This window comes from Engraulis encrasicolus, chromosome 9, assembly GCF_034702125.1.
Source record: "Engraulis encrasicolus isolate BLACKSEA-1 chromosome 9, IST_EnEncr_1.0, whole genome shotgun sequence".
In the NCBI taxonomy this organism is placed as follows: Eukaryota; Metazoa; Chordata; class Actinopteri; order Clupeiformes; family Engraulidae; genus Engraulis; species Engraulis encrasicolus.
The window spans coordinates 8,189,024-8,293,685 of NC_085865.1; the positions used below are offsets into that span (position 1 = coordinate 8,189,024).

The 104,662-nt window shown below is 44.4% G+C and overlaps 4 protein-coding genes across 11 annotated transcripts; 1 reads left to right on the forward strand and 3 right to left on the reverse strand.

Moving 5' to 3' along the window:
* Positions 1 to 13,337: 13,337 nt before the first annotated feature.
* On the forward strand, positions 13,338 to 17,948 carry ly86 (lymphocyte antigen 86). The gene is made up of 5 exons (XM_063207526.1): positions 13,338 to 13,485; positions 15,264 to 15,356; positions 16,099 to 16,239; positions 16,593 to 16,639; positions 17,865 to 17,948. The coding sequence occupies exons 1-5, from the start codon at positions 13,368 to 13,370 to the stop codon at positions 17,946 to 17,948; spliced, it is 483 nt and encodes a 160-aa protein (XP_063063596.1). The 5' UTR covers positions 13,338 to 13,367.
* Positions 17,949 to 26,205: 8,257 nt separating this feature from the next.
* Positions 26,206 to 36,411, reverse strand: gjd4 (gap junction protein delta 4). Of its 4 annotated transcripts, none has more exons than XM_063206041.1 (4): positions 35,944 to 36,411; positions 33,406 to 33,927; positions 30,567 to 30,736; positions 26,206 to 26,886 (listed from the first exon to the last, which is right to left on the reverse strand). In XM_063206041.1, the coding sequence occupies exons 1-4, from the start codon at positions 36,005 to 36,007 to the stop codon at positions 26,245 to 26,247; spliced, it is 1,398 nt and encodes a 465-aa protein (XP_063062111.1). In that variant the 5' UTR covers positions 36,008 to 36,411; the 3' UTR covers positions 26,206 to 26,244. The 4 variants fall into 4 exon arrangements, with proteins under 4 accessions (XP_063062111.1, XP_063062108.1, XP_063062110.1 ...); XM_063206038.1 differs by having other exon boundaries at positions 26,206 to 26,889; XM_063206040.1 differs by having other exon boundaries at positions 33,403 to 33,927.
* Positions 36,412 to 41,646: 5,235 nt separating this feature from the next.
* ccny (cyclin Y) lies at positions 41,647 to 87,750 on the reverse strand. 4 transcript variants are annotated; one of them, XM_063206439.1, is made up of 11 exons: positions 87,148 to 87,750; positions 65,892 to 65,966; positions 61,771 to 61,805; positions 60,182 to 60,205; positions 59,312 to 59,412; positions 58,274 to 58,309; positions 57,700 to 57,757; positions 57,183 to 57,302; positions 52,054 to 52,220; positions 48,689 to 48,851; positions 41,647 to 47,395 (listed from the first exon to the last, which is right to left on the reverse strand). In XM_063206439.1, the coding sequence occupies exons 1-11, from the start codon at positions 87,302 to 87,304 to the stop codon at positions 47,279 to 47,281; spliced, it is 1,053 nt and encodes a 350-aa protein (XP_063062509.1). In that variant the 5' UTR covers positions 87,305 to 87,750; the 3' UTR covers positions 41,647 to 47,278. The 4 variants fall into 4 exon arrangements, with proteins under 4 accessions (XP_063062509.1, XP_063062506.1, XP_063062510.1 ...); XM_063206436.1 differs by having other exon boundaries at positions 57,700 to 57,850; XM_063206440.1 differs by lacking the exon at positions 60,182 to 60,205.
* A 2,784-nt stretch (positions 87,751 to 90,534) lies between these two features.
* On the reverse strand, positions 90,535 to 100,520 carry LOC134454962 (cAMP-responsive element modulator-like). 2 transcript variants are annotated; one of them, XM_063206042.1, is made up of 7 exons: positions 100,352 to 100,520; positions 99,243 to 99,318; positions 96,732 to 96,805; positions 96,103 to 96,236; positions 95,705 to 95,887; positions 92,519 to 92,693; positions 90,535 to 90,725 (listed from the first exon to the last, which is right to left on the reverse strand). In XM_063206042.1, exons 2-7 carry the CDS (start codon positions 99,300 to 99,302, stop codon positions 90,560 to 90,562), a joined length of 792 nt encoding a protein of 263 aa, XP_063062112.1. In that variant the 5' UTR covers positions 99,303 to 99,318; positions 100,352 to 100,520; the 3' UTR covers positions 90,535 to 90,559. The 2 variants fall into 2 exon arrangements, with proteins under 2 accessions (XP_063062112.1, XP_063062113.1); XM_063206043.1 differs by lacking the exon at positions 100,352 to 100,520 and adding an exon at positions 100,086 to 100,208.
* Between the last annotated feature and the right edge of the window lie 4,142 nt (positions 100,521 to 104,662).

The following is a 104,662-nucleotide window of genomic DNA, read 5'->3' on the forward strand; positions in this document are numbered from 1 at the left end:
TTAGAAAAAAGTGCTTGCAAAATAAACCAATAATCAAAAACATTCAAAACAAAATGTGTAATACATCTACAATACATCGAACACCTGGGCTTATACTCGATCTAGCAGACAAGGATTAAAAGTAAGCTACAAAAACATCTCTGAAAACTTGAATCCTTCGATCCCTCCACCTTTTAATGATACCCTTAAAGCATTTAGGTAGGCCCTATTTGAAATCCAAAAGGAAATGTGGGCATATTGTTTCAGAGATGAACAGATTATGGTCTATCTATGACTTCCATCAACACTTATCATTGCCATTACACAGTTCCCTGTACAACTAAACAAAAAAGCTAGAAGTGCAAAAAAAAGTGCCAAGGTGTTCAAGTGCAGGCGATTCTAGGATCACCAAGGATCACACAAAAACTAAAACAACTAGAAATGTACCCAGAGTGTACAGACCTCCGCCAAGGAAGTTAAGTTTGTTTTTAGACACATACAGTGGGATATTTGTGTCATTTATGCAGGTTTATACACACCATTAGTGTGTTCAGAGAATTAAACAGTCAAGTTGTAACTAGATTATATCTGTATTTTTTATAATTACCATGTCCTTGATTAACTGTGGTCTGTTTTGTTCACCTGTGTGATTGTGGTATTGGCAAAGTGCTACATTATATTGTGAACTTTCTATGCACTGTCCTATAAATGCACTTATTGAAGGTCAGAAGTTGCTGATCACATTGTTATAAACAGTTTTGATGATTGGCAGCATGCCCTTATTACCATTTAAAATTTCACAGCTATTTCATATCACACTTTAAAGACTAAGTGGAATTATACCAATTGTATCAGCCTAATCCAGCCTTGTGCTTACTACAAGATAAAAATCAACCTACTTTGAAAACTTGTGACCACACGCTAGAACTAGGCCTATGATTAGTGAAGGGAATGTAATGATTTTGACCAACAAAACTGAAACAACCACAGACAACCGTATGGTTAGGCCTGTTTTTTGCCTACGATGGTATGCATTATTCTCATGGGCCACTGGTTGGCCTTAGCGCTGTCGGCTGAAGCGTGAAGCGGCATTTCCTTCTAGGAAAATCACTATCACCATTGTTACAGTTTTTCTTGATCGCTTTAACACGATTTAACACGATTAGCCTATTTAAACTGACTCACACAAAGTCGTCATGATCACGATTTCAGCAAAGCAAAGGACACGTTGTGCATATGTGTTAACACATTCTTGTTGACTTGACATATTTCCCATTCATATAACACAGTTTTTGCATTTCATTGTTTAAGCTCTGATAACCATACAGAAAAATCTACTCCTGACTTTTAGAAACTACCGTCAGTTGTGTGAACACACCAGAGCACCTATTTGACACTCCTTCTCAAAAATCAGTCTTCATACACAGTGTCTTCTTGTTTGTTCTTGGCATGGAGTTCTTTTGCAAATTTACTGTAAGTGCATTCTCGTACTGCAACATCATGTTTTACTTTACACATATTTTCTGTAATACCATTATCAGCCATTAGTACATTTTTGATTACAGTAAAAAAAAAAAAAATCAAAACCAACAAACAAACAAAAACAAAACAAAAACTACATCAAAGCATTCTGATTCTCAATCCAATTCTTTGCAATAAGACATTATTGTTACACGGACCCACTACCTAGCCTACTGACAATTTTAGACACACAACTCAAATCTCAAACACAACTCAAAGCATTTACCTGGCCAGCTATCTCTCAGTCACTAGATCCTGATCAAGTGGAGTCACTGGCTAAGTAAAAGAAACAACAATTAAATTGGCAGGAAAGTTATGTAATTGACAAGAGTGTTAGGCAATGGTAAATTGTGTCAACATGATAGCCGTGTTTTGGATTATTACGACCAATTTGTAATGACTGACTGGGAGTGTTCATACACTGCAGTGTGTTGGACTGGAGACAGAGTTTGCTTTTATTGCGATTGTAATGGAGCGCTGCTCCTTTAAGGGAAGTCTGACGCTGCGGCACACGTCACCACGCCGCTCGTAGAGGCTTATGGGAAGTCTCTTCATAAACACTGCCAGTGGCTAGTATTCGGTAAGCCTGCAAAGTTCCCCTTTGCGCGTTTCATCGCCACCGGCGTATGCTGTGGTTGCTTCTCCCCTCGCCGTCGAGAGGAGTGCGGTGTCCAGTTCAGATCTAGGAGATGTGGACCATTTCTTGTCCTCGTGAGTATGTGGACCATTTCTTGTCGCTGTTTATGTGCTAGCCAGCAGCTAGTGGCTAACTTCGCGTCTGCTGTTCTATAGGTTGTGATTCCAACTTGGCGTCTCTTACTTGGCTAGAGTGATCTCTTGCTTCTCCACTGGCAAGGACTTCGGTGGACAATACCAACGGTTACCTTGCGCCTTTCCCGTCTCCTGCACGCCGGTATGTATTATAGTGGGTTAGCTTGTGCCTTTACCCAGCCCTGACTGTTTGTTTTCGTACCATGGTTGCTAACGACGGCCATTATTATGGTTTCAGCGTGTGGTCGCTACCGGCGCCTCGGCCGTGTACCTCTGTATTGGCACTCCGACTGTGAGAATCGCGCATCGGTGCACCCTCATCTCCGGGTAAGGTAACCTCTCGGCAGCAGAATCGTGTGATAGTGGGTGTCCTGCTAGCTTGGCTAACGCTCTCCTCCTCCCTCGCAGGTTGTATCCGTGTGGCCGTGGTCAGACACACCACGCGTTTAGGTGCACGAGCGGCGACCTTTAGCCCCGGCTGTGTGGTGCCTCTGGAAGCCGGGAACCCGTACTTCGGCTGCTGCTCCGGCCTCGGAAATTGGACATTCGTGTGTGTGTGTGCGTGGGCGCGCTTTGGTTCAGTGTGTGTGTAGGTAGTGTGGGGATACCTAGGGGACTGCACTGAGCTGAGCCTCTGGCATTGGTTTACCTCATGTTTTGATTTCGTTTTCTTTCGTTTGCTGTGCCTAATTTCCCTTTTTTTATTATTTCATTCAATTATCTAATTTCTAATTTAACTGCATGTGCTTATTGGATTTTGATTTATTTTGCATGGTTTGCTGTGATTTCTTCTTGTTTCTGTTTGCCGTGAATTATTTCTGTTTGTTGTGAACTATTTCTTTACTTTTCTTTTGTTAATTCTGAGGTGTGCCATTGGCCCTAATGTGTTAGCCGTGCCAGCCCCTAGTGGCACAGTCTGACAACCTGAGTGTGGGTTCTAAGGCCTTAGGCCTACCAGGTGTGTTGTTTAGTGTGAATTAGCGAACATACTTTGGGGCAGGTGTTTACAGATCCGCGGGTGTGGTGGCAGCACGCCCACCCCTGCACTTTACGAATTGTGAGTAACTTTTTATATTTATTACAGAGAGTGACCAACATATTTTTATACTGAAAATAATAATAAAGATTTGAATTATAAATTGTCACCACTGTCTCTGCCTCCATTGTGCACGAACCTGTGTTTGCCTGGTAATCTATTGTGCGGGTACATTGTGTGTTGGTCCGGGGTATCTGTAACTACCCCTAATTCATTTCCTCCGGGGGCTCCACCCCCGGGGGTGGCGTAGTCGAACTACTTCCTGTAACGGTCTCGCCCACTACATTTTGGCTTATAGTCGGGCAGGATTGGCATAGGAGCAGAGACACTGGTTTCATTTTTTTAGGTTTTTGTTTTGTCACTCTTTGTAATAGAAATTTGTCATATGGTCAATGGTTGAATGAGTGTATGTATGTGGTTGGTTGAAAGTGAGAGCACCACTGAATAAGCGCTGTGAGTTTGTGTTTTTCCTGTAGAAGCGGAGCAGCAGCCGAGGTTGGGAGACCGCCCCTCTCTCGGGATTTGGACCAGCCATCCCTGTGAGTTTTTGCATTTTCCAAATTTGTCTTGATCGGTTTCCGCAGCATGTCGCGGGACGCACAAGAGGTTAGGGATGAGTTGGCTGAGGTAAGAGCCGAGAATGAGCGCTTAAAGGCCTCCCTCGCCCAGCGGGCCACAAGTACGAGCACAGTAAATGGTAGCGCCCCGGCAGGGCCCGCTACAGAACGTTTGGTCTTTGTCCCAAGGGAAAAGAAGTGCCCATTGTTTAGGGGAAATGGGGGCATAAGTATCGAGGCGTGGAAGGAGGAGGCGGAGGCATGTATGCGGGCGCGCCATTTTTCTGCTGCCGAGAGAGCCTATTTTCTTTACGATCACTTGGATGGCGAGGCACGGGATGAGATCCGCTATAGGCCGAGAGAAGAAAAAGAAAACCCAGAGAAAATCTTAGAAATTTTACAGGAGCTTTACGGTTGCCCACAGTCATACGTGGCCTTGCAGGAGGCGTTCTTTTCGAGAAAACAGCAAGAGGGAGAGACACTGCTAGAGTTTTCAATCGCATTAATGACCCTTATTGATAAGGTTAGACGAAATGCGCCTGAGGGAATTCTTAACGCTGACGTTCTTCTGCGTGATCAGTTTGTGGAGCATGTTAACGAGGGCGCCTTGCGTCGTCACTTGAAGAGTTTCATTCGGACCACGCCGTTAGCCACTTTGATCGCGGTGCGTAAGGAAGCCATGCGTTGGGAACGGGAGGGCGCCGCCGAACCGCAGCGGCCGCGTAGCTTTTCCTTGTCTTCACTCGATCGCTCCCTTGGGGTCCCTGGTACCTCTTGCGCCGTAAGCATGGATCCCCGTGGTGGGGCGCCGACCAGATCTGATATGGAGAAGTTGCAGGCCGACATGGCGAAGCTCATGGAAATGGTGCAAAATCAACAGGCTCAGTTGCAGCATTTTTCTCGGGGTGCGGCCACACAGGGGGAGCCACGGAGGCGAGGTCGGTCTCCTCGGGAGGGACCCCTTGTCTGCTGGCGCTGTCGTGCGACAGGCCATATTGCTGCGGATTGTGACGGAGAACGAGTGGTGGGGCCCCCACAAGCACCCTCCCGTAGAGGCTCCGGGTTTTCGGAGAATGGGCCCCTCCAACCGAACCAGCCCTCGGGAAACTGACGCCCACCGGACTGAGGAGTCACAGTCCGGGGGGGGCCTCTCTTGGCTCACGTAATGCCCTTCACCCTCCCAATGCCGCCGAGGCGTTACTTTCTAACTGTCCACATCTGCTCGTCCGGATAGGTGGGGTTCAGGTCCCCTGTCTCATTGACACTGGGTCTATGGTGTCCACCGTCACTGAAAGTTTCTTCGCTGCCAACTTCGAATCTTTGGGGCAGGAGCGTTTACGCTCATGTCACTGGCTGCAGCTCCGAGCGGCCAACGGCCTAGAGATTCCTTACTTGGGCTACTTGGAGCTGAATATTGAGCTTTGCGGGAAGAGTATGCCTGATTGCGGTGTTCTGGTCGTTCGCGACCCCCCAGGGGGCACGGCTTCCGTGGTCCCTGGGGTTCTTGGTATGAATGTTATCGGCAAGTGTTATAAGGAACTTTTTGGGCGGCACGGTCCCACGCTTTTCGATCTCCCATCAGTGTCAACTGCCCCTCGACCGGTGCTGAAAGCGCTGCAACACTGTCATCAGGCTGAAATCCGGCCCACCCCCGAGACCAGCGGCGTGGTGAATGTCCGGGGCCGTGCGCCATGGCGGGTTCCGGGGGGACCATGAAGTTGATTCCTGCCACCTGCCCTGAGCAACATTCAGGGCTTGGAACCCTCTTTGAGCCGACGGACCGGGGGTTGCCCGGGGGTTGCTGGTGTCCCCTGCCTTGGTGCAGGTGACCCGTGGCTTGGTGCAGATCCCTGTAGTTAACGTCGGTTGTACGGACGTCCTGCTGTACCCTCGTACTAGACTCGGACAGGTGAATGCTGTGTCGATCATCAGCTTGCCACGGGACGTGGTGGAGGTCCGTTCCGTGGCCGCCATTACTGACCCTCAGGCGCCTGCCCCGTCGCCTTTGGAGACACAAATCCGCGCAGTGGACTTGTTACCCCTGCCTGCCGAGGAACAGGCTGAGGTCCGGGCCCTGCTTCTGAGGTACTCTTCGGTCTTCTCCGCCCATGAGGGCGACTTGGGTTGCACCTCCCTAATCTCGCACGACATCCCGCTGTTGGATCCGACACCGGTCCGGCAGCGTTACAGGCGCATTGCCCCCTCCGACTACGAGGCCGTAAAAACCCATATCAACCAGCTCCTCCAGGCGAAGGTCATCAGAGAAAGCAGTAGTCCATTCGCTTCTCCCATTGTTCTAGTCCGGAAGAAGGATGGGAGCTTGCGACTCTGTGTCGACTATCGCCTGTTAAATGCCCGAACTCGGAAAGACGCCTTTCCGCTTCCTCGGATCGAGGAGACATTGGACATGTTGGCAGGTGCCCGCTGGTTTTCTACGATGGACTTAGCCAGTGGGTACAACCAAGTCCCCGTGACAGAAGGTGATCGGGCCAAAACGGCATTCTGTACCCCCTTCGGGTTGTTCGAATGGAACAGAATGCCTTTTGGCCTGTGCAATGCACCAGGTACATTTCAACGATTAATGCAACGTATGTTCGGCGACCAACAGTGTCATTCCGTTCTACTGTATCTTGACGACATCGTGATCTTCTCGTCCACCGTGGCGCAACATCTACAGCGCCTGGAGATGGTCTTGACCCGGTTGCAGTCGGAGGGGCTGAAGGCTAAATTAGGGAAGTGCGCGTTCTTTAAGCCGGAGGTTCAGTACTTGGGACATGTGATCTCTCAGCACGGTGTCTCTACCGACCCTGGCAAGGTGGAGGCAGTGGCCACATGGCGGCGACCTGCCAATGTGTCGGAGCTCCGATCATTCCTAGGCTTCGCCAGCTATTATCGACGATTCGTCGAAGGATTCGCAAAGCTGGCCGCGCCGTTGCATCGATTGGTGGCCACCTTGAACGGGGGCCGTTCCCGTCAGCCCTCGGGGCAGCAGTTTCTTGATGCATGGTCAGAGGATTGCGAAAGAAGTTTTGAGGAACTCAAGGGGAGGCTCGTGTCGGCGCCGGTACTGGCGTACGCGGACTTTAGCCGCCCATTTATTCTTGAGGTCGACGCCAGCCATTGCGGACTGGGCGCGGTCCTCTCGCAGGAGGTGGACGGCAAAGTCCGACCGGTGGCATACGCCAGTAGAACGTTAAGACCTACAGAGAGGAATATGAACAATTACAGTTCTATGAAGCTCGAGTTCCTCGCCCTAAAATGGGCCGTCACCGAGAAGTTTCGCGAATATCTCTTGGGCCAGAAGTGTGTCGTGTACACTGATAATAACCCCCTGAGTCACCTCACTACTTCCAAACTCGGGGCGGTCGAACACCGGTGGGCCGCACAGCTTGCATCATTTGATTTTGAATTAAAGTACCGCTCGGGTAAATCTAACGGTAATGCGGACGGCCTGTCGCGGCAGAATCAGCCAGACCAAGAAGACGTGAGTGACCTGGTTCCGGGTACAGCGGTCCCTAGATTGCTGCAACAGGTAGCGGCTCAGGGAGATGGCGGCACCGCCTCTCAGTCCAGTGTCTCGGGGTTGTTCCCCCACGCTTTGCCGGTTCTGCGCACTCTGCAAGCAAGCGACCCCGGTGGTCAGCTGCAACCGGCCGCTGTCCCGGGGGGTAGCATCACCGCCTCTCAGTTGGTTGTTTCGGTGCTGCCCTCCTACCCTTTGCCGGACCTGTGCGCTCTGCAAGAAGGAGACCCTGTTATCCAGCCGATTCTGGCCTTCTGGAAGGCGCGTCGGCGGCCTACTCGTGAGGAACGGGAAGCTCTGTCACCCTTGGCCTTGATCCTGTTGCGGCAGTGGAAACGGTTTGTGGAGAACGATGGAGTCCTTTACCGGAGAGTGCTACACCCCAGTGGCCGTGATGAGTGCCTCCAGCTGGTTTTGCCGGCTGCCCTGCAATCAGAGGTCCTACACCAGCTCCACGAGCACCATGGCCACCAGGGGATTAATCGAACACTGGAGTTGGTTGGGCAACGGTGTTACTGGCCCCGCATGTTTGCGGAGGTGCGCCGATGGTGTGAAAAGTGCCTTAGGTGCCAAGAGTCCAAAGGGGAGCCTCCTCTAGCCGCCGCGCATATGGGCCACCTACTGGCATCTCGGCCCAACGAAGTGGTAGCTGTGGATTTCACGCTTTTGGAGCCCACGTCGGGGGGGGTGGAGAACGTTTTAGTCATCACGGACGTCTTCAGTAAGTATTCCATCGCCGTCCCCACCCGGGATCAGCGGGCCTCGACGGTCGCCCAGGTCTTGCTTGTGGAATGGTTCTACCGGTTCGGAATTCCTGGTCGGCTCCACTCCGACCAGGGGCGCTGTTTCGAGGGCACCCTGATTCAGCAGCTTTGCGGGCTGTACGGGGTCCAGAAGTCCCGAACCACCCCGTACCACCCGGCCGGGAACGGCCAATGTGAGCGATTTAACCGCACTCTACACAACCTCCTGCGTACCCTACCGGCCTCTCGGAAGCGCGACTGGGCAACTTGCCTGCCGCACGTAACCTTCTGTTATAATACCACCCCGCATCAAGCGACAGGAGAATCGCCACACTTCCTTATGTTCGGCCAAGAGCCACAGCTACCCGTAGACTTCCTCCTGGGCCGAGTTCGGCCACCGGTCCATGGTCGAGTGTGCGACTGGATACAGGAGCATCAGGCCCGGCTTCAAGTGGCATTTGATGGGGCTCGGGAGCGTTTGGCCGCAGCGGCGGAATATCGCAAGGACAGACACGATGCACGGGTGAAGACTGCTGTTTTAGAAGTAGGGCAACGGGTATATGTACGCAACCTCGGCGTGCGAGGTCGAAATAAAATCCAAGATGTGTGGAACTCCCAGGTACACATGGTGGTGCGTACCCCTTCGGAGACCGGAGCCGTGTACACGATCGCCCCCGTCAACGATCCAACGAAGCTGAAGCACGTTCACCGCAGCATGCTGAAAGGAGTGGTGGGCCCCCTGGCCCCCGACACCCCCCCGGGGTCGGGCCGACCAAGCGAACCTACCCCTGTCGACTCAGGGGAGCTATCGAGCGAAGAAGATATCCTTCTTGGGGAGCAGGTGGGCGATGCTGACTTGGGTGTCCCAGCAGAGCCCCATGCACCCCAGGGTGGCACCTCAGGAGGAAACGAAGGGCAGCGTCGGACTTCGCAGGCTTCCCCCAGCAGTTCGGCCGCTCAGCTACCCGGTCGTGGCACTAGCAGCAGCGAGGTGCCCCCACGCCGGACTTTCCGGTCTAACGCGGGACAACACTCTAATCCCCATCGGCTGCCTGGTGGGGCGACTTCAAACTCTTGATGGAATTTTGGATCTGGGAGTGGGGGGGAAAGCGTACCTGCATCGTCGGGCCGACGATTCAACATGTGGGGGGTAGATTGTAATGGAGCGCTGCTCCTTTAAGGGAAGTCTGACGCTGCGGCACACGTCACCACGCCGCTCGTAGAGGCTTATGGGAAGTCTCTTCATAAACACTGCCAGTGGCTAGTATTCGGTAAGCCTGCAAAGTTCCCCTTTGCGCGTTTCATCGCCACCGGCGTATGCTGTGGTTGCTTCTCCCCTCGCCGTCGAGAGGAGTGCGGTGTCCAGTTCAGATCTAGGAGATGTGGACCATTTCTTGTCCTCGTGAGTATGTGGACCATTTCTTGTCGCTGTTTATGTGCTAGCCAGCAGCTAGTGGCTAACTTCGCGTCTGCTGTTCTATAGGTTGTGATTCCAACTTGGCGTCTCTTACTTGGCTAGAGTGATCTCTTGCTTCTCCACTGGCAAGGACTTCGGTGGACAATACCAACGGTTACCTTGCGCCTTTCCCGTCTCCTGCACGCCGGTATGTATTATAGTGGGTTAGCTTGTGCCTTTACCCAGCCCTGACTGTTTGTTTTCGTACCATGGTTGCTAACGACGGCCATTATTATGGTTTCAGCGTGTGGTCGCTACCGGCGCCTCGGCCGTGTACCTCTGTATTGGCACTCCGACTGTGAGAATCGCGCATCGGTGCACCCTCATCTCCGGGTAAGGTAACCTCTCGGCAGCAGAATCGTGTGATAGTGGGTGTCCTGCTAGCTTGGCTAACGCTCTCCTCCTCCCTCGCAGGTTGTATCCGTGTGGCCGTGGTCAGACACACCACGCGTTTAGGTGCACGAGCGGCGACCTTTAGCCCCAGTTGTGTGGTGCCTCTGGAAGCCGGGAACCCGTATCTCGGCTGCTGCTCCGGCCTCGGAAATTGGACATTCGTGTGTGTGTGTGCGTGGGCGCGCTTTGGTTCAGTGTGTGTGCGTGTGAGTGTGTGTGTGTAGGTAGTGTGGGGATACCTAGGGGACTGCACTGAGCTGAGCCTCTGGCATTGGTTTACCTCATGTTTTGATTTCGTTTTCTTTCGTTTGCTGTGCCTAATTTCCCTTTTTTTATTATTTCATTCAATTATCTAATTTCTAATTTAACTGCATGTGCTTATTGGATTTTGATTTATTTTGCATGGTTTGCTGTGATTTCTTCTTGTTTCTGTTTGCCGTGAATTATTTCTGTTTGTTGTGAACTATTTCTTTACTTTTCTTTTGTTAATTCTGAGGTGTGCCATTGGCCCTAATGTGTTAGCCGTGCCAGCCCCTAGTGGCACAGTCTGACAACCTGAGTGTGGGTTCTAAGGCCTTAGGCCTACCAGGTGTGTTGTTTAGTGTGAATTAGCGAACATACTTTGGGGCAGGTGTTTACAGATCCGCGGGTGTGGTGGCAGCACGCCCACCCCTGCACTTTACGAATTGTGAGTAACTTTTTTATATTTATTACAGAGAGTGACCAACATATTTTTATACTGAAAATAATAATAAAGATTTGAATTATAAATTGTCACCACTGTCTCTGCCTCCATTGTGCACGAACCTGTGTTTGCCTGGTAATCTATTGTGCGGGTACATTGTGTGTTGGTCCGGGGTATCTGTAACTACCCCTAATTCATTTCCTCCGGGGGCTCCACCCCCGGGGGTGGCGTAGTCGAACTACTTCCTGTAACGGTCTCGCCCACTACACATATGTTAAATATTTTGGAAACGTAGTAGCCTTTTGCAAACAAAGATGTTGTGTTTGGAGAATTGGTTTAACTGGTTAGCCCGTTGCGTGCACTGGTATGAAAATGTGCTTTTTGGAGTGACAACTGTGTCAAAGCAATCAAGAAAAACGTTAATCAGTCTAGGCATTGCTGTCGGGCTTTGCGGTCCATCTCGCAACTGGGGATAAATTGAGTGAAGTGTAATGCATTTGACCAGCATTGTGAACTTGCACAGCCACAAATTCCATATTGTTTTGGCGATGGTAGCCTACCTAATTAATTCGACATTATTGTCAACCGAAATTAGGCTATCTGCGGTGGTCACTGTCTCACAGCAGTGCCCTTCCACTTCACACATATTTTAGGCAGGCAGCGGTAATTCATTTCACAGGACTGTTTGTTAACTTCAACGAGGGTGTAGCCAAAAGGGTGCCTGCTGATGAGCAAATTTTTAGGTTGATAGCAATGGTTTCGGAGCTGGCGTCAAAGGAGACAGTCCTTTTCCTTATTGCTTTGGCGGCACACCCGATTGGAATATTCGCCGGTGCTCGGCCATTATGCAGACTGTCGGGCTTTCTGATCCTGGTCCATCTCGCAAACAACTTGGGGTTAACTTTAAATGTAGCGAAGGGGATGTAATGAATTTTACCAGCATTGTGAACGTAGGCCTACAGTCATAAATTATTTTGCCAATGGTAACCTAATTAAATGTGAACCTCAGTCACAGTCCACAACAGCATTGTGAACTTAGGCTACACAATCACATTCCATATTTTTGACAACTTACTTAATTCGACAGCATTGTGAACCTAAACGATCTGCGGGGGTGGTCACTGTCCATCTCGCAACAGCAATGATAACATATGGGCCAACACAATTACAAATTATATTTTTGGCAGCGGTGGTAATTAATTTGACAGGATTGTTTCCTGCATGCGGATGAACAACTTTTTAGGTGAAATCAAATGCACTTTGTGTTGGAGCTGGCGCGGCAAAGGACTCTCCCTGTTCCTTATTGTTGCTCAGAAAGGCGCAGGCACGCTGGTGCTCAGTAGCTAGGCTGCGCCCTCCTAGTGACGCAACACCTTCGGCGGCAAGTCTATGATAATCAGGCAAGGTGCTCAGTGCTCACCGTGCGCACCTTGTGGCAGGCAGTGAAATAGCAGCGCACGAACGAACGAACAAACACAGAAAACACACAAACCCAGGCCAGGGCTTTTTCTGAACGGGGAAATAGGGGCGCTCCACCCTCATACCTCCGTGGGTGCACCCTCATACTTTTATTTTTATATATATATATTTGAGCGCCCCTAATAAATTTCTCATTCATGGGGGGGAACACCCCCCTTCACCCCCTGTAACCTGCCATGATGCTCCCTCATGCCAAAAAATCCTAGAAAAAGTCCTGCAGGCGATCACATAACCTCCTTGACGGAGGTAATGAACATTTGAACCAAATGATGCTGTCCAGTCACCTATAACAATCTCTTTCAGTGTGTTCTTCTGAGTTGTTGAGTTCAATAGCTGGATGGCCCTGAGGACAAACTGGGGACTTACACAGCCTGTCAGTCTTGCAGAGAATGGCGAGGAATCTGTGACTGAACAGACTTTGCTGGTTTGCAAAGACTGAGTGCAAGGAATGATGGTCATTGTCCATTATAGAGTCCAATCTGCCCAATGTCCTCTTTTCAGCTATTCAATATAATATAGTACAAGGGACACAATACTGTAGCAGTAGCATTCAAGCTGTAGGGGGTGTCTATCCTAGTTGGTATGGCCGTAACTACCATTGAGGACACAGAGGTCATGTCCTCTGTAACTTTTTCATAAATGTAAAATATATCTATTGATGAAAATCAATATATGATCAACAATGATGAATTCAGTCTGAATACGTCACCCCTATTTATCCTCAAGGCAGTGATTAATGAAAACAAACTAAATGTACAGCACGCAGTATTTGCCATCACCATTTGAAAATGTCTCGTTACGGCCCTGGTTGTAGGCCTACAGTAGTGGCAGGCGGTGGCTTGGATAATGAGTGAAACTGAATGTTGCTGCTGCAGTACTGTAGTGTATATCACATGGTGTCCTGTTGCCACTTCTGTCTGGTCGTCTTTTTAGGAAGTTGGCCATTGCATTTTCAGGAAGGGCCATCCTCTAACGCCAGTGCAGAGTTAGGGGTGGATTACATTAGTTAGTTTTAAAATAGCTCTTACCGAACACACACACACACACACACACACACACACACACACACACACACACACACACACACACACACACACACACACACACACACACACAGATACACACAGGGAGATAGGCCTACTGTTATCACACACACATACATGCACACACATACACACAGGGTAATCTATGGCATTTCCCCCACACATATCCACAAGGGAGAGCATGGTTCTCTGCCTGCTAGTTCTGCTGTGTGTGTTTACGGATGGGGCTGGGACTCTACAGTGGCCGGAACACGTCCTCTGCGATACCTCACAGACACAACTCACTTATACCAGCTGTGGTGAGAAAAAAACATCTACCGTGTTTTAATTTGGTTGTTCAGTATTTTCCGTTTGATCGATGTGTATGTTTTGGTATGACTACAGCCAACACCAGCAGCTGTGCCAAGTCAACAGCTCCTGTAGATTTCCATTTTGTTGGCTTTTTTTAATGTAGCGTATAGTTTGGTATGACTAGCGAACACTAGCTGAGGTCAGAAAACAGCTACAATGTTTACACTTTCTGTTCCATATTTTCAGCATTTCCAGTTGGTTGTCCATCCTCATCTGAAACACTTTCCACATCATCTCTTTAGACTGAGGGACTCTTCAGGAATAGGCTGCTGTATAAACTGGCAGTGACATATTTAGGGACAGTTATCTGCTACTGAAATATGAATCCAGGTTCGGTTCTACTGTAGTCAATTTGCAAGCATCTCCTTTCCCTTCGGTGTTAGAAATTGCCATCTGTAAACATAACGTTGTACATCTGATCGAGCACAGCTGATCTATTAAATACATACATGTACATGACTGACCGGAAGTAATCTTTCTCAAATGTCTTTAATGTTTTACTTCATTCTAATTCTGTGCCACTTGTGGGTGTTACTGGTAGCCTGATTATCATTGACGTTCAAATCTCTTCGAAACTTGGTCTGACCAAGAGCATAACCATTAACGTTTCCCAAACGGCATGGTTGACCCGCCTCCCTTGGTTTGCTTATGGTTGTTTGCTTATCAACAAAGTGGGAGGAGTTCTCGCATTTGCGGGAACTCAGAAAGTACTTGCATTGTTCTTGACCTGACTAGTTGCAATGCTGAAAGTGTTGCGTCACTAGGAGGGCACAGCCTGGCTGTGTTACTGGTGCCTCCCAGACATTTGGCCCCCTAGGCAACTGCCTTGTCTGCCGCCTATGCCTACTGTATCGCCGGCCCTGTATTCATCTGAACAACAAAGGCAGTCTACCAGCTGTCTCTCAGTAGACTTGAGCAAAATGGAAATGGTGTCACAATAGAATTGACATTATTCATTTTCACTACAAAAATGAACGACGTCACCTATGGCACTGCTATAATGAACATGACCCATAATGAGCTACTGGTCATGTGTAAGCGGTTAGGGCGTCAGACTTGTAGCCCAAAGGTTGCCGGTTCGACTCCCGATCCGGGTGCTTGCACGGATGAGGCATAAATGCAATTTCGTTGTGTGCAGTGTGCAGTGTTCATTTGTGTGCTGTGGAGTGCAATTGGAGTTGGAGTTTCCCAAGGGATTTTCACTTTCACTTAACTTGTCTTGTGGGCAGTAAAAAAAAAGCAATGTACAATGCTGGGGGGCGGTGTGGTGCATCGTGCTAATGCGCTCTATTTCCCCATCACTTATTGTTACAGGTTATCACCGGTCCATTACTGTCACTCACCAATCTTAAATGCTCAGTATTATTCAGTACTTCATCACTTTATGGGTATTGGACCATCACTGTTACTTGTCCTTTCCTACACTTTGATGTCTGTAAATGACAGTCTCATAGGCTATGTCTATGTCCTTTCATGGTATAAGAGAGAAAACGTAATTTCAATTTCCTTGTATGACCTGCGCATATGAAGAAGCTGACAATAAAAGCTGACTTGACTTGTGCCCCCAGATTGCATGGCGATATTCGAATCTGGCCTCAGTTTGTCAACCCAACTCTCTCCCTCCCCACTCACTTTCTTGTCAATAGTATACTTCACTTCCTTGTCAAACAAACAAATACACAACTAAAGAACTTATTAAAATTAAAATGCAATTGTGTGTTTTCAGATCCGTTTCAGGATGTTGGTTTCACCATTAATAACTGCCCTGTTCGCCAGTCGGGGAAAACCAACATCAAACTCAAAGTCTCACTTCTGCTAAGTAAGTCTCAAAGCTGCCATGGGATTTCTGGGTCTGGGCACTATCATGACTCTTGCTGAAATCTATGTTTAAAATGCAAAACTTCTATGCTGTTGACAGTGACCATAGTTCAAATGTATATTTTTAAAGTACAGTATTCTGTCTTTCTGTTTAATGAATGGTCGTTTATTTGAATTTATATTAACCTGGTTCTGTGTATGTGTGCATAACAACACAACCTTTTCGATGATTAGGCTCACTAAACCATTCCACTGGCACATATATAATGCTGCACATTATGACAAAATTAAAATGAGATTTTGTTGTAAATCTGTGACTGTGCTGGTAGCCCCTTAATGCACGCCGTACTTCCAGTGGCACTCTGTAATAGTCATCGAAAGTTAACTACCATAGCACTACAATACTATGACATGACACAGGGCCTTTAGTAATGCACTGCGACTTGGTCATTGCCATTCTGGTAACAGCAAATGTATAACGCCAGAGAGAGTAGAGAGAGAGAGAGTCCGTTGGCCCATTGTTTCCGGGTTCTATTATTGCAAGGGGGAGGGGGGGGGAATCCCCCTTTAGGCAGACCTAGGCAGACCTAAGGACTGTTCTATTCAATGCTAGGAGTATTATGACACGCCCCTTTAGGCAGACCGGAACCTGGTCATGTCAGGTGCCCATAGCAACCTATTACATTGGCATATCTCTATATACTTAAAGAATCTCTGATAACGCCGTGTCTTACTGGGTTAAGGGCACTCTATTGAGGAGCTGTTCCTGTCTGTGGATGTGTCAGCTGTGGACCATGGAGTGGAGCATCACCTCTTCATGTATCCTGAAACCTTGTGCCTACGCAGCTTGCAACGCTTCACTTTCTGTGGTCGACGGAGAGGAGGTAAGCATTCACACTCGCAAAAAAATATGAAAAAAATATAATAATAATCAGTCAGTGTGTGTGTGTGCGTGCGTGCGCGCGTGTGTGTGTGTGTGGGTGTGTGTGTGCGTGCGTGCGTTTGTGTGTATGCGTGCGTGCGTGTGTGCGTGTAGACGCACGCGCACATGCACACGCACACACACAAACAACACGTGCGCTCGCACACGCACGCACGCACATTCATACACATTCACATACACACAAACGCACGCACGCACACACACACCCACACACACACACACACACACGCACGCACGCACGCACGCACGCACACAAACACACTGACTGATTATTATTATATTTTTTTGTACCAGAGCTGATGAATCAAGACTGGCCTGTGGATCTGAAGGTTGAGTTGAAGGTGGGTATGCGCAAGCCTGAGGCCTTCTATCAATTCAATATTGTGTACCCATTAGTGGTGTGGATCGGCACTGCCCTCACGATCCGATTCGATCACGATTCGGGAGGTAGCGATTCGATTCGATACGATTCTATGCCATCCGATCCGATCCGATCTGATTCAATTCTACAATGCATTGCAATGCATTACATTTCTACTGAAAGCAAAGCAAATGTTTAATCAGTCATGATGAGGCAATACAAGTAGTCAGATACTGTACAGATACAATTCAGATACAGATACAATTTATTGGCTGTTTTCTGTATCAGGCTGCATCTGTCTTACAATGTTTTGAAGTGCTTTTATTTTATTTAACATTCATTTGCTCCCGAAATATCCATGGAAGTAATTGAAACTTAAAAAAATTGCCGGATCGATTCTGGATCATCCATGCCCCGCATCGATTCGGATCACCGAATCGATCATTGTTGACACCACTAGTACCCATATGGAATGGACATTGTAAAATCAATCATACACAAGTTTTACTAATTCTAAATTATTTTTATATGACAGTGAGAACAGTTAGCCTACATATTTTTGGGGGCAAATTTACTCCTGAAAATTGACCCTTTTTGTGTTTTCTCCTACAGAATCAGGCCCCTATTTGGGGAAACTAGTATGAATAAAGTACTGGTACAAATTGTTATTGCTGCTATTGTATGGTTTTAAAAGCCCTTCTAGGGACGGGCATTGGAAATTAGCTTTTGGCTATAAATGCTATGATGCTTGCTGTTTGGTTGTTATGCAACCTACATGTTATGTATCTGTCCCTATCAAATAAACTAGACTAAATTGGCATTTACAGATAATATGTATGGTACAGTTACTTTCTTTGTATGCTTCATATAATGTTTTGTTCATATAATTATTCTGTATGAGAAAACATCAAAAGGGACCACTTTCAGGATTAAATCATGGCTTGATATACATTTTATATAGGCCTGAATGATTCTTATAAGTTCTTACCTATTTTTTTTCCGTATGTGTAGCAGCAAATAAATGTTGAACAATTTCAGCACTTTCAACAGTTCTCTCCATGTGATTTAGCCTATTTAGTCAAGTCACACAATGTTTCTAGCAAACAAAAGTCGTTGTCAGGAGCATGCTTTTCAATGTGCATTTTTTCCAAATATATTTACATTCCGATTGTAATAACACCATTTTCCAATGTTTTTTTTCCCAGGGGCATTATAAGGCACAGCTTCGCCTTGTGAACCAAGATGCAGACCTAATCGCATGCGCAAACATAACCCTCAATTTGAAGTGACACCATACTGGACCACAAACCTAAAATGTGAAATATGTGGGATGTATCTTTTTGTTGTTATGTTCATCGTTTCTTTAATCCTTTATGTACTGTAGGCCTGTACGTGATAATGTTAAAGCCCATTGGGAAACTCCAACTCCCATTGTTATTGTGACAAAGCACTCCACAGCACACAAGCGAACACTGCACACAACGAAATTGCATTCATGCCTCACCCATGCAAGGGGCGGACGGGCAGCCCTCTTAGCTCGTTACTCTGCTATATGGCATATTGACACTCTGAAGTTGAGGTGAAAGCTCGCACATCCAGGTAGTGGTGTAGTCTATGTAGAACGTAGGTATACGGAGTATACCCACTTCAAAATTTCAGCGATTACAGTATATCCACTTAAAATTGATTGATCCATTATTTAGAATGGCACAAATACATACAGTATACCCACTTGCAAAAATGCTCAGATGTACAGTATACCCACCATAAAAAAGTAGACTACACCACTGCATCCAGGTGTCTGACCTGGGAGCATGACCAATAAATAGTCCGATAAAAAAGGAGAGAAAAGTCTGCTGCAACCTGGATTTAATGCTCCCAGGGGCTGGGCAGTGAGAGACCAGTGCACTCTGCTCTCCCATCCGGGCAGTCATGGGTAAGCGGTTAGAGCGTCAGACTCGCAGCCCAAAGGTTGCCGGTTCAACTCCCGACCCGCCAGATTGGTGGGGGGAGTAGTCAACCAGTGCTCTCCCCCCCTGAGCCCTTGTATCGGTGAAGCATAAATACAATTTTGTTGTGTGCAGTGTACACGTGTGTGCTGTGGAGTGCTGTGTCACAATGACAATGGGAGTTGGAGTTTCCCAATGGGCTTTCACTTCACTTTCACTTACCCATGAGAGACCAGTGCGCTCTCCCATTCTTCCCCATGTCTCAGGCGCTCCGAACAAGTCATCGCCATAGACATAGAATCCCCTTTTCAAATATACAGTATATGATTCAGTTCACTTTATCTTTTTTTTTTAAATAAAAATGAGTTGTGTTTTAATTATTTTGTTTTATATTAAGCACATTACGCTGTCTTGTTGTATGGGATGTCTATCTAAAAAATAAAACTGGCCTTGTGTCCACTTTGCTGTGATGTATAGTGTGTGTGCAGTCACAATGACTGTGGGATAATGGGACTGCCTTGTCTTTCACTACTCAGGGAGGTAGTACCTTTATTCTGCCACCAGAGGGCATCGTGCCACATGTGGATGCATACCTACTCTTCTCAGGCATTTGATGTATTTTGACATTGCTGACGTAGTGAACCAGCGAGCCCTTTATCATTTATGCCACTGTCCCTCTTGCCTGGTTATTACCAGACTTAATCACAAGTGAGAGAAGGTCTGGGAGACCTGCCTACTGTGCACATCCGTACAGCCGAGCTGTAGAGCCACAACATCCAGTTCAAAATGCTTCTATAGTTTGGCAGGAACACATTATGATGGCATTTGTGCTGTGCAACACTTAGCTGCCACTTTATTTTAATATATATAGGTTACTTTAGTGGCTTTTATGTCTTTATTTGATAGGACAGTGTGAGGTGGTGACAGGAAACGAGTGGGTGAGAGAGGTGTAGTCTACTTTTTTAAGGTGGGTATACTGTATATTTGAGCATTTTTTGAAGTGGGTATACTGTATATATTTGTGCTATTCAAAACAATGGATCAATCAATTTTAAGTGGGTATACTGAAATCCCTGAAATTTAGAAGTGGGTATACTCCGTATACCAGCGTTCTACGTAGACTACACCACTGGGGTGAGATAAATGGGAGGTTTGGGATTCAGGCTGGAATCGAACCCGGGTCCGCGGTGTAAGAGTCAATGCCCCAACAGTTTGATCAACGGCTGGGGCAACCTGGTGCATTTATCCAAAAAGTCTTTGAAATGATTTAGGGACAGGATACCGTCCGGTTACGGTGTTTGGTGCGTTGCTCAAGGCCACCTCAGCCATGACTTAAGGTTTAAGGAGATCACCAGAGGTGGAAAACATAGTATAGACACATTTCCTAAATCTTACTCAAGTAAAAGTATCTACCTAAAATCGACTGAAGTAAAAGTAAAACGTTTTTCACCTATTATTCCGGCTGGTGACTGAGGGATGCGAACAGGCAACAGGCAAGTTGAGAAAGATACAGCTGACAGGGGAGGTGCTTATTTGCCATTGGGCTGCATTAGTAGCCTATACTTTAGTTTTTAATACTAAGGTGGGAGTTGGCAGACTTATGATGGGGTCAAGGCCGGGGGCGTTGGAATGCTTATGATGAGGTCAAGGGGGCGTTGGAATGCTTAGGATGAGGTCAAGGGGGCGTTGGAATGCTTATGATGAGGTCAAGGGGGCGTTGGAATGCTTATGATGAGGTCAAGGGGGAGTTTAGTCAAAAAAAGGTTGAGAACCACAGCTTTACAAGTTAGCTCTCGGCCCTGGCTGTGACTCTAATGGTTGGGGCACTGACTATTAGGTAACACTTTACTTTACGGATCGCTAATAAGGTGGTAATTTCATGTTAATTTCATAGTTATTTCATAGTTATTTCAGGGTAATAACTGTTTGTTTTTAATAACAACAGCAAAATAACCATACAGTTTCCAGTGCATTGTGGTGACACCCTGATGACTCGCAGCACGGTGACAATTTAATGACACACACACACACACACACACACACACACACACACACACACACACACACACACACACACACACACACACACACACACACACACACACACACACACACACACACACACAAAACACAGACACACACACACACACACACACAACACAGACACACACACACACACACACACACACACACACACACACACACACGCACGCACGCAAGCACACACACACACACAATGCACTGGAAACGGTATGGTTATTTTGCTGTTGTTACTAAAAACAAACAGTTATTACCCTGAAATAACTATGAAATAACTATGAAATTAACATGGAATTACAACCTTATTAGCGATCCGTAAAGTAAAGTGTTACCGACTATTACGCCGGAGACCCTGTTCAATTTCAGACCATTTCCCCAATCCTCCCCCATCTCTCTCTCTTCCACTCACTTGCTGTCACCATCTCTTTCTCCTATCAAATAAAGTCATAAAAGCTCTTAAAATATATATACAGTAGCCTACATATGAAAAAGAAGTCCTATCTCTCTTTCAACCCGTTAAGACACGTTGTTTGCTGTTACCAGAATGGCAGTGACCAAGTCGTAGTGCATTACTAAATGCCCTGAGCTATGCCATAGCATTGTAATCCTATGTATAGGTAGTTAACTTTCCTATGACTAGTACAGCGTGCCACTGGAGGTACAGTGTGAATTATCAGGCTACAAGGCAACTCAGCATGTGCCACATGACAACAGTGGGAGATTGTTTACTTCACCAACGGCCCCCTAGCAACCCTGATGGGCACCCTTGGTCCTGAGGCGGTCTGCTCTGCTCTGCTCTTCCTGAATCTCCAGTTGGGTACTGCTGGACAAATGACATTGCACATTTTTATTACACTGGATACAAAAATAACAGGCGCTGGCTGGCCCATAGATTTCATGAAAAAAAAAAAATACATGTTCCAATCTCCCACACCAGGGGTGAATTTCTCAAAACCAAAATTGCTTACTACATTAGCTACTTTGTTGCTTTCAATGCATTTTCGCAATTGGCAACTACCGAAGTTGCTAACATGCTAACAACTTCTCTTTTGAGAAACTCACACCAGACACAATAAATTGGTGCTCTAAACTGTTGCTGTTGCTGTTGTCCAGTGCAAACTTAATGTCAACATGACATGTATAGATTGTTGTTGTTTTTTGAAAGTTTAGTTTTACATGTACTGTACAGTAGTTAAGGACATCAAGGCTAAACAACTCAAACTAAATGTTGCCTGTATGCACAGTGAGGCCGCTCTCCCCCTTTTCTTCTCTTGTCTTCTTTGTTTATATACATTCTATCTGACATCCGCAATATTGACTCTCTGCCCCTGTTCAAATCCAGACTAAAAACCCATCTGTTTCAAATAGCCTATTCTTTATGATTCTTTAACTCTGTTTTGTTTTATTTTATTTCAGATTTAATATTTTATCTATTTATTTATTTTATTTTTGTTTAAAATTTCTGTTAATGTGTCTTGTTTTATTTTTGTTTCTCTCTGTACAGTGTCCTTGAGTGTTTTGAAAGGCGCTTTTAAATAAAATGCATTATTATTATTATTATTATTATTATTATCTGTACAACAAATTAATGTCATTGTCATCCACCACCACAACATGTTATGCTAGTAAGCAGCTTTCCCCTACACACAGAAAAGTGCACTTTTATTGCTTTCACATTGCTTGGAAGAGGTATATACACATACTGTATCAAACATCATAAGCATAACAAATAAACAGTCAGAATAAAGTCTTGTGTATTGCGTATGTTTGTATTGTTTAGTGTCTTCTGTCCCATGTCCTGTGTCCTGTATTATCATTGGGCTGCCAATGTCAACAGTGACAGATGGGGAGATTGGCATGTGATCGCTTGGCACAGGACGAGGAGAGCAGGGCCGAATTAATGCACAGGCTAGATATGGCTGCAGCCTAGGGGCCCCCACCTGCCAGGGGGGCCCTGATGTCCACAAATGAAAAAAATGTGACAGGATGAATAATATTGAAGAAGAATATTGAAAAATTCGTCTGTCTTGTTGAGTACAGTTAGTAGACACATTATCACTTAATTCCTAACTTGTACTTATGCCCCTGTCTATGTAAATGTGTCGCGAATGTTTGCCTGCCGGGGGAGCCCACAGAGACCTTTAGCCTAGGGGCCCCAGGCCATTTGAATCGGGCCCTGGAGGAGAGGGGAGCGGGGTCTTCAGCAGAAGGTTAGGCCTACACTACACTACACTACACTACACTACACATCACACAAGAGGTGTTGTGTTGCAGTTACTGGCCGCCCGCTATTTTAAGGGTTTATGTAGAACTCCAAAGCTCTTGCTCTAAAGAAACACCCCACCCCACCCCACCCCACCCTCCGCCCCACAGGACCTTGGAATAGTGCGGCAAGTCATTTCCATAAATACCGCGCATAGGTCTGCCTTGTAATTGTTTTGCTAATCCCCAGCATCAAGGTCTGGCTGGCTGTGTGTCTGTCCGTCTGTCTGTCCGTTGCACTGTGCGGTGCGGTGCGGGACGGTCACGGGGACCTTGCGAGGGCATGAAAGGGTGTCTGAAAGGGTGTTTGAAGTGTTTAAAGGCTCTCATGACGCCCAGGGCCCGGATGAATGCACAGGCTACATATGGCTGCAGCCTAGGGCCCCCCTCACCTGCCTGGGGGTCAGGCGAGATATGGCTGCAGCCTAGGGCCCCCCACCTGCCAGGGGGACCCCACAGGCGAGATATGGCTGCAGCCTAGGGCCCCCCACCTGCCAGGGGGACCACACAGGCTAGATATGGCTGCAGCCTAGGGCCCCCCACCTGCCAGGGGGACCCCACAGGCGAGATATGGCTGCAGCCTAGGGCCCCCCACCTGCCAGGGGGACCACACAGGCTAGATATGGCTGCAGCCTAGGGCCCCCCACCTGCCAGGGGGACCACACAGGCTAGATATGGCTGCAGCCTAGGGCCCCCCACCTGCCAGGGGGACCACACAGGCTAGATATGGCTGCAGCCTAGGGCCCCCCACCTGCCAGGGGGACCACACAGGCAAGATATGGCTGCAGCCTAGGCTCCCTCACCTACCGGGGGGGCCCACAGGCGAAATATGTCAATAATATATCTGACAATAATGGCATCGTGGGCCATGGCCATGGTTTTCTACTAGGGGGAAAAACGTTGTTCTATGTTTTATTGTATTAAAACCAACCATTATTTAAAATAAATGCATTCAATTTATATATAATTTATAAATATATATTAATAAATGTCAATATAATTGTCGTGGGCCGGATATAATTGATGGACCAGATTTGGCCCCCGGGCAGCTAATTGCCTACCCCTTGGTTAGAAGCTATCAGGAGAGCCACACAAGCTACCAGTCAGTCAGCAGGTTTGCAGCAAAGAAAGAAAAACATAAAGAAAAAGCGCTATAAGCGTCAGCATTAAACATTTCTAAATATAAGACATGAAAACAAATGAAGAGCTCATTTCCAAAATGTGTAAATGCCATTCAAATATAATATATATATGAATTAGATTTTTAAGGTAAGATGGGGACATTGGCATGAACAATATCAGAGTGCTTATTCAGGGTTCTAAATTAACACCTGCCAACCAGCCAAATGCTGGTGACGAAAACAAGTTAATTTAGAGTCCTTCTGTCATTAGCTGAGAGGCACAATAAAAACTTTGAATTCATTATTTTTCAAATATATTTCATAGTGTTTTTATATATTACATACTGTAGTGTTTTTGGAAAAGAGTTCTTCAAACACAGTAGTGTGGCAGCACTGTAGTGTGGCTGGAGGACCAACGCCCCTAGCAACCATAACGGGCACCCCTTGATCCTGAGGAGTGTGTGTGTGTGCATGCGTGCATGTGTGTGTGTGTGTGTGTTGTAAGTGTATGTTGTGTGTGTGTGTGTCTGCGTATATAGGTGTGTGTACATGCGTTTGAGACAGTGTGTGGAGTGCATCTTTCAACCCCTCGACGGAGTGTCTCTGGCACAGTTTTAGGAGTGTCTCTCGCACAATTTTAGCCCCTGTGTGTGTGCTGAGTGGTGGTGTCAGTGCAGGTCAAGGCATGCCTTTTGTTTGCTAAGACAAAGGGGGTCGAGATGCAGACGAGGCAAACAGCTGAGACCTTCAGCGGGAAACACAACACAAACAGTCATGGAGGAGACATGCCAAGAATGTTTTTGGCATACGAGCACTTGGTGGTGATGCTGGTGACTTTTGACCTTTCGATATAAACCAGCAATTACAGCGGTTGACATGTTAAACAAGGACAGTGGTAAATAATCCTTAATGCAGACTACACATTTCAATAGAGGTCACTAGTTTTGGTTTGCCATACACTGGTTTGCTTTTTTAAGTTCTCAGTGTTCAGTCAGACTAACTCCAACCTCTTCTCCTGGTTGGCAATTCCAACCAAGAAATCCCGGGCTATGTCTCAAATGACGCACTTTTGTCAGTGCACTGACAGTCAGTGCACAGTGCACACAGTGCACTGAGGTCTTTAGTGCATAGTGTCGTGGAAAAATTTGAGCACTATGCACTGTGCCCTCACTGGAAGTGACGGCTGAGCATGGCATTAGCTCGCCAAAATATGAGTTGGCTACCGTTTACAATGCACAGCGTCTGGTGCTTCTATTTCCATGCCCTTCACCCCAAAGGACAACAATCACACATACAATACTTTGGTTGGCATGAAAAGGTTGGTGTCCCATCAACATTACTTACAGAATTAGGAGACTGTTGACCAAACTCTTCTACTGAACTGACTGCCACATTTCCTTCGTGTCATAGTCAACATGGCCGCCGTTTAGAGCGTGCAGTGTCCATCATTCAAGCACTGCATTTTTCCGCCATTGTTAGGGGATCATCCTGGCACTTTCAGTGCACTGGCTCAACTGAAATTTTCAGCGGGAGCGCCCTAGGCACTGAAAAACAGTGCACGAAGTGCACAAGTGTGGCATTTGAGACACGGCCCGTTCTTCTGTTGTAAAATCAGCAACTGAGAATGCTTCAAATAGTAAATTGTATTCCTGTATTCTCTCTGGTCTAAATGAAGAAAATAGAACGTAACCAAAGCATTCTAGAATCTTTCAACGGAACCTTGGTGTGCGGTCTAATGTGAAGTCATTGGCTGACCTGGCGAACACACCGGCGGCGAGCGGGCAAGCAACACAGAGTCGCTCGAGTGTGCAGCAAGACCGATAAGAGTGATAGAAGCGACAGAGTACAGTATGTCCGTTAAAAGCAGAATGCAAGCATTCCGACATTCCCATTGGCTGTGGCAGCAGTCGCCGAACCGCATCATAGCTCATTTGCATAATATTCGCTCAAGTCCAACTACAAACTGTCGCTCAAGTCGCTCAAATCGCCTCTAGTTGCCCGAATCGCTTTTGTCTCTTCTCTCGCCAGCGACTCCATACGAGGTCAATCACTTCCATTGCTGGAATCGCTCAAGTCACGCTTGGTGTATTTGTGCCTCGAGTCAGATCCTCTCTGGTCCAACTGAAGAAAATAGAATGCACACAAAGCATTCTAGAATCTTTCAATGGAACCTTGGTGTGTGTGTTCTCATGTGCAGTCATTGACTGATTCAGTCAGACCCACTCGGATCTCTTCTCCTGGTTGTCGTTGCTGTCGGAGGGCAGGTCTCCGCCACTCATCTCCACCAGTGTGTAGTGTCCCACCCGCCTAGTGCACACAGCCGCGCCCACCCCCACGCTCGGCGCCCCTACGTCCCCGGGGAGGTTCGCCCCGGGCGCTTTGTTGTCCCTCCTGGGCGGGGGCGGTGGCTTGAGTCGGCTGCGTTTGTTGACGCGTATGGGCCTGGGCGTCCCTCCTCCCCCCGGCTCCGTGGGGCACAGCGCCACCTCACTGCCTTCTCTCTCGTGGCACTCGTCCATGATGGTGTCACCACCACCCACTGGGTACCCGCTATTGTCACCGGTGGTGGTGGCTCCTCCTCCCAGTCCTAGTCCCAGCATGCCCGGCGTTTCCCGGCCGAATGTGGCGAGGAGGGCATCCTCAAGGTGGGGTGCCGACGCGCTGGTCTCCCGGGTGACGCCCTGGGACTTCCCGCCCAGCCTCACGCTCCCGCCGCCGCTGCCACCGGCACCGGCACCGCCACCGCCCATTCTCTTGCGGAAGCTTCCGGTGGCCAGCATGTCGTCGTGGGCGGAGGGCAGGTTGGCGTCGATGTCGGCCTGGCTGCCGCTGGGCGGGAGGTAGAACTGCTCCTCCTCCTCAAGGACACATGGACACAAAGACACAAGGAGTCTATTTGGCACAACTTAGCATAGGCAAACATAGAAAAAATGAGTTATCACACACCAATAAAGTCTTTCTTGAGGTGCTGGCTTCCTGAGCATATAAATGTTAAAGAAAATGAAAAGAATGCCGCAAACTCTGCTCCATGTTTTAATGGTGAAGTGACGTTTCGGCCGTCTGGCCTTCTTCAAACTTGAAGAAGGTCAGACGGCCGAAACGTCACTTCACCATTAAAACATGGAGCAGAGTGTGCTGCATTCTTTTCATTTTCTACAACAAACAAACATAGAAAAACGATGAAAAGCTGTGTGCAACATGCAGTGAAATTAATAATTATATACAGTATATGTTGTCTTATATGTTGATTTCTTGTTTGTTTTAATGTTCTGTGTGGACCCCAGGAAGAGTAGCTGATATGTCTTATCAGCTAATGGGGATCCTAATAAAATATAAAAATATCAAATATCAAATTAGCGTTGTACCAGCACCTGTTCCGTGCATAGGTGAATAACAGTCCTGTGCTTTAGAATAACAGTCACTAGAAAGCTTAATAATAATAATTCATTTTTATTGGGGTGCTTCTGCCTCTCCAACTTCTTCTTTAGGGGGTCAAAAAGGTCCATTCCCCCCTAATCCGGCACGTATGCACACACATACAGTTAGGGCCATAAATATTTGGACATCTGCACAATTTTCATCTTTTTGGCGTTGTACACCATCTCAATGGATTTGAGATGAAACAAATGAGATGTACATTAGCAGCAGACTTTCAGCTTTAATATGAGGGTGTTTGCGTCCAAATCGGGTGAACTGTGAGGGAATTATGACATTTTCTATCAGTGCCACCCAATTTTTAAGGGACCAAAAGTAATTGGACAGTCTAGTATTTATACATCAAACGTTCAATTTTTAATTATTTGGTTGCAAAAACTTTCCAGTCAGTTACAGCCTGTAATTTGCAATCCATAGACATCAATAGACACTGGGTTTTATCCCTGGTGATGCTATAGTGAGCTCTCTATTACAACAGTCTTCAGTTCCTGCTTATTCTTAGGGTATTTTCCCTTCAGTTTTGCCTCCAACAAGTGAAATGCTTGCTAAATGGTACTCAGGTGAGGTGATTGACTGGGCCATTGCATAATATTCCACTTTTTGGGGGTAGAAATGGCTTAGTGGCTTTCCCATGAAGCTTTGGGTCATTCTCTGCGTTTACATGAGACACTTAAATCTGATTTAACTCACTTTAAATCTTAATTCCACTCTAAAAATATCATGTAAACACTTACCGAACAGGATTTAAGTTTATTCCGATTTAAACTTAAGTCCGATTAAAGTGGGTGGTTTATTCCTCTTTTAAATCAGATTAAACACGTTCCTCTGTCATGTAACCTTTTATTCGGAATTACAATAAATCCAGTCGTTCCACGCATGCTCGTTGACCACATGATGGCGCCAAGAGACCGCATACTCTTTGCCAGTGAGAACAACATGGCGGCACTTCCTGTTGATTTTCACATGAAAGTTTTGCTTAATTTAAAGTTCCTAAGCGTCTATAAATGTTATGGCTTCCATATATTGGTGTAAAAGTGCCCCACGAAGTAATGAAGCACAACAAAGTTACTCCACATTACCATTTGACCACTCGTTTTTCTATGCTAACAGGGTAGCTACTGTAGCATTGTAAATGATCCAGGGAGAAAGGGGGAAATGTTGTGATTTCAGTCCGCCTGAGGCAACGATTTTCGTGGGGAAGATGACCTGCATCTCGGTGGCATTGGACCACGCCCCCGTGCCTTATTTGGCTCGCTCAGCACGTGCGTCCTCAGTCCAATCGCAATGCTTTATTTTCCCCAGACGTTTAATCGCATTTAAGTGAAAGTGCCATGTATACACATCGCAAAATAACTCTTAATCCGATCTATTTAAATCGCATTTATTAAATCGGACTTAAAAGCATCATGTAACCGTAGCCATTGTCCATCCGCAATGTGAAGCATTGTCCAATGAGGTCAGAACCATTAGGTTTAATATGACATGATAACATAGCCTGAAAATCTTCAGAATTCATCCTGTGGCTTTTGTCGGTAGTCATCATCATCAATAAATACAAGGGGAAAATCGTATTGACAGATATGCATGCCCATACCATGACACTGCCACCACCATGATTCACTGATTGGGTGGTATGCTTTGAATCATGAGCAGTTCCTTTCCTTCTCTATACTCTTTTCTTCCCATTACTCTTGTACACGATTATTTTTGTCTCCTCTGTCCAAAGGATGTAGCTCAAGATCTATAAAGTCTTTTTTAGATGTTGTTTAGCAAAGTCGAATCTGGTATTGCTATTTCTGATGCAATCAATTATTTACATCTTTTAGTGAACCCTCTGTATTTCCTATGGTGAAGTGTTCCTGAATGTTCTTGATCTTTGTCTTGATTGTTGCCTTGGACATGTATCCACCGTCCTTTTGGACACTGTTCTACATCTGGCCAACTGCTGGGAGATGGGTTTTTGTTCACCACATACAGAATAATGTCTGTCATTCACAGCATTTGCTTTCCATGTCTACCAGGTAATTTGGTGTTGCTCTGAAATTTCTTTTTTCCAATATTCTGAACTCTTGAATTGATCACATTCAATGTTTCCCCATCTCTCAAATGGGTTTCTTTTGATTTTTTTCAACCTTATGATGGCTTGTATCACTGATAGTGACAGGTGGACTTAGGATCTCATGGAGATTCTGTAAAAATATATGGAAATGCAATTGAAACACTCTAAATTAACTCTAGGACCTTTTGTTGACATCTTGGTGATGGTGTAGTATGGGAATAACACACATCTGACTGGAGAATAGCTGAGCAGCCTACTGTCCAATTACTTTTGATCCCTTGAAAAATGGGCACACACACAAAAAATGTTGCCATTTCTTTCCTGTTAATGCGATTTGGATTTTAACACCCTCACATTAACGCTAAGAGTCTACAGTTAATGCACATCTTGTTTGTTTTATTTCAAATTCATTGTGGTGGGGTATAGGGTGGAAAAGGATGAGAATTGTGTTGCTGTCCAAATATTTCTGGCCCTAACTGTATATACGAATACGTACGCAGGGGTGTCAAACTCAAATTGACTGAGGGCCAAAATCAAAATCTGGAATGAAGTCGCGGGCCGAACTCCACAATTATTTTAAAAAATGGACTAAAATTGTGCATGCATACATTTCATACACATAGTGAAATTTCAAATACACTCTTTCCCATCATATTTGTTAGTTCAAATGTTTCTCCTGTGACACAGCAAATTTCATGTTCAAGTCCTATTATTCTATACATTGATGGTGTTTGTGGGCCAACTATAATAGACATTTGAAATGATCTCGCGGGCCGAATAAAATGACTCGGCGGGCCAAATTTATAGTATTGGCCCCCGGGCCTGAGTTTGACATCCCTGACGTACAGTATAAGGACAATAAATACTTGGCAATTCTAAATATCTTATAATGTTCAATCAAAAGATCGTGATGGTAAAAGTTGTGTATATTTCTATTTATTTCTGGATATATTGCACAGTTTGTAAATAAAATTAAGGGGTGCCAATACTAACTGGCGGTGCTGTATATATATGTATACGTACACAGTATAAGGACAATACCTGGTACATATTCCTGACCAGCATCTTCTTGGTCTTGGTCTTGTGGTGCACGGTCATCTTGATGGCACACAGCATGTCCAGGAAGCTGAGGAGGAGGGAGAAGGCGGAGCCTCCCAGCATCAAGTTCAGCATCACCGTCTTCTCCGTCGGCCTGGAGACGTAGCAATCCACTGGAGCCAGCAGGGGAAGACACAGACATTACATTACATTGCATTACATTTAGCAGGCACTTTGGACCAAAGTGACTTACAAGTAGGACTGGGCGGTATACCGTTAAAAAAACGTGATACCAGTTTCACCTACACAAGGTTCACTTTTTGATGAGAGAAGGTTTTTTTCTTTAGTTTTTATTCCAAAAAAGTGATTAAAATTGAAATGGAGATTAATTTAAATTCAGGATGTTATCTATTTTTTTTTTAAATTAAATTTCAGTTTTTTCTTCAGAAACATTGAGATGTGGGGGAAAATCGCCGCTTGTAAAAAAAAAACTGTGCAGAGAACCGTGATATCAATTTTCATCAAGAAAACCGTAATACAGAACCGCCCAGCCCTACTTACAAGGAAGATATTCCAGCAAGTACCTAGCAACGGGCCAGTAGGCTACAGAGTAGGGCCTGCGCTATACAAGTAATATAGAGAACAGATAGAGAGCAGGAGAGAAGTGGAGGACCTATGAAATGTAGTGCAGGTTAGGATCCATGATTAGAGGTGAGTAGAGTAAGTTATGTTAGGCTGGGAAACTCTCTCGGAAGAGAAGAGTCTTCACTAGCTTCTTGAAGGTCGAGAGGGATGACTCTGCTCTTGTAGCAACTGGTAGCGTATTCCACCGTTGAGGGACAATGACAGAACACCATTTATTCATTTACATCAGGGAAGGGGAACCTGTTTTCATTCGAGGAGGACCACTTCAAATTGTATTACCGTAAGTCCTCCAAGGGCTGTAGTATGAACACAAACCAGGGGTGAATTTCTCAAAACCAAAGTTGCTTACTACATTAGCTATTTGTTGTTTTCAATGCATTTTCCCATTGGCAACTGCCAAAGTTGCTAACAGGCTAACAACTTCTCTTTTGAGAAACTCACCCCAGGATTTCCCCTGCACTTTAGGCCTATGTTGAAGTTGGCCACCTTTACAACAGACCTCACCGTTACTATGTCCCCTGAAAATATAACTTATTGATATTGCAAATGTAACTTCTTCTAAAGATTCCTTTACAAAATATGTCATATTTCATGTGAAACACACACACACACACACACACACACACACACACACACAGTTCCATGTCATTAGTCCGACAGCCCATTAGTCTTACAGGAACAGACCACCCTTTTTGATTTTCACATATTTGCAGTATTTCCCAGCATTATTCATCAATGTGCATATAGTTTTCTTCACAGTGTTTTCAGTACTTAGATTTATTGAATTATCAGAATTATTAGCATAGCTTAGCATAATCACTGGAAGTAACTTGTATCTTTAGCATCAAGCCACAAGTGATCACTGGACAGAATTACATTGCTGTTTTACACTCTGGTGAATTGTACATTCATTTTAAAGTGGTTTATAAGTACATTTGATGATGTTTTATTTTGTACCATAGACTTGCATTACTATGCCTAATTTGGCTATACTGTTAAACTAGACAATGGAAACACATATATGAAAATGATATGCACATTCATGAATAATGCCTGGGAAACACTGCAAATATGTGAAAATCAAAAAAGGGTGGACTGTTCCTTTAACACGCTACAGAGAAGAGACACCAGTAAGTGGCTGAGAATAACACTCGTAAATTCGGAGCGTGTGTGGCATTCTCGCTCGTTGCATTTTAACTGCACCTGACATAAATCCAACTGAAAGCAGGGTTTTTTTGGAAATAGACAAGACTTTGAATTAAGAAATTTAAGCACATAATTGGTAACTAATTGAAATCCATCAGCGAAACGGATGCCAACTAGCAGAGTTGGGCGTAGTAGAACATTAGTAAACCTCCCTCCCAAAGCCTCATACAGTAGCCTATCTGTAGCGCTGAGCTATTGGTCTGGACCTTAAGCACAGCATTATCGTGCTGTGCCTCCCATGTCCGAATTGGAATATTGACTGGTAGGTCGCGGGTTCGAGTCCCGAGTAGCAAACTAGCAAAGTTTAACCAGAGTATTTCCTTTGGTAGGCTGTGTAATTGACGGATCTACACCCGATGAAATCCAGACCCCGGACTTCAGACCAAAAGGCCAATAGCTCACCCCCCTCCCAAACCCCCCCAACCCACAGTATTTATACATGTAGGCCTATATAGCACAATGTTCATAAAACATAAAAACGGAAACATAAAAACATGAAGAATTAAGATTTTTTGAAAAGAGAAAATGAGGGGACATGTGGACAGTAGGCCTTACTTATATGGCAAAGAGCAAGGAAAAGGCAGAGCCAGACTTTCCATTAGGCAAACCTAGGAAATTGCCTAGGACCCCGACCAAATATCTGTCCTCCATAAGGGGCCCCAACTGTCAAACCAGTCACAGTAAACACAAAAAGTAGGCCACATAGGCCTATGTAAAGTAATCAGATATATTTGAGATAACATACGAAAATAGCACCATAACACACAATTGTTTATGTCTATATAATGTTTATGTCTATAGGCTATATAACTTTTGAGGGACCCATGTTTATATTTCGCCCGCGAGAAGGAACATAAAAAGACGGCTAAATAAACATTAAAATGGATTAAAATATGAACTAATAGACTAAACAGACTTATCTTTAAGTTAGATTTAAATTTGTTGTTAGATTTATTAATATATTTAGTAGTAAATAAACAGAACTTACAACCTGTGGTGGTGCATGGGGAGTGCAGGCACATGAAGCGCTTGGGGACGTGGAATCCAAACAGGTAGTAGTGCGCGGCCCCGAAGCCCGCCTCCAGGAGCACGCGCAGCAGCAGCTGGACCATGTAGGCGCCGCTAAACAAGTTCCGTCGCAGCATCCCGAACTCCGTTTGCACGCGACTTGACTTACTCAAGTTGGTGCTCTGCATAGAAGAATCCTGCTGGATCTCGATCAGTGAGCGAGCTTTCATCTTCAGAGAGGCGTCGGGGAGGACGGCGACGTCCGACAGCACTCTGTGGACGACGTAGGACACGAACGCCGCGAAGGGGAGGCAGAGGACGAGCAGCTGGATCAACCAGAAGCGCAGGAGGGAGAAGGGCGCGAAGAGGTCGTAGCACACGTTTGCACAGCCCGGTTGCATGGTGTTGCAGATAAAGCGCTCCTGCTCGTCTTGGTAGAGTGGGTATCCAGCAAACAGGAGAACGAGGATTCGTAAGAAGACCATACTGATGAGCCAAAACTTTCCTGGAAAAAAACAAACAAACAAACAAAAACAAAAAAACATCACACACACACACACACACACACACACACACACACACACACACACACACACACACACACACACACACACACACACACACACACACACACACACACACGTGTATAGTTTTATTTGAAAATGTAATAAGTGCATAGCCTGTGTGTTTTTTTTATCATGTTTATGCTCAGAGTGTAGGCACTGGTCCGACATGTCATTTTTAAGCCATTTAAGTCTGGATGACATTGGGGGTAGCCTATCTGTTCCATCATCAAACTCTAGTTTGATAGTTTGTAGGGCTGTAACACTATTTGACCGAACAGAGAAATCGTGATACTCAGAGTCATGATACTGTATTGTGATGTAAGGAGGAGGCAGTATCGTGATATGCCCTTTCAAAGTTTTGTTATCCTTCAGTCCAGAAAACAACCATTTGATTGGATGTGATAATGCTTTCAAGCTTCAAAATGAGATACATTTCAGAAATCGTGGGTATCGAACCGTAGGTCCAAAATTGTGATACGAATCGAATCGTGTGTTGAGTGTATCGTTAGGCCTACAGCCCTACAGCCCCAGTCGAAACGTCATCATGCTTGCCAATGAATGAATAAAAAGGAAAAAAAAAACTTTTAAAAGAAAAAAATCCAAGGAGTATGCAAACCTTCCACAAGTAGGTGAGTGGAATAAGCCATTAAATTGTGCTGCTGACATTCTGGACAAAGTAAGGTTTGCCTGACTGTTTCGCTTGCTTGTTTTTGTTTGCTTAAAGCCAACAATTTTGACCAGATGTTAATTAGCCATTGTGCTATAATCTGGCACATTTACGTGTATACAGTATGTTCACTAATGTGAAATGTCCTGAAAAAGGCCTACAGCCTACAGCCCTACAGCCCTAAAGTTTGTCATTGTCACTGTGAGTAGGAATCACCTTGCTTGTCTCTTTAAATGTAACCCACAGGCCAACTGACATTCCAAACATTTAATAGGTCTGTGTTTTTTATGACCGACTGACCTTAAAGGGACACTGTGCAAGGAATGGTCAAAAAAAGGTACTGCAACTGTGCTGCTCATTGAAACATGTTCATGAAAGTTTTCTAAGTAATAAACTAATATATTTCTAGTATGGCCCAAGTACAGTCATTTTTGCAGATAAAAAATGGCTATTTCTGGAAATTCAAAATGGCAGACCATGGAGAAGATCCCCCTTTTCATGTATGAAAAGTGCAATTTTGCCAGTCATAATGAATACTTAGAATTTGATGATGGTGGTAAGCATTCATGAAAAAGGTAACATTAGTGAATGGGCAGCATGAATTCTGGAAATAAACAACTAAAAATCTCACACAGTGTCCCTTTAACAAACAAAATAAAACAATGAGGCTTACATTTGAGAAGACACTCACAGCAGCAGCAATCAACTCAACTTTAGTTCAAATTGTGTCACTAAAGGTTAGTAATGTAGCCATTAGGGCCAATAAAAAGTGACTAAATTACTAAATAAAGGTCCCTGGTTTAGGTTCATTGTCCACAAAAATACGGTATATTCTGAGCAGTATACTACTTTTTTTTTAACATGTATTTTTCAGGACATTTCACATTAGTGAACATACTGTATACACGTAAATGTGCCCAATTATAGCACAATGGCTAATTAACATCTGGTTAAAATTGTTGGCATTAAGCAAACAAAAACAAGCGAAACAGTCAGGCAAACCTTACTTTGTCCAGAATGTCAGCAGCACAATGGTATGGCTTATTCCACTCACCTACTTGTGGAAGGTTCGCACACTCCTTGGATTTTTTTCTTTTTAAAGTTTTGTTTTTCTTTTTATTCATTCATTGGCAAGCATGATTTGATGATGTTTCGACCTCTCGGTCTTCCTCAGATTCAAAGGAGTGTGTGAACCTTTTTTCCCACAAATTCGTAGGCCTATTTTTTTGTTTTAGCACCAGGGATTGTGCACTGCACAAGTAACTCTCTACAAGTTTTTTCCACTCACCTGCCACAGTGATGTTGTGGTTGAGCGTGATGAAGATGATCTCGGATGCGGAGTGGATCCCCATGTTGCCTACGGCAGGCCGCCTCTCCAAAACTCACAGGCCCCCCGGCCACCTGCCCTGCCCTGCCGGGGCTCAAGCGGTAAGGGCACTGCACTGCTACACCAGCGAATCGATCCGGGTTCGATTCCGGCCCGGGTCCTTTGCCGTCCCACTCCCCCTACTCACTTCCTGTCTCTCAACTGTCCTGTCAATAAAGGAAAAGAGCCCAAAACATATCTTAAAAAAACACACAAAACAAAGTTCACAGGCCCTCTGGCCCTCGTTTAGTTCTGCTGCACCTCAGCTCGACAACGTACCACTGCTGTCCTCCTAGTGTATGAATTCTAAATCATTACATTACACTACATTAGCATTTAGCAGACGCCTTTGGCCAAAGCGACTTACAAGCAACTCTGTCCAACTGTAGCCCAACAGGCTGCTGCTGCTGCACCACTGCTGTCCACTACACTACACTGCAGCACAAGCACAGTGTAGCCTACTAATAGGCCACTTCACCTCTGCAGCCCAAGCAAAGCACAACACCGGCCACTTCTACTGTCCAGAATACACAGCTCAACACAATACAGTAGGCCACTTCTACTGTCAAATGACACAGCTCAACACAATACAGTAGGTCACTTCTACTGTCAAATGACACAGCTCAACACAATACAGTAGGTCACTTCTACTGTCAAATGACACAGCTCAACACAATACAGGTCACTTCTACTGTCAAATTACAGAGCTCAACACCGGCCACTTCTACTGTCCAGAATAGACAGCTCCACACAGTACAGTCATCAGGCTTCCTCTGCTTTCCAACTCCCTCTGCTCAGCAAAGTACAGCAATAGGCTACTGTTTCGCTACTGTCCAACTACTGTAGCCTACAGCTCATCAAAGCAACAGTTAGGCTGGCCAACTAAACTCCAACTCGGTCCGCACTGAAGCCCCCTTAATCGGACTGGATAAAACTTCTGAGCTGGCATGTAAGTCCCGGGCTGGCAGTGTGGTAAGCTTCAGTACAGCACAGCACAGCACAGCACAGGGCCTACTGTACTGTAGTACTATTGCAGGACTCTTGTTGCAGTACTCATCTGTAGTAGTCAGTAGTGCAGTTCAGTTCCACCAGGTTTCATCTCCCCTATTGAGCTCTCTGCTTGCTGCTGGTGAGTCCAGCCTCGTCTCGCCTCGCGCCCGCCGCCTTACCGTACCACCTCTCTTCCTGTCTGTCTGCCTTGCCGCCCCAGATGACAACTGTTTGTGGACAACAGAAGAAGGGGCCGCTCTCTCTCTCTCTCTCTCTCTCCCTCCCTCTCTCTCCCTCTCTCTCTCTCTCTCTCTCCCTCCCTGAGCCATTGTGGGGCTATTCTTACCCCACCATAGGCCTGCGCGCGTGGCGTCCTGACATTGCTGAGATGTTTGGGAGCTGTTTGTCCTTAGAGAAGAATAATAGTGGCAGGGGATTAAAGGCTAAATAACTAGAGCAGTATTAAGTTCTCTTGGCCCGTGTGGAGGAGACGAGCACGTCATGTGTGGATAGGGGTCTTCAAGGTGCCAGAGTCGGAGTCGAAGGTTAAAGAGTTGCTTACATGTTGAGGTTTCATCGTATAAATATCTCAAACGACACGTTTGTTTCTTGTTAAGATCTTGTGGAGATACTTTCCTTGGTGAGCCACTTCATGAATCAAGTCACTTCATGAATGAAACATTACTTATAATTATTACATTTGTTATTATTATAATACAACTAGATTGCAAAAAGTGTGATTGCATGGGCCAAGTTTTTTTTTTAATGATGATTGAAGCAAGTAGGTGGCAAGAGAGGAGAGTGGTGAATGGGGGCACATGGCACCAGTTATGTTTACTTGGGGTTTAGTCAGAAGGCAATGCATCATGATGAGAGATCGGCCGTCATAGCTGGCCATGCCACTGAGTAGGCCTAGCCAAGGCCCGGCCCAAGCCTTTATGGGGCCCTAAGCAGAATTTCTTCCCCCCATACCACCACCTACTCAGCATCAGATGCTTCATAAGCTTCATTTACTTGCACAAGTGAGGGGGGTAGGAGCTAAGAATATACCTGTAGATAGGCTGACTGTAGATCGTGTAGCCATCATGCACTGCACTCCTTGGAGCAAAATTTCTCATATAGAAAGCCATTTATCACGAAAGATTATCTTACTTTTGCTTAAAAATATTACTATTTGCTATATACTGCGTTTAGTGCTACATTAAAAATTACGTTGTACCCACCGTCATTGAGGCGTCCCCGATATGTAATGGTTCCTGTTTCCATTGTGGCAGTGAGTGGTACATGAGAAAGGAAAACACTGTATATGACTGTGGAAAATGGTGGAGAGTTCATTTCTTACTGAAACTTTGTTATTCATGGGGGGCCCCTGGTGCCATGGGGGCCCTAAGCCTTCGTATAGTTCGTATATGCCTCAGGCCGGCCCTGGGCCTAGCTATTGTCTCTGGCACAACCTGAAGATCAGGTACTTATGAAACCATGAGATGAGATCCATGACCAGAGATTAGTAGAGTACTTTTATAAATCCCGAAGGAAATTAATTATTTATTATAGATTATAGATATATAGATTATTTAATTTCCAGACGATGGTCATGCCACACTGAGTAGCTATGGTCTCTGGCATAACCTGAGGATCATGTGTAAAGATATCAAATGAATGATGATTTTGTTCATTTTGGACGTTTCCTTTGCTTTTCTTCTCCAACATTAATATTTTCTGGTTAGTCCCCCAGTTCTAAGACAGCAGTTCTCGCAGGGGACAAAAACCTTCCAATGTACAGTACAGTGGGTCAAGAAAGACAGCTGGTTGTTAGCCTGATTATCATTGACTTTCAAATCTCTTTGAGACTTGGTCTGAACAAGAGAATAACAATTTACATTTCCCAAATGACATGGTTGACCCGCCTCCCGAGGTTTGCTACTGGTTGTTTGCTTCCTGACAAAGTGGGAGGAGTTCCCGTTTTTTCGGGAGATCAGAAACATTTTTTTACATTGCTCCTGACCTGACTAGAAGCAGCACATAAGGTGTGTTGTGTCACTAGGAGAGCATGGACTGGCTAGCTGGTTGTACACGTAGGCCTAACTTGTAAATGAGAAGAAGAGGCGTCATATTGCTCTGTGCGGGTTACCGATCACGGTGCTGATGTGAACACTAGCAACACACTGACAGAAAAGAGTCGAGTTAAAAGTAGACAAGAGATGAGCTGAACTACAGTTTGACTTCCTGTTTGAAGGTCCTCCTAAGCCACCGCGTCTGTAACTTGATTACAGAGACAGCTGTTCCATGTTTAAACTGTTAATCCGGAGGTCTTGGGAAGGCACGCCGTGGGAAGCAGGAATTTTAAATCAGCACTAAGTAGTTTTGCCCCCACCCCACCGTCGCCCTAGTGGTTGGAAGTGGAAGTGCCGATGATTCGAACTACAAATGGTTTGCCTGATCCTCCATGCCTTTCCCCCCAAGTATACTGTGTGCATGTGTGTACTGTGTGTATACAGTATATAGTATATTAGCTATTTAGGCCTTAATTGTGACACGAGAGTTGGAGATAGTCTGACTAGATGTGGAGGAGAGAGAAAGATGAGGTAGGGTTTGGAAATGACCAGTGTGTGCAAGTTCCTCAAAAACTGTAATGCATTACTGATTACATGTTACTGTCTGACACTACAATATTACTTTATTTAAAATGTAAGGCTTTACACTACTTTTACATTACTTTCAGTTACTTTCGCCAAAAGAACTGTAGGCCCAATGTGGATCTGGTAATTTATTAGTGTAAATCAAGCTCATGAGTCATGACTTTTTCACCTCCCACCCAGGAGTTGTTTTTGGCAGCATGCAGACTAAAAACTACCAGGTTCAGGAATAGCTTCTGTCTGACCCACCACACTGAATACCACTAAAATCAAGGTCATTGTAATGCATTGTAACTAAAGTTATTTAGCATTGTAACTAAGTAAATATTACAGATTTTTGCCCTGCAATGCCTTTCGTTACTGCATTAGAGCAAAAAGTAATGCACTGCACCAATTAATTACTTTTGTAATGCATTACTGCCCAACACTGGAAATGACCCCAGGTCGGACTCGAACTCGGGTCCCCATGGATATGCAAAACACTAATGTGGACGCCTTCACATGGTCAACCACAGCACACCCTCCTTGCTCCAACTTTATTAGTGGGAATATTAGCAGTGCATTTAAAAGGTGCACTGTGTAGGATGGTGGCCAGAGTAGGTACTGCAACTATGCTGCTCATTGAAACTGTGCAATCTACTGCCAAATTTATTTAACCTTTTGATGAATATTTATCAAATAATGAAGTATTATTTACTAGTATGACCAAAGTATAGTACGTTTTGCCGCTACAAATGCCTATTTTTTGAAATTCAAAAAGGCAAACAATGGAGATGACCACCTTTCTCATCTATGAAAAGTGCAATTTTCCCCAGACATAATGAATGCTTAGAATTTGATGGTGGTGGTAAGTATCCATGAAAAAGGTAACATTTGTGAATGGGCAGCATGAACTCTGGAAATAAACTAATTATTGAAAATATTACACAGTGCACCTTAAATGTCATCTTCATTGTCAGCACCACAAGAGAGATGGCTCATGTCTCGACACCCGCTTAGAGTGGTCAGTAGGGATGCACCGATACCACTTTTTTGAAAACCGATACAAGTACGAGTACATTAATGTGTGTACTTGCTGATACCGAGTACCGATACCGATACCTTTTACCACAAAAATACAATGAAAATAAATGCATGGCCTTGTTTTTTTTTCCACCTGTGATATTTTTATTGTCCATTTCCATGTACATTTAAATGTTAGGAAATGTATGAGGTGGCACTTTTTCCCCATGCTGCTTTCAAGTCCACAGAACGTGACAAGATTTTGCATTGTTTTGTGTAATACCAGTATTGTTCCTGGTATCGGCAAGTGTTTGACATGTACGAGTACGAGTACGAGTATAATGAGCAGTATCGGGTGCCCCTACCGATACCAGTATCGGCGCATCCCTAGTGGTCAGCAGGGCCGGATTAAGAAGGCCCGGGGCCCTAGGCTACTACAGGCTGCTGCAGGCCCCTCCTGAAGGCAGATTTCGTAAAACAAAAATTACATACACACCATCATAATTCCAACCCCAGCGTAGTATTAATACAATTCTAAACTCTACCTGACACAGCAGACTCAATTATCAATACCGCATCTTGTTACATTTCTGCAATTATATTGATTTTTTCCCCCCTTTTGGCCTACTTGGGGGGGCCTCCTGGCAGGTGGGGGCTCCTAGGCTGCAGCCACATCTAGCCTGTGGGGGCCCCTGGCAGGTGGGGGCTCCCAGGCTGCAGCCATATCTAGCCTGTGTGGGCCCCCCTGGCAGGTGGGGGCTCCTAGGCTGCAGCCACATCTAGCCTGTGGGCTCCCAGGCTGCAGCCATATCTAGCCTGTGGGGGCCCCTGGCAGGTGGGGGGGGCTCCCAGGCTGCAGCCATATCTAGCCTGTGCATTAATCTGGCCCTGGTGGTCAGAACATACGGAGGGCCTCAAAGCCAATCACAGAATGCAGATCATGCCCGTCCGTACATCATCTTGACAATAAATACAACAGAGGCAAAGAGGATTTTATTGCAAGTTTTAAAAGTTTATTTTTTCTTGTGCAGGTTCTTAAACATTGCTTCTGAACTGGGGGGTTTGGGGGGCATCAGTTAAAAATCATGGTTTTGACGAGTCGGCATGCAGCGTTGTTTTTCACCCAATAGCCACAGTGGAGGCAGATGGGGGAGGGGGAGGGGGGGGGGGGAGTGGAGAGACCAGAGGGGTACACTAAGAAGCCGATTCAGGAGCACACCTGGGGTGAATTTCTCGAAACCAAAGTTGCTTACTACATTAGCTACTTTGTTGTTTTCAATGCATTTTCCCATTGGCAACTACCGAAGTTGCTAACAGGCTAACAACTTCTCTTTTGAGAAATGCACCCCAGGTCAAGTTAAGAAGTAAATTAACTAACAGAAGAGCCCAGAGTGCTCATTTTCTTAACTCCAGGCTCTTCTATTAGATGATTTACCTCTTAACTTGAGCTGGTTTACTCCTGAACCAGCTTTGTAGTATAGGCCCCAGAATAAAAATGATAAAAGACTTGACAATGATCAAAAACTAATAAGAGAAAATATCCAGACAGACAGCGCTCAAGCTTTTGGCAAACTGCGCACAGGAAATGGGTTGACCTACAGTAACATAAAAAAACGACAACAACAACAACAATAATAATAATAACAATAATAATAATAATAATAATTCATTAATTGTAACCATTCTTATGAGCGGTAATCAAAAAGGTGGGGGAAGGAAGGGCAAAAGGAGAATTCACATAGTTTTACAGCAGTTCTCTTTATGCAACACAGGACACCACCAAGAGTTCAAAGACACATTGGAAAGATTAATTTGTAAATCCTAAAAATCAAAAAAAAAATTAAAAGGAGAAGAAAAATCGAAAGAGAGAAACCACAAAAATGTATTATATTATATAATATATATACATATGAATTATATGTATATATTTTGTTGTATATAAAGATTAACAGACCTGATAGATCATGAGAGAAAAGGGGGAGGGGGGGAGAACAAGAGGTGTCCAAACGGAGGTAGAGTTGAGTGCACAAGGCCATCAGAGGTGCATTTATCGAAACCATAGTTGCTAACTACGTTAGCTACTTTGCTGTTTGCAATGCAATTTCCCATTGGCAATGACCCAAGTTGCTAACTGGCTAGCAACTACGCTTTCGAGAAACACACCCCAGACCATTCAGACAGCCGTCCTGCTCCCCCCCGGAGAGACAGACGGACAGACTGCGATCACAGCAGACCGAATGAACGCACACTCCAACACGCATACAAAATAAATAGGGTAATACAATCTTTGAATACTTTATCTGATAAACTTCTTCCTCCTCCTCCTCCCACAGTCAATCACCACCAACCCATCTCCCACTCAACTCTCACGCCCGTTTTTCAGTTGAATTCTCTCCCTGACTACTTGAGTCCTTCTTATCGTTCACGCTCTTCCTTTCATTCTCTTTCTCTCCCTCTATCCATTTTCCTTTCTTCCACTTGTTCCTGTAGCTCCTGCCAGTCAAAGTCAATGTGCAAAGGGCCAGTAAAGCACTATATAGTCATCCTCCTCAGGGGAAGAGTCTCCTTCATCAGCTTTTTTTTTCTTCTTTTTTTAATGTTTGTGTTGTTTTTAAGTGTTTTTTTTTTACTTTGGTAAAGATCCATCCCTTTTTTTTTAAAACTCACTTCACGGCTTCCTACTAGATTTGACTAATAAGTGAATAATGCAACTGATACGACAACTGTCCGAGTACAGAACAGTTATGCAACTTAAAAAAAAAAAAAAAAAAAAAAAACCTTTCGCAATGTAAACAACAAAATTAAGAGTGAGTGATATACAGCTTGACATAATCTGGGGGTTGGGGATCTACTGTGTATCTTTTATACGTGATTATTAGACAGTCTGAGAACACACCAACTGAAAGAAACATTAACCCATATTGACAGGTTTTATCCAAAAGGAAAGCAGAAAAAAAATGAACAGGACTTTCACCAATTTCACATATATATTTTTTTTCCCCGATTGCAAATATGTTGCACTGTGTCAGTCTTGAGTAATGATTCTTTGTGCTCTGCAGAATTGCAATTTTACTATGTCTGATGTCGAATAAGTGGTTCCCTGTGCCATAGCCGTTGTTTTCAAACTGAAAACATATTTCTCCTGTACTTACTTAACATGTCAACACTGATTTGTTTAATTTACATCATTTCATTTCATTTCTTTTCTTTCCCCTGGCCGCACACACAGCGAGTCCTGTAATATATACATTGTACAACCTAAACCGCAATGTAACATAATTAAACCGTAATGCTCCTGTGATTTGTTATTAAACGTTAAGAAACTGAATCAATTCAAGGGCTACATGAATCTTGACAAAAAAAACAAAAATAAAATAAAAAATGATGAAACCTCCATGTTTCGAAAATGAAATCATAATTTCAGTCCACACACACACATTAGTCTCATATGGCCCGTCTCTAGATTCAATGAACATTGCACTACACTGCACTGAACTGAACTGAACTGCTCAATTGGAAAGGAAGAAGAAGAAACAACGGTGACATAAAATCTTAAGACCTGCTGTGCCAACTTATCAAACTTGCATTATAAAATGGTTTCTTTTTCAAAGTTTTCAAAAAGAAATATTTAGAGTTTCTGGAAATTGGCTGCATAAATCGATAATAGAAATACACAGTCAATGGTTTTTGGGAGGGGCAATGACACGTGACTGAACAAACAAAGCTACACAAGTTGCCCGTCAACAAGTCAGGCTCTCCAATTGGCCTCTCGCCAGTTGCTCTTGGCCAGTTAACCCTTTCAACCACTGGCCCTCACCTTCAGGCTTATGACCTCCACGATCTCTCATGCTGTTTTCAGGCCGACCAGGGGTGCATTTCTGGAAAGCGAAGTTGCTAACTATGTTAGCTAGTTTGTTGGTTGCAATGCAATTTCCCATTGGCAACTACCAAAGTTGCTAACTGCTAACAACTACGCTTTCAAGAAATTCACCCCAGAACAGTGCCGTTACGTTACGTTCGGCACTAAAGTGCTTACCTGCGAACCAAACGCGTTCATAAGGGGCTCTAAACTTTTCCGCACGTGTTGACTGCGTGTCGCCCGGATAAACCTGCTGACGTCCACGTTGTCGTCACGGTTCGCGGAGAAAAACCAAGTATTTTTCGGATCGTACTGTGAACTAACTTTCTGGTTCGCGAGCTCTAATGTGCCAGCCGGTTCGCGATTAGGTGCGGGAACGGGCACCGGCACGGTTCTCAGTCGGCCCGAACGCGCCATCAGTGACCTTCAATGACCCTCATAAGAGTCATTATTCAAGTACGTTCCCTCATGGCCATGGTAGAAGTCACTGCTTGTTAATTACATCTGAAAATGTCTGTCAGTCAAAAAAAACAAAAACACTACAATGCATTTTTAAGATGTCAATAGCCATGTGTTTGCCAATGGTATTATGCTTTTTTTCAGTTTGCCCCATTTGCCATGGTTGATTTCTATCATTTCTGTCCTCCTGCCCCCTTCCTTTTCCTTCAAAATAGATCCTTTACTGTAGATGGTTCATTATAGTAAGATGGTGGTCCCACAGACCCCTGACAACCAGTAGTGACTTAGTAGACCCCAAACAGTCCATGTAATGCTAGTTGTCCGCAACACACCCCTGGTAGCCTGTGCAAGCCTAGCTCCTGTAGATCTGAGAGAAACCGCTTCCCCAGCACATAGCATCTTTAAGTCTGAGATAAATGTGGGTGCTGACAGGGTGAAAGTAACCCATGTAGCCTGTGCTAGCCTAGCGCCTAGGGATCTGAGACGTAGGCCCAGCCAGGCAAAGTTAGCCCAACAAAACCCAGGTAGCCTGTACTTAGTTAAGCGCCTGAAGATCTAAGCCCTAGCCAGGCAGTGTTATGTTAGCCCAAATATATCCAGGCAGCTAGAGCCAAAAGCCAGTGCTAGCTCAGCTAGGCAACATGTAGCCAGTGCTAGCCTAAAGCTAAATAGAAGTTGGGGCTGGGGGAGAGATGCACCTCAGTACACCCCCCATGAGGAAACAAGCCCAGCACCGAAAGAGCACCCCACCTCAAAGCTGACAGCTGAAGAAAAACACACCCCAAAACCTACCTCACTGAAGAGGTAGATCTAGTGATGCTGGTTGTCTGCCTGCCTGCCTGCCTGCGTGTGTGTGTGTCTGTGTGTGTGCTTCATATGGTGTCGTGACAATCAAAAGACCAGAGAGAGGTCCCCCACTATTTCAGAAGATGGAGGTCTAGGCTTTGGTGGAGGGTGTAGATGCGTGACGACAAAACCCCAATCCTCCTGCACTGTACAGCTGAACACGGTTGGGGTTCCTGTAGCATAACCTCGAAGCTTCAACTACACAACATCAGACCAGCTATCAGGACTATCAGTTCATTTTAAGAACCAAAACAAAAAGCAGAGATGATCTTCTAACTGATTAGGGATCGGGAGAAGTTAAGGATCGTTACTGTCCATAAGGTCCATGAAGTTCCGACACGAGGGTTATCCGTAGTAGACACACTGTCGTCCCATGCTTGGGCCAACAACGATGATGCCACTCCCAACGCCTAGAAGCCTCTTGAAAACAAAGGAATGTACTAATTAATAGGTAACTATTCAATACCAATCATTAGCAATAGCAGAAACACAGCCATGGTGAATGCAAGAGTGAATGAGTGGCCGCATTGTTGGAATGAAGCCATGTTAGCCGGAGGCTCTGTCCACTCTGGTCACTTGCTGGGCTACGATAGGGCCATTGGCAAACAAGTTGGTCTCCGTGGAGACAATGCCTTAGAAGCTGGTCTTCATGTTGCCGTGGCGGCCAAGAAGAGTTGGTCTTCTCACAGGTTTTTTGTTCGACAGTCCTGTGCGCGTGTCGTCTTTTCTTGCCCCCCCTCCCCCACCCCACCCCACTTTTGTCCTTTTCGTTGTGGCAATCGACTTAGTGGTTGCTGTCCTTTGAAATTTCATTCTGCTTGCCGTAATTCCACCTTGGGATGCAATAATTTTTCAAACTCAAACTTTTTTGTACAAGTCCTGGTGGAGAAAGAGAGGGAAGGGAGGGGGTTAAAAAAGGAGTGAAGAAAACAAGGCCCGGTGGGATCTGGGAGGAGAAAGAAGAGGAGGAGGAGGAGGAGGAGGAGGAGGAGGAGGAGGAGGAGGAGGGGGAAAGGGGAAGTGACAGATAGAGCATCTCTTATGTACAATGAGCCACGAACCGTAATACTTATGGTTGGGGGTTTAAAACCTTGAAGGAGGAGGAGTTGAATGATGAGGATGAGGAGAACGAGGAAGAGAGGGGTCAGTTCCCATTGGTTCCAGAGCCTACTGCACAATGGGCTCTGGACTGGAGTGGTTGAGCTGGTCTGGGAAGGGGGGAAACGTTCCTTCAGGGGAAAAAAAAAGGACTGACCTAGCCCAGCCCAGCCCAACCCAACCCAACTTACTCCCCTGTGAGGTGTTGGATGCCTTGAGTAAGCCCCTAGTCCTCTCTCTCTCTCTCTCTCTCTCTCTCTCTCTCTCTCCCTCTCTTTCTCTCTCTCTCACGCCCTCACCCTCTCTCTCTCTCTCTCTCTTTCTCTGGCGTGCTCTGGCTTTTAGTCCGTCTCGAGTTCTCGGGGCTCTAGGAGATGATGGCGGGTGACCACCTGACCACTGTCAGGTTGTCGGCACTCACTGACCGCTTCTTGGCGGCTTTTGTCAAGTCCTTGTACTTGTCGTCACATAATCTCGAGATGGCCTGGAAAACAAACAAAAACAAAAATCAGGAGAAGGTGGATGGACAGAGTCATTAAATTATTAAATGTCAATTTCAAAATAAAACAATAGGTCGTAGATCAAAGGATGCTGTCAGCATTTATTCAATTACATTTCTCGGTGGTGATAAACCTGGAAGTTCATAACGCATTCGATTTGCTTTGACAGAACTAAGCTGGCAAAACTGAACACAACCTATAGCAATTGTGCATGGAGTGAGTGATTTGTTTTGATAAAGAATGTACACTTTATTTGCTTTGGCTGTACAATGGAGTTTGGATGTACAATTGGACTTAGCAATGGAAAAGCTAGACAGGTGTAGTGAAAAACGAGGGTCTGGAACTGGTGCTTGTATGTGATGTTGGTGGTCTTGAAGTGGGTGTTGTCTAGATTAAGGGTGGCTGGAGGGAATGGGCTAGAGATGCAATGACCCATGTACTTGGGCTGCACGTTATCAGAAAAAAAAATGGATAATCGATAATAGCATGCAATACCTCGATAATGATATTTAAACGATATTTAGAAATATAGCCGATTGTTTTTTCTTGTCACTAGTTTGTTGGCCTGTGTGGGGGGCGTGGCTTTGGTCATGGTGGGCTTCTTGCGCATTTGTTGATATTCTGCTAATTATTGGACTGCACAAAAATGTTTTACTTGTTAGCGACAACTAATTATTTTTCGCGATACACATATCGCCACTCTTGATACCGCGATGTCGGTACATTTTCGATATATTGCGCAGCCCTAGTATGTATTCATGTTTTGAGGAATGGGAGGAATGTCCATTTACGTCCGTTTTCATACAGTGAGACCAAAGACAAATTTCATGCTGGTATGCAAAGATGTAGGTTTGGCTTTGAAAGTGGTGGCAAATAGTCCGGGTAAGCTATTTTTGCATCATATTTGTCAAAAAAGTGGTGGGGATAAGCTAGGTTTATCTCAAAAGTATGCAGGTAGGGATGCAAACGATTAATCGACAAATTCAACCTACAAGAGACCCAGGTGAAATGGGCATGTGAAGAGGGGTGTGAATAGTGGGAATATTTAAAACACCTTTGGATTAAATAATTGAAATAGAACTAATTTAAATGTGCTATTTTATCTAATTTTTTAATTAAGATTTTTAGATTTAGTAGTTTTTTTTCGAGAAACATTGAGATTTCGATCGATAAGGCTATCAACTAATGATTAATGAATTAATCGATAATTTGCATCCCTATATGCAGGCATGACAAAGTCTTTTCTATTCTATTCTATTCTATTCTCTTCTCCTCACCTCTAGTTTCGTGGCCTTTTCCCTGCTGAGAGGCTCGAGGGGGAAGCTGAGGTTGTTGGCCTCCGAGAGCGAGCGCAGGTCGAAGTAGTACTTGGCGTAGACGCTCGACGGCACGTTGATGTTGAACTGCAGCAGCTCCAGGAACTGCCTCTCCAGCTCGTTCCTGCGCCACAAGGACACAACACACAAAGAATGATTACGTTATTTACATTACATTACACTTAAGAGGAGACAAGCGCAAGTGGAGGAGGCAAGGACACATATTGGGATGCACCCCTTATGCTACATTACATTACACTTAGCGGACGCTTTTGTCCAAAGTGACATACAGTTATCATGTTAGGGTGCCTTGCTCAAGGGGACTTCAGCCATGGATGGAGGTGCAGGGAGAGGTGATGGTGGGATATTAACTTTCAACACTCTGATCTTAAGACCACTAGGGCCATGGCTGCCCAGAATAAAAATAAGAGTAAAAATATATTACAAGGAAATCCTTAAAACACATGAATAAAGACAGTCTAACAACACACAGGCAAACAACAATGACAAACAGGGGCCATGACCCCTCCATTCCAAGTTATAGACAGAAGCTCGTTCTTGGCGAAGAAGTACAACACTGTAGCGAAGGGGAGAAGAGAGTTGTCCAGTCAGGACTCGAACCCTGACCCTCTGAGGTAGCAAACTGGGGCTCTGATCGCTACACCAAAGAGCCAGGCTCGTCAGTGTGACAGTCAGAACACACCCACAACACACACAAATTAGAGGAGTGGGCTAAAAAAATACCTCAGGGGTGCCGTGGAAACGTGGCAGATAAATAAATTATGTAATATAATACATATTTGTCTAAATTGATAAGTCAATGCTAGTCTCGCTAGTCGTTACGGCTTGTTGGTTTGGGGTGCCTTGAAATTTTTCATGAATTGAAAGGGTGTCTCGCCTATAAAAAGGTTGAGAAACACTGCTTTAAATGACTCAAAAATGGTCCCCACACCCAATTAAAAATCTCCTCCTCCCCCCCCCACATAAAAGTAACCCGCTCATACAGGGCACGCCCTTCTAATGATGCAACACCTTCGGCATTGCTAAATTAGTCGTAAAAGAGCTCGTTCAAGTACTTTCTGAGCTCAGTCGCGCTGGGGAACTCCACCCACTTGGTCGGGAAGCAATCAACTTTGAGCAGCTCCAATGGCCCTGGGTAGAGGCATGTTCAAGGGAGTTGGGACTAAGACAATGTTTGGTTTAAACTTCGGCACAGCCCTTTCTGGCATCGACCAGTTGCAGACCGAGGGAGGTGGGTTAAACATGCCGTTTGGAAACGTTATTTGTTATCTTCTTAGTCAGACCAGAATCTCTGTACGAGATTTGAAAGTCGATGATAATCAAGCCATCCCTGGCTATGATTTGCTATATAATGCAGTATACTTTGTTATACTGTTGAAGTGTTATGTCTGTAATGTCATAGTAATGTTACACGGTTGAAGTTTTATGTACCTAAACAAACTGCTGCCCAGGTTCAGAGATAGTGTGTCCATAGGACAGTGAAGCAGAATATGCTATTTGAAATGCCTAGGCTAACGTCCTACTGATCAGAAACACACACACACACACACACACAGACACAGACACAGACACAGACACACAGACACACACACAGACAGACCCATACACAGACCCACACACACACACACTCAATCTTCCTGTCAGTGTTCCTTCTCTAAACCAAATGTCAGTATATATCCAGACATGCAAACAGGGCCGGAATAATGCACAGGCTGGATATGGCTGCAGCCTAGGGCCCCCACAGGCTAGATATGGCTGCAGCCTAGGGCCCCCACAGGCTAGATATGGCTGCAGCCTAGGGCCCCCACAGGCTAGATATGGCTGCAGCCTAGGGCCCCCACAGGCTAGATATGTCTGCAGCCTAGGGCCCCCACAGGCTAGATATGGCTGCAGCCTAGGGCCCCCACACGCTAGATATGGCTGCAGCCTAGGGGCCCCACAGGCTAGATATGGCTGCAGCCTAGGGCCCCCACAGGCCAGATATGGCTGCAGCCTAGGGCCCCCACAGGCTAGATATGGCTGCAGCCTAGGGCCCCCACTACAGGCTAGATATGGCTGCAGCCTAGGGCCCCCACAGGCTAGATATGGCTGCAGCCTAGGGCCCCCACAGGCTAGATATGGCTGCAGCCTAGGCCCCCCGCAGGCTAGATATGGCTGCAGCCTAGGGGCCCCCACAGGCTAGATATGGCTGCAACCTAGGGCCCCTACAGACTAGATATGGCTGCAGCCTAGGGGCCCACAGGCCAGATATGGCTGCAGCCTAGGGGCCCCCACAGGCTAGATATGGCTGCAGCCTAGGGCCCCCACAGGCTAGATATGGCTGCAGCCTAGGGCCCCCAGAGGCTAGATATGGCTGCAGCCTAGGGCCCCCACTACAGGCTAGATATGGCTGCAGCCTAGGGCCCCCACAGGCTAGATATGGCTGCAGCCTAGGGCCCCCACTACAGGCTAGATATGGCTGCACCCACTACGGGCTAGATATGGCTGTAGTCTAGGGGACCCCACAGGCTAGATATGGCTGCAGCCCCACAGGCTAGATATGGCCGCAGCCCCACAGGTTAGATATGGCTGTAGCCTAGGGCCCCCACAGGTTAGATATGGTTGCGCTGCAGCCTAGGACACACACAGGCTAGATATGGCTGCAGCCTAATTGCAAAACTGTCACAGGATGCAATATTGAAAATGTTGAGTACTGATGGTAGACATGGTATTGCAATTCCTACTTTGTAATAATGACACCATGTAAATTTGTCATGATATTTGCCTTCCAGGGGGCCCACAACAACCTGTAGCCTAGGGGCCCCAGACCATCTTAATCCGGCCCTGCATGCCGACCATACCGGAAGAGTATTACGATTGCCATAAGAGACATCATACCATAAGACGACCACATGGTAGCCAGCCTCCCTCATCCACGTCTGGATATGTAATACCCGTCTGCATATTACTCGTTGTCTGGATAACTGGCCTTTGTCCAAAACACACACTCACAGCATGTCTTCCACCATCCCACACATGTCTGAATACCTGACATTGTCCGTAGGCACACGCACGCACACACACACAAGCACAGGCACACACACACACACACACACACACACACACACACACACACACACACACACACACACACACACACACACACACACGCACACGCACACGCACACGCACACACACACACACACACGCACACACGCACACACACACACGTACTCACGCACACGCACTCACGCACGCACTCACGCACGCACGCACGCACGCACGCACGCATGCACGCACGCACGCACGCACGCAGAGTGACTCACATGTCTTCGACGGTGATGTCCTTGAGTATTTGGCAGTAGTCCACGTTCCACACAGCCTGGTCGTCCCAGACCTTGGAGGCCAGCAGGATGGCGCCCAGTACGATCCTCTTCCAGTTAGCCGGGCAGATGTCGATCTCCGCGTACGTCAGCAGCCTTTCAAGGTACACCTGGAAGTAGAGTTAGGAGTTCGTTTTTGTAGGTGCCACATGCTACATTCGATGCACAGCCAACAAGTCAACTAGCCTGGGAACTCCCATACTGCCTTTAGTTCTACACAATCGTTTTGATCTGAAAGACAGTCTGGCGAGGATGACTCATAACGGACAAGATCATGGTTCCTGTCTCTGTCCAATTAGAGAGCGGGACAGGTGTGTCATAATGGCCAAGCATTCTGATCTTTACAGTTTCTCTGTCCAATCAGAGAGCAGGGCAGTGTGTCATAATAGCCAAGTATTCTGGCCCACAGACATCATATATGAAGACTAGATGCGTCGCCCGCCTTCCCGTCATGCAAGCCGAACGTCCGCGCATGGCGGCCATGTTAAAGCAGCCTTCTGGCTCAACCAGTTGCAGTGAGTTTTGGGTGTTGTATACTCTTCAGATGGCCATAATTCCCTCAAATTTATATCGATTTTCGAAAGGGTTGTTTTTTTATACAGTATAAAAAATTCCAAACGAAAGTATATGTTGATACTGCATAGTGATGAATATTCACAATATTATTATATTATATTACATTATATTATTATGTGCATAGGTCTAAAATCATGTATAATATAGTTCAGTAGGCTTATTCATGTAATTAAATAGATCCCATAAACAAATGCACAACGTAATCTTTTATATTTTCAGTAAAATAACAAATAAACGTTCACTTGTAGTATGCTTTGGTTTCGACAGCTCCACCTTGTGTTCAAAATGAGTCGTGACGCTAAAGCCATCCAGATAGAATTAACTTGTTGCGCTGTAGGCTACATCTCTCTTCCAGTACGTCATTGTCGTCTATAATTTGATGCAATGAATAATGATTAAAATGTGTATTAGCTGTAGGTCTATCACATTTTTTGGACAAATAGGTTAAGTGGGAAGTATTACTCTCCTGGGCGTTTTACCCCAGTCTACACTTAAGTTTTAAGGAGCCCTACCATTTATAAACACGTGTCAATATTTCAGTGAATTTAAGAATCCCAACGTTTCAACTCTTCAGTTTACTTCAGGTGTAACGGAGGGTCTGTGGAGAGTTTAGGCTGCGCTAATATGGCCGACCTGTGCGGACGTGCTTGAAATACGCGATGACGTATCTAGTCTTCATATATGATGTCTGTGTTCTGGCCCCTACGGAATTTAAAGTAGGCAGCTCCCCAGACCTAATCTCACTTGTGATTAGGTCTGGTGTTAACCAGGAAACAAGTCAACAGGTGCTGGATCAAAAACTACCAAAACAAGACAAGAGCAATCTGGGCCTCGGGGGAGTATTCCAAGAACATGGCTAAGTAGTAAATTATATTAGTAGGAAGATCGTGATTTTAAAAAATCGAAATCAAGATTTCATGCAAAAAAATTGTTGATACAGTGCCCTCCATAATTATTGGCACCCCTGGTTGAGATGTGTTAAAAGCCTTAAAATAAATTCAGTGTTTATTGCAGAAGAATACTGTCACACTGAAAATTGTAGGAAAATGTAGCCTTCAACTCAAATTAATTTGTAAGAAAATAAAAAAATCCCTGACTAAAAAATAATTATTTTTCATTAAATCACCTGTTCCACAATTATTGGCACCCTTAACAATTCCCAGGAAATAAATATAATTGAAGCATTTCTGTCATTTCTACAGTAGTTTACAAAGTTTACCAGAGTATGTAGGAACATTTAATTAGTAATTCATCACTTCCTGTTTCCCTGGGGTATAAATATGACGTGACACCGAGGCCATTTCTCTTATCCACTCTTAAACATGGGAAAGACAAAGGAATACAGCATACAAGTGAGGCAGATGTGCGTCGACCTTCACAGGTCAGGCAGAGGCTACAAGAAGATTGCCACTCAACTGCAGCTGCCCATATCCACTGTGAGAGGAATAATTAAGAAGTTCAAAACAACTGGAACAGTGGTAAACAAGCCTGGACGAGGACCCAAGTTTATTTTGCCACCACGCACAGTGAGGAGGATGGTAAGAGAAATCAAAAGATCTCCAAAGCTCACTGTTACAGAATTACACCAAATGGTAGCATCCTGGGGTCACAAAGTCTCCAAATCAACCATCAGGCGCTGTCTACACGCCAACAAGCTGTTTGGGAGGCATGCACGGAGAAAACCTTTCCTCACTCACAATCATAAACGCAAGCGTCTGGAGTTCGCCAAGCGGTATTGGGGCTTCAACTGGGACCGTGTGCTTTGGTCAGATGAGACCAAGATTGAGCTTTTTGGCAACAAACACTCTAAGTGGGTCTGGCGTACCACGAAAGATGCGCATGCTGAAAAGCACCTCATACCCACTGTGAAGTATGGGGGTGGGTCAGTGATGCTGTGGGGCTGTTTCGCTTCCAAAGGCCCTGGGAACCTTGTTAGGGTGCATGGCATCATGAATGCTTTGAAATACCAGGACATTTTAAATCAAAATCTGTTGCCCTCTGCCCGAAAGCTGAAGCTGGGTCGTCACTGGGTCTTTCAGCAAGACAATGACCCTAAACATATGGCCAAATCTACACAGAAATGGTTCACCAGACACAAAATCAAGCTCCTCCCATGGCCCTCTCAGTCCCCTGACCTCAACCCCATTGAGAACCTGTGGGGTGAGCTGAAGAGGAGAGTACAGAGGAGAGGACCCAGGTCTCTGGATGATTTAGAGAGATTCTGCACAGAGGAATGGCTGAAGATCCCTCTTTCTGTCTTTTCCCATCTTGTGAAACATTATAGGAGAATATTAGGTGCTGTTTTGTTGGCAAAAGGGGGTTGTACAAAATATTAACACCAGGGGTGCTAATAATTGTGACACACATTATTTGATGTCAAATAATTATTTCTTTATGTGGGATTTTTTCCCCACTGAATAAATGCACTTGTATTGAAGGTTGGATTTTTCTCTTTTTTTCCATTAAGGTCCCATATTATTTAGAAAAAAAATAAAATATTTGGAAGCTAAAAAACACATCTCAACCAGGGGTGCCAATAATTATGGAGGGCACTGTATGACATTTTTGTTTTGTGGTTTAAAGTGGAATTAAGTTTTATTCAGAATTAAAGTCAGTTAATTCCGAATTAAATGTCTCATGTCAACGTTGTTATGTATTAAATAACCGTTCGTTGCTTTAGATTAAAATGTCAGGTAGGTGTGATGTTAAGTTTGCCTGGCTCTTGCCAGACCTGTAGTTCCGCACAGCTTTGTGAGCTCCACTACTGGTAGAAACCAGGCTAATTTTATGTAATATAATGTAAAAATTAGGGCTGTAACGATATTGTATAAAACCGAAAAATCATGACACACAGAGTCACAATACTGTATCGCCATTAGGGTGACCACCTGATAATAAGTCCAAGGGGGGACAAGGGGTATGCTTCGTGTGGGACAGACCCTGGTGTGCACGCACACTCACGCACCCCCCCCCCCCCCCCAACATTCATACCACCTTACATATGAATATAATATACTATATGATATATTATATTCATATATTCATTCATTATATATGAAATATTATATTCATAGTGATGTATCCCCCTACACCTTGGGCGTTATATGCCACAAGGCATGGATAGGTAACAGGTAGGCCTATTAACCTAAATATTGTGCATATGGACATAATATTATGCAACCAATATGCCGTTTTTCCCTTCTAAATACTGCAAATATAAAGTAGCCTAGGCTACAGATAAAATGTAATCAGTGCTTAACCCCCAGATCCCTAATAAATACGTTAATTAATAATAGCAACACATTAAGGAATTTAGACATTGTCAGTAGACCTCCATGTGATACAATAAGTGAACATAATTTTAATGTCTTGAAAAGACACCTTGTGCATCTGTGCAGTTGTGCCAAATTGGTATGTTATGAGGACCTAGGCTACATTTTACAATAAGAATTTTAGCAAGCAACATCTGAGCATTTGGGGGAAACACTTCAACATTTGGATCTAGCAATTCTTGGCTGACATTGCAATTCCTGCTCTTATGTTTATTCTGTTACAAATACCAGGGGGTTTCGTAGCCTAATGGATGCAGGGTGGCACCGTAGTTGAAATATAGTCCTCTAATCACAGCATTGTGGGGAAAACAGCTTGCATTTAGCAATAAACCAACCTAGGTAACTGCTTCACTGATGCATTCTGTTGCAAAAGTCATGGACTAGGGTCTGTTTTCATATTGATCCAAGGTGGTTCAGTGTTGTTGGACTCTCCTAACTGGACAAAAAGTCAGTAGATTCCCTCGCGTTGCGATGTGCGCGTCACATCGGTATTAATTAAGAACTGCCGCTTCTCGCGGTCGCGGTTAGCTTTCATAATATAGAACGCATACTATTAAGGAAGAATCGGTCCGTTTGCTGCTAGGGTGTTGCTAAAAAGTAACATGGAACGAAGTTATATCCCACCTCTGACTTGCGTTGATGCAGGTGGGTCTTGGAACCCCTGTGTGACTGCCTATGTATCAGGGATAGAGAGACGCTTTTTTTTCGAGCACACTTTTTTATTGATTATGCGGGACAAACTGTCAATTCGCGGGAAGCATGATTTGGGCTTGAAGTGCTGTACGCGCACACGCTACGCGGGACGGGTGGTCACCCTAATCGCCATACAAGGAGGCAATATCGTGATACGCCATTTTTAAGATTTGCTACCCATCAGTCCAGAACACAGTCCCATGATATGAAGTGATAGTGCTTTCAAGCTTAAAATCATCATCATTATTATATTATTTAAACTTTTGTAACCTATTGTAACCTATTCTACCTATAAACCATCATAGTTTTTCATTCATAATTTTATTTTATAATGTTGGCAAATGTGAAATCATGGGGTGTATCGAACTGTGAGTCGTGAGGTGAGTGTACATAAAAAAAATATATATCAAAGACAGAGTTACTATAAAGTTCTATCAAAGTTGCAGTTATGTCAAAGACAGGGTAACTGACCAGTGTTACGATGGCACACTCAGCAGTCAGCTGCGCGGCACTGAAGAGCGTCCGTACGAAGCGGTAGATCTGCTTCTGCTCCGGATCGTGCTTATCGTAGTCCAAGGGGATCTCCGACTTCTGGGGAGAGGAGAGGGGAGAGGAGAAGAGGGGAGAGGAGAGAGAGGAGAGGAGAGGAGAGGAGAGGAGAGGAGAGGAGAGGAGAGGAGAGGAGAGGAGAGGAGAGGAGAGGAGAGGAGAGGAGAGATGAGGAGAGGATAGGAGGTAGCAGAGGAGAGTAGATAGTAGAGGAGAGTAGAGGAGAGGGAGGGGAGCAGAGGAGAGGGAGGGGAGCAGAGGAGAGTAGAGGGGAGCAGAGAGGAGAGGAGAGGAGAGGAGAGGAGAGGAGAGGAGAGGAGAGGACTTGTTTAAGACAGGGCATACACATAACATCACATCACTAGACTATTGCCCAACCTTACACAAACACATACATACTGTACAACACACAGGACAATACACAGAAGGTTCCACTTACCGAGAGAGGATGGAGCTTCTCATCGAAGATGTCTAAGAGCATCCTGCCGTCCACGTCCCTGCAAACCAAATCCAAGCACAGAAAGCCATTGGAGACTGTAGGTTTCTCAGCCGGGGCGCTACAGCCCTCCGAGGGGCGTTGGGGAGGAGCCCTAGGGGGGCGTTGAGAAGGATACAGCTGAGAGGGGGCGGTGCTTAGCTGTCATTTATGGGGCATTAGTCCGTTTAATTTTGTAATACTAAGGGGTGGCTTATGACGAGGTCAAGGGGGCGTTGGGAGGCTTATGATGAGGTCAAGGGGGCGTTTGTTCAAAAAAGGTTGTGAATAACTGGCCTAGATAATGAGCAATTCTGTACTAATGCAGAGTTGTGGAAAAACATAACAACTAATGCATCACCTGTTTTGAAAGTGCGTCATGAATAAAAATAAATAAATACGGTTTGATCTGATTTCAGACAAATTGGTGTACATAAAAAAAAATATAAAAAATCAGTGTACTGACAAATCAGTGTACATAACGTTGCTTGGTTAAAGTAATATTGACATTTCACTGTTTATTCAATGTGATACATACCTGTTCTTTATATGGTAGTATATTGCGAGGGCGACACTGCAGACAGACAGACAAGGAAAATGACTGCATTAAATATGCATTACATAGCATTTCTCCAATCATTCCTTACTCAGGATTTCAGTGTTTATGCATTTATAGTAAGCTTCTGCTAAATGTTGTGCAATGGGTTGTGCCGTTCTCTGGGTACGGCAGTGCAAATTTTACCTCCAAGCTAGCAGTTAGCATTGAGTCCTATGAGACCAGCTGGCGGCTAACTGGTCTCAAAGGACTCAATGTTAACTGCTAGTTTGGAGGTAAAATTTACACTGCCATACCCAAAGAAGGGTCGAACGCACAGGAGAACAATCATTTAACTCAAGGGGAGGTGTAATATGAGATTATTTCCAAAAATGGGACAGTAAGCTCATCACTTTAAGTGTAAACAGTCCCTTACCACTTGATGGTGTATTTGTCTGCTATATGTAATGTATTGTAATAGAATGTAATGTAAAGTAATATTATAATATAATGTAATGTTAAGTGTAGTCTCTTACCACTTGATGGTGTACTTGTCTGCTATATGTAATGTATTGTAATAGAATGTGATGTGAAGTAAAATTATAATATAATGTTAAGTGTAAACGGTGTCTTACCACTTGATGGTGTGCTTGTCTGATATATATAATGTAATAGAATGTGATGTAAAGTAATATTATAATATAATGTAATGTTAAGTGTAAACAGTCTCTTACCACTTGATGGTGTACTTGTCTGCTGTATGTAATGTAATACAATGTGATGTAAAGTACTATTATATAATGCAATGTTAAGTGTAACCGTCTACTTGTCTGATATATATAATGTAATAGAATTTGATGTAAATTAATATTATAATGTAAAGTAATATAATATAATGTAATGTTAAGTGTAAACAGTCTCTTACCACTTGATGGTGTACTTGTCTGATATATATATAATGTAATAGAATGTGATGTAAATTAATATTATAATGTGAAGTAATATTATATAATGTAATGTTAAGTGTAAACAGTGTCTTACCACTTGATGGTGTACTTGAGGTTGGGCTGGCTGACCGTGCTGTCGTCCAGGAAGATGGTGGAGCAGGAGCTGTACTTGCGTCTCAGGGGCACCGCCATGTGCTGTAATGACACACACATTTACGTCATGTTTACGACTCCTTCATGACCGTCACGACACTGTTCTGACACTTATGACACCATCATGCAATGCGTATGACGCCAGTCTCAAGTCAAGTGTAACCAAAGTTTCCATTAATTTCTTTGTAAGGCTGATCAAACACGGTCCAATAAAACAAAAAGAAGCTAATTTTTCTTTTTTTTTTAAAAAGGTGTGTACATGCACAATAACTGTAGTGACTATTACAGTGGAGTCAATCATCCATTTCAACCCTCTTGGGCACAAACACACAAACAGGTGCAGGTATAAATTAAAGACAAGTTTTGGAGTGAGAGGTCCGCACACTTAAAATCCTTTTTCCTTTATTAATTATTTCATGGCTGGATTATGTTTCGACTTCAACAGTCTTCATCAGAATCGGATGAAGACTGCTGAAGTTGAAACGTAATCACTCCAAACCTCTCACTGCAAAACTACAGTCAGCCTGTGTCCTGCACCTTTTCCTGGGATATGCACAATCTTCACCTTCGAGATCATCAGGGCACTAAATTAACTTTTTTCGTCACCAGCCAAAATGGCAAAAACGTACTCCATAATGGGTCAAAGTGGCTAGTGAGTTGGTCTTTTCTACCAGCCAAATGGAAATTTCACCAGCATTTGGCCTGTTGGCTGGTGTTAATTTAGAACCCTGAACATCATATAAATTAAAGACAAAATATGTGCAGACAGACACTATATGAAGAGATGAGAAGGTCAGGGGTAATACTTTACCTTGGACTCGGTGATGTGAGTTAACTTGCGAAGCGGGGAGGGAAGGAGGGATTTAAGAAGAGTTTATGATTTGAACAATTTTCAAATGATCATCCAGTATAATATCTAATAGGATTAACTGCAGGCTAGGCTGCATCTATCATTATGAAGATTTGGCTAGAATGGCAGGGCATGCAAAAATCAATGGACACATAACATAACATCAGGTTCACCCACAAGCAGAGGATTATAAAGTAGAAGTAATCTGGCAGTGAATCAACTTCATTGGCACCGTGGAATATTTGTTGATCAATAATAACGAGATCATGTATTAGTGTTGTACAATAAGTACATTATGAAGAGTACCTCTACTTCATACACATCTGCCCAGAAGTGTATATGGGTCAGTGACGTTTTGGTAGTAGCACACGTCAGGTTGGTGCAACCACAGCTACAGTAAATGCCACAATTTTATGGATTAGATGTTTTTTGTTGGTTTAGTGGATAATCTATGAAGCCTATTCATTGCAGTAGCCTACATTAATGTCCAATTACTAATGAATTTATCTGCATTCGCTGAGGTTGTACCACTTGATGTCTGAGCTAAAAAAAACGTCATTGACCGATAAACAGGCCAGCACAGCTAGTCTCCCACTCCCCATGTCAAGACCCAACACCATTGATTTAGAGCTCTCGATGCCGCGTTCAGTCTTTTGGTATGGCCACTGATTTAGAACTCTCGATGCCGCGTTCAGCCTTCTGGTATGGCCATTGATTGGGTATGGCCAGCCCTGGGGGCCGGCCATCTTGGTCCGGTGTGACCGATTAAAATGGGGCATGTTAAAGGGGGATGACGTGACAAAACACCTGTTGACAATCATTTTACACTTTGAAAATCATGTCATAGCACTACGGTTCGAAAAAAGGATGGATACTCGTTTTGTTTTGCGGTATGTTATGGGACTATATTGTCCTACAGGTGGAGTGATCTACACTAGTCTATAGGACTAACCATACGAATACACAGTATTCTGCAATAAGTAGGCCTATCGTGAAACAAGTGCGCCGAGCACGCAGAGATGTTCCAAGTGATCATTCCCAGCTAAAATGCCCCCAGTGGATCGGTCACACCGGTATCCTTTCATTTTTCACAGGTGTTGTTTTACCTCCACCTACAGGATAATGTGTGCAACGCCTTGTTTCTGAATGCCGTCAGAGTTACATGGCGGTTAAACATGGCGGCCATCTGACTGAGGCCACTCGTTTCCAATACAAAAGAGTGGCCAGCGTGCGGCGTCTACTGTTCTATATCGACAACTCAACACAACTAAGCCATTTCCAAAAAGTATCCATTTTGATGTTGTGAGATAGAAAGAGGAGTGCAGAGGAAGCACTGTATATAATACATAACCATGCAGACTAAATCAGGACAAGCTGGAATGATTGGGTCATGCTTAGCTCCATCTCCCCTTTACTATGCACACGGTCTCAGCCTCAAAATGGCCGAAATGACATAAAGCAAGTTGAATATGCAGCATGTGTAGTGATGAGATGAATTACATGGAGATCAATAAATAGGTATGTTGATAAGACCCTTAAAAGGTACTCACATGGTTAATGTAGAGACTTTTCCGCTTTTCCCTTACTGTAAAGAAAAAAAAACATTATTTAGACATCTCACTTGACATCTCTTAACATCAATATCCCTCATTGTACAATTCTCATCATTTTCTATGCATTTAACCAGTGGATGCACTTAACTATACTCTTGTTTGCCAGACAGTACTACTGGTTACTGCCTACAATTCACTGTCTCTGTTCCTTCACCCATGGCAGCTTGTCCTTTATGTATGTGCCTTGCTGCTTATTTCCCCTGTCCATTGAGTGCCTTATGTCGGGAATGTGCCAAAACCTTTATTAGACAAAGTGCGCTCAACTCCGAAAAGTTTCTTACAAGGTCTTTGGGTGTGAGCAAACAGCAAAGTTCAGGTATAGTAAAAAAGCCGCACTCCCGGATCAGTTTCTTGCAGTTTTAATACTGGATTAGCATGGCAGACAGACAGACGTTTCGGCCTTCTTCAGCGTCTTTGTGTGTGCCAAAACAAATTCATTTACATGGCAGTGAACTTATTGAATCCACTCTTCACTACGAGATTGTTTGTTTTCTTCCCCTTAGAAGAGTGGGAAATATGAAGGATAATAGAAAGAAATCACAGACTGTATGCCAGATGGCACGTCAAAACATCACATCATCGGCCACAAGAAGACCACCACATCACTGGCAGGAGGGACAACAGGAGCAGCAGCGACAGGTATATGAGCACTCACTGACAGACAACAACACTCTCTCAGAAGAATCCTTTTATGCACATAAGGCCTGTGTGTGTTTGTGTGTGTGTGTGTGTGTGTGTGTGTGTGTGTGTGTGTGTGTGTGTGTGTGTGTGTGTGTGTGTGTGTGTGTGTGTGTGTAAATCGTACATGCCTGTCTGTGCGTGTGAATCTGTCTGCCTGTGTGAGTCCATCTATTTTTCGATCTGTGTGTGTGTGTGTGTGTGTGTGTGTGTGTGTGTGTGTGTGTGTGTGTGTGTGTGTGTGTGTGTGTGTGTGTGTGTGTGTGTGTGTGTGTGTGTAGGTCTGTCTGCCTCTGTCTGTGTGTGTTTCTTCATTAATGCATGACTGGGGGACATTTTAGACTTCTGTAACAGAGAACAGGTATCTCTGTGACAACTGTCTGTGACACTGATCTTGACACAGTCAGTGACAGTGGACCTCTGAAGAGCACTCCTGGCTGGCTTAGTAAGGACTTTTTCCCAGTTCTTCTAGAATTTTACTTGAACACTCTACAGCTCCTATAGAAGTCTCTGTTAAAAATCTCGCAAAGTCCTTATGACATCATAATGAGAATTTTGGCAAAATTCTAATCACATATTTGTGACGTTACTCCTGGCTGGCTAAAGGACAGTCCTCCCGGTTGATGATGTTGCATATCATTGAGGCATGCAGGGGTGCCTGCCGACAGGGGAGGACAAAGGGGACAGTTGTCCCAGGCCCAGGGAGAGAGGGGCCCCAGAAGTGGGTCCTCATTACATTCTATGTATTGGGCTGGGGGCCTTTACAGGTTACTTTCTCCTGGGCCCAGCCAAAGCTGTCAGAGGCCCTGGAGGCATGTGTGTATGGACCTCAATCAGGATGTTTAACAGGGTCAAAGACGTGCAAAATGAAATTGTCATTCAGTGTACCTTCTGATGACTGTAACTGTAAAAAACATGACTCTTTTTATTTTATTTTTTTCCAGTGAATTCATGAAAGCCTCGGCTGTCATCCATTCACTTGAAACAATTTAAAAATCATGTTTTTTTACAGTTACAGTCAGCAGAAGGTATCCGTAACACTGAATGACAATGCCATTTTGCACGTCTTAAACCCAACAGCATTTGCCAGACCTGCTAGACTCTCAGATTAAAACTTTTCACTGCAGAAGAAGAGAGAGCAACACTGCTGATTTGCGTTACCACAACTTCATATTTTTGGCGTGTTGTTTTTTTTTTGGAGCAATAACGTCAGAATGTCTAAAAACAGTGATGCTGTAGAGTAGAGTTGCACTCCTCTTCTGCATAAAGAAAACAATTCAACTTTGAAAGCATCATTGCTAAATTGTAAGCAGCTTACTCAGTTTCCAATGGGAAATTGCATTGCAACTAAGTAAGTTGCTAACTTAGTTAGCAAAGACGTTATCGAGAAACGCACCCCAGACTCAGAGTAAATACCACGACATAAAGCAACAGCGCGGGCACATTAGCACATGAACGCACCAACACACTGCAGCTAGGGATGCAAATTATCGATTAATTCATTACTCATTAGTTGATAGCCTTATCGATCGACTTACGATTAATTGATAAGCGGCGTTTTCCCCCCGAAATCTCAATGCTTCTCGAAAAAAAAACACCTACTGAATGTAAATATTTTAATAAAAAATTGAGATAAAATACCACATTTAAATTACTTCTATTTCAATTCTTTAATGCAAAAGGTGTTTCAAATATTCCCACTATTCACACCCCTCTTCACACACACTCTTCACATGCCTATTTCACCTGGGTCTCTTGTAGGTTGAATTGTGGATTAATTGCGATTAACGTTTTTTAATCGATTAATGCATTGATCGATTAAAGTCAATTAATCGATTAATCGCTTGCATCCCTAACTGCAGCACGTACAGGAAGCACTTTACACCACGTAGAGAGAGTGCCAGTGTTCTCCCAGACCACTACAAGGCACACAAGGCTTACCTTTCTTACTGGGGGCGGGAACTGCAAAAGAGAGCGCTGGTCTAAGACTCATATTTAATATTTCAACTCCACATATACCCATGGAGTGTTTGGACATTGCAAATGCATGTGTGCATGTACACACACACACATTCACATGTACACACACATTCACGTGTACACAAACATTCACGTGTACATACACACACACACACATTCACGTATATCTTGGGTGAGCCAGTGCCAGTCAGTTCAAGGAGAGTAAAGTTCCAGAAATAAGCTTCATTTAAAATGCCACCATTTAAAAAATAATAATAATAAAATAAATACTTCTAAATGGCTCGTCAGTGATAGTCTCACTTCTGCTTAAAAGAATCATTAGGTCCAACTGAGGCAGGATAGCTATACGATTCAGACAAAGTTGGAGGCAGACAACTGGATCTCTCACTGCCAGCGAGATCGAGATGATCACAGGTCGTATATTAAAAGTTAAGTTAAAGGGGAATTCCACCGGTGGATACATGAATATGTATTGAAAGTGGGTCATATATGTAGTAGAATAGTTGCATACATTTCTAATTGGGTGCCTTCTTGGCTGAGAAAAGGCAGAAAATGACTTTTTAGTGCTTGTGGATTTGAGACAGCAATCCCCATAATGCATTGCAATGCTCACACAGGCCACACCCACGCAGCTCTGCCAGTGACTTATTGGAGTCTCAATGCCAGTGATTTCAAAAGCACTGGCACACTGATCTGTGATAGGTCTGTTAGCGCATTAGGTCCAACCCCCTATGGGCGGGGTTGAAAGGTCTCAACAGAAATCCACCTCTCTTACACTTCCTCCTACAATGATGCAAAATGACGATTTTTACATCATCGTAGGAGAAAGTGTTAAGAGGTTAATACGGATTTCTCCTGTCTCAGGGGGAATTGAGAGTGTTGCACGACCATTCAAAAGTATGACTGGGTGTCTAGCAATGGAAAGCCTAATGCAAATGGGTGGAGTGTCCCTTTAACCCTCTGAGGTCTAAGGCCTTTCAGAGGCTTTTAGGCTGCTTGCACCACCCTAACATTTTCAAGTATTTTCATTTCATATATATATATTCGGGACCTGGAAGGTCTGGGGTTTCTAATGGTGTGACTTATATGTTTCAATGACAAAAACTCACAGAGTTACAGATTTGTTTTTGGAGACACATTGCCCTCTGAAGGGCACTTGGACCTCAGAGGGTTAAGAGGTAAGTCACCTAATATAGAAGGTCCTGGAGTCCTCAAAACTCTTAACCAGGTAAAGTTAAGAGGTGAATCATCTAATATAAGAGCCTGGAGTCCTCATTTTCTTAAGAACACACAGGACTAAAGGCTCTTCTATTAGATGATGTACATCTTAACTTCACCTGGTTTACTCCTAAACCAGCTTCTTATAGGCTTCTTCTTCGTATAGGCCCTAGTTCACTCACCGTCTGTCTGTGACTTGCTGAGGAAGATGGTGCTTGCTCGCGGGTGGTCTGAGGGATTGTACTCCATGTTGGGATCTGGAGAAGAGACATGGACAGAGAGGACATGGCATTTTTTAGTGAAAAATTTGCAGCAAATCCTGCAAAAGTGTTAATTATCATCAGGCATCGAAATCGGGTTTGAAATCAAGCTAGAATACTAAAAAGGTGCCTTTTTTCGCCATCTACAGGCAAGAACCAAGATGTGGCATTATTGATATCAACCAGGGGGTCAGGATTTGGCTGATCAGCTTCGCCAATTGGCAAGGCACTTCCTCGTCGCAATTCCACCACCACTTCGCTCAAAGAGGGTGGACACGATTGGTGGGTGCTCAAGTTTAGTGTTGGGCACACATACCTATACAGGTGTGTGGTTGGGCACCTCCATGCATCCAATGCCCGTCTTCCATATATCTTTCTGGTCAATCGTAAGTCAGTCATTAACGTGTCATGTAATTGACTGAGTAAACTGGTGGTGGAAACGACTCTCAATTTTGGCTGAATTCACTAGCCTAGCATTTCCCATTGAAATGACTGGAGGCAGGACTTATCCACTCTCTCCAGTTCTTATACTACCTCCATGATATCAACATTCACATGGTACTGGTCAGGTGACCATGTCAATTAAAATGTGCCATAGATAGCAGCATAGTTAAACAAGTCCAAATGTAGAGCCTTTTGTTCAGTTACGGTGACTGTGAGGACTTCAAGTACAGCACACGTCCCTCCTCAAGGCTTATTCGTGCTTTACACAGACAATCATCACCTACATCAGAATAGGCCAAAAATGAAATTACTCAACAAATGAATCACTTCCAAAATGATATATAATAATAATCAAAAGCTGCTGCAGATTTTTCTTCTTTACTTTAAGTAGGCCGGCCAGATACGATCCAGATATAAATCTTATAAATGTATAAATATTATCTGAAGTAAAAGGGAAGTGTCAACAACAGTAATGATGGTCATAAATAGTAACTGCATTCCACACACACAGCATATAAACGTCGCAACACACAGCCTATAAACGTCGCAAATGATTTGTGATGAAGGCCAGCAGTGAATTAAGTCCCCATGGTTTTCACACTTCCTTAAAAACTATGTCTACTCTCCTCCTGGAAAGTTTGGGAATCACTTATGCAGCGTGTTGACCTGTTTGCCACAGTAAAGGAAGTGGGTCATTGTGTGCTGTACAACATTTAAGTAGGCCTGGTAGTCCAACACCAAACAGCTTACATACATACAGCTGGTAGTGCAGTAATACACTTTCACCACTGGGTGGCACTGAACTGCAATGACGGGAGTGTACACACTCAGCCTCTAGCACTACCAGGGGGTATTTCCTTATCGAGGTATGTTTACCGTTTACTCTCAGCAAGCGGTAAATCTTCAAATATCAGACACCTCTGAATACAACCACAAGGCTCCACTATCAGTAGGTTTACGTACTCCAAGGCAACTTAACTGGCTAGTAAGACAGTGAGACCACTAAACAACAAGCGGTAGAGAAAGATAACAAGCAGGCCGGGCCTTTGATGTAGATGGGGAAAATATGAACAGAAAGGAGAGAGACACAGTAGTCTGATTTCTCAACATGGCTGGAACAGGGGAAGAGGGTGGGGGTCTGATAAAGACGCAACACACACACACACACACACAAGCGTGGCGTGGGGTGTCTTTTGTGTGCCACTCGTTTGAAGTATTAGCTCCTTTTGTTAGGCAGATCCACTCCACAACTCAAAAGGAGGCAAGGCGCGCGCACACACACACACACACGCACGCACACGCACGCACGCACACGCACACGCACACTCGCACAGTGCACACACACTTGCACACACTCGCACGGCTGTACAGAGAGGGCCGCCTTTGAAAGGAAAGAAGGACACACACGTACGTGACACATTATTAGCGGCCATACAATACAGCAGCATGGTTTACCCATGACATCATTCATAAGATTTACAGCTTTTTTTGGGGCCCATATTTGGACAATGTGCACTGTATGACATCACCAGTCTTTGGAAGAGGGAGGAAGTCACTTTTACACTTCCTGTCCGACAGGAAAAGGGAGGAAAGCTAAATCAGCAGGCTATGAATCAGGCTACCCCCCCACCGTCCGTGTTGCCAGATTGGTCGGTTTGCCTCACAACGGGCCTGTTTGGGGTGACATTTAGCAACCCTGGTAAGGCCTAAAGTACGATAGGCAAGGGAACACACTCCAACATTCACACTTTTGTTCCACGTTCCACTCGATCTAGCTTTATCCTAGAATGCAATAACTTGATAATGATATACTTCACGGTAGACTTTGGTTACATAAACAAAGCTTAAATAAACTTGCTTTTTATGGAGGGTCAATTTGTCAAGGAGATCCTCTGCTCTGTCTGTCCCCTCACGCCCACATTTCTGATTGGATCTGACATTCAATTTTACTGAGATAAGTGAAACGGAAAGTTTAAGTATTGACTGAAAGGAATCACAGTGCCATGAAAAAGTGACGTGCAAAGAGGGGTTACATTCTATGTTACTCAAAAGAGTTGAAACGGTACCCTTAAGTGTCCCTCCCAACGGGCCTGGGGTGACGATCTGCAGATAAAAAAGGGCATCGAACGGGTTTTTCCTGTAGTTTTATGGCCATAAAAATCAACAAAAGTTAAGTCAGATTGGGGGTGGGGGGGGAATTTAGTACATTTGGCAACCCTGCTAACGCCTAAAGTACGATAGGCAAGGAAACACACTCCAACATTCACACTTTTGTTCCACTTTCCACTCGATCTGGCTTTATCCTAGAATACAATAACTTGATAATGATACAGTATACTTGGAACCATCTTCAATGTTCTCAAGTTCACAAAACTGCCTTCCCAGTACCCTTTGATTTTAAGACAATCACCGACAAGTCAAAACACTGACTCAAATGAACGGAACTCAAAAATTCGATTGATCGATCACTGCAAACTGGTGTACTTATTTTATGATTTCAGTCAACAAAAAAAGTTATTTTACTTGAAAATGAACATGGAAGACATCATCAAACTGTACATCCAACCTCAGAAGATGAGGTGCTTAAAGCAAAAAGAGGTGTGCATGGAAATAAAACAAACTGAGTAACTGAGCTTTTTCTTGGACTTAAATATGAACAATTGATACACAAGGGGCAAAGTGCAGAATATACACTATTCTAATATGTCATACCATAGAATAAGCCACCTGCAAAATTGGCTAGTGACACTGAAATTGTTACCAGCCACAGCCAAGTTTTACCAGCATTTGGCCGATTGGCAGGTGCCAGTGTCAAGCCCTGGTCTACGCGCCTAGCTCTGTAGTGTACTTTGATTTGGTAACTCCTCTCTTTAGTGCAAAGGGTGTCAGAAGTGGGATGGTTTGCCACGAGGAGGCCATGGGAGGCATGGAGAGATCACGGTCGGGAACACTTGCCATGACTGGACATAATGCACCTGATCAAGCCATCATGGTAGGGCATGAGACAGTTAACATGACACTTAATAAAGTCACCATGGGGCCTAATGGTAGGGCACCGGGTTCGATTCCGGCCTGGGTCATTTGCCTCTCACTAACCACTAGTGGTGTGGATCGGTACTGCCCTCACGATCCGATTCAATCACGATTCGGGAGGTAGCGATTCCATTCGATTCGATCCTATGCGATCCGATCCGATTCAATTCTACAATGCATTACATTTCTACTGAAAGCAAAGCAAATGTTTAATCACTCATGATGAGGCAATACAAGTAGTCAGATACTGAGCAACAATTTATTGGCTGTTTTCTGTATCAGTCTGCATCTGTCTTACAATGTTTTGAAGTGCTTTTATTTAATTTAACATTCATTTGCTCCCGAAATATCCACGGAAGTAATTAAAACTTAAAAAAAATGCCGGATCGATTCTGGAACTTGCCGGATCGATTCTGGATCGTCCATGCCCCGCATCGATTCGGATCGCCGAATCGATCATTGTTGACACTACTACTAACCACTAGCTCCCTGTCCCTCCGTCACTGTCCTATCATAAATAAAAAGCCAAAAACATCTTTAAAAAAATAAATAAAGTCACCATGGGATCAGTTAACATGACGGGTTGTAGGCCTACAGTTGTTCAGTTGATAGTGATCATGGGAATAGTTAGCATGACACGGCACATTTCATACCAGTGATCATGGGAATAGATATCATGACACGGCACATTTCATACCAGTGATCATGGGAATAGATAGCATGACACGGCGCACAGTTGCAGAGATGATAAAGTGATCATGGGAATAGTTAGCATGACTCAGCAGCATAGCAGGCTGGGATGAAGAGATCATGAGAGCGGGCGCCACCGGGACGGGACAGGCCGGGGCAGGCCAGGCCGGGGCGGGGCGGGGCTAGGGGACTTGATGAATGGAGCATCATGGGGGCAGCTGTTCTCTCTGGGGAACTGGATACTATCTTGTGACCCGACCGGGGATGGGGAGCAGGATGAAAGCTGTGTGATGTGTGACATGTAGGGATGTATGTATGCATCACATGATCACAGACGCATTTTTATAAATACATTAAATTCCAAGTTAAAGGGAGGTGTTTTTTTACCCCATAACTAGGGCTGTGCAATATCAAATTAATAAACATTCAATCAATCAATCAATCAATCAATATTGCTGTCAAACTATATGAAATCTCATAATATCGAGTTGAAACAACTATTTTGTCGTTTGTCTATACAGCCAAAAGGTAGGCTATGTTACGCACAATACAGGGGTAGTCATGGGTAAGCGATTAGGGTGTCAGACTTCAACCAGTAATCAACCAGTGCTCTCCCCCATTCTCCTCCATGACTGAGGTACCCTGAGCATGGTAACGTGTATCGTCCCGCCGCACTGCTCCCCTAGGGGCGCCATTGAGGGCTGCCCCCTTGCACGGGTGAGGCATAAATGCAATTTTGTTGTGTGCGGTGTTCACTTGTGTGCTGTGGTGTGCTGTGTCACAATGACAAAGGGAGTTGGAGCTTCCCAATGGGCTTTCACTTTCACTTCACATCCCCCTCTACTTGAGCCATAGTGAGTGCAGAGCAGGGGTGAGTTTCTCAAAAGGGAAGTTGTTAGCCTGTTAGCAACTTCGGTAGTTGCCAATGGGAAAATGCATTGAAAGCAACGAACTAGCTAATGTAGTAAGCAACTTTGGTTTCGAGAAATTCACACCTGACTTGCTGTCCAACACTCATGCAGAACACCACAGTGCGCTTCTATAGGACTTTCCACTCACGCTGCTGAAGGGAGGGAAGATTGTAAATAGCTTGGGCCGGTCATTTTCCTTTAAAATAATACATAACTTAAATTAAAAATATTGTGATATCAATATTGACTGAAATAATCGTGATATTGATTTTTTTTCCATAATCGAGCAGTCACACCCACCCATAACTAATTTCGTAGGCTACATGAACATTATGATGTTAAGAGTACAAAATAAAACTGTACAGCAAAGTTGAGTTAAAGGGGTATGCCATTATTTTGGGGCTTAATACAGTTAAAATCGTTGGCCAAGGTATATAAAGGTGGTAAAGTGTCTCATTTTTCATGTAAGCCGTTGTCTTGCTTTAAGACAAGTTAAAAGAGGGAGCATGTCGCAAAGCTAGTGAAAGTCAATGGATCCATGTAGCATGCTACATGCTACACGGATCCATTGACTTTCACTACAGTAGCTTAGCGACATACTCCCTCTTTTAACTTGTCTTAAAGCAAGACAACGCTTAACATGAAAAATAAGACACTTTACCACCTTTATAAACCCCAGCCAACCATTTTAACGGTATTAAGCCCCAAAATAATTTCATACCCCTTTAAGTTCCCTGTGCTTCAAGGGCAAATTGTACTGCCCTCAATGAAATGATGAGTGAAACGGTACACTTTGGTTACATAAACAAAGCTTAGATAAACTTGCTTTTCGCACAAATGGAGGAGCAATTTGTCAAGGAGATCCTCTGCTCTGTTTGTCCCCTCACGCCCACATTTCTTTTTTCTTTTCTTTTTTTAAATATATTTTTTTAGGGGCTTTTAATGCCTTTATTTGATAGGACAGTCTGAGATAGTGACAGGAAGCGAGTGGGACAGAGAGACAGGGGAGGATCGGGAAATGACCCCGGCCGGACTCGAACCGGGGGCCCTGTGGGCCCCGTGGGCATGCAAGCCCATATGTGGGGGGCTTAGTGGGCTGCGCCACAGCGCCCCCTACGTCCACATTTCTGATCGGATCTGACGTTCTACGTTACTGAGAAAAGTGAAACAGTAAACTACTAGTTATCGAGTGAAAGGAATCACAGCGGCATGAAAAAGTGACGTGCAAAGAGGAGTTACATTCTATATTACTCAAAAGTGAGCAAACTGTAACCTGATAAGGTATCGACTGAAAGGAATCATAGTGGCATGAAAAAAGTGACGTCCAAATACAAATATTGTCATTAAAACATGAAAACATAATGGAAACGTGTCTGTCTGTGCGTAACAAAGGGAGGGTGCGTCGTGCCATATTCTACTCCACGCCATAATTCTTCACACTCCTAATCCAAACAGACTGAATATTCAAGCAGCCTCCCACCCACCCACACGACACACACACACACACCGCACTCCACCCCCACACACACACACACACACACAGACACACACACACACACATGACACACAGACGCAGACACACACACGACACACACACGACACACACACACACACACGACACACACACACACACACACACACACACACACACACACACACACACACACACACACACCGCACTCCACCCCCACACATGACACAGGCAAATGAAAGGATTCTTTGTGTGTGTTTTTGTGGAGCACTGATGGCGTGAGACGTCTTGTGCACGTCTAATGTGTGTGGGTGTGTGTAGCAGGAGACTGTGTGTGTGTGTGTGTGTGTGTGTGTGTGTGTGTGTGTGTGTGTGTGTGTGTGTGTGTGTGTGTGTGTGTGTGTGTGTGTGTGTGTGTGTAAAAGACATCTTGCGAGTGTGTATGTGTGTGTGTGTGTGTGTGTGTGTGTATGTGTGTGTGTGTGCGTGCATGGAAGCGATTGTGCGTGTGCGTGTGTGCAACAGAAAGGGGGTATCCATTGTGTCTAAGTGTCTGGCAGGTTGTGTTGGCAGAGGGGCAGACAAGGGGATAGGGGAGAGGGGAGAGGAAAGAGGAGAGAGGAGGAGGAGGATGGGGAGAGAGGAGAGAGAAGGAGGAGGATGAGGAGGATAGGGGAGAGAGAGGAGAGAGAAAGAGAGAGAAGGAGGAGGATGAGGAGGAGGATTGTGGAGAGGGGAGGAGGATAGGGGAGAAAGAAAAGAGGAAGAGAAGAGGAGGAGGATAGGGGAGAGAGGAGGAAGACGAGAAGGAGGAGAAGGAGGAAGATAGGGGAGAGAGGAGGAGAAGGAGGAGAAGGAGGATATGGGAGAGAGGAGAGAGAAGGAGGAGGAGGATAGGAGAGAGGAGGGGGAGGATATGGGAGAGAGGAGAGAGAAGGAGGAGGAGGAGGGGGAGGATATGGGAGAGAGGAGAGAGAAGGAGGAGGAGGAGGGGGAGGATATGGGAGAGAGGAGAGAGAAGGAGGAGGATAGTGGAGAGGAGGAGTATAGAGAGGATGAGGAGGATGAGGAGGAGGAGGAGTATAGACAGGATGAGGAGGAGGAGGAGGATAGGGGAGAGAGGAGAGGGGGAGGAGGAGGAGGAGGATAGGGGAGAGAGGAGAGAGGATAGAGAGGATGAGGAGGAGGATAGAGATGATGAGGAGGAGGAGATGAGTAGGATAGGGGAGAGGAGGAGGATAGAGGAGAGAGAGAGAGGAGGATAGGGGAGAGAGGAAGGGGGGAGGAGGATAGAGAGGATGAGGAGGAGGAGGATAGGGGAGGAGGAGGAGGATAGTGGAGAGGAGGAGGATAGAGAGGAGGAGGAGGAGGAGGATAGTGGAGAGGAGGAGGATAGACAGGATGAGGAGGAGGAGGAGGAGGAGGAGGAGGAGGAGGAGGATAGGGGAGATAGGAGGGGGGAGGAGGAGGAGGAGGAGGAGGATATGGGAGAGAGGAGAGAGAAGGAGGAGGAGGATAGGAGAGAGGAGGGGGAGGATATGGGAGAGAGGAGAGAGAAGGAGGAGGAGGAGGGGGAGGATATGGGAGATAGGAGGGGAGAGGAGGAGGATAGAGAGGATGAGGAGGAGGATGAGGAGGAGGATAGGGGAGAGGAGGAGGATAGAGAGCATGCTAATTGACTGGCACTGTGACTGAGGGCCTTAATCACACAAGCTGTTACCAGGCACCAGAGTCTGGGTGTTTCCCGGTGTTGCCCGTGGAGAGAAACGGCCTGCTTTGTCGAGAATAGATGATCCATCATTACGCTCAGGCTGCCATTTTCAATATGCAAGTTGTATGCCGCGTTGTCGGGTACTGACAAGTCAAGGGTAGCGAGAGCAAAATGGGTAAGCGGTTAGGGCGTCAGACTTATAGCCCAAAGGTTGCCGGTTCAACTCCCGAGCCGTCAGCTTGGTGGGGGGAGTAATTAACCAGTGCTCTCTCCCCCATCCTCCTCCATGACTGAAGTACCCTGAGCACGGTACCGTCCCACCGCACTGCTCCCTTGGGGGGCGCCATTGAGGCCTGCTCCCTTGCACGGGTGAGGCAAAAATGCAGTTTCGTTGTGTGCAGTGTTCACTTGTGTGCTGTGGAGTGCTGTGTCACAATGACAATGGGAGTTGGAGTTTCCAAATTGGGCTTTCACTTTCAAATTGAAATCGTTTAACGTTACCTAAATCCCAGTGCAGTGTGGCTGTGAGGGTTCAGTGGCTCAGCTTGACACCGGTAGCTCATGTTGATACTGTGACAATGACAGCAGGTGATCCAAGTGCTGGTTTGTGAGTGGCACACGACGTTTGTGCCACTATGCCAACCCGTAACATAAGGTTGTGCAATATATCGAATTTCTATTGTGATATCAATATTGTAGTCAAGCAATATAACATTTCACAATATCGATTTAAAACAATATTTTTGTCATTAGTCTTTACTACCAAAAGGTAGGCTACGCAAAGCTCAATACGTTCCCCTCCACTTGAGCTATTGCGAGCATATGATGGGGAGGGAAGATTGTGAATTGTTCAGCACAATTATTTGTCTTCAAAGAAATATTGTCTAAAATATTGTGATATCAATATTGACTGAAATAATAGTGATATTTATTTTTCTCATTATCGAGCAGCCCTTCCATGACGCAAAGACAAAGCCTACAAAAGTCTCCCAAACACATCGGACCGACTCGACTGTCACGGTGTGCTGTTTGCCACAAAAAAATAACCACCAACAACAAAACCCAAAACCAAAAAAAAACCCTCATTGCATCATTGTTTTACTTTATTTGTGCATATTGTGAAAACACATTTTCCGTCCCGGGGGCTGTCTTGCCACTTAAGCTATGTCCGCCAATGAAAGATTAGCTGTGCCAACTAGTACCCTTCTGTGCCAGTCAGAAAAAAAATAACGAGAGCAGAGTGGAGAAGCAGAAGGAGGTTTATAGAAATGAAATCAATTGTCTCTGGTGTTGTTGAGTTAGGGTGGTCTTTTTCAACGGGGCTCTACAATAGTGGTGTGGATTGGCACTGCCCTCACGATCCGATTCGATCACGATTCGGGAGGTAGCGTTGGCAGGCTTATGATATGATTGAGGGGGCGTTTATTCAAAAAAGGGTGGGAACCATTAAGCTAGGGTATCCATTTAAATGAATGAAATAACATGAAATTTTCAAAAAAAGCATAAACCTGTTTGTTTTCCAATGAAAATCACGCTAATCACCTGAAGTAATCCCAGCATCTGATTAGGAGGTATTAGACACGCACACGCACATTCACACACGCGTCTCTCTCCACTCCACAGATCCAGCTGTGTTTTTCCAATCTCTCAAAACACAAGAGCATACGTACAGTACATGCATAAAATCCCACCCACAAACACACCCACCCAAACACAAACTCACCAATGTGCTTCTCCAGTCTCTCTCAACACCCCCCCCCCCCCACACACACACACACACACACACACACACACACACACACACACCTCTCCCCTCCCCTTCTCCAGTCTCTCTCAAAACACGGTTACTAAGCAACAGAGGCGAGGAAGGCAGGCAGACGGGGAGGCAGGCAGACAGGGAGGCAGACAGGGGGGCAGACAGGCAGGCAGACAGGCAGGCAGACAGGCAGGCAGACAGGGAGGCAGACAGGGAGGCAGGGAGGCAGACAGGGAGGCAAGCGGGCAGGCAGGCAGGCAAGTCTGTCTGTGTGTGTGATGGTCACTCCCCTACAGCACACATAAGCTGAAGTCCCCACCAGGCCAGTGATGCTGCTTAACCAGTCAGCAGGAGAGGTAGGGGTGGGTGCTGCCATCACCAGATCAAAACTAAATCTATAAATATCGGAGCCGGGTCTTCTAAATTATGTCATCAGCTGGCTTTGAGTATGGGAACTTTTCTTTTTCTGCACACATTTCGGTATCACTTTATTTTAGGGATACATCTATTAGCACTGATATAAACAATATGCCTTGTAAGGCATGTACAAAGCAAAATCAAACATTTGTTAGGCTTGTATTTGCGAATTTCTTGTTCATGCACAATAAGGGCTTTATTACCAATTTAACAGTAGTAAGGACCTAGTAGGCCTTAGCGTTTGCTTAGTAGGCCTACATGCCTTACAAGTTACTTATGCAGGCATTAACATTGTACGTATTAGTGTTAATAGATGTATCCCTAAAATAAAGTGTTACCCACATTTCTTCTGAAAGCTATTTATTTGGGTATTGCTTCAGGTCTTGCTTTGTACAGAGTGCTTTGCTTTCGCATCAGACACTGATAGGCGTCACTTGGATCATTGTCTTACGGACCAGCAGCAATGACTAGATGCTAATCTTACTAGCTAAATACACATTCACTAATGGGTCAAGTGACTAGTAGCAAATTGGTCTTTTCTACCAGCCAAACTGAAATTTCACCAACATTTGGCCGGTTGGCTGGTGTCCCTGTTCATTTTCAACAAACAGTGGCGTTACTGCCTTTTTGCTTTATAGGGCAGATTTAACCCACTGCACATGTGTGAGCAGAGAGTAGCCATGGCAATGATGACACCGTGGAAACAGTATGTGGGGATGATCAAGGGGAGTCCAGGGTGAATAAGGCACGGAGGTCAAGCACAAGGGAGTTTTTTTTTCTCAGAGCTAGGGATGCACCGATCCACATTTTTTCGCTTCCGATCCTTTCCCGATATCTAAATTTGGATATCTGCCGAAACCGATACTACTCCTATCCAATACCAAAACCACATATATGCATGGGTTTCAACTTGAGGTAGGCCAAAGCGGACTATTTGGTCAGAAAAGGGAGTCAGAAGAACAGGAAAACAATTCATAAATAAAAAGTAGAAAGTAAAAAAGTAACAATCCCATCCTGAAAACTAATATGGAAGTGATATGATTTCAAATTAACATTACACCTGGCTAAACGTCAGTATCAAGAGAATTCCGATACTTTGTGAAAATTCCGATCCAATCCGATATCGGAATTATGTTGATATCTGAACCCGATACGGATACACCAATACCGATATCCCATCCCTACTCAGAGCTGCTTGACCCCTGTGTCTTATTCGGTGTGTGAGCCTGCTCTCACCCCGAACGGCTCTGTTCTGGTCGGGTCCACCAACGTCAAGTCAAGTCAAGTCGGTTTTATTTTCAATTTATTTACATGCACTGGTCATACAAAGAATTGAAATTACGTTTCTTACTTTCTCATGCAGACATAGACATGGACTTTAGGTGTGGACATAGACAATTAGACATAGACAGTACATATACATTACACAGGTCTAGAGTACCAATACAATACCCTCACAGACATATAAAATGCAAGACTTGGGCAACAGCAGACACCTGCCTATTTCTCTAAACATCTAGAGCGCAACAACATCCTCGCTTCCCGAAAGATCAAGGAGCACAGATAGTTCATTGGTGGCTACATGCATAGAGCACACTTTCATAAAAAACATGCAGTGAAATTAACTGTAGGGATGCACCGATACTGATACTGGTGATACTGCTCATTATACTCGTACTCCTACTCGTCAAGCACTTGCCGATACCAGCTATGAGTACTACTACAGTAGTCTTGTCTGGTTCTGTGGACTTGAAATCAGCATGGAAAAAAGTGCCACCTCATACATTTACTAACATTTAAATCTACATGGAAATGGACAATAAAAATATCACAGGTGGAAAAAAACAAGGCCATGCATTTATTTTCATTGTATTTTGGTGGTAAAAGGTATCGGTATCGGTACTCGGTATCGGCAAGTACACACATTAATGTACTCGTACTTGTATCGGTTTTCAAAAAAGTGGTATCGGTGCACCCCTAATGAGCTGAAATGAAACTTGAGCTATGGAATGAAATGAAATGCACTGCATGGAAAGGTAAGCTATGGCCTGTACTTGAAGCACACCTGGGAGAGCAACAAATGCAGGTTGTTCAAACTGCTTTAAGAAGTTGGCTAAGTGAAAGGACTTACTGTAAGTTGTACGTTTTTGGAGCCCTTTCAAGCCCTCATTCCAAAATGCTAGTCTAATATTGCAGATCTAATTGAGGAACCACACACATCGCCCATGTCATTCACCCCCTACAGCAGTGCGCACAAACGCGTGCACACACACACACGCACGCACACACGCGCGCGCGCACGCACACACACACACACACACACGCACACACACACACACACACACACACACACACACACACACACACACACACACACACACACACACACACACACACACACACACACACACACCTTCTCCCAAATCCATTCAGCAATATCAGGGCATGGCGTGCCCAGCGATGGGCCCAGTTTAGCGGGGGATTATTTATGGGCGTCGTGCAGCGCTCACTGGGCCACGGGGTGACCACACTGGAGGGGTGTGTGTGTGTGTGTGTGCTGTGTGTGTGTGTGTGTGCTGTGATTGTGTGTATCTCTGGCCTGTGGGGTGACTAGAGGTGGAGGGGCGTGGGCGCCCGTGTGTGTGTGTGTGTGTGTGTGTGTGTGTGTGTGTGTGTGTGTGTGTGTGTGTGTGTTTCTGGAATGAGGTTAAATATGGCTAGAGGGGTGTTTGGAAGCCGCGAGGACAAGAGAAGAGGAGCAGGGAGGATAGCAGAGCAGGGAGGATAGGGGAGCAGAGCATACAAAAGGCCTGCACAACTCCAACTGCAACAACACCACTCTATTCTCTAACTTACTTGATTATATTCTTAACCATGGCATTATTTATCAAAATATAAATCACTAATACAAATGCAACCACAAAAAGGAGATAATTGGTCTAAAAAAAATGTTTTGTCACATTGCATAATTTTTCATATAGGCCGCCTATGCTGAAATACAATGCCGTCATCCATGCTTCTTTCTATATTTGTATGAATGGAAATACGTCTACAGACATTTGCATGATGTGAGCATATTTCATCAGTTAGAAACACTGACAAATATACACACACACACACTCACTGCTCAGAACTATCTCTCATGCCTAATGGGTTTGTGTTAGGACAGAGCAGAGGCAGAGGCAGAAACACAGAGAGATTCTCAGCTCTGCTTCCTGCTTTCACAAACTATTCATGTATAACTCCAGTCATCGTGCCTTTGTATCAGACAAAACCCATCATGTGGTGAGCGCGATCTTGACGATAAGCTACAGTGTGTGTGTATGTGTGACTAAAACATCAACATGAAACCGCTCATGGTGGCACTGCCGACACTCAGTCTCTGCTCAGGGGGTACGTTTCCCGATTGCGTAGTTGTTAGCCAGTTAGCAACTTGGGTAGTTGTCAATGGGAAATTGCATTGCAAACAACAAAGTAGCTAATGTAGTTAGCAACTACGGTTTCAAGAAATGCACCCCAGGGTTGTCATTGTTACTTGAGACTGTATTGATGATGACGATTAGTGTGATGTGGTGTGTGTGTGTGTGTGTGTGTGTGTGTGTGTGTGTGTGTGTGTGTGTGTGTGTGTGTGTGTGTGTGTGTGTGTCTAAAACATCAACATGAAACCGCTCATGGTGGCACTGCAGGCCGGCACTCCGTCTCTGCTCAGGGTTGTCATTGCTACTTGAGACTGTATTGATGATGACGACAACGCTGAACTGTGACATTTGCTTCGTGCGGTGGCCTACAAGTAAAGGTGACCCCACGGTGATGAGGAGGAGGCAGAAGGAGATGAAGCCAACGCGCACGGGCCTGCAGTGGTGGTGGCACATCACTACGGCCGCACAATTAATCGAAAATAATCAAAAGTCGTGCTAAACTTGTGAAGTCATAGTCTTGATTTCAATCGTGATTTAATCGTGGCAATAGTGACCTACCTTTGAGAGCGTCCTTGAAGCCAGAACATACTGACAGGCTTGTGTTTCTGGACAGAAATCTGTCCACCCAAGTTTCATACTATTGCCTTTACATAATTATTACAATTCATTTTATTTTACTCATCCTGTATGTAATTCATTCTTGGTTATATTTCTATTTATAGGTTATACTTGTTATAATTTTCAAAAAAATCTGCAAAAAAAAAAATCAATAATCGTGATTGATAATTGTGATTACGATTTTGCCCAAAATAATCGTGATTATGATTTTTTCCATAATCGTGCAGCCCTACATACCTCTATCGCCAGACAACAGTAGATCATATAGGGCAGTCATGGGTAAGTAAGTCAGGGCGTCAGACTTGTAGCCCAAATGGTTGCCGGTGTCCTGTCTATATGAGCGACCCGTCGAGATGTGATTCTCTTCGCTACTGAGCATGCGCACGCATGCGCACACCCTCAAGGTGGTTTTCGCGGGTGATTGCCCATCGAATTGTGAGACCGCAAGTTACGATAGGATCCCCTGAGACTGTCAACTTTAGTGACTCAAACTGTAGCCTGAGGTTACCACCAGTCATCCATAGTCTAGTTAGCCTATAGCCTGTCCACCGACTGTCATGGACTGAAAGTTACGGGGGGGAAACGGCAGAGGTGGAAAGTAACTACTTAACTCGCGTTACTGTAATTGAGATAGCGTGGATCATCCAGCAGATCATTGGGAAATCTGCGAAATAGCGTGGCCTCGAACATTTGCTACTTTGTTGCCTAACCGTAATCGCTCACACACTCAGCCTCGAACATTGTAACATCGATCAGAAAAGACTAGGCTATTTATGTAGAGGAGGCGTTCTCATTGCAAAATGGAAAAAATCGCCACCTCTGATTGAGCTGTCAAAATGCTCCCTTCACCCTTTTCACTCAAGAATTTGAATCGACTGCATTGTAAAATGCCTGAACATGGTACCCGTAGCCAGGCCCTGATCCCAAACACTTTCTCCAGTATTTGCGCAAACTCAACTCAGTCTCTTTCATATGGCACGTTTCTTAACTTGCTCAAACGAGAGGCTCATGGTTTTCAGTGGTCAGCAGCCGCACGTTCTTATTAAACTCGGCACGAACGATTGCACACCCCTGTCCGTGAAATAAACAAAGTAATGGTTATTAAAACAGTCCTAGCCTACGTGGACCGATTGAAACGCCTTCCGCGGAAAATCAAGGTCGCTCATTTAGATGAGGCATCGCAAATCGATAGAACACCACTATCGAATAGGGCGACCGGTCGCTCATCTCGACGAGGCAACACATCTCGACAGAACACCGGTTCGTCTCCCGACCTGCCAGGTTGGTGGGAGGAGTAATTAACAAGTGCCCTCCCCCATCCTCCTCCATGACTGAGGGGGACTCACTAATTCGACGCCCTTTCGGCATTTACACCTCATGCCATACAACCCTAAACCTAACCCTAACCTTAACCCTAAACCTAAACCTATCCCTAACCTTAACCTTAACCCTAGACCTAACGCTAACCCTAAATTGCTTGTTTGAAATGTTTGATTACCATGAGATGGTACCGAAAGGGCGTCAAACTAGTGAGGTACCCTGATCATGGTATCTATCTACCATCCCAACGCCCTGCTCCGTTGGGGGCGCCATTGGGGACTGCCCCCTTGCACTGCCTGGTGAGGCATACATTCAATTGCATTATGTGCATTGTGCACAAGTGTGCTGGAGTGCTGTGTCACAATAGTTTCCCAGGTGGGCTTTCACTTTTGACTTTATATTACAAGTGAGATATAGGGTGAATCTCCAAGTTTGAGTTCAGCCAGGGTCATTCCCCACAGAACCCCCCTCCTCTTTCACCATTTCCTGCCCACATTCCCAAACTTAAATTCAGGCTATTGTCAGGCCTCACTCAGTCCCTAGTTGAGATGAAATAATGTCCACATCCCCAATCATTGGCAGGACAAAGGCTGATTCAATGATTATGATTGACAGGGGTCTGCCCACTTCCAATCCGATTTGAACATTGAGGCCTTCATCAGATCTCTTCACAGCACAAGTGTTCTGCCATGGAACAAATGTTTAAAAAAAAAATGACACAAAAAAAACCCAAAGTGTGTGAAGCTCCGTCAATCAGAAAAAGACTATCCACATGATGGACACCTCAACATCCACCTGCACACTGCTCAAATCACCCTCTTCTCCCTCACCCACAATAATCACCCTCTTCCCCCTCACCCGCAATAATCTGGCCAGTCACCTGAGCCTGGGTGTCTTGTCTTCGTCCTTTGTAAGTCTCTCTGTATAAAAGCACGTCCGCTAAGCGCAGCGTAAAGAGGAGATGATGACGACGACACAGCTTTTTTTCTTTAAAAGCCCTGCGGCGACCAACCAGCAGTGTGTCAGATGAGCAGTCGTATTATGGGATGTTNGGGGTGATGAGCAAGGGGAGTGACACAGACAGGCTAAAAGGACACATGCATAGTGCACCGCACCGCACCGCACGGCCACCACCACACATAACACATGCATCCCTAATGCCCTTAATTTGACTATGGGCTTCTTTGTGCCGACAACAGAGCCAACATTGTTTGGCTTCATTAGTTTCACCGGGGGCAGTGCTGTAGAGAGATAGGCCACAGCAGTGCTCTCCCATCACAGTAGTCACACACCCATAGCTTTTAGAGGGATGCAATGCATGCATGGCCTTCACAGTTCATCAGCACCAATGTTGCCAGATTGGGCTGATTGGCTTTGCCATCTGTGGGTCAAAAACGGCCATTGGGCAGGTATTATGGGCTTATGGCCATAGAAATCAATACAATTCGGTTGAAATTTAGCGCCTCCAGCAGGCGTTTTTTTTAGCACCGTCTGGGCTGGAAATGATCAGACACATCTGGCAACACTAGGGTGCATTTCTCAAAAGAGAAGTTGTTAGCCTGTTAGCAACTTCAGTAGTTGCCAATGGGAAAATGCATTGAAAACAACAAAGTAGCTAATGTAGTAAGTAACTTTGGTTGCGAGAAATGCACCCCAGGTCAGAACTACATAGGCCGGTTAGGCCTTGCTTTCTGCTGTCACTTGCAGACATAGCATCTCTGGACAGCAAAAAATACATTTTAGAGACATATATTCCTAGAGGGGAATTTCCAGAAAATCTTCATGTGCAAAGAGAGTGCCGGTAATAGTCATTTGCTTTGTAAGAGTGCAATGTTTGGAAAAACACAAAAATGTGTATACCGTCACAACATAGTACAGGACAGTCTGACGATGGTCGATTACAACCGTTTTGACGCCACTGAGGTCAGAACAATTAATGAGCTACTTCCTTGAAAAAAATATATTAGTCTTGTCATATTTTGCCAATGATCTGAGTGACCACGGAACCCCAAGATGAAATATTAACAATTACAGCCACAAGTAGTGCCCGCCCTTTAATATGGAAATTGGTTAAATGGTAGGGGGACTGGGGCTAGGTGAGAATGTTGTTAGCCGTTACCCAAACACAGCTTGGTTGTCTGCAGGGATGCATTAGTCTGGCTAATCGCGTTAGCCAAATGATGTTAACACCACCAACAGTCTCCCAAACACATTGGACCGACTTGACTGCTACAGTGTGCTGTACTGTTCTCCCTGCAAGGTTTTCAACTTTGCAGCTCCTTACTGCTGCCTACTTGGGTTTGGGAAAAGACAGAGCATTAATTTTATTTTTTATTTTAGGTACCATTTAACAAGCAAACTTTCTGCAGTTTGTCAGCCACCTAATTTTAGTCCAGCTACCACAGCAGTTGACATAGGACAAGACTTTGGAAACTATTGTGTGAAATGACTATACTCTTGATTACAAAGCCTCGTCATTGATGATCACCATTTAAGGACAACATTGTAGAGGGGAAACAGGACAAGAGTAGACTCTTAAAGACTTGCATATATAGGGCCTATATAAAAAAAAACAACAACAAAAAACAGTACAATGTAGGACTGGAGCACTGGACTGAATGTAGGTCAAAAAGACCATGTTCTCCTGTATATTGACATATGATTGACTATCCTGATCATGACTACTTTTAAAGCTATGTTTCTTATAATGTTAAATAACGTTTCTTATCTGGCACTGAAGCACCTGATCAAGGCTATGGCTGATGAACTCTACATAACATGGGCCTCGGACCAACAAACAGGGAAGTAACGCATGGAAAACTTTTAGGAGACAAAATATATATGGTAAAAACAGCACGAGTAAATTACCTTTCACTTTTGCATGGATATTTCTGTTTCAAAACACTTCTAAGACATTTTCTGTTGGATGTTCTGTTGAAAACTGTACTTTAACATATCAGGCTTGTCAGATTGTAAGATATCAAGGTGTAGCAGATTGCTTCCAACTATCTGAAAAGACCAGGTTCAAAATTAGCAGTTCAAACCATCTAAACAGCCGACAAATAGATAGACCTGCCTTGTTGTTCAACAGCCACCACACCACACTCAAGGCGACCTGATAAGATTGGAGCAGTGACTGAGGTGTTTTTTTCCCGACAGTTGCCAACTCCAGTGAATTAGCTGCTCCTTTGTTCTGGCCACTTGTGTGGAGGAACTGCTGCCTGCCTTACTCACAGCAGCCAAATTAAACACACTTTATCACAGGCGGAGCGGAGGCTATGCATCTCAGACTGGCACACACTTGTGAGCGTGCCGTGCGCTGCCGCAGACGCGCGCGCGCACACACACACACACACCCATGATGATCATACACAGATAATAACAATGTTCACACTAAATATGCAACACCAGGCAATGCAGACACACTATTTCAAGTGTATTACAGGTGTTGGTGGTTAACTGGTGGCTGTGTGCCAATTAATCCATCTCTCTCTCTCTCTCTCTGTCTCTCTCTCTCTCTCTCTCTGTCTCTCTCTCTCTCTCTCTCTCTCTCTCTCTCTCTCTCTCTCTCTCTCTCTCTCTCTGAGGGAGTCTGGCTCTCGGAGTGCAGACACTGACTAAAGCTGCTGTACTAAAAACTGACTATGTGCTGTACAGCAGCCTTGTTCCAAAGAGATAATCATATGACCCATTGATTCAACCACACCACTGCCTCTTTCTGTTGTTCCTTCAGGCGTTGAGACGAATGAAGCAAAGTCTCAAGCAGAGCCTTCTGCGATGTCAAAGCAGAGAAAACCTGCGTTGAAAAGTTGTGTTGTACTCTTGCGGTACACAAAAACAGTGCCTTAAAAATACCTGTATCCAAACAAGACACCGGAGACAGAGACAAGCACAAACACAGGGTATACATAAGACTTAACTTTCTGTATTGTACAGCAGTGGTCTCCAATTATTTTTACCCAATGAGAAACCAGTTACGAGTAGATATCTGGACAGAAAACAGATATATTTTCACTTTTCTATTTCCCCTTCTTGTCAGTGTCTGTTATGAGACTGTTAGCATATGATCAAACACTGTGAATGCTTTGGAGAGATATGACCCACTGAAGTTTTAGTGACCGAAAAACACACACATTTGCTTTCATTTGTTTTGACCTCATGGCGGGCCAAATGTTTGCCATGCCTGGGTAGGATTTGGCCCGCAGGCGTTTGTTTGGAGACCAAGGCTGAACAGAATGCAGAGAACTGACCACAGGAAACGACAGAAGAAGGAGAGCAAGCCTTGTGCAAACTAATAGGCCTACCATGTACCACCACACTATCGATGTTCTTGATAGTTTGGTGTGGTGTGGTGTTCTTACTTAAATGTATTTTACATAATAGGCCAGAGTTTGCCCAACATTTTGCAAGAGCATGCTGTTGTTGGAAAACAGAAATGCATGCCTCTCTTATGCTTTGCAAACATCTCTGTGTCAAGTTCACCTCGGATTCCACCTCAGTCATCCTGAAAATTAGGCCCCTACTCATTCATTCATTAACAGAAACAAACTTTCAAATCCACGATTAACCAAACGTCCAGCCAATTTTTATAATCCAAGTGAGGAAATGCCTATTTATAAATAGGAGAATTGTGAAATAGCCGACCAGCTAACTTTATATAGCTTGTCCCTCAGACCAGTGTTTCCCAACCAGGGGTACGTGTACCACTAGGGGTACGCGAGCACCCTGCAGGGGGTACTTGGAAAAATGAAAACATGTATGGAGCATAGTCACATTGGGATATAAAGCATGAGTCAGGGGGTACTTGTGGTATGAGAAAAGGCTTAGGGGGTACTTAAGACAAAAAAGGTTGGCAAACACTGCCTCAGACTATCACTATTTGAGGAGGAAAAAGCAGAGTATGAGAAGGGCGTGTACATAGAGGGGCGTGTATATATAAAAATAACCCCATGGCAAAAATTAGTCCAGACAATTACTGCAGCACTCCCTGACCAAATAGCCTTCCATTGCATTGCGAAAGGTTGCTGTTTACGTTTTAAATAGGCCTGCTCACTCAGATCTAACTACAAAAACAACTGGCAACAATAGCCTGGCTTGACCTACTCTTGAGCGTTGGGTACAAATTGCAGCAATTCTTTAGCCTATGCTCAGCAAAGACTGTGCAATCCACGCGTTTTCGCACTTAATAGGCTACTGTTAGGCCTCATTCAATGAACTGCCAAAACCTGCAAGTACTGGGGCCTTGCTCGACTAACAGCAACCACGTCAAGCCGACAAACACCCTTTTCATTAGAAAATGCTACTATGGACGATTGTTTAGGGACAGTATTTCCTTGGCAAACGGACGCCATTAGACTAATTTTCTGTTGGAAGTGTGCTGTATCTTACCGTCAATGTTCTCCCTGTCGCTGATGTGTTGAAGATTCCCACCGGTGTCGTCCCTGGGAAGCTCCGGCTCTGGGTGGTAGGGCTCCAGCCGGGAGTGCGCATTTCTCCCTCGGATCTTCGGGCTGGACGATACGCAGCAAGAGGTCGTATTCCCCATGATTAGGTTTCCTTGCAGAGGCTAATGGTAGCGCCACGCAGTGTTATCCACCTTTCTCCCGGCCTTTCCTTTCGGCGCAGCTAGCGAGAGGACAGGCTAAGGAGCAGCACGATGGTACTAGCACTAAAATAAGAATTGATGCACCCTTCTCGGGTCCTGCTCTGCAACAGCTGAAATATCAACCAATTTACCGACACATATCCAATAAATGGCCGGGGTTCTGGCTCACCCCACCCCGATCAACCAAATATCCCCCAGTGCGACGCAGATTGCGTCGATAAACTCCACCGCCGCCGTCCCTGCCCCGCTTATAGCTCGGCAAAATCAAAGAAAGCACCAAAGCATTTTTACCCGTCGAAAAATCTGAGCAAGTCTATGTTAAAACAGTCCAAATAACATTGTAACGGCGTCAGCTGTCAGTCGAGGGCTCGGCTTACAAGCTTACGGAGGCAATGGTACCCAAGCAAAATTGTTTCCGGTTCAAGTGGGTGGTAACAAAGTAGTTCGTTTCAGTAGTGAATCCTAATTCATCAAATTAAAGGATTTATCCGGAGTTGGAACAAGTTTGCCTGATTTTTGCATGTTTGGGATGAAATACAGTCACTCTAGAGCAAAATCAAGGCAAAAGGATGCGTTTTGAGAAAGTTTGATAATATCACGTTAGCCTCGTTAGCCATATCAGCTATGCAATATGAAAGATGCGGGCATCGTTTTTCGGCGGTTACACACATTTCAAAAACACAACATTTTAAAGTCTTGCACAGCTCAAAACAACGTCACACTTACCTCGTAATATGTTGAGGGTATCCACACATAAACCAAAGTGTCCAAAGTCCTTCATGTATAGAGCTCTTCAGCGTTGACGTCAACTTGTATGCGGCGTTTGGACTACCGGTTCCCTGGCGATTTTTTACATTGCAAAACGCCATAGAGATTCAGGTTTGGCAAAAATATAAGTTGCACGGCAACAACGAACATTAGCGTGTCCCCGCATCCCTTTCTCATTAGTGGAACGGATCGTATCATCATGTTGGTGTATTCACATGTTAAATCATGACGATTATAATTCAATATTGCTAACCCCTTTCTGATCATTAAAACTTCCGAACTACATACTTTCCTTTGGTTGCCATGGGTACAACCTTCCGCACGTACATGCCGTTAGATACTGGCGCCGTTTCTGTAGTCGCCAAAAGCTTCCGGGTTTAGCATATGGACGCAACATCGTATTTATGTCGAAGTTTGACACAAAATGATCAACCATGTCATAGCTACAGCCTATTTTTAACACCCTCGACAGTTTGCGGGGGTTCGCTAAGCGCGTGCTTGCACTCGGAGCTTATTTGAAATTTACCCCTATTCATTCCCAATGGAGGCCGGAAGCCGATAGGAACCAGGACGTCCTTAAATGCTAACATGAAAGACTACAATCTACTACATGCTTCCGCTTCCGCTGAAGAACTCTATTCTTGAAAGGTCTGCAGAATGTGTTTTGTGAAGCTACTACCTTGAGAATATCTAAATTACGGTCAAGACAACTATTTGACACTAAAGCCCACCAAGTAGATTGCCGATTGCGTCGCACCATCAGCTGTGGTTACTCGCTATGGAAATAATCATAGCTGATGGTGCGACGCACTCGGCAATCTACTTGGTGGGCTTTAGTGTCAAATAGTTGTCTTGACCGTAATTTAGATATTCTCAAGGTAGTAGCTTCACAAAACACATTCTGCAGACCTTTCAAGAATACATGAAGGTCTTTGGACACTTCGGTTTATGTGTGGATACCCTCAACATATTACGAGGTAAGTGTGACGTTGTTTTGAGCTGTGCAAGACTTTAAAATGTTGTGTTTTTGAAATGTGTGTAACCGCCGAAAAACGATGCCCGCATCTTTCATATTGCATAGCTGATATGGCTAACGAGGCTAACGTGATATTATCAAACTTTCTCAAAACGCATCCTTTTGCCTTGATTTTGCTCTAGAGTGACTGTATTTCATCCCAAACATGCAAAAATCAGGCAAACTTGTTCCAACTCCGGATAAATCCTTTAACAGTCTAAAGCAGTTTAATTTTTGAGGTTTACTTTTGAGGAAAAATATGTCCATGTGAATCATCTGTCTATCATTTAATCTGACATCGTATAATGAGTGTCTTGAGAAATAAAATGGTCTGATTTTTCATATAGATGTGAATGCATAGATGTGAATGCAAATGCAAATCTAATGCCAAATTGCACGATATTGTGACAATGATATTAAGTATAAAAATGGTTATAGAAATAAATAACAGAACGAAAGACCAATTTTATAACAGAAGGGCTCTTCACACTCTTCCCTGGCAGTAAGACAGACAACCATCTGCTGTGAATGATGTACTGTTTGGGCTACCAACTGCGAATGAATGAATGAATGAATGGATATCTTAGAAAGAAATGTACAAGCACACACTGAAAAGCAAACCTAGAGTATTATAAGATTGGTGGTAGTTTTGTGAATCTAGTTTTCTTCTTGAAGGAATGTTTCAAAAATATAATTGGAATGATATGTAGTGGCCAAAACTGGTATTGCACTTTGAAATACTGTAAAGCAAGCGCCCTCCTCTACACACCTTCACACAACTGCAGCAAGAAAACATATTCCACATACAATTCTCTTTGATCCTAAGAGAATAAAGGGGGCAGAATTATGTTGTTAAAACAAACTGTTTATTGCAATTACTGGAAGTAATGTACAATGACTAAATGTGAATTGCTCTCTCTCTCTCTCTCTCTCTCTCTCACACACACACGCACGCGCACACACACACACACACACACACACACACACACACACACACACACACACACACACACACACACACACACACACACACACACACACACACACACAATAATTACATGGACAACGGTGACTTTTCATGTACATCCAAAAATAATGATAAATAGGAGCACAAACAAAAGAACATTTCAACTGAAAGACAAATGACAAAAAAACTGTGAATACATATACAAACAAATCACAGATATAGCGTTACACATTGAGCATATCATCATGCTTGCGCTCTCTGGAATTCTCTTGCTAAAGGTTGCCACACTGCAAAAAGCTATGAAGAAGTATTAAGTGTAGTATAGGGCAAAGTGAAAACCAGACATTAGAGAACACTGTTGGTGTGAAAGTGCATAAGGAGTGAAGAGAGAGTGCTAGTTTGTCTGGACTTGGTAGATGTCCTTCAGGTACTGCAGCTATTAGTCCTAGTTTGTCTGGACTTGGTAGATGTCCTTCAGGTACTGCAGCTCCTCCTGCAGCTTCTTGTTGTGCTGCTCCAGACTCTTGTTGTGTTGCTCCAGAGAGGTGACGCGCGTCTCCAGGCAACGCACGTACTCGCGCTTCCTCCGCCGGCACTCCTTGGCCGCCTCCCTGCGCACACACACCAAACCACACACCACAAGACCGACATCAGCGGTTGAGAAAACCCATGTCATGTTCCCACACCATGTCGTACATAAAATTCCACAACATTTCCATTGACATAAAACAGAATTTGCATGACCTCCCATAAAACTAAATGTCCAACATTATTGATAAGATTGTTAAGAGGGCACTTTTCGCACAACCCTCTTCTGCATTTACCAGGCATGTTTGCCAATGCCTGCAGAGATGTTTCTTGAAGTTTTCGCATTCTAGAATGTTGCGGGAAGTATTTCAGATGAAACAAAAACACTATAAACGCTGTTAACAAAATTCCATGATATTCCCTGATTGAACATGTAAAATGGTCAAGTTCCATGACTTTCCATGACTGGACACACCTCCATTGAATTTCCATAATATTCCGTGAATTCCATGACCAGTGGAAAGCCTGACAGTATATCCTTCATGCTCCGGTGTGTCACCATCCGGTGCAGCAGTGGGAAAGACTCACGTAAGGGAAGGGAACCGGAGCAACTCGACATGGATAGTCAAAACGCCATGTCGAGCTGCTTTATGAATACGCCATGGCGCTATGTTGAAACGAAACACTAGTCTTGCGCCTTAATAGATTAAAATTAAACATCCACGTCTTATGTCATTTTGAAACACGTCTTACCCCTTTATAAATAAAAAACAACCTCTTACTGCAGCTGGGGTCGCCAGCGACCCTATTCATTTGCTGAAAATGCTTACCGGTAACTACATCATAACAACATTACTATGACATTACAGAGAGCCATAGTGCTGCGCTAAGGGGTTAAACATGTCTGAGTTGCATTTCTCAAAGCCAAAGTTGCTTACTACATTAGCTGGTTTGCTTTTTCAATGCATTTTCCCATTGGCAATTACCGAAGTTGCTAACAGGCTAACGACTTCTCTTTTGAGAAATGCACCCCAGAGTTGCTCCTGTGATCCTCCTTCTAGACATCAGTGCTTAACAGATACAGCTGCATACACCTGGTAGACAACTCAACTCACTGATCCTAATGACCCCCACCTTTAAACCAAGGAGATCAGTGGCATCACTTGTGTTAAAGCGCACCCAGGCAGAGGGACTACACGGCAGTCAGACTACTATACTACTGTCACCATCACTTCCAGGTATAGCAGCAGACACTGCATTGGTTGTTCCGAAAGGGAAGTCTGTTGTGTAAGACTTCCTGTCCTTTCATTACCTTGTCCCCCAAAGGGAGTTCTGTCACAAATTGCGATGACACTGTCTGTCTGTCTGTTTGTCTGTCTGTGTCTTTTCTTTTTATGCTTGCTGTGTTTTGGGTCGCTTGCGGGTGGTGCGATCACACAACATCATGTGCACAAAGAATCATATAGGAGAGAAAGATACTTCAGGCTCGTTCTTTTCCGGTACCCATGTGATGTCGGGTGAACATCCCTTTAGGAGACCTTTGGTTAGGGGACCTTCGGAGTCTTGAGATTGAGAGTTCCCTTAGCGCTGTAGATGGCGGTAGCGATCTTCTTGTGCAAACACCACAAAAAGAGAAGAAGGAGGAGGGGACAACGCCCCCTTAGCAGACCGACTTTGGGCACACTCCTTTGCATTGGATGGGCAGAGTTTGGGATATCTTACTCTCCTATATGATTCTTTGATGTGCATATAGCATTGGCTACACTGGCTGTGGTGAGGTGTGCCACCACAGTGGCAATGTGCAAATACAGTGTGTGAACTATGTGTGTGTGTGTGTGTGTGTGTGTGTGTGTGTGTGTGTGTGTGTGTGTGTCACCTGTTCTTGAGCAGGCGTAGCTCCCTCTTGCGCGTAGCCTCTTCGGTGTGGTGCGGGTGTCCGTGTCCGTGCCCGTGTCCGTGCATGGGGCCGGGGGAGCCCCCCATCATCACTCCCTGGGGCAGACCAGGGGCTGGGGGGTGCATCTGGTACGCGCTCATGTCCCCTGTGGCGGCTGAGGTGGCCACACAGACAGACATGGGGAATGAGGTGTGCAGTGCACAGAACAAATGGGGGTGTCAATGTTTCAATAAACTCATATAGATCCAGATAGAGCTTTTATAACACTATGGAGAGTAAAATTACTCTAATAGGGGAAATAAAAAACACAAGTCAGTGTAAAATTTTGCAGGTGACCAGTGTAGTTTCAACTCTACAGCTCTTGATATTTACACAGGGTTCCCACACCTTTTTCATAAACAAATTCAAGCACTTTTCAAGCACCTTCAAGCACCAAAATTTCAGTTTTCCAGCACTTTTAATAGGTCACGGGAAGGGGGTGTGGGGAAAAAAAAGAAGAAAATTGTGTGTTTTTAAGATGCAATTTCCTGCATTCTAATCAATTTTAGGGTGTCGAATGGCAAATCCCATCTGACATCTCACTCCCTCAGATTTTTGATGTACCTGAACAATATACTTCTGTTATTTGGCTTACTGAGTTTGACTTGACACAAATTTCAAGCATTCTCAAGCACTTCACCAAAAATTCAAGCATTTTCACAACCTTGAAAACACTTAATTGAAATTCAAGCATTTTCAACGAATTCAAGCACCAGTGGGAACCCTGTTTACAAAATATCTAGTAAAAAAACTAACTCTGTCAATGCTACACTGAGCAAATAGTAAAATGAATGCTATTTTTGAGCGGAACCAGATGTATGAAAAAGAGTTCATTTCAACTCTTAAAGAGTTATATTAATAGTGGTATCTTTACTGTATGAGTGAAATTGAGATATGAAGATGCACGTTTTGCTAAATGCGAGACAGTGACTGAATACATCTACAACCTTGGGGGTGTAAGACAGATTGCCTTGTTCTTCCAAATACTGTTAAAAATTTAAAAAGCAATACAACTTCATTGAAGACAGTCTGATGTTTCCAATGGCAGAAATTGAAAAACGGAACAGAGCACAGCCTGGGTGTTACACAAAACCTCCTCAAACAAACATGAATGACACTAGACTGCAGCCACAGTAAAAAAAAAAAAAAAAAAAAACATCTTTTGTTGTCTACAGTGTCAATCTATTTGTGATTATCATTTAAGGATACATGGTGACAGGGATTGTGACAATAATAATAATGTTGTGTCAGAATTATCATCTTGTGTTCTGACTTGAAAGTGTTAGGCAGACGTTCTAATTTGTCAGGCAGTCACAACTAGATGTCAAGTTGCCCCAGAACGAAAAATAAATCTATATTTGGTTCTCATTTCCAGTTACTGTAAGCGCCTTAAAATGCTGTGCACCCTGGCACAAGTTGACCAACAACTGGAACAATCCTGTACACATTTTTGTAAGGGTTATACTGCAACCACTTCTAGAGAGTTACTTGTGCACAATCCCTGGTGCTGAACAAAAAGATTACGTAATTTAAAAAAAAAAGGTTCGCACACTCCTTTGGATTTTTTTCTTCTTTAAGTTATTTTTTCTTCTTTTTATTCATTCATTCAATGGTAATGACGTTTCGACCTCTCGGTCTTCCTCAGATTCCTCAGAGTCAAAACGTCATTGCCATTGAATGAATGAATAAAAAGAAGAAAAAATAACTTCATGAAAAAAATCCAAAGGAGTGTGTTATACTGCAACCACCCCATGGGCTTTTAGTCACTGGTGTATGGAGTGCAGCCCTTTGGTGTGAGCAGATGGGATCGTCAGTGATCCGACACCCAATTTGATAAGAACCTACATTGTAACAACATTGCTATGACATAACCTTTTTGAGTCTTAAATAATAGATGACTAGTTTATAATAGAGGCTCTGCTGAAAAGATTTCACAACCTTAGTACTTCACTACAACAATATTACAAAGGGCCGTTAGTACAGTAATACATTATGGCAGTCATGGGTAAACGGTTAGGGCAGGGGTCCCCAAACTAAGGCCCGGGGGCCGGATGCGGCCCACCATGTCCCTTTGACCGGCCCTCCACCTCTCTGAACCTCACCATTTGAACTGGCCCAAAGAAGCAATCCTCTCAGAAAAAAATTGCAATAATAAAATATATTTTTTAACCCCTTAAGACACGGCATTATAAATTAGCTGTCACCAGAATGGCAATGACCAAGTCGTAATGTATTACTAAAGGCCCTGTGCACTGTCATAGTAGTGTAGTACTACAGTAGTTAACTTTCAATGTCTATTACAGCGTGCCACAGGAGGTACGGCGTGCATTAAGGGGCTACACATTTTATTTTGTTTATCAACAGGCCTTCCTACAGTTTTTTCACAAATTTTCACTAACCTAGTGTGAATCACCAGAAGTTTGACAGCTTCTCATCTCACTGTAATATAAACAGGCCTACCATTTCTATTGTATCACTCATAAACTGCCAATAACCATATTTTTCTAACCTTTCCATGCTATTTTTACATGGTTATTAGAAGTTAAAAGGAATACCTGTGGTATTTCAAATTGAAAAAAAACATGAAGTACTCTTTTGCAAATCACATGTAAGGATTAACTATTTTGTGCTAGAAATTATGGTTATAACAGGCAGCAGCCTAGTATACAGCCCACATGATTGATCCCGGCCCCTGATCACAGTCAGGAACGATAATGTGGCCCCCAGAGAGAAAAGTTTGGGAACCCTTGGGTTAGGGCATCAGACTTGCAGCCCAAAGGTTGCCGGTTCAACTCCCGACCCGCTATGTTGGTGGGGGGGAGTAACTAACCAGTGCTTTCCCCCATCCTCCTCCATGACTGAGGAACCCTGAGCATGGTACCGTCCCGCCGCACTGCTCCCTTTCGGACGCCATTGGGGGCTGCCCCCTTCCACGGGTAAGGCATAAATGCAATTTCGTTGTGTGCAGTGTACTGTGGAGTGCTGTATCACAATGACAATGGGAGTTGGAGTTTCACAATTAGGCTTTTGTGCGTTTCGACTCGGTTATTGGGATTCTGGTTAACACCAAAACTGAAACACCGGTTCCCATGTCTTCAGAGTTTAAAGTTTCCAATGGTTGAATACCTTGTACTGTCATCTTGTTGGCGGGCATGTAGTAGTGCTGTCCGGCGTCTCCTGACTGTGTGGCGTAGGGGCCCATGGGTGGCCCCGGAGGAGGGCCCCCTGAGGGATGATGCATAGGCAGAGGCTGCAGCCCCTCTCCTGCTGCATTGGTCAGCTGAATGGCGCCGTTCTGGGTGAAAGCAACTACACGCACACACACACACACACACACACACACACACACACACACACACACACACACACACACACACACACACACACACACACACAGAAAAGCTGAATGTCGACATCATTTCCACAAAACAAGTGAGCTCAGTGGGCGCTAGGTAACGTGATTTTTCTCACTCACTAGGCAAACTTGGCAAATGCTGGGAATACAGCCTTTTCATTCCACTTACTGTATTGCCCAGTGGCAGTCTGAAAAATAGATGTGGGCATAGGAACTGGCGGTACATTGGGACTATCGTTGGCTTCTCCCTTGTCTTCAATTTTAGGCACCACGGGGGCATCTGATGGCATGTTGACCACTTTCCTAAAGGCGGATATGAAAGTCTAAATGAGTATAACAGTACTGTACATATGGTTGGGTCAGTGTGGTATGTTATGGAAATCGATCCAAATTTCCTGTATCGATTCGATTCCGATCCAGAAGGTCACAATCCAATTCGATTCACGATCCGATCCGATTCGTTTCGATATCGATCTTCTGTATTGCTGGGTTGTTCCTTCAACCCATTTATGCCTAGAATTCTAAGACCGGCTATAAAAACCTTAATATCTCAGCCTTTGATGCCCACAAAAACATGAAATACCATGGTAGCCTACGTGAATGTGGAAGAGTACAGGATGTGTTTGAGAAAATAGTGCCTATAATCATATGTAAAAGATCGATCCACGAAGTTGTGAATCGATATCACACTTTTCGAACATGAATCGATATTGGATCGCGATCCAATCTTTTGAACCCAGCCCTATATGGGATTGGCAGCTTAGTGGTCAAGTGAGTTTGTGATTGTCAATAATACACCTGTGGGCCCTCCGTGGGTACTCTCTTCTTTTGCCAGTCTCCTGGGCCTCCCTTCCTTGTTCAGAGTCCTCATGCTTCAACAAATACACACACACAAACATTTGTTGTTGTTATTCATCTACTCAACTCTGGCTATTGCCACTATGACCACCTGCAATTAGAGGTGCACCGTAAATTCGGAAACCGAAAATATTCGGCCAAAAATGCAAAAGACACTTTCTCGGTTTTCGTCCGAAAGCCAATTGAGTGGCCGAATAGAAAATGAATTGAAAAGTTCTACTCCAACATTTGAAGACATCAAATAAACATTTAACATTCTAAACATTTATTGGAAGCCATAGATTTGAGTAATATTTAAAAATATTGAAAAACCTAACTTTTGACAACTTTTAACTGAACTGTAATATTTGGTTTCGGTTTCGGTATTCGGCCAAGTGAGTAATTATCAGTGTTGGGAGGTAATGCATTACAAAAGTAATTAATTACTGTAATGCATTACTTTTTGCTGTAATGCAGTAATGTAAGGCATTACAGGGCAAAAATCTGTAATATTTACCTAGTTACAATGCAATATACCGTAAGTTACAAATGCATTACAATGACCTGGATTTTAGTGATATCCAGTGTAGTGGGTCAGAAAGAAGCTATTCCTGAGCCTGGTAGTTTTTAGTCTGCATGCTGCCAAAAACGTGTCCTAGGTTGGAGGTGAAAAAGTCATGACTCAGGAACTTGATTTACACTGTAATAAATTGCCAGATCCATATTTAGGCCTACAGTTCTTTTGGCAAAAGTAACTAAAGTAATGCAAAAGTAGTGTAATGCCTTACATTTTAAATATAGTAATATTGTAGTGTAAGGGATTATTTTGAAAAGACAGTAACATGTAATCAGTAATGCATTACAGCTTTTGAGTAACTTTCCCAACACTGGTAATTATTATTCGGTTTCGGCCACAAATTTTCATTTTGGTGCATCTCTAACTGCAATGGCAATAATAAAAACAGTCAACATGGGAAATGTCACCTCATTAGGTTGTTTCTATTGGGTAACTAACACGAAGGAAGAGGACTGATTTGACATTCTGACGTTTGAGAGTGTTGCTTTATTGCTGACTAGACTAAAAGGGAACCAAAAGGAAGAAAACTGCACGAGTAACAAGTCTGTATTATTTGAAGCTAAAAGTGTTATTAGAATCAAGTGTTTGTGTATATTTTTTATACACACATGAATCATTATCATTGAACACTTGCTGTCTTGACTGGGATCTTTACCTGAGATTTCTGTCCCTTAGAGCAGTGGTTCTTAACCTGGGGTTGCGCCAGAGATTTCAGGGGGTGCGCGGAATTTTGTTTGTGTCGAGGTTGTGACCAAAATTCTGTTAGCAAGCATTATGACTAGGCCAAATCAAAACCACATTAAAACATCTTTTGGTCCCCATGTAAAGGTATTGAGGTATTGATTAATGTCTCAAGCAAGAGCCACTGTAATGAATCACTTAAATCATTTTTTAGCGTATATGCGTGTATAAGTTTGGGTTGGGGGTGCGTGGCTTGTCTTGGGCACAGGTAAGGGAGTGCGTTAAAAATAAAGGTTAAGAACCACTGCCTTAGAGGACAGGCTGACAGTGCCCTTAAAACAATATTTCCCTTGCATAAATATTGATGAATTTTAAATTGGAGATGTACAGGATCCAAGATCCGGTTCTGGATCCGGCAGAATAGGGTTTTTCAGACTATCCGGATGCGGTGCATGCAGTGGACACGGTATCCGGCAGTTACCTAAAAATTAGGATCTGGGGCATCTATACTTTTTAGGTAGCCTAGGCTTTTCAGTCAGTCTTTCACAACCCCAATCGCTGCATGGAGTGAAAGCCCTTTGGAAGCGGCCGTTGAAGGCAGTGTAGCAGTAAGCCAATGAGTTTTAAAATAGTTTGCGCCAACTTAATAAAAAGAGCCCACGTGTGCGAATTGGCTATGTGTTTCAACCCTTTCGTAGGATCCGGTATCCGGTTCTGGATCCGGCAGGATCTTAAGCAGTGGATCCGGTATCCGGCAGGATCCTAAAAATCAGGATCCGGTGCATCTCTATTTGAAATGCGGTTGTGTAATTTTTCGTAGTTTATTGCAAGAATGTATGCTGCCTATTCACAAATGTATTTTTTTCATGAATATTTATTACAACCATCAATAATGTCATAATTAGTTATGGCTCCCTCTGAAATGTTAACTTTGTTTTGCAAATTAATAGGTGGATCTTCTCCCTGTACTTGTTTATCTGACATTTTGAAAAACCAGTCATGGAAAGGAAGGAACCATACATTTTTGGTTGCAATAATAATAGGGTACTCTGGAAATCAGAGCAGACCAATATCAATGAAAAGGATCAATTTCATGAATGGGCAGTATATGTTTTGGAAATAAACTGCTAGAATTACACACTAGACATTATGTCCTCATGGCAAGTAGTGCCGGTCAAACGACTTCCATGAATGCTTGGTTGCACTACACCTACCTCATAATACACAGATGACCCCTTCGGACCACCGTGTTTCTTTCGAGAAGTCTCTTCCATGGCAGTCTTCTACATGCTAAAATGTAATCATGTATGTTAACGGCTGTTTCTGTCTTTCATTCACATGGGACGAGTGTTACAATGTTACAATGTTTGATAGAAATGTTGCAGACATTAAGGGACGATTTGGTTGGTTCTTCAGAGTCAGACAAACAATGAAAGTTGTTCTCTAGTTGTGTAGGGACTAGGGACACAGATATTTCTACGAGCCACGAAAATACACATAATTCAGGTAAAAGGTATCTACTGTATATAGATCTGTAAAACGTGCACTTCTTCAAGGCTAAACCATCATTTTACTAGGTGATGGTAAAAACAGTATAGCTAGTTATGGCTGCGTGTGTTTGAGTGTAGATTGTCCGTTTTTTTTAACGAAATGCATGAATAAAATACATAAAAACTATGAGAGTTATTATGCGAGTTATTTCACTTAAATTACACATGTTTGTTCCAGGGCTCAAATGCAAAATCTGGCAACTGTGATTGTCCTGCATGACAACATGGATAGCCACCAACGACGCTGCCAATAACCATCTTAAGTTTTGTTTTACTCACCAAATTGTCCATACATAAGCAAGTACGTCTGCTATGCGTAGTCACATTTATCCGGTGTAAAAATGCTAAAATAATAATAATTAAAACCCAATATGGGGGAATTTTGCTAGCCTACCGTTAGCCGTGCTAACCTAGCACCGATCATAGAGATTTAATAGGCCTATAAACTATAACGAATCATTATTAATAGTTTAGTAATCCATGTACATTGTTGTTACTTGCCTGTACCTTTAGTGTTTCAAATAGTTTGAGTTATTCTACACATCTAGGAAAACAACATAACTTTTGTTGGTGACATTACGTCAACCCAAAAAGGAATGTCAAATCCGTTGCTAATCGTCATCACTGATCCAGTTGCGTTCTTACTGACGTCCTCTTGAATATTTCTGTGGAGTCGGTTTTCCTCCAAGGAACGACGATGTCATAATTAGCTCCAGTAGGCAACAGAAAAAAAGTTTCAAGGCAATGAAAAGTATGTCAGGTTTGCTACTCACCAAATAGGGTGAAATGGTAATGAAGTTGGTGGCTGTATTTCTTTACAGAAACAACCAGAACGTTTGCCAGTAATTTCAAAATATTACAAGAATGCGCGTGGGAAAAGGCAATTCTTTCTTCTGATAACTAGGCATCAGCAACCGCTTTGGAACCATTGTCCATGAAACATTCTGTCTCTAAACCTGCAATCTCTATGCGCTTGAAACATGTATCGATTCATTTGCCAATAAAGTTGCCTAGTATTATGTTGCGCATCAGTCTTATGCACGTTACTGTTATAGGCCTACTGACCTAGTGCTCTACCTAGAACTACACACACACGTTCAAAACCCAGGTGAGGTCTGTCACCACCATCACCGTGCTGGACAGTGGACACCCAACCTCTTTGCCGCCCTCTGGCGGTTATAAGGCAAATGGTGGCCCTCTGAAGAGGGTTGAGGAAGTCCTCATGTTGTCTCACTCTTTCTATTAGGCCTACTGTTCTCTCTCTCTCTCTCTCTCTGAACAGATGATTTCACAAATTATTGAAATTAACTGATCCATATGGTTGGCGTGGTAGGCCTAGTCAGAAAATTGCCTGCATTAATAATGTCAATTTTTCTATTTAGGCTCCAGTGCAGATGTGGACAAACTCAGGCCCGGCCGGCGCCACATTTGGCCCACTTGTCGAGCCTTCACAAGAAAGACAGCTTTTCAATTAAAAAAAAATTCATACCGTCGCATAGCATTCTTAACATGGCTACCTAAAACAGGGATCTTCAGAGTTAAGATTAACCGAGAGGTCAAGTCAAGTGTAGCCTACTTTATTGTCAAAAATCTATGTAACAGGGTTAGCACACAAGTTTGAAATTGCGTTTGACCAGTCTCCAATGTGCAGTTAAACTATAAAACACATTCACAAAAATTACCTACACCCACACCCACACCCACCGTGCAGTAAAAACATAAATTAATTTAGGCTACATACTTTCTCTGACACATTCACACATAACACAAACATAACACACGTGCAATAGAAAAACTAACATAATGATACAACAATAAATAGCACACACACACACACACACATACACACACTGCAATAATAAGACACACATTACTAATGGACAATAGACACACACACACACACACACACACACACGCACTCTCTCTTTCTCTCTCTCTCTCTCTCTCTCTCTCTCTCTCTCTCTCTCTCTCTCTCTCTCTCTCTCTCTCTCTCTCTCTCTCTCTCTCTCTCTCTCACACACACACACACAGCACACACACACACACACCCACACACACACACACACACACACACACACACACACACACACACACACACACACACACACACACACACACACACACAGAGTAATCAATGGTTGTAGGTTGTGTGTAGTAGCCTATATAGTAGATATGGTGAGAAGGGTAACGTGCAAAGGTATGGTGAAAAAAAATATTCATGTAATGCTCTTCAGTATCTTGAAATGTTCATATAGTTTTCATCAGTGTGTTGAGGAGTCTGACCAGATAGAGTAGAGAGAGAGAGGTTCCATTGGCCCATTGTTTCCTGGTTCTATTATTGCAAGGGGGGGGGATCCCCCTTTAGGCAGACCTAGGTAGACCTAAGGACTGTTCTATTCATTGTAGGAGTATTACGACACGCCCTTTTATGCAGACCGGAACCTGGTCATGTTAGGTGCCCATAGCAACCTATTACATTGGCATATCTCTATATCCTTAAAGAATCTCTGGTGTGACAGAGTCTGCTTGTGCGGCACCGCATGCTGCGTTACCCTGATTGTAAGGCAGGGCTTGACACTGGCACCTGCGAACCGGCCAAATGCTGGTGAAACTTGGCTGTGGCTAGTAATACTTTCAGTGTCACTAGCCAATTTGGCAGTTCATTGTTTGGTATGACATACGCATCATAGTAGCCTATATTCTGTTGTTTTCCCCTTGTGCATCAATTGTTTGCATTCAAGTTCAAGAAAAAGCCCAGTAACTTAGTTTCTGTTTGCTTGATATACGTGTACTTCCATGTAGAAAGCTGTACACTCATCTTGCTTTAGCACCTCATCTTTTTAGGTTAGACGTACACTTATCATAATAAAGAAAGAAAAAAAAACAATATAAAATCTGTGGCTAGTGGAATACCTGAATGGCTAGTGACTTGGGAAAACCACTAGCCACAGTGGCCGGTGGGTGAAAAAGTTAATGTCAAGCCCTGTTATAAGGAGAACAGTTTGTGTGCTGGGTGAGTGGGGTCTTTGATAATGTTCATCGCTCTCTTGGAACAGTGTGAAGTGCACAGCAGATTTGCTGGAAAGGGGGATGCAGTGGTGTGTGTAGGCATCCCCACTTTTGGGCTCCCTAAATGAGGCTTTCTCAACTTTTACTGCAGACAAATGAGTGGAGTGCAGCAAGAAGTAAGTGAAAGTGAAAGCCCAATTGAGAAACTCCAACTCCTGTTGTCATTGTGGCACAGCACTCCACAGCACAAAAGATTTCACTTTACATTGCACACAACGAAATTAGATTTATGCCTCACCCGTGCAAGGGGGCAGCCCCCAGTCACGCCCCAAGGGAGCAGTGCGGCGGGACGGCACCATGCTCAGGGTACCTCAGTCATGGAGTACGATGGGGGAGAGCACTGGTTAATTACTCCCCCCACCAACCTAGCGGGTCGGGAGTTGAACCGGCAACCTTTGAGCTACAAGTCTGACACCCTAACTGCTAGAGGGAAGATTTTTTTTTTTTACCACTTTAAACTCGTTCCGGCGCCCTTGCAGTGCAGGTCCTGAATGACTGGAATAGGCTAAATAGGCTGCATCCAAATACATTTGATTGTAATGTGCAGGAAAGTTATGTCAGTGCACATTATTTCTTATTGACAGTTGCATGACATCAATGGTGAACGTGTGGAGCAAGTGAGCTCATTTCAATTCCTAGGAGTACACATCTCCGCTGATCTCTCCTGGTCGATTAACACCTCGGCCCAGCAGCGATTGCACTTCCTGAGAGTACTAAAGAAAGAACAGTTAGACTCAAGCTTACTGGTGACCTTTTACCGATCCACCACAGAGAGCCTGCTGACCTACGCAGTGTCAGTGTGGCACTCAAGCTGCACTGAGGCTGACAGGAAGAGACTGCAGAGGGTGACCAAAACAGTGCAAAAAATCATAGGCTGCCCCCTGCCTCCCATACCCACCATCTACAACTCCTGCTGCGTAAGTAGAGCCAGGAGTATCATTAAAGATCCCACACATCCTGGCTTCCATCTCTTCACACAGTTGCCCTGTGGCAGGCGCTACAAGGCATTACCAGCCAGAACCAATAGGATGAAGAACAGCTTCTTCCCCAAAGCTGTTACAACAATGAACTCACACTTACTGGACATCACAGTGTGGGGAGGAAGCTGCACGGAGAAAAACAGGAAGACACTCCAGAGTGTTGTGAACACAGCGAAGAAGATCATTGGAGTACCACTCCCCTCCCTGCAGGACATTTACACCACACGCCTCACCCGGAAAGCACTGATGATCATCAAAGACACAAGCCACCCTGCACACAAACTGTTCAGCCTCCTGCCCTCTGGAAAGAGGTACAGGCGCCTCCGTTCCCGTACCACCAGGCTGGCAAGCAGCACAATGCACCAAGCGATCAAGATGATGAACACTCAACCCACTCTCCCTCCACTGTCAGCCTCTAGCCAGCAAGGCCACTGACAACCCCCCCCCCATCCCCCACCACCATATCTGCGACTGAACATTCCACCTGCACTACTATACTTGTGACTGAACTTTCAACCTGCACTAACTCAAAACATGCACACACACACACACACACACACACACACCACACACACACACACACACACACACACACACACACACACACACACACACACACACACACACACACACACACAAGCACACTGCACTTTCTGCACTAAACTCAAACATACACACACTGACACACACACACACACACACACACACACACACACAGACACACGAACACACACACAGACGCACACCGCACCTTCTACCTGCACTAAACACATACACACACATACACACATACACACACACACACACACACACACACACACACACACACACACACACACACACACACACACACACACACTGCTGCTGGTGTACTTGACAGACCTTTTTAATATTTATTTTTCTTCAAAATGCTACTATTACCATGTCAGAACGCTATAAAGGACTTTTTTAGGAAAAGCACAAAAGCACAACAATACCTCTTAATGTATGTCCTCTACAAGTCTTCTGTTGTCCAGTCTTGCACTTTAAATGTCT

What these genes read in the sequence shown, in the direction of transcription:
- ly86 (XM_063207526.1), top strand. Translation starts at nt 13,368, where the DNA reads ATGGTTCTCTGCCTGCTAGTTCTGCTGTGTGTGTTTACGGATGGGGCT. An exon ending in ACTCACTTATACCAGCTGTG is followed by an intron (nt 13,486 to 15,263) that starts GTGAGAAAAAAA and finishes GTGTGTTTTCAG; the next exon opens with ATCCGTTTCAGGATGTTGGT. An exon ending in CAAAGTCTCACTTCTGCTAA is followed by an intron (nt 15,357 to 16,098) that starts GTAAGTCTCAAA and finishes TACTGGGTTAAG; the next exon opens with GGCACTCTATTGAGGAGCTG.
- gjd4 (XM_063206037.1), bottom strand. Translation starts at nt 36,007, where the DNA reads ATGGGGATCCACTCCGCATCCGAGATCATCTTCATCACGCTCAACCAC. An exon ending in CCACAACATCACTGTGGCAG is followed by an intron (nt 33,928 to 35,943) that starts GTGAGTGGAAAA and finishes GTTTTTTTCCAG; the next exon opens with GAAAGTTTTGGCTCATCAGT. An exon ending in CCCATGCACCACCACAGGTT is followed by an intron (nt 30,737 to 33,402) that starts GTAAGTTCTGTT and finishes TGCTGGCTCCAG; the next exon opens with TGGATTGCTACGTCTCCAGG.
- ccny (XM_063206436.1), bottom strand. Translation starts at nt 87,304, where the DNA reads ATGGGGAATACGACCTCTTGCTGCGTATCGTCCAGCCCGAAGATCCGA. An exon ending in CAGCAAGTCACAGACAGACG is followed by an intron (nt 61,806 to 65,891) that starts GTGAGTGAACTA and finishes TTTTCTTTACAG; the next exon opens with TAAGGGAAAAGCGGAAAAGT. An exon ending in AGTGTGCCATCGTAACACTG is followed by an intron (nt 52,221 to 57,182) that starts GTCAGTTACCCT and finishes CTCTACTTCCAG; the next exon opens with GTGTACCTTGAAAGGCTGCT.
- LOC134454962 (XM_063206042.1), bottom strand. Translation starts at nt 99,302, where the DNA reads ATGGAAGAGACTTCTCGAAAGAAACACGGTGGTCCGAAGGGGTCATCT. An exon ending in TACCCACGGAGGGCCCACAG is followed by an intron (nt 96,237 to 96,731) that starts GTGTATTATTGA and finishes ATCCGCCTTTAG; the next exon opens with GAAAGTGGTCAACATGCCAT. An exon ending in CTACGCCTGCTCAAGAACAG is followed by an intron (nt 90,726 to 92,518) that starts GTGACACACACA and finishes GTGTGTGCGCAG; the next exon opens with GGAGGCGGCCAAGGAGTGCC.